The following is a 115,633-nucleotide window of genomic DNA, read 5'->3' on the forward strand; positions in this document are numbered from 1 at the left end:
TGCATTTTAATTGCCCTGGCAAGGATAACAGGTGTTCTGTCCAGCCACCCAAACTCAAAGCCGCATCGTCCTTGCCCTATAGAAGGCTTTCCCTTAAGTGAGAATTCATATTCTTAAAGCAAAACAACTCAGAAGCGCCGGCCTGGTGATGCACGCCTGTAATTCTAGCAGTTTGGGAGGCTGAGGCGGGCGGATGGCTTGAGCTCAGGGTCAAGACCAGCCTGAGCGATATGGTGATAACCCCGTCTCCACGAAAAAATACAAAAATTAGCCAGGCGTAGTGACGCGCCCCTGTGGCCCAGCTACTGGGGAGGCTGAGATGGGAGGATCGCTTGAGCTCGGGAGGTCGAGGCGGCAGTGAGCCAAGATACACCACTGTAATCCAGCCTGGGCGACAGATCAAGACGCTATCTCAAAAAAGCAAAGCACCATAAAAAGGAAGGGTAGTTCATGCTTTTTTTCGTTTCATAGCTACAGATTTACAAATACCTATTAACTTGTCGACAGGGCAAGAAATAATTTATGCTGAAGAGACAAAAGACCAGAAATCAGATTTCTGTGTTTTACTCTCCATGTGGCCATCATGGACGAGGACGAAGAAGGTCTTGGTTTCTCCTGTAACGAGAATGTTTCAGTTCTGAATTTTTAACCAATTTTTATGCTTGTTAACAAAATCTGCTTTTTTTCTATCTTTCGGAAATGACTTGATCCTTAGTCCTCCTCCATGTAAAAAAGCTGCCTAGGCTTGGACTCTGCAGCAGCGTATGTGTTTACCAAGATTAGCTGAACACCGCAAGTTCACCAGGCAGACATAAGTCACTGTGAGGTATATAGCACAGGACCTCCCGGAGGGCAGCGGCCGGAAACTACATATCCCGGCGTGCCCCACTCGCGAGCACAGTGGAGCCTGTCGTCATTAGGTTCACGGCGCTGCGCGTTCCCTGAGCGCCGCCGGATGCCGGCCTGGGTGCAGCACAGGGCGGAGGGCTCTCCTGGACCGGGAAAACTGCAGTTCCCGGCATGCTCTGCCACGGGTGCGCCTGCGTATGGGAGCTACTGCCCCTAGGAGCGGGTTGGTTTAAAACGCTCTCTTAGTTCCATGGAAACCCGGTAGCCTGCCTCAGTACGGAACCTCAGGCGCACGGATGGACTGTGGGGTGAGGCTGCCAGGCCCTGGGCGGGTGAGCAGCGGTCGGAGACCCGTGGGGGAGAGGCGTCGGCTTAGATAGTGACAGGCACGGCTACCTGCCCCCTTCTTCCTGTCCTGACCGAGTCCACTTTCGCTCCTTGGACCTCAGGGCCCTGACCTAAGGAGCTTCGGCGTTGAATGCAGGTGAAAGCCATTTAGGAGGGAAGTTTGCATTGACCTGGCCCCAGCTGAGGGATGGGAGATAGCCACCGAGGCCTCCAGATAAGCCCAATACCACCTTTATTTATATGTTAAATAGGAGGTTAATAGGTTCCTGAGAAGGCTATTTCGGCGTTAATGTTTGATTTTTTTTGCCACTAGTTATCCTCCCTGGCTTGTTTACCAGAATATAGGTGTCAGGAATTTGCACTTGTTGTTTACGCAGTACCTGGCGCTTTTGCTAGAACGGAATAAACATTCGTTAAATTCCTGTTGAAGTATCTCCTGTTTATTTACTACCCATAATTTCCCAGGCACTGTGCTAGGCTCTAAAGGTAGAAAAATGTGTATCTTGACCCCACTTTGGAGAAGTTTGTATTAATCCGTCGTAAACGCCCCACACACGTGCTTCTAATTAGTTAATCTTGGCGTGCTCGGGAGTACGCCTTTAATCCTTTCTGTTCTGTTATCCTGCCTTAAGGTTTTATTAGCTTTTAAGAATTTATTTCTCCAGTCCACACCTCGTCCCCGAACTTAAGATCCACAAATTCAGTCGTGTATTGGGTATCTTTCATGTTTTAAATTTGACAGTTTATAAACTACCCTCTATCTTTTCCACAGAACGGGTTCTTCCTTAGTAAGTTTCCATTGTCTCAATGATAGCACCATCCAGGCCAAAAAACTTATTTTAATCTTGGCTTGTTATTTTAATCTCATATCTCATATCTAATCCATCAGCAAAAGCTATCTTTCAAGTACATCTAGCCACTAACCACTTCTTAAAATAGGAATACCACTGCTGTCACCCTGGTTCTGGCCAGCAGCATCTCTGCTTCTCTTGTTCTTCCACCATGTGGAGTGGAAGGGAGTCAAAGTGATCCAGTTAAAAGGAAAGTTAGACAGCACTCTTCAGCTATAGACCTCCGGTGGCTCTGAGAATCACTGAAAGTAAAAGCCAGACTTTTACAATGGCCTTCAAGGCCCTATGTATTCTCTTTTTATTATTACCTTCTGACGTCATCTCTCTCCATATTCTGTGTTACTCCTTCCTCTCCAGCCAAATTCACCTCTATTTTGTGTGGACTCATCAGACCTTCTAACTTCAGGCCTTTGCACTTGCTGTTTGAGTCTTCTGGAACTTTCTGTCCTCTGATATCTATATAGCAGGTCTTTGCTCAAATGTCATGAGGCTTTCTTAGACCACCCTATTTAAAATGAAAACCTACCCGGCAGCCTCCATCCCATGTTCTTTCCTATTTCATTTTTCTCTAGTACTTATCACAAACAAACAATGTATCTTATTTACTGTCTGTCTTCTTCAACTGGAATATAAGCTCCATGAAGGCTGCGAGTTTTGTTGGTACTGCTCTACCCCGCCCCCATCCCTCCCCATTGCCTATAATAGTATCTGGTCCATGGTAAATGTTCAGGAAATATTTGTTAGATGTCTGAGTGAATGAAGACATTGTTACCAAATTATTTTGGTGGTTGTGATAAACAACCTTGATTCCCTGGACTGTTATTTTGGAACCAACAGCATATACTTGGATATGCTCTTGCCAGTGTGCACCTATTGCCAGGTGTAGGAATGGAGTCTGTGTCCACAGAAGCAAGTGTTTTCAAAGTCTTCTGGCTTGTACTAGTATATCACTTGTGACATTGGTCTCTTTTTTTGGCCATGCTTTCCGTAAGATTACCTGCCTAGAAGCTCTTTGGAAATATTCTCCCTAAACATTAAGACAAAATTCTATTAGTTTGATTTTGATATTGCATAGAAATTAGTTATGAATGAACTTTTTAAAAAAATAAAAGATTTTATCTTAGTTTTTTTTTTTTTAATTACTGTTACTATTAAGCATTCATTAGGACTTAGGTTCAAGGTAGCAGTCAATATTTGCTTCTTTTCAAACCCAACAAAGCACAGATTTGTTAAAGCTGTTGTCTCTGCTAGAATGTCAGCCATTCTTTTCGTGTAAGACTGTGCTTCTTAGACTATGAGCTATAGAACTGTGACTTATGAGGATCTGCCAAGTGGCCAACAGAGAGAGAGTGTGTGAGTGTGAGTGTGTGTGTGTGTGTGTGTGTGCATGCGCACGTGTGTATATGTATGTATGTATGTATGTATGGGGATGGGTGGCATTTCTGCTATCCCTGTTTTGGGCCTACCAGATGGGGAGGACAGGCAAGGGTATGAGTAATTGCAGTGAAAATGAGAATCTCTCCCGAACTTTAAGCCCCAACTTGGTAGATTCATTTACTGGATTGAAGTTCTTATCTCTACTTTAACAGCCTCCCAGATACTTGGGGACTCTGCCTAGTGGCTTTAAGGCTGTCCTCTTGCTACTCAGCCATCATTGCTCCCTTGCTTCCAAGGACTCTCCTGACCTTGGCACTGTTTGGTTTTTGTTTTTGTTTTCCTGTGGTAGAGGGTGGAGATGGTGGTTGGAAGGAAGGATTTTCAGCTAACCCTGAGACTTGTTTTTTATTTTTGTTTTGTTTTTTTTTGAGACCGAGTCTCGCACTGTTGCTGGGGCTGGAGTGCAATGGTGTGATCTTGGCTCACTGCAACCTCTGCCTCCTGGGTTCAAGTGATTCTCCTGTTTCAGTCTCCTGAGTAGCTGGGATTACAAGTTCCTACCACTATGCCTGGCTAATTTTTTGTACTTTTAATAAAGACAGGGTTTCACTATGTTGGCCGGGCTGGTCTCAAGCTCCTGACCTCGTGATCTGCCTGCCTCGGCCTCACAAAGTGTTGGGATTATAGGCGTGAGACACCGAACCCAGCCAGACTTGTTTTATTTCTATTTTTTTAGAGACAAGGTCTTGCTTTGTTACCCAGGCAGTGGCACACTCAGCTCACTGTAGCGAGAAGCTCAGTCTTTCCATAGCCCCCACCATGCTTCTTGTTCCCTTCACTCCTGCCACCAGTCCTCCACTTTATGAATTCCTGCCCTGGGTCCTGGGACCACCTTCAGCAACTTGAACATTTGGTTGACCCCCCTTTCACTTCCAGGAAGGTCAGAGTAAGGGAGATACCTGATTATATAGCAAGTGGGTAGAAAGGTATACTCCTGATATCCCTGATTGGCCCCTTGTGAACACGTTCCCACAGGAACACTAATGTTAGAGATGGCTAAGGTTTATAGCATGATTGGTATAGAAATGTCTGTACAGGATGGAGTTACAAGAAAATGTTTTTCAAATTTTCACCAATTACCTTGTCATTGAACATGGTTCATTTACACGTAGGGACTACATAAAAGCTAATTCTGCTTCTGTCACTAATGTCTTGAAAGAGTATTTTTACTATTCTCATTTATTTTCATTGGGTTTTGGGGGAAGGTCTGTGGAAATTTGATGTCAATAGCTGTAGAAAGGTCTTTGCTCATGCTTTAAGTTAAAGATACATATTTTTTTAAATTGCTGCTTCAATTTAGTATATATAGTATATATAGTTGGCAAATAATTTATTTTATGACAGCTGTACAGAGGTCCAAGTATATGTTTTTCAAGAAGGTTGGATGGTAATAATGTTATGATGAAAATGGCTAGTAATAAAAGCCATTCCCTCAGCAAGTCCTAGGTCCTCGTGTGTGACTAATAGTGACAAATAGGATAGGCTAAATTATGATGAAATAAACTATTCAAAAATCTCAATGGCTTACAACAACATAGGTATATTATATGTCAGGACATCTACACTGTATATCACGCATGGGTTGTGGGTCTGTTTGATGTCATCGTCACCTTGGGACCCTAGCTCATAGAGAAAGTCTTACCTGGGATATTTCTCTTCTCATAGAGGAGGGAAAAGAGAGAGATGGTGAAGAACAAGCTGGCTCTTCTAACTTCCACCTACATTTAATTGGCCAAAGCAGGACACATGACCATTCCTGAGTTCAATAGGACAGTGATGCATAACCCTAACACAGGAATGGCAGTGATTAATTTTGAACAATAACAGGACCTACGACACTAATATTGTGACTATATTCTTAGGTATGTATGGAAACTACAGTGTCCAGATCAGTCCTTTCTCCAACCCACATCAGTGCTACAGCTTCTGAAACATTCACCATACTTCAGCAGAGGATGAGAATAGTTGAGGAACAAACCAGTTCACTGAGGGATGACCTAATAATATTGGACTTTTGTGAAGAAAGGTAACAAATAAAAATGAACTAGATCTCTGTAGGTTGAAGAATTTTGCTTTATTGCCTATTAAGTCACAGTAGTTTGGCAGATGAGATGGATATTTGCAAAATAACTGAGAAATAATTTTCACTGGAGCATTACTTAGAAAACATTTGCAAAATGAAGAGTTGTCATTCTGTGATTGAGCTAGAGCTACTATCACTTTTCCCCTAAACAGATATTTAAAGTGTACAAACTTAAATATCAGTGTACAAACTTTGGTATTCTGTTCACTTGATTAAAAACAAAACATGTAAGGCCGGGCATGGTGGCTCAAGCCTGTAATCCCAGCACTTTGGGAGGCTGAGGTGGGTGGATCACGAGGTCAAGAGATTGAAACCATCCTGGTCAACATGGTGAAACTCTGTCTCTACTAAAAATACAAAAAAGTAGCTGGGCATGGTGGCGCATGCCTGTAATCCCAGCTACTCAGGAGGCTGAGGCAGGAGAATTGCCTGAACCCAGGAAGTGGAGGTTGTGGTGAGCCAAGATTGCGCCATTGCACTCCAGCCTGGGCAACAAGAGCGAAATTCTGTCTCAAAAAAAAAAAAACAAACGTAATTTTTTATGTAATAAATGATTCATTCTTGTTTTAAAATAAAAAGACATATTAAGGTCAAAAGCTAAAATGTTGCTTCATGACATTAATTTGGTCATTTTCTTCTCCCATATTGTAAATTAAGAGAGGTTTTTGAAGTCTTTAAAAATTTTATGATTTAGAATGAGATAAAAAAAATTGTGTTTCCCCTAGTGCTTCTAAACAAGTTATTAAAAGTTGGATTATCAATGGCCTGCAGAATCTCTGGGCTTAAGCAGCCAATTTAGAATTTACTGGTGTGATTTTTTTTTAAAAATTACATATATATTTCCTGAGTGTCTCTCATTCAGGAAAGATATAAAATTAGTATAGTTGGTATTCTAGCACCCATGGAATAAATAACTCCTTAGTAGTTAAAGATTAAATTTGGTACAAATGTTGAGTATGTTAGTTACACAATAGGAATATTTATTATGACTTTAAACATTTTCTAAAAGCATGAATATATTGCCTCCATGTTAACTTTAATAGTTCACTCTAATAGAATTAATATTTAACATTTAATGCATATAATATGTGCCCATAAAATATACATATATGTGTACATATTTTATATGCATGTATTATGCACCTAATGTACTTTAAATAATATATTTTATGTATCACTTGTTTATACATTAAAAAAGTTTTATGAAAAATTCATATAAAAATAAACAACAATTAAAAAGTCAGTGGCCCTCATTTATTCCACATTGGTCTGGTGTTTACCTAATAGCAATCTCTATATTTAAATTTGGAGTGGTTAATAAATGCTTGTTAATGAAAGAATCTATTCTTTTTTCTTTTTGTATGTTTTTAATTGGTAAATAATTGTACATATTTATGGGGTAAAATGTGATTTTATGATACATGGATGCATTGTAGAATGATTGAATCAGGCTAATTAACATATCCATCACCTCACATACTTATTTCTTTGTGGTAAAGAGATTTAAAATTACTCTTAACAATTTTGAAATATGCAATACATTATTATTAATTATAGTCAATGTACTTTGCGGTGGATTGCTAGAACTTATATCCTCTTAAGCTGGAGCTTTGTATTCTGATGAACAATCTCTTCTTTCCCTGTCCACCTCCTCACTTCCACCCAGCCTCTGGTAACTACTGTTCTACAGCCTTTACCATTCTACTTCTATGGGTTTGACTTTTTAAGATTTATGTATAAGCAAAATCATGCATATTTGTTTTTTCATGCCTGGTTTATTTCACTTAGCATAATGTCTTCCGAATTCATCCATGTTGTCACAAATGACAAAATTTTCTCATTTTGTAAGGCAGAGTAGTTTTTCATGTTTATAGATGCAGGGTACCACATTTTCTTCATCTATTGATGGGGATTTATGTTGTGTCTATATCTTGGCTGTTGTGAATAGCGCTACAGTGAACACAGGAGTGCAGATATCCCTTTAACATACTGGTTTCAGTTCCTTAGGATATGTACCCAGAAGTGGGATTACTGGATCATATGGCAGTTCTACTTTTAGTTTTTTGAGGAACCTCCATACTGTTTTCCAAAATGATGATACTAATTTACATTCCCATCAACTATATACAACTATGTACAGTTCTCTCTTCTCAATACCCTTGCGAACTTTGTTATCTTTTATCTTTTTGTTAATAGCCATTCTAACAGATGTGAGGTTTTCTCACCATGTTTTTAATTTGTATTTCCCTGATGATTTGTGATGTTGAGTATTTTTTTTCCGTATATCTATTGGCCATTTGTATGTCTTCATTTGAGAAATGTCTATTCTGGTTTTTTTCCCATTTAAAAAAATAAGCTTATTTTCTTGTTATTGAGTAGGTTGAGTTTCTTGTATATTTTGAATATTAGCCCTTTATCAGATGTATGATTTGCAAATATCTTCTCCCAAACTGTGAGTTGTCTGTTCACTCTGTAATTGTTTCCATTGCTGTGCAGAAGCCTTTTAGTTGGATCCATTCCTATTTGTCTATTTTTGCTTTTGTTGCCTGTGCTTTGGGAGTCATATCCAAGAAATTGTTGCTGAGACCAATGTCAAAGAGGTTTTCCCTTATGTTTTCTTCTAGTAGTTTTAGCTTCAGGTTTTATGTTTTATATCTGTCTTTAATCCATTCTCAGTTGATTCTGGTATATGGGGTAAAATAAGGGTCCAATTTCATTCTTCTATATGTGCATAGTTTTCCTAATACATTATTGAAGAGACTGTCCTTTCCCCATTGTGTATTCTTGGCATCTTTGTTGACAATCAAGTGATCATAAATGCCTGGGTTTATTTCTGAGCTATTCTATTTCATTGGACAGTGAGCCTTTTTATGCTGCTACTATGCTCTTTTTATACTATATCTTTGTAATCTATTTGGAATTAGCTAATGTGATGCCTCCACCTTTGTTCTTTTGCTCAAGATTGCTTTGGCTATTTCAGGGGTCTTTTGTGGTTCCATATGAATTTTCAGGTTTTTCTATTTCTATGAAGGATGACATTGGGATTTTAATAGTGATTGCACTGAATCTGTAGATGGCTTTGGGTAGTATGGACATTTTAACAGTACTCATTCTTCTAATCCATGAACCTCGGATGTCATTCCATTTACAGTCATGTGGCACATAAGGACATTTCAGTCAGTGACAGACTGTATGGTGGTCCCATAAGGTTGTAATGGAGCTAATAAATTCCTATCGTCTGGTGATGTCATAGCCATGGAAGTGTTGCAGTGCAAGGCATCACCTTTTCTGTGTTTAGATATACAAATACTTACCATTGTGTTACAGTTGCCTACAGTATTCAGTGCAGTAACACGCTATACTGGTTTATAGCCTAGGAGATATACCCTAGGTATGGAGTGGGCTATACCATCTATGTTTATGTAAAAATACTCTATGATGTTTGTACAACGACGAAATCGCCTTACAACACATATCCCAGAATGTATCCCTGTCATTACATAACTCATTACTGTATTTATGTCATCCTCAATTTGTTTAGTCAGTCTTTTAAGAGTTTTTATTGTATGGATCTTTTTTTTTTTTTTTTTTTTTTTGAGACGGAGTTTCGCTCTTGTTACCCAGCCTGGAGTGCAATGGCGCGATCTCGGCTCACCGCAATCTCTGCCTCCTGGGTTCAGGCAATTCTCCTGCCTCAGCCTCTCGAGCAGCTGGGATTACAGGCACGCACCACCGTACCCAGCTAATTTTTTGTAATTTTAGTAGAGACGGGGTTTCACCATGTTGACCAAGATGGTCTCCATCTGTTGACCTCGTGATCTACCCGACTCAGCCTCCCAAAGTGCTGGGATTACAGGCTTGAGCCACCGCGCCCGGCCTATTGTATGGATCTTTCACCTCCTTGGTGAAACTTATTCCTGAGTATTTTTTTGATGTGATTGTAAATGGGATTATTTTCTTAATTTCTTTTTCAGATAGTTCATTGTTAGTGAATAGAAATGCTACTGGTTATTGTTTGCTGATTTTGTATTCTGCAACTTTACTGAATTAATTTATTCTAGTAGTTTTTTGGTGGAGTCTTCAGGGTTTTCTGTACATAAGATTTTGTTTGTCTTCAGCAAAAAGAGACAGTTTCACTTCTTCCTTTCCTGTTTGGATGTCTTTTATTTCTTTTTCCTTTCTGATTGCTTTGGCTATGACTTACCACAGTAAACTGAATAGAAGTGGTGAGAGCGGGCATCCTTATCTCAGTCCTGATCAGAATCTTTCAACTTCTCACCATTGAGCATGATGTTACCTGTAGGCTTATCACATCTGATCTTTATTAGGTTGAGGTACATTCCTTCAATACCTAATTTCGTGAAAGGTTTTATTATGAAACATTGTTGAATTTTGTTAAATGCTTTCTCTTCATCTATTGAGATGATTATATAATTTTTATCCTTCATTCTTTTAATACAGTGGATCACATTTATTGATTTGTGCATGTTGAACTGTTGTTGCATCTCAGGGATGAAACTCATTTGATCATGGTGAATTATTCTTTTACTGTACTGTTGAAAATAGTTCACTAGTGGGGTTTTTTTTTTTTTTTTTTTTTTTTGACAGAGTCTCACTCTGTCACCCAGGCTGGAGTGTAGTTATGCTATCTTGGCTCACTTCAACCTCTGTCTCCCAGGTTCAAGTGAGTCTCCTGCCTCAGCCTCCTGAGTAGCTGGGATTACAAGCGCATGTCACCATGTGTGGCTAATTTTTGTATTCTTAGTAGAGATGGGGTTTTACCATGTGGGTCAGGGTGGTCTTGAACTCCTCACCTTGTGATCTGCCCTTCTCAGCCTCCCATAGTGCTGGGATTACAGACATGAGCCACTGTGCCCAGCTGCTAGTGTTTTACTGATGATTTTTGCATCTACATTGAGGGATATTGACCTGTAATTTTCTTTTCTTTTTTTTTTTTTTTTTTTTTTAATTTTTTATTGGATTTTAGGTTTTGGGGTACATGAGCAGAGCATGGAAGACAGTTGCGTAGGAACACACATGGCAGTGTGCTTTTCTTTCCTTCTCCCCTTCACCCACATTTGGCATCTCTCCCCAGGCTATCCCTCCCCACCTCCCCCTCCCACTGGCCCTCCCCTTTTCCCCCCAATAGACCCCAGTGTTTAGTACTCCCCTTTCTGTGTCCATGTGTTCTCATTTTTCATCACCCACCTATGAGTGAGAATATGCAGTGTTTCATTTTCTGTTCTTGTGTCAGTTTGCTGAGGATGACGTTCTCCAGATTCATCCATGTCCCCACAAACGACACAAACTCATCATTTCTGATTGTTGCATAATATTCCGTGGTGTATATGTGCCACATTTTTCCAATCCAGTCTATTATCAGTGGGCATTTTGGTTGATTCCAGGTCTTTGCTATTGTAAACAGTGCTGCAATGAACATTCGTGTACATGTGTCCTTATAGTAGAACGATTTATAGTCCTTTGGATATATACCCAATAATGGGATTGCTGGGTCAAATGGAATTTCTATTTCTAAGGCCTTGAGGAATCGCCACACTGTCTTCCACAATGGTTGAACTAATTTACACTCCCACCAACAGTGTAAAAGTGTTCCTTTTTCTCCACATCCTCTCCAACATCTGTTGTCTCCAGATTTTTTAATGATCGCCATTCTAACTGGCGTGAGATGGTATCTCAATGTGGTTTTGATTTGCATCTCTCTGATGACCAGTGACAATGAGCATTTTTTCATATGATTGTTGGCCTCATATATGTCTTCTTTCGTAAAGTGTCTGTTCATATCCTTTGCCCAATTTTGAATGGGCTTGTTTGTTTTTTTCCTGTAAATCCATTTGAGTTCTTTGTAAATTCTGGATATCAGCCCTTTGTCAGATGGGTAAACTGCAAACATTTTTTCCCATTCTGTTGGTTGCCGATCCACTCTAGTGACTGTTTCTTTTGCCGTGCAGAAGCTGTGGAGTTTCATTAGGTCCCATTTGTCTATTTTGGCTTTTGTTGCCAATGCTTTTGGTGTTTTGTTCATGAAGTCCTTGCCTACTCCTATGTCCTGGATAGTTTTGCCTAGATTTCCTTCTAGGGTTTTTATGGTGCCAGGTCTTATGTTTAAGTCTTTAATCCATCTGGAGTTAACTTTAGTGTAAGGTGTCAGGAAGGGGTCCAGTTTCTGCTTTCTGCACATGGCTAGCCAGTTTTCCCAACACCATTTGTTGAACAGGGAATCCTTTCCCCCTTGCTTGTTTTTGTCAGGTTTATCAAAGATTGTATAGTTGTATGTATGTTGTGTTGCCTCCGGTGCCTCTGTTTTGTTCCATTGGTCTATATCTCTGTTTTGGTACCAGTACCATGCTGTTTTGATTACTGTAGCCTTGTAGTATAGTTTGAAATCCGGTAGTGTGATGCCCCCTGCAGTGTTCTTTTTGCTTAGAATTGACTTGGCTATGCGGGCTCTCTTTTGGTTCCATATGAAGTTCATGGTGGTTTTTTCCAGTTCTGTGAAGAAAGTCAATGGTAGCTTGATGGGGATAGCGTTGATTCTGTAAATTACTTTGGGCAGTATAGCCATTTTCACGATATTAATTCTTCCTAACCATGAACATGGAATGTTTCTCCATCTGTTTGTGTCCTCTCTGATTTCGTTGAGCAGTGGTTTGTAGTTCTCCTTGAAGAGGTCCCTTACATTCCTTGTGAGTTGTATTCCAAGGTATTTTATTCTTTTTGTAGCAATTGTGAATGGCAGTTCATTCTTGATTTGGCTTTCTTTAAGTCTGTTATTGGTGTAGATGAATGCTTGTGATTTTTGCACATTGATTTTATATCCTGAGACTTTGCTGAAGTTGCTTATCAGTTTCAGGAGTTTTTGGGCTGAGGTGATGGGGTCTTCTAGGTATACTATTATGTCGTCTGCAAATAGAGACAATTTGGCTTCCACCTTTCCTATTTGAATACCCTTTATTTCTTTTTCTTGCCTGATTGCTCTGGCTAGAACTTCCAGAACTATATTGAATAGGAGTGGTGAAAGAGGGCATCCTTGTCTAGTGCCAGATTTCAAAGGGAATGCTTCCAGTTTTTGCCCATTCAGTATGATATTGGCTGTTGGTTTGTCATAAATAGCTTTTATTACTTTGAGATACGTTCCATCGATACCGAGTTTATTGAGGGTTTTTAGCATAAAGGGCTGTTGAATTTTGTCAAATGCCTTCTCTGCGTCAATTGAGATAATCATGTGGTTTTTGTTTTTGGTTCTGTTTATGTGGTGAATTACGTTGATAGACTTGCGTATGTTGAACCAGCCTTGCATCCCCGGGATGAATCCTACTTGATCATGGTGAATAAGTTTTTTGATTTGCTGTTGCATTCGGCTTGCCAATATTTTATTGAAGATTTTTGCATCTATGTTCATCATGGATATTGGCCTGAAGTTTTCTTTTCTTGTTGGGTCTCTGCCGGGTTTTGGTATCAGGATGATGTTGGTCTTGTAAAATGATTTGGGAAGTATTCCCTCTTTTTGGATTGTTTGAAATCGTTTTAGAAGGAATGGTACCAGCTCCTCTTTGTGTGTCTGGTAGAATTTGGCTGTGAACCCGTCTGGACCTGGGCTTTTTTTGTGTGGTAGGCTCTTAATTGCTGCTTCGACTTCTGACCTTGTTATTGGTCTATTCATAGCTTTGGCTTCCTCCTGGTTTAGGCTTGGGAGGACACAGGTGTCCAGGAATTTATCCATTTCTTCCAGGTTTACTAGCTTATGTGCATAGAGTTGTTTATAATATTCTCTGATGATGGTTTGAATTTCTGTGGAATCTGTGGTGATTACCCCATTATCATTTTTTTATTGTATCTATTTGGTTGTTCTCTCTTTTCTTTTTTATCAGTCTGGCTAGTGGTCTGTCTATTTTGTTGATCTTTTCAAAAAATCAGCTCTTGGATTTATTGATTTTTTGAAGGGTTTTTCGTGTCTCGATCTTCTTCAGTTCTGCTCTGATCTTAGTTATTTCTTGTCTTCTGCTAGGTTTTGAGTTTTTTTGATCTTGCTCCTCTAGCTCTTTCAATTTTGATGATAGGGTGTCAATTTTGGATCTCTCCACTCTTCTCATATGGGCACTTATTGCTATATATTTTCCTCTGGAGACTGCTTTAAATGTGTCCCAGAGATTCTGGTATGTTGCGTCTTCGTTCTCATTGGTTTCGAAGAACTTTATTTCTGCCTTCATTTCATTGTTTACCCAGTCAACATTCAAGAGCCAGTTGTTCAGTTTCCATGAAGCTGTGAGGTTCTGAGTTAGTTTCTGAATTCTGAGTTCTAGCTTGATTGCACTATGGTCTGAGAGACTGTTTGTTATAATGTCAGTTGTTTTGCATTTGCTGAGGAGTGCTTTACTTCCAATTATGTGGTCAATTTTAGAGTAGGTGTGATGTGGTGCTGAGAAGAATGTATATTCTGTGGATTTGGGGTGGAGAGTTTTGTAAATGTCTATCAGGTTTGCTTGTTCCAGGTCTGAGTTCAAGCCCTGGATATCCTTGTTAATTTTCTGTCTGGTTGATCTGTCTGATATTGACAGTGGAGTGTTAAAGTCTCCCACTATTATTGTGTGGGAGTCTAAGTCTCTTTGTAAGTCATTAAGAACTTGCCTTATGTTTCTGGATCCTCCTGTATTGGGTGCGTATATATTAATGATCGTTAGCTCTTCTTGTATCAATCCTTTTACCATTATGTAATGTCCTTCTTTGTCTCTTTTGATCTTTGTTGCTTTAAAGTCTATTTTATCAGAGACGAGAATTGCAACTCCTGCTATTTTTTGCTCTCCATTTGCTTGGTAAATCTTCCTCCATCCCTTTATTTTGAGCCTTTGTGTATCCTTGCATGTGAGATGGGTTTCCTGGATACAGCACACGGATGGGTTTTGGCTTTTTATCCAATTTGCCAGTCTGTGTCTTTTGATTGTGCATTTAGCCCATTTACATTTAGGGTTAATATTGTTATATGTGAATTTGATACTGCCATTTTGATGCTGTCTGGCTGTTTTGCCCATTAGTTGATGCAGATTCTTCATTTTGTTGATGCTTTTTGCCATTTGGTATGTTTTTGGAGTGGCTGGTACTGGTTGTCCTTTTCTATGTGTAGTGCCTCTTTCAGGAGCTCTTGTAAAGCAGGCCTGGTGGTGACAAAAATCTCTGAGTACTTGCTTGTTCGCAAACGATTTTATTTTTCCTTCACTTATGAAGCTCAGTTTGGCCGGATATGAAATTCTGGGTTGAGAGTTCTTTTCTTCAAGGATGTTGAATATTGGCCCCCACTCTCTTCTGGCTTGTAGGGTTTCTGCCGAGAGATCTGCTATGAGTCTGATGGGCTTCCCTTTCTGGGTGACCCGACCTTTCTCTCTGGCTGCCCTTGGCATTTTTTTTTTCATTTCAACCCTGGTGAATCTGATGATTATGTACGTTGGGGTTGCTCTTCTTGAGGAATATCTTTGTGGTGTTCTCTGTATTTTCTGGACTTTAATATTGTCCTGCCTTGCTAGGTTGGGGAAGTTTTCCTGGATAATATCCTGAAGAGTATTTTCCAGCTTGGAGTCATTCTTTTTGTCACATTCAGGTACACCTATCAAACGGAGATTAGGTCTCTTCACATAGTCCCACATTTCTTGGAGACTTTGTTCATTCATTTTTGCACTTTTTTCTAATCTTGGCTTCTCGTTTTATTTCATTTAGTTGATCTTTGACCTCTGATATCCTTTCTTCTGCTTGGTCAATTCGGCTGCTGAAACTTGTGCATGCTTTGCAAAGTTCTCATGTTGTGTTTTTCAGCTCCATCAATTCACTCACGTTCCTCTCTAAATTGTCCATTCTTCTTATCATTTCCTCAAATCTTTTCAAGGTTCTTAGTTTCTTTGCATTAAGTTAGAACATGTTCTTTTAGCTCAGGGAAGTTTCTCATTACCCACCTTCTGAAGTCTGATTCTGTCATTTCATCACACTCATTCTCTGTCCAGCTTTGTTCCCTTGCTGGTTAGCAGTTGTGATCCTTAGTAGGAGGAGAGGTGTTCTGGTTTCGGGTGTTTTCCTCCTTTTTGCGCTGGTTTCTTCCCATCTTTGTGGATTTATCCACCTGTCGTCTGTGTAGTTGCTAATTTTCAGATTGGGTCTCTGAGTGGACATCCAGATTGTTGATGATGAAGTTATTTCCATTTCTTAGTTTTCCTTCTAGCAGTCTGGCCCCTCTGCTGTAAGACTGTTGAGGTCCACTCCAGGCCCTGCTTGCCTGGGGATCACTTGCAGCAGCTGCAGAACAGTAAGGGTTGCTACCAGTTTCTTCTTCTGCTATCTTTGTCCTAGAATGATGCCTGCCAAATGTCAGCCTGATCAGTCCTTTGTGAGGTGAATCTTTGGATATACGGGGGTCAGGGAGCTGCTTGAGGAGACAGTCTGTTCTTTATAGGAGCTCAAGTGCTGAGCTGTGGGCTCCGTTGTTCATTCAGAGCTGCTAGGCAGGTATGTTTATGTCTGCTATAGCAGAACTCATAAACCCCCTTTTTTTCCCTGGGTGCTCTGTCCCGGGGCTTTATTTATGAGTATCCATTGTGCTGCTGCTTTTTTTTTTCAGGGCTGCCCTGCCCAGCAAGGAGGCAGCCTAGTCACTGTCTGCCTGCAGAGGCTTTGCTGAGCTGCTGTGGGCTCTGCCTTGCTGCCTTATGAACTTCCCCGTGGTCCTGTTTATATGGGTGTGTGGTTAGAACTGCCTTGGCAATGGTGCCCCGCCTCTGTAATGGCAGACTCTCTGTTATGGCAGGTTGCCTCGGCAACGGCAGGGTGCATCAGCAATGGCGGACTACCTCTGTAGGGGTGGAGTGCCTCAGTTATGGTGGAACGCCCCTCCCCCACAGAGCTGGACCATCTTAGGTTCAGCTGTGCTTGCTATGAAACTCTCAACCTTGAGTGTTTCCAATTGCCGTTTTTTTTGTTTGTTTTTGTCGGGGTGGGACCTGCCGAGCCTGATCACCTGGCTCCCTGCCTCAGAACCTTTTTTTTTTTTTTTTCAGTTGAACTGTTGACTCTCTCCCAAGTGTTCCAGTTGCCTGCTGAACGGGCGCCAGGATCTGTGTAATTTCCTGTGCCGCGACCCACTGTGCCAGCTGAATCAATGACTCTGCGTGGGAATCTCCTGGCCTGGCTCTCTGTTTCAGTCTCATTTAATCAGATTAATGGGCTTATCTGCCTTCCCGGAGCTCCGACTGCCAGCTTAAAAGGGCAACCAGACCAGTGTATTTTGTACAGAGAGCCATCGCACCAGGGCACTGGTGAAACAGCCGCACTAGCGACCCGTGGGGCTTCTCCGCCTGGGAATCTCCTGGTCTGTGGGCAATAAAGATCCATCTGGAAATGTGGCGTCCATTCTTCCTCTGAGTTTTCACTGGGAGCTGCAATTCTGAGCTGCTTCTAAGGGGCCATCTTGGATCTTCTCCAATGCTTAATTCTTTTTTTTTTTATTTTTTTTTTAAATTTTTTATTGCATTTTAGGTTTTGGGGTACATGTGCAGAACATGCAAGACAGTTGCATAGGTACACATATGGCAGTGTGTTTTGCTTCCTTTCTCCCCTTCACCCACATTTGGCATCTCTCCCCAGGCTATCCCTCCCCACCTGCCCTTCCCACTGGCCCTCCCCTTTTCCCCCCAATAGACCCCAGTGTTTAGTACTCCCCTCCCTGTGTCCATGTGTTCTCATTTTTCATCACCCGCCTATGAGTGAGAATATGCAGTGTTTCATTTTCTGTTCTTGTGTCAGTTTGCTGAGAATGATGTTCTCCAGATTCATCCATGTCCCTACAAACGACACAAACTCATCATTTCTGATTGCTGCATAATATTCCATGGTGTATATGTGCCACATTTTCCCAATCCAGTCTATCATCAATGGGCATTTGTGTTGGTTCCAGGTCTTTGCTATTGTAAACAGTGCTGCAATGAACATTCGTGTGCATGTGTCCTTATAGTAGAACAATTTATAGTCCTTTGGATATATACCCAGTAATGGGATTGCTGGGTCAAATGGAATTTCTATTTCTAAGGCCTCAAATTCGATGCTCAATTCTTAACAGCAGCAGTTGACAGAGTACACTGGCAATCCTCTTCCAAGCAGAAACTGGGAGCTTTGAGTTTTAGTCCCTTCTCTACCCTGATGCTGGGGGATGAAGCCTCTGTAAATGCTTACAAACCCATATATAATCACTTCTTTGTTCTAAGGTCTAGGGAGACTCATGTATGCCTAATCCCTTCTGTCCCTAGAGCTAGGTGAATCAAGAGCCACACTGTGGGGAATCTTAGAGTTAGGGCTCTACATATGTGATCCAAACCCTTCTCTCGTCAGGGAGAGGGTGGGTGTTGGGAATACCTTCCTACAGTGCCTGGGGTGGGGTTTGGGCCTGAGTGTGCCTCAGCTTTTCCTACAATGTGAGTATTTTCTCAGTTGCCAGATACAGAAGAGTCTCTCAACTTGTTTCTGAGTTTGTCTCAGAGGGAATAGATCTGTGTATAGATGTTTATTTAGTGTGTCCATACATGAGGGAGAGTGAGAGGTCTGCCATGTTGGTGATGTCACTCTCCAGTTACTCTTACTGGAAATGTTACATTGACTCAATTGTTGGGATTACTGTAGTAGAAACTGCATTGCATAATATTGTTATATTGGGATCTTTGTCCAGAGGCCAGTTGGAAATTCCAAGCTGTTTAGAAGACCTGGAGAGCCAGAAAGTCATTAGTCCTATCCAAAATGAAGTAATTTGTGCAGGAAAAACTGACATTTTATGGAATAACTGTGAGTTTCTGGTAAATCGAATGTGCCGTCTTGAAAGCCTCGTTCAGGCCTTGAAGATGAATATCTTTTGCCTGCAAACTGAAAAGGATTTGAATCCTCAGAAAACAGATATAGAGATAAGAATCATCAGAAATTTGGTCCTGTGTAGGTGCTTGATTTCCTTCACTGACTTTCTACTGCTTGATGCCCCTCCTGTGCTGCCTGGTAGCTTTTCTGAAAGATCGATTGAATACAATACAGGATGAGCATTCTAAGGATCTGAAGCTGTTGCGTCTCGAAGTTATGAATTTGCCCCAGCAACTGAGAGCTGTAAAAGAGGAAGAAGACAAGGCACAAGAGGAGGTGCAGAGGTTGACTACTACTCTGGAGATTGCCTTGCAAACAAAGGTTTGAGTCTAGAGTTCTGAAGTACATACTGTTATGTGTTAGCTGTAGGAGGCAACAGACCTATGACACTGTCTTTTAAAAATAGGCGATGATATGAAGATTCTCGGTATTTGACATTTGGCATGTTGAATTGAGGACTCTTGGCCTATGACATTTGCATCGATAACCTAAACCACTGTGTGCTGTCCGTTATTGATTATTTATACAACGCTTACTGCATACAAGTGATGGTAAGGGTCCAGAGGTATGAGTTCCTGTGCTCTTCAGGAACTCTTATGCCCATTGGGAGAACAAGCCACAGCATGAAAAATTCAATAAGGGAAAAATAGGAGTATAGGAAATGTTACAGTATAGTATAGGACAAAAAGTGAATATTGCCGAGTAAGGGCTTTATGTTCAGACATGTTTGAGAGGATGAGGATGCCCTATCTAGAATAGATTAGGTAGGCTTCAGGAAAGGGTTAGGACCTTTAGAAGCAAAGTATAGGGGTGAGGAAATTTCAAGGAGCATACGCAGAGGCAGCAAAGAATAAGGACTCCTTGAAAAAGAAACTGACAATGTTCTCCCTTCATGGGCTATGCAACATAATAAATGGTCAACGTGTCATTTTGTTTAATCTTTGCAAAACCTTGGGAAGTAGGATATTCTGTCCCTGTTTTTTAACAATGATAGTACTGGGTCCCTGGGAGAAATCACTTGTCTAAGATCACACATGCCTATCATCTTCTTGTTACTCAGGTTTGAACCCAGATGTTTCTACTGGGCACAGCTAGGGGAAATGTATAAACTAGCCTTTCAAGAGTGAGGATTTGTTTGTGGGAAATAAGTTGGATATTAGCTAGCAATGACATTATAGAGCAGCTCAAAATCAATAATAATTAGTAGTTGGAGGTTGATCCTTTCAAGACAGCACTCCCCATAGGATCAACCCCAACTACTTGAAAGATTAAGATTTTTGATATGGAAGTGACATAATGAAAACAGGAAAACAAATTTAGCAGTATTACAGGATATTGAAAACAGGGAGATAAATTGGAGGCAGGGAAACCAATTAGTAATCCATGGCATTATTTGAGGCATGAGCCAAATTAGGTCTGATCTAGGGTTGTGGCATTTTGAAAAGAAAGAAGAATATTCTTTTAAAAAAAGATCTGTTAGAATATGGTACTGGGAAGAACTGATGGCAGTAATGAAGGCAAAGATGGCTCAGAGGTTTTACATCTGAGATTGTGGTGCCATTCATCTTAATAAAAAAGGAGTGAGTAGGGAAAGCTGTCTTTTTCATCCTCAGCTCGTAAGCATGAATAATATTTGAAGGTGGAAAAAATAGAGTTCTTAAAAAAATTAAGAATTTACCCTGTAAGTAAAATGTCTTTCGATTGATTACCAGATTATCTGCTAAATACTGAATTTTATATAGGAGGTGGGTGCAATTAATCACTATTTATGATATAAAAGAGGAAATTATAGAAATCATGTATATATAATATGCATATATAATAAAATAACCTTCCTGCTAAATAACTCATGGTAATAATTACTTCAGGCTTGTAACAAAGAATTATAACCATATTAAAAATGGCATGTATGTATAGGTTGCCAGAAGAAAACCTGATTGGATCTGATAATACCTATAGACAATTTTTTCCTGTCATTTCAGATTATTTAGAACCTTTTCTCCTTCTACTTTTAGAAGAATGCAGCTGTTGTTGAAGAGGAACTGAAGACCACAAAACGTAAAATGAACCTAAAAATTCAGGAGATAAGACAAAAAGGTGGAGGGTGGAGGAGGTGTTGGAATTGCACAAGGGAAATCAAGAAAGCTGAAAGAGAATGAAAAGAAACGTTTCAAGAAGGAAATATGTGACTATGTAGTAGGTAGGACTTTAAAAATATGCCACATTGAATTTAAGTGAAAGTTTCTGCCCTTACATGACATTAAGACTTCCTTTTACCTCAATACTATCATAAAACTAGAAATAAAAAATAAATGCTCTGTGAGCCAGGAAAGAAATAGTTATCACTTGTGGCTGCCCCTATACTGTAGTTAAGTGGATGCTTTCATGCAAAGGCCTTTTAATCTAAAGTTGTATTTAAAATAAAAAGTTATTAATAAGTCTGCTCATCTAATTTTACCTTAAACTTTCATTTCAGCTTGTTTTAGTAGATAGCAGATTGGGAAATATGAAGTAGGTGGCTGCTAAAAGCTGTTGGACTAAAAATTTGCAGCTGAAAACAGTGGAAGAATCAGTAGAATTACTAACTCAGTATACTCTGGCAGTGGCCTGAAACCTCAATATTCTGTGACATAATAGTATTAATAATTGAAGTTAGTTCAAATCAAGAGGGTGAAATTATATTTAAAATATTTTGTTATACAAAATAGAGAAGAGACATATTTTTAAGGAAAATTCTTATGCAAAACTATTTTTAAGGTTCTAAATTGTAGTGCTTAGGTGGTAAGCATCGGTATTTGGAAAATTGTCTTATTGAGTATTTTATTTGCCAGTAATTTCTCATAAAAGCTTGATTTTTCATAGTTAGAATGTATTATTTTTAAGATATTTTAATAGACTATTTTTAGGGCAGTTTTAGGTTCACAGAAAAATGAGAAAAATGATGCAGAAAACAGAGTTCCTGTATACCGTTCTCTCCACTCCTGTAGTTTCCCTATTATTAATATCTTGCATTAGTATGGTACTTTTGTAACATTTGACGAGCTAGTATTGATCCATCATTTAGTGAAGTATGTTAAGATTCACTATGCATCATGCTGTAAAGTTCTGTGGGTTTTACAAATGCATAATGCCATGTATTCATCATTATGGGATCACACAGAATAGATGCACTGCCCTAAAAATGCCCTGTGCTCCACCTACCCATCCCTCCTCATGTATTCCCTTGAGCCCCTGACAACCATTGATCTTTTTTTTGTCTCTATACTTGTGTTATTTTTGGAATCATACAGTATGTATGAAAGAAGCCTTTTTGTACTGGCTTCTTTTTGAGCATATGTGTTTCAAGTTCCTTCATGGTTTTTCATGGCTCAGTAACTCATTTCTTTATATAGCTGAACAGTATTCTATTGTAAGTGCCACAGTTTGTTTATCCATTCACCTATTCAAAGACATATTGTTTGCTTCCAGTTTTTGGCAATTATGAGTAAAGCTGCCATAAACATTGTGTGCAGGTTCTTACGTAGACATAAGTTTGCAGCTCTTTTGGGTAAATATAATACCTAGGAGTATAATTGCTGGATCATCTGGTAAGCCTATGTTTAGCTTTGTATGAAGCTGCCAACCTGTCTTACAAAATGGCTGTATCATTTTTCATGCCCATCAGCAAGAAATAGGAGTTATGGTTACTGCACATAGTCACCAGCATTTGGTCTTGTCAGTGATTTGGATTTTTTGCCATTCCAATAGATGTGTAGTGGTATCTTGTTTTATTTTCAATCCCTAATGATATAATGACATTGAGCATCTTCTCATGTGTTTATTTGCCATCTGTATATCTCCTTCGGTGAGTTATCTGTTAGACTTTTACCCCATTTTGTAACTGGGTTATTTCTTATTGTTATGTTTTAAGAGTTCTTTGTATATTTTGGATACCAGTCCTTTATCAAAGATGTGTTATGCAATTATTTTCCCCTACTGTATAGCTTATCTTTTTATGCTTTTAGTTGTCTTTCACAGAATAGGAACTTTTAATTTTAATGAAGTCCAGTATATCAATTTTTTCTTTCATGGATTGTAATTTTAGAATTGTATCTAAAAAGTCAACAAACCCAAGTCACCTAGATTTTCTTTTGTATAATCTTCTAAGAGATTTTTAAGGTTTTCATTTTACATTTAGGTCTTTGATCTATTTTGAGCTAATTTTTATGAGGGGTATGAGATCTGTATCTAGATGAATTTCTTCTTGGCCTATTCTGGCACCATTTGTTGAAAAGACAATCCTTTCTCTTTTGGATTGCCACTTAACATTATTTTTTACTAGGAAAGTCTTATTCTTTTTTTTTTTTTTTTTTTTTTTTTTTGAGATGGAGTTTCGCTCCTGTTACCCAGGCTGGAGTGCAATGGCACAATCTCGGCTCACCACAACCTCCGCCTCCTGGGTTCAGGCAGTTCTCCTGCCTCAGCCTCCCGAGTAGCTGGGATTACAGGTGCGGGCCACCATGCCCAGCTAATTTTTGTATTTTTAGTAGAGACGGGGTTTCACCTTGTTGACCAGGATGGTCTCGATCTCTTGACCTTGTGATCCACTCGCCTCGGCCTCCCAAAGTGGTAAAGTCTTATTCTTAATTCTTGGTTCTATGGTAAAATCTTGAATTTTTATTAAACTCTGTCAAAGACTTGCAGACGTACTATGCTAGTCAAACATGGGCATTCTGAGGGCATGTGAAATAAAAAGCGTGTATTAGTTTGCTGGGCTGCCATACCAAAGTCCTAAAGACTTGGTGGTGTAAACAGAAATTTATTTATTTATATGTTCTGGAGGCTTGAAGTCCAAAGTCAAGGTGTTAGACGATTTGGTTTCTCCTGAGGCCTTTCTCCTTGGCTTGAAGGTGTCCGCCTTCTAACTGGGTCCTCACATGCTCTTTTCTTTGTGTATACCCATCTCTGGTGTCTCTGTGTGTCTAAATCTCTTCTAAGAAGGATATAGTCAGATTGGTTTAGGGTCCACCCCAGTGGCTTCATTTTAATTTAATCACCTGTTGAAAGGCCCTATCTCCAAATAAAGTCTCCTTGTGTGGTAGCAGATGTTGGGCGTCAATGTATTAGAGGACACAATTGGCCTATGAAAGAGGATTATATACAGATAGAAGAAGTATGGTATTTATATTCCTAAGAGATAATAAATATAGATACAAAATCTGGATATGATAAACATTCAATGGATTAATTGATTGCCCTTAATAGTACTTCAGAAACAAATACTTCAGTTTTAAAGCATTCTCTTTGTAATATGCTTTTGTACAGCACATTATAGGCATGTCATGTATAAGAGAGGAAAATGTCTGTTTTTAAAAGTGGCCATTCTTTAAAAAGGTGGCTAGCTGAATGCTTTGAAGCATACATAATAGGGGTGATTAACACAGAATTTAAAAGAGTGAAATATTTAATTCCGAATGAACTAGAGATTGAATCCCATTTGACAGTGATGCAACTTAAATTTAAATGAGATGATTTCCTGGCTATTTTGAAACTTTCAAGGAATAAATTTTATCTTGAACAAATTATATTATATAATCTGACACAAAGTTTAGAAAAGTATACTAACCTACTCTATATGGTAATTATAATCTGATACTAAAATCTGAAAAAATATAACCACAAATAAAATGGCTCATTCTTACATAAGATTTTTTTATTTTTTATTTTTTATTGGATTATAGGTTATGGGGTACATGAGCAGAGCATGCAAGACAGTTGCGTAGGTACACACATGGCAGTGTGCTTTGCTTTTCTTCTCCCTTCATCCACATTTGGCATTTCTCCCCAGGCTATCCCTCTCCACCTCCCCCTACCACTGGCCCTCCCCTTTTCCCCCCAATAGACCCCAGTGTTTAGTACTCCCCTTTCTGTGTCCATGTGTTCTCATTTTTCATCACCCACCTATGAGTGAGAATATGCGGTGTTTCATTTTCTGTTCTTGTGTCAGTTTGCTGAGGATGATGTTTTCCAGGTTCATCCATGTCCCTACAAACGACACAAACTCATCATTTCTGATTGCTGCATAATATTCCATGGTGTATATGTGCCACATTTTTCCAATCCAGTCTATTATCAATGGGCATTTGGGTTGATTCCAGGTCTTTGCTATTGTAAACAGTGCTGCAATGAACATTCGTGTACATGTGTCCTTATAGTAGAACGATTTATAGTCTTTTGGACATATACCCAGTAATGGGATTGCTGGGTCAAATGGAATTTCTATTTCTAAGGCCTTGAGGAATCACCACACTGTCTTCCACAATGGTTGAACTAATTTACACTCCCACCAACAGTGTAAAAGTGTTCCTTTCTCTCCACATCCTCTCCAGCATCTGTTGTCTCCAGATTTTTTAATGATCGCCATTCTAACTGGCGTGAGATGGTATCTCAATGTGATTTTGATTTGCATCTCTCTGATGACCAGTGACGATGAGCATTTTTTCATATGATTGTTGGCCTCATATATGTCTTCTTTCGTAAAGTGTCTGTTCATATCCTTTGCCCACTTTTGAATGGGCTTGTTTGTTTTTTTCCTGTAAATCTGTTTGAGTTCTTTGTAAATTCTGGATATCAGCCCTTTGTCAGATGTGTAGACTGCGAAAATTTTTTCCCATTCTGTTGGTTGCCAATCCACTCTAGTGACTGTTTCTTTTGCCGTGCAGAAGCTGTGGAGTTTCATTAGGTCCCATTTGTCTATTTTGGCTTTTGTTGCCAATGCTTTTGGTGTTTTGTTCATGAAGTCCTTGCCTACTCCTAAGTCCTGGATGGTTTTGCCTGGATTTCCTTCTAGGGTTTTTATGGTGCCAGGTCTTATGTTTAAGTCTTTAATCCATCTGGAGTTAATTTTAGTGTAAGGTGTCAGGAAGGGGTCCAGTTTCTGCTTTCTGCACATGGCTAGCCAGTTTTCCCAACACCATTTGTTAAACATGGAATCCTTTCCCCATTGCTTGTTTTTGTCAGGTTTATCAAAGATTGTATAGTTGTATGTATGTTGTGTTGCCTCCAGTCCCTCTGTTTTGTTCCATTGGTCTATATCTCTGTTTTGGTACCAGTACCATGCTGTTTTGATTACTGTAGCCTTGTAGTATAGTTTGAAATCCGGTAGTGTGATGCCCCCCGCTGTGTTCTTTTTGCTTAGAATTGACTTGGCTATGCGGGCTCTCTTTTGGTTCCATATGAAGTTCATGGTGGTTTTTTCCAGTTCTGTGAAGAAAGTCAATGGTAGCTTGATGGGGATAGCGTTGATTCTGTAAATTACTTTGGGCAGTATAGCCATTTTCACAATATTAATTCTTCCTAACCATGAACATGGAATGTTTCTCCATCTGTTTGTGTCCTCTCTGATTTCGTTGAGCAGTGGTTTGTAGTTCTCCTTGAAGAGGTCCCTTACATTCCTTGTGAGTTGTATTCCAAGGTATTTTATTCTTTTTGTAGCAATTGCGAATGGCAGTTCGCTCTTGATTTGGCTTTCTTTAAGTCTGTTATTAGTGTAGACGAATGCTTGTGATTTTTGCACATTGATTTTATATCCTGAGACTTTGCTGAAGTTGCTTATCAGTTTCAGGAGTTTTTGGGCTGAGGCGATGGGGTCTTCTAGGTATACTATCATGTCGTCTGCAAATAGAGACAATTTGGCTTCCACCTTTCCTATTTGAATACCCTTTATTTCTTTTTCTTGCCTGATTGCTCTGGCTAGAACTTCCAGTACTATATTGAATAGGAGTGGTGAGAGAGGGCATCCTTGTCTAGTGCCAGATTTCAAAGGGAATGCTTCCAGTTTTTGCCCATTCAGTATGATATTGGCTGTTGGTTTGTCATAAATAGCTTTTATTACTTTGAGATACGTTCCATCGATACCGAGTTTATTGAGGGTTTTTAGCATAAAGGGCTGTTGAATTTTGTCAAATGCCTTCTCTGTGTCAATTGAGATAATCATGTGGTTTTTGTTTTTGGTTCTGTTTATGTGGTGAATTACATTGATAGACTTGCGTATGTTGAACCAGCCTTGCATCCCTGGGATGAATCCTACTTGATCATGATGAATAAGTTTTTTGATTTGCTGTTGCAATCGACTTGCCAATATTTTATTGAAGATTTTTGCATCTATGTTCATCATGGATATTGGCCTGAAGTTTTCTTTTCTCGTTGAGTCTCTGCCGGGTTTTGGTATCAGGATGATGTTGGTCTCATAAAATGATTTGGGAATGATTCCCTCTTTTTGGATTGTTTGAAATCGTTTTAGAAGGAATGGTACCAGCTCCTCCTTGTGTGTCTGGTAGAATTCGGCTGTAAACCTGTCTGGACCTGGGCTTTTTTTGTGTGGTAGGCTCTTAATTGCTGCCTCAACTTCAGACCTCGTTATTGGTCTATTCATAGTTTCAGCTTCCTCCTGGTTTAGGCTTGGGAGGACACAGGAGTCCAGGAATTTATCCATTTCTTCCAGGTTTACTAGATTATGCGCATAGAGTTGTTTGTAATATTTGATGATGGTTTGAATTTCTGTGGAATCTGTGGTGATTTCCCCTTTATCATTTTTTATTGCATCTATTTGGTTGTTCTCTCTTTTATTTTTAATCAATCTGGCTAGTAGTCTGTCTATTTTGTTGATCTTTTCAAAAAACCAGCTCTTGGATTTATTGATTTTTTGAAGGGTTTTTCGTGTCTCAATCTCCTTCAGCTCAGCTCTGATCTTAGTTATTTCTTGTCTTCTGCTGGGTTTTGAGTTTTTTTGATCTTGCTCCTCTAGCTCTTTCAATTTTGACGATAGGGTGTCAATTTTGGATCTCTCCATTCTCCTCATATGGGCAGTTATTGCTATATACTTTCCTCTAGAGACTGTTTTAAATGTGTCACAGAGGTTCTGGCACGTTGTGTCTTCGTTCTCATTGGTTTCGAAGAACTTCTTTATTTCTGCCTTCATTTCGTTGTTTACCCAGTCAACATTCAAGAGCCAGTTGTTCAGTTTCCATGAAGCTGTGCGGTTCTGGGTCGGTTTCTGAATTCTGAGTTCTAACTTGATTGCACTATGGTCTGAGAGGCTGTTTGTTATGATTTCAGTTGTTTTGCATTTGTTGAGCAGTGCTTTACTTCCAATTATGTGGTCAATTTTAGAGTAGGTGTGATGTGGTGCTGAGAAGAATGTGTATTCTGTGGATTTGGGGTGGAGAGTTCTGTAAATGTCTATCAGGTTTGCTTGCTCCAGGTCTGAGTTCAAGCCCTGGATATCCTTGTTGATTTTCTGTCTGGTTGATCTGTCTAGTATTGACAGTGGAGTGTTAAAGTCTCCCACTATTATTGTGTGGGAGTCTAAGTCCTTTTGTAAGTCATTAAGAACTTGCCTTATGTATCTGGGTGCTCCTGCATTGGGTCCATATATGTTTAGGATCGTTAGCTCTTCTTGTTGTATTGATCCTTTGACCATTATGTAATGGCCTTCTTTGTCTCTTTTGATCTTTGTTGCTTTAAAGTCTATTTTATCAGAGATGAGAATTGCAACTCCTGCTTCTTTTTGCTTTCCATTGGCTTGGTAAATCTTCCTCCATCCCTTTATTTTGAGCCTTTGTGTATCCTTGCATGTGAGATGGGTTTCCTGGGTACAGCACACTGATGGGTTTTGGATTTTTATCCAATTTGCCAGTCTGTGTCTTTTGATTGGTGCATTTAGTCCATTTACATTTAGGGTTAATATTGTTATGTGTGAATTTGATACTGCCATTTTGATGCTAAGTGGCTGTTTTGCCTGTTAGTTGTTGTAGATTCTTCATTATGTTGATGCTCTTTAGCATTCAGTGTGATTTTGGAATGGCTGGTACTGGTTGATCCTTTCTATGTGTAGTGCCTCTTTTAGGAGCTCTTGTAAAGCAGGCCTGGTGGTGACAAAATCTCTGAGTACTTGCTTGTTCGCAAAGGATTTTATTTTTCCTTCACTTCTGAAGCTCAGTTTGGCTGGATATGAAATTCTGGGTTGAAAGTTCTTTTCTTTAAGCATGTTGAATATTGGCCCCCACTCTCTTCTGGCTTGTAGTGTTTCTGCCGAGAGATCTGCTGTGAGTCTGATGGGCTTCCCTTTGTGGGTGACCCGACCTTTCTCTCCGGCTGCCCTTAGTATTCTCTCCTTTATTTCAACCCTGTTGAATCTGACGATTATGTGCCTTGGGGTTGCTCTTCTTGCGGAATATCTTTGTGGTGTTCTCTGTATTTCCTGCAATTGAGTGTTGGCCTGTCTTGCTAGGTGGGGGAAATTTTCCTGGATGATGTCCTGAAGAGTATTTTCCAGCTGGGATTCATTCTCTTCGTCCCCTTCTGGTACACCTATCAAACGTAGGTTAGGTCTTTTCACATAGTCCCACATTTCTTGGAGACTTTGTTCATTCCTTTTTGCGCTTTTTTCTCTGATCTTGGTTTCTCGTTTTATTTCATTGAGTTGGTCTTCGACTTCAGATATACTTTCTTCTGCTTGGTCAATTCGGCTATTGAAACTTGTGTTTGCTTCGCGAAGTTCTCGTATTGTGTTTTTCAGCTCCTTTAATTCATTCATATTCCTCTCTAAGTTATCCATTCTTGTTATCATTTCCTCGAATCTTTTTTCAAATCTTTTTTCAAGGTTCTTAGTTTCTTTGCATTGATTTAATACATGATCTTTTAGCTCACAAAAGTTTCTCATTATCCATCTTCTGAAGTCTAATTCTGTCATTTCGTCACAGTCATTCTCCGTCCAGCTTTGTTCCCTTGCTGGTGAGGAGTCTTGGTCCTTTCTAGGAGGCGAGGTGTTCTGGTTTCGGGTGTTTTCCTCCTTTTTGCGCTGGTTTCTTCCCATCTTTGTGGATTTTTCCGCTGGTCGTCTGCGTAGTTGCTGACTTTTCGATTGGGTCTCTGAGTGGACACCCAGAATGTTGATGATGAAGTATTTCTGTTGCTTGGTTTTCCTTCTACCAGTCTAGCCCCTTCGCTGTACGACTGCTGAGGTCCGCTCCAGACCCTGCTTGTCTGGGGTGCACCTCTAGCAGCTGTGGCACAGCGAGGGATGCTACCAGTTTCTTTTTCTGCTATCTTTGTCCCAGGATGATGCCTGCCTAATGTCAGTCTTTTGGATATAGAGGGGTCAGGGAGCTGCTTGAGGAGACAGTTTGTACTTTATAGGGGCTTAATTGCTGAGCTGTGCACTCTGTTGTTCCTTCAGGGCTGTTAGGCTGCTATGTTTTATTCTGCTGCAACAGAGCTCATTAAAAAACCCTTTTTTTTTTTTTTTTTCTCAAATGCTCTGTGTTGAGGGGTTTGGGCTTTATTTTTGGATGTTCGATGAGGTGTCCTGCCCAACTAGAAGGCAGACTAGCCACCGTTTGGCTGCCGAGGCTCTGCCCTGCTGTTGTGTGATTCGCCCTGTTCCTGCAGGCTCTGCTGTGGTGGAAATGCAGCTCTGACTCACCGTTTGCGGATTCAACGCGAGCTGCAATCCTGGGTTGTTCTCACAGCGCCATCTTGAGTCCTCCCTTACATAAGATTTTAATGTTTAACATATCATTGAGTAAATACGCAATTTCTAAGCTTAAAAAGAATGAAATTATAAAAAGTTTAGTAGATTTGGCCACATAAGAATACTTTTACATATAAAAAGCAAAACGAATAAAGCAGCAGTCCCTAACCTTTTTGGCACTAGGGACCAGTTTTGTGGAAGACAGTTTTTCCATGGTGCTGGGGAGTTGAGGGGAATGGTTTTGGGATGAAACTGTTGCACCTCAAATCATCAGGCATTGGTTAGATTCTCATAAGAAGCACGCAACCTAGATCCCTTGCTTGCACTGTTCACATTAGAGTTCACGGTCCTATGATAATCTAATGCTGCCACTGATCTGACTGAAGGCAGAGCTCAGGCGGTAGGGCTGGTTCACCCACTGCTCACCTCCTGCTCTGTGGCCTGGTTCCTAACAAGCCACAGAGCAGTACCAGTCTGTGGCCCCAGGAGTTGGGGACCCCTGTAATAAGGCATTATAACACAACTAGGCAAAAAATTAATAGATTTCCCTTTTAAAGAACTTAACAGCCTGAGCAACATGGCAAAACTCCATTTCTACCAAAAAAAAATAAAAAATTAGCCAGGCATAGTGGTGTACACCTGTGGTCCCAGCTACTTAGGAGGCTGAGGTGGAAGGATCAGTTGAGCCTGTGAGGTTGAGGCTGCAGAGAGCGTGCCACTGCACTACAGCCTAGGCCACAGAGATCATGTCTCCAAAACCCCCCCCAAAACTCAAAACTGCCAGGCACAGTGGCTCATACCTGTAATCTCAGCATTTTGGGAAATTAAGGCAGGAGGATCACTTGAGCCCAAAAGTTTGAGACCAACCTCGGCAACAAAGGGAGACCCTGGATCAATAGCAAAATTTTAAAATCAGCTGGGCATGGTGGCACACTCCTTTAGTACCAGGTACTCATTAGGCTGAGGTGGGAGGCTCACTTGAGCCTGGGAGGGCAAGACTGCAGTGAGTCATGATTGTACCACTTCACTCAGCCTGGCTGACACAGTGACCCTGTTTCAAAAAAAAAAAAAAAAACCCAAAACCAAAAAAACATAAAATTGTCTAAAAACACCCCAAAAAAATGGACAAAGGATAAGTATTGACAGTTTATTAAATAAATATAGAAAGAGCTGAAAACTATATTAGTAGATATTTAATCTCATAGTAACCAAAGAAATACAGAAATATTAAGATGTTTTCATTTATTAGATCAGAAGAGATATAAGCAAATTTTAATACATAGTACTGATGAGATTTATTCAAATAGTACAGATAGGAAGGTTATAATTGGAAAATTACAGCATGTATCAAAAATTAAAAAAAAATGTATACCTTTAACCTAGCAATTCTTCTTATAGGAATTTGTCCTAAGGAAATAATCAGAAAAGTAAGGAAAGACCTACTCACAAGTATGTTCAGGAGAGCAGTATTTAGAATAGTGAAAAATTGGAAAATTCCGTATGTCAAATATCAAGGATATGATCAAGAAAGTTATAGAGCATTTCCAAAATGATCAATGTTGTAATAGTTTTATCCAAACACGTTTTTAACCTTTTTTAACTTTTAAGAAACATTTTAAAAAATATAAAATATATTATCCATAGAGGAAAAAATACGTGTACAATTTAGAAAACAGGTAGAGTGTACCCTTAATGTCATCTACAGTGGGGTTTTAAAATAGAAGTTCTTTCAGTTTCACATCACTTCTTAAAAGGAATAGCATTCTCTGTAATTCCCATTTCAATTGGAAGGGATCTCTTTACCTAATAATAAAAGAGACTCATAACTTTCTTTTTGTGTGATTCCTTTTATAGTCACTTATTGTCAGAAATAAGGTCAGTGTGCCTCCAAAATAGGGAAAAAAAACAAAGAGTGTTTTCTACTCTTACATACCTCACAGCACAACAGTTCTGACACCCAATGACACACCAAGAAATTCTGATCTTCATGGACGCCAGTTGAGTGTCCTGTAATTCAATTGAGTCCTGACACTATCTACCTGGAGATAGGTGAGGATTCAGTCTCACAAGATTGCCCCCCACTTTAGACGCCAATTGCAAGCCCCAAGTTGTCCTTCTAATTGACTTGCAAAAAAATCGGTGTTCCTATGATGCCTCTCCACAAGTTTCAGTAATTTGCTAGAACAGCTCAGAGAATTCAGACACTTCATTTACACCCATTTGTTATAGAGGACATTACAAAGGATACAGTGCAGCAACCAGATGAAAGAGATGCATAGGGCAAGGCATGTAGGAAAGGGCGCAGGCCCTTTCTGGGGCTCATCACACTTCAAGCACCTCCATGTGTTCAGCTATCCAGAAGCAATCAACCCAATCCTTCTGAATTTTATGGAAGCTTCATTACACAGGCATGATTGATTAAATCATTGGCCACTGATGATCAACTTCCCTTACAGCCCTTTTCCCATCATTAGAGGCTGAAAGGAGGGCTAGAAGTCCCAATCCTCTAATCACTCCTTGGTCTTTCTGGGGACCAGCCCCCACCACAGCTACCTATCTTCCCCCACCCCCCAGCCAATCATTCATTAGCACAGAAAAGACATTCTTTTGAGGTGATTCCAAGGTTTTTATGAGCTATGTGCCAGGAACCAGGGTCAGAGACTAAATATATATTTCTTATTATATCACAATATTACAGCACCTAAATTCTTTGAGTATCAGTTTTGTCTGCTACTTAATGGTTATTTCATTATTTGTTTAGAACTCTAAATTCCAAAACAGAATGAAAACAGTTTTCAGAGAGATATTTATAATACTGAAGGATAAAAAGTATATAGATAAAATACAGGAAAATTAGAATTGAAAAATAAAGCCAGAAAATATAGAAATACAGAAAATACACAAAGAATTACTAGTGTTTTTCAAACTTTTTTTGACAATCCATTGTTGGACATATATTTTACACTGCAACACACATACATATATGCACAGACATTTCACAAAGCAGCACTTACCCTTACTACTTCCTATGCACTCTGATATTCTTTTGCTACTCTTTTTCCCCCCTTTTTCTAAGCGCTGCTTTCAATTTACGAATGGGTTTTAACCTCCAATTTGGAAAACAGACCTAAACTATAGGAGGATGAGAGCAATAAATTTTGATCTACATTCCTTAGGAGGTATTCCTAGGTAATCCAGGGAGAAACAAAAGTATGTTTCTGAGTAGTCATAAGTGAATTAAGACTGTTGGGGGCTGAGATGGCATGTCTGATAAACTTCTCAGGTAACTTTGATGTTTGTTTAACTAGTATGATGTTCAGCTGGTCTTACCTAACTGCAGTGTTGCTTTGTAGCTAAGGAGACAACTGGCTCAGGAGAAGTACCTTAGGGAGTCTTTAGAGAAATCAGGATCAGCCATGCTCCTCAAAATACAAGAAATGGGATCAACAGTGGAGGTAGAACGAAAACAGGTAGAAAGAATTCCTTTCCTTATGTATGTTTGGGACGTGAAACCAAACAAAAATTGATATTTTACCTGTAAACTTAACATTTTACTAATTTCCTTTAGATTTGTTAAAATATTTACTTTTTGTTAGTAATATGTTAACAATCTTACTACTGTTTTTTTTAAAGTTAGTGCAAAAATAAGAAAGACCCTAATGTCGTTATTAAATGCTCTTGATTTGTAAATCAGAGAGCTAAGCCCAGAGAGGTTAATTTACCTCAGGCTTTATAGAGGTGAACTCTTGGCTCCTAAGGAAAGATATCTTTGCCTTGTACTATATACTTTCTGCTACAGAGATTGATTTTGGAAGGCATTGCCCTGGTCTCATGCTGTGTATGTCTGACATGGATAGAAAATAAAGGCTAAACTGATCTAACACTGGAAGCAAAGGATATCAATAAGTAAAACAATCAGGACTGTGTTTACACTGCTGTTTTCAATTATCATTTATTTTAACATTATATTTTTACCTTCATATTTATTATTTGAAGTATCTACATATAATTTAGCATACTTTAAATTCTAACTATATGAGTCAATTCATATTTTCATATTTTAAAATAATTTTTTTGGATGATATAATCTTTATTTTAACAAATGGTTTTCCTTAATAACTGAATTATAACTAAGATTCTACTTTAGGAATTTACAAATGACCCTTCATTGCTCTAATTTGCAGTGCTAATATGGTAGCCATTAGCCACATATGGCTATTTAAATCAGTTAAATAAAATATTTGTTTCTTCACATACTAGCCACATTCAAGTGTTCAGTAGCCGCTTGTGGCTAGTTTGCATTGGAGAGTGCACAGAAGGTTCTATTGGGTGGCACTGCTCCAAGACCGCATTTTATTGAGATTTTAACTGTAACATAGACTAATTTCTTGTTGCTTCTCAGTGACATTAAGATTGGAATGTTGCCTTACACATGTGGTATAAGGTAGTTTATTAGAAATCTTTATCTTACAGAAAAGGAGTTTTTCTGATACAATTTCAGGTGCACATTTTGCAGCAAAACTGCATTGCTCTACGCGATTCTATACAGAGCACTCAAGAACTACTGTCCCAGGAACAGAAAAAAAAAGGAGTTGGAGACTGCTACTTCACAGCTCAAATCTGATCTAAGTATGAAACTAGATGCTAGAAATCGGCTTCTTGTTAGTTTTTTTGAGATTTCATCGAAAAACTCTTAAGATCCCACATTCTTAAAGTGGCAAGTGTTACTGGTATTTCCCACAGTGCTGTATGTAAAAAATTGCAGATTTCTCTTCTATCTATAGTACTGACATAGAAAGGAATGTTGTTAATAATAGATTTGACCCTCTTAATTGTAAACAAGTTCTTATTTAGTTTTTTTCCAGCTTGTTTGTGGACTTGGGAATATTTGGTTTCTAGACATCTGGATTGAATATTTGGCAAAAAAAGTAAAACAATAGATTGAATATTGGATAATAAAATAATAAGTAAGGCCATGAATCCTTGATAACTTACTGATTCTGTCAATTCATCATGTCAGATTCTCCATTCTTCGTGTTATCAATCTATTTTGGTTAACCTATATTTGTAGACATGGAAATTGTAAGGTACCTTAAAGATAGCTTAGATTAATCTCCTCTTTTTATAGATAAGTTCTCAAAGGTGACAGAGCTAAGAAATGAAACCGCCTAGACTTGATCCCAATGTGTTCAGTCATGTTTCTTGTAACCCATCAGCCCTTTATCATACCACTGTTGGTAGTACTTTATTGTAAAGGAGTTTCCAGATAGTCTCGATGACAGAGGTCGCAGAATTATAGTGCAGTGCTTCATGTGACTAATACGTCATGGTTTACATTGAGCTTTCACATAAATCATTTCATTCAGTACTCAAAGCTATCCATATTTCCCAGAGTTACAAAAGGAAAAAAAATGACAAAGTAAGACCTAGACCTGGATCTCCTAACTCCAAGCCTAGTGTTCTCTCCAGTTCACCTTTTCTGCTCTGTGGCTGTAATGGGGGCTGATAATACCAAAAAGGAAATGGAAATGATAAAAAAATAATAGAGCAAGAGTAACCTATTCAATGTTTTGACTTACTGCCTTTAGCAGAAAATATTCCCTTTTCTTATGCCAATTTACAGTAGTAAATTACTGTGTGAAGTTCTCACTGACAATACCCCTGAATAATTTTCTGTCTTTCTGTAATTGTGTGCCTAAAAAAATACATGGACATTTCATGGTGCTGCCACATTATCTCATTTGAGCACTGCAGCAACCTTGTCAGAAAGATAAGAAGATACACACGTTGCGTAGAGATAGAAAAGGATCCACACTGACTGCACCCAAAGACCCACAGCAAGTGGAATAGCTGGGCCTAGAACAGTTATCTTTCTATTATATTAGTTGGCCCTCTGAATTTTTATGTTACTTTCTTGTTGGATTAATGCTTTATTTTTGAATTTTATAAATAGTTTGTGTAAGACCATTAAAAATGAAGATTAAGATTAAAACAATTTCAAACTGACACAAGGAAAAGGAAGCCTGCCTGAATGCCAACTAGATGCATAATATTGAATTATAGACTTGACATATATTGAATTATACATGACATATATTTTATTACTTAAAGGTACAAGTAGTTGTTCGAACTACATTAATAAAAGGAATGCCTTTGAATATTTGCTTCAATTGATTAAAAATGTAATCAAGTTTATTAACAATAAACATTTATATACATATTTATAGTACTTAAAATGAATAAATTGTTCTTCCAAGTCAAACACTTCTCTTTTATTCTTATTTTGGTTAGTAGAATTTTCCAAAAAAAGTCATATAGTTCGTCTTTTTTATACTTCATATATTTTAAATTAGAGTTTATTCTGATGAGTCGTGGATTCATATGTTCAAAAAGTATAGTTTTTCAAAGGTATATCCTATATAAAATGTGAGTTTTGTAATTTCTGGCTTTAGAATATTTAAGTGAAACAAAACTGATCTCTATGAATTTTTCTGTGAAGGGAGTTACTCTCAGATAAGTTTACACTTTTTGGCTACTGATATATAATGCCAAACTGTTCCACAATTTTCTGTCTTTGGTTTTCTTTTCACTATATATGTTCTGAGTGGTTTCCAATCTTTTTTTCCATGCAAAGTCATCCTCCTGAGTTCTAGACCAGTATGTTACTCTCAGCTCAGTACCTACATTTGGATACCTTGCAGATGTCAAAACACGTGAAAAACTTAAGTGTTTCACTCTTTCTATACCTGCTCCATGCTCTGTATTCCCTGTGTAGCTGAACTGTTCACCCTGCTGCCCAAGTCTGAATGCCAGTTGTTCTCCTTGTCTCATCTGTCGCTTTTACCCCACCAGTAAGCCACCAAGCCTCCTAAAGTGCTCTCTCTTTACTGTTCCACATATCTGTTTTTCCTCTGCATCTCTGTTGTCATGACCAGTGAGAGGCAGTCCTCATTGTCATTACTTCATTGAATTGTCATTTACTCATATGTCAGTTACTTTAACAGCTACTAAATTCATCTCCTTGCCTTTATTGTACCTTTGTTAGAGTGATATCCTTAATACATATCTTTTGATCATACCCCTTCTCAGCATAACATCCTTCAGAGACCTCATTTACCATTGCAATTGACTGTGGACTAGTTTCTTGATAATTCCGTAACAGTTTCTAATCTATAAAAATATGATAGAAATAGTTGGGTTCTCCTTGGCTCTATAAAAAAGAGACATAAAAAATTTAAAGCTTCTCACTATGTGATTTCAATGTAGCAAGTTACTATTATCGTAGTTACGTGGAATTTTTGTTTTTAGTTTCTAGAGATGATCTCATATCCAAATTGGTTGAAGAAAATAAGGTAAGTTTTGAAGTTGTGGAGTACAGAGGTGGTCTTTTCTGTCTTTGCTAAGTCCTATTTCCTCATCCATGTTGGCTCACAATCCTTCTGATTCCCTTAAAAGTTTTATTTAAAAAAGTTTCATGTAAACGAGTAGTATATTTAGGATAATAGTATTAAGAAGGTTACTAGAGTTTGAAAAATGTCAGTTGGCAAATTAATAAGACATTATTTTTATTAGACTTATTTTAATAGACTTAAGCCTATTGCAAACTAATTGTTATAAAATAAACTTAATGAAATGTAAGAAATAAAACTACTTTTTGGTGTTGGTGGTTGCACAACTGTGAATGTATTTAATTACACTAAACTATACACTTAGAATGGTTTGAACGATAAATTTTGACTTATGTATATTTTGCCATAATTTTTAAAGTGAAAATGACTGGCCAGGCACGGTGGCTTACACCTGTAATCCCAGCACTTTGGGAGGCTGAGGTGGGTGTATTATGAGGTCAGGAGATCGAGACCATCCTGGCTAACATGGTGAAACCTTGTCTCTACTAAAAATACAAAAATTAGCTGGATGTGGTGGTGAGCACCTGTAGTCCCAGCTACTTGGGAGTCTAGGGCAGGAGAATCACTTGAAACAACGAAGCAGAGGTTGCAGTGAGCCAAGATCACATCACTGCACTCCATCCTGGTGACAGAGCGAAACTCTGTCTCAAAAATAAAAATAAACATTATTTTATGTCTTATTACATTTCTAAATCTGTTGATGTGTTGATTCTATTTCTTTTGGATGCTATCTCATCCTGTATTATATGATGTTTATTTTTCTTGAGATGCTTCTCCTGGGAAAATAGAAGGGTGGTTCTTCCTCTGTAGGAAGAAGATTTATACTTTGTCCTTCCCCTTTCTACTAAATACCTTTTAGGGAAAGCCTCATCTACAATGCACATCTGTTATCACTTCTCTTATCTCAAAAGAAACTAGCTTTTTTTTTTTCTGTAACCACGAAACAAAGGTGCTTTCTTCTGCTCCACCCTCGGGTCCTCGTTTTCGAAAATAACTTTACTTTTAACTTTAAAAGATCTTTGAATATGTTCCTTTGAAGTCATTAGATCTTACTACTAATAGGAAAACATGTGTTTGTATAATAACATAACAGATATTTAATCTTAGGGAGTAGAACTTTGATATAAAGATACTAGGTATATTTAGGTTATTCTTTTAGGCAAATTCTTTCTAACTGAAATCTCAACATAAAAGTAGATGTAATTGTTTTTTAAAGTAGGCTTTATTTTTAAGAGCAGTCTTAAGTTCACAACAAAATTGAACAGAAGGTAAGGAGATTTTCTGTATACTTTGTGGCCCATTCATGCATAGTCTTCCTCATTAGCCATTTGATGGATATCCATTTGAAAAATGGATGTGCCATTTTACATCCCCCACCAGAGTGGTACATTATTACAATTGATGAACCTATATTGACACATTATTATCACCCAGTGTCTATAGTTTTCATTAGGGTTCACTCTTGGTGTTGTGCATTCTATAGATTTAAAAAAATGCATAATGACATATATCTACTATTATAGTAGATATGTTTTTATTTATTTTTTATTGCATTTTAGGTTTTGGGGTACATGTGCAGGACATGCAAGATAGTTGCATAGGTACACACGTGGCAGTGTGATTTGCTGTCTTCCTCCCCTTCACCCACATCTGGCATTTCTCCCCATGCTATCCCTCCCCAGCTCCCCCCACGCTGTCCCTCCCCTATTCCCCCCAATAGACCCCAGTGTGTAGTGCTCCCCTTCCTGTGTCCATGTGTTCTCATTGTTCATCACCCACCTATGTTTTTTACTGTCTCCATAATTTGCCTTTTCCAGAATGTCATATATTTGGAATCACACAGTCTGTAGCTGTTCAGAGTGGCTTCTTTCACTTAGTAATAAGTATTTATGTTTTCTCCATGTCTTTTCATGGCTTGATAGCACATTTTTCTTTTTTTTTTTTTATTGAGACACAGTCTCACTCTCACCCAGGCTGGAGTACAGTGGCACTATCTCAGCTTACTACAACCTACGCCTCCTGGGTTCAAGCAATTTTCCTGTCTCTGTCTCCTGAGTAGTTGGGATTACAGGTGCTCTCCACCGCTCCTGGCTAATTTTTGTATTTTTAGTAGAGATAGCATTTCACTGTGTTGACCAGCTGGTCTGGAACTCCTGACCTCGGGTGATCTGCCTGCCTCAGCCTCTCAAAGTGCTGAGATTACAGGCATGAGCCATTGTGCCTGGCTAAAAGCTCATTTCCTTCCTTTTAGTGCTGAATAATATTCCTTTGTCTGGATATACCACAATTTATCCATTAACTTACTCATGGATATCTTGATTGCTCCAAGTTTTGGCAATTATGATTAAAGCTGCTAAGTATCTGTGTGCAGGTTTTCGTGTGGGCATAGGTATTCAGCTCCTTTGGGTAAATCCCAAGGAGCATGATTACTGGATCATATGGTAAGAATATGTTTACTTTTGTAAGAAACCACCAAACTGTCTTCTAAAGTGGCTGTACCATTTTACATTTCCACCAGCAATGGACGAGAGTCCCTATTGCTCCACATCCTTGACAACAGTTGGTGTTGTCAGTGTTCTAGATTTTGGCCATTGTAATAGGTGTATAGTGGTATCTCATTATCATTTTAAAGAAACAATTTTATTAAATAATTTAGAAATAAAGAGAAGTTCAGGAGTTGAAGATGTCAAGATTTTTATAAATTCTTTATAAGACACTTATAAAGTTCCAGTGTATGTCGTTGGAACTTGAACTGGTACTGACTGAAATACAAAACCGTTATTTTTACAGGGATGCATGTAATATTTCTTATATGTGAAAAAGAGAGTTGTTATTTTTTCCTTACAGAACATGTAGATATCTTTCAACAAGGAACACAAAGAAAATGAATATTTGAGGTCTGAAATAATCTCTCTTCATGAAGCATCAGAAAAAGCACAAGTAAATTTTCATGCTTTCACTAGTTTTTAGATGTTATTTAATTTTGTTCAATTAACCAAGAAGCAAAATTAATCTTGATTATATAAGTTCATACCATCTCCATCACACAACTTTTCATGTCTATTAGACTTATTTCATCTTTGAAACATTATCAAATTAACTACGTTTCTCATTTCATTCTCCAAATTCCTATTATATAAGTATACAAGCTATACTACTAAAATTATGCACTAGTTTATACTTTGCCTTTCTTTGCTTTCTGATTTTCTCATTAAATACATGTCTTTCTCCCTTCAAAGTGAACTTCTGAGTAGTTCCATGGCAAGGGCTATGTCTTACTTTCTTTGTAACTTCTATAGTAAACAGCATAGTAGGAACCTAACAAATGTCTACTGAATTTTAAAGTTTATATGTAATTATTTCTGGGATGGTGATTCCCAAATTGGGTTGATGTTTTATATATATGTGCACCTGCAGCAAGAAGGGTCACCAGATATGCAGGCAAACTGGAGTTACTTATCACAGAGCCCAAACCATTGTTTATCACTTAAAGTAGCTTTTCTCTTGGTAGAATTTGATTGTCTCAATATTAGGATCATCGTGTTGCTGGGCTGTCTTTATAATAAAGAAAAATAATTTTAAAAATACAAAATGTAGGCCGGGCACGGTGGCTCAAGCCTGTAATCCCAGCACTTTGGGAGGCCGAGGTGGGTGGATCACGAGGTCAAGAGATCGAGACCATCCTGGTCAACATGGTGAAACCCCGTCTCTACTAAAAAATACAAAAAAATTAGCTGGGCATGGTGGCGCGTGCCTGTAATCCCAGCTGCTCAGGAGGCTGAGGCAGGAGAATTGCCTGAACCCAGGAGGCGGAGGTTGCGGTGAGCCGAGATCGCGCCATTGCACTCCAGCCTGGGTAACGAGCGAAACTCCGTCTCAAAAAAAAAAAAAAAAACGTGTTTTTAAATATAATAACATCAACTACTGTTACTCTTCCTATGCTAATAGTAATTAACATTTTTACTGAGCCCATTCCACATTGTAGGCACAATTCCAGGCACCTTGTATTACTACCAAGTTGTAATCCTCACAATTGCCCTATGAAATGGAAACTGTTATTCACATTTTAAAGATAAGGAAGCAGATATACAAAGAAGTTCAGGAACATAGATAGTAGGTGACAGAGTTGAAATTTGAACTGAGGTAATCTGGCTCCAAAGAAAATTAGCTATTTCTTTTCAAAGAGCAAGAGTTCTCCTCTGTTTCACTCCCAGGTATTCCTTGATGAAAAACTTGTATCTCTGGTGCGACTTTATGCCCCTGAGTGTGTTTCTAACTACTGTACTGTCCATGCCATTTGTGATGTTTGCCACATAATCTTTTATTTATATTTTCTGTTTAAACATAAGTTCTTTGCTAAATCTACCTTGCAAAAATATCTGATAATTGAGATAAATCTTCTTGGCAATAATACAAATTTCAAATTATGAAAAGAAAAGAGAATGATTAACTACGTACATATATGATGGATCTGTGTAGCTCAAAAGATTTTTGTTTTATTTTGAAAGATTAATCCTGTGATGGTAAAATCATTATATTTTGCTTTTATGAATATTGTCAGTTGGTGGCAAAGGAGCTTAGGTATTTTGTGTTACCAGCTAAATAATTCTGAATGCTCATGGATTTCTATAATATTGGCTAGGTACTGACATTATAAATTCCATTTGCAGATGTCTTGCTCTAATGAACTAGTGTTCAAAGTGGTGAAGAATAGATCAGTAAAATGCTGTATGCATCAGTTGCTCTACCAAATCAACAAATCTCTTCTTTTAATTTATAATTATTTAGAGTATAGACTTTTAATATTTGAAGGTATTTTTAGACTAATGCAATGTGAATTGAGGATAGGTTAAATAAATTAGGTTCACATATATAGTGAGATACTATGCATTCATTAAAAATAATGATACCTAAGTAAAAATAATTCTTTGTTGGAGAAACCAGTGAATTGCTGTGTGTGTTTTTTTAGGTTTTAAGTGACCGATTGACTAAAAAGTGTTCAGAGCTGAGCTGCATGCTTCAGACTGTTAGTATGGAGAAAGCCAGAATCATTGCTGAGCATCAGGCCATTCTGCAGGTATTCATTTAACACTAGTGAATGTGTTAATTTTAATAGAGTTCACCAGGTGGCAGAAAGCCACCCTGGTTGATAGATCAGGAAATGTCCATGGCCAACTGGAAAAATAAAATATTTTAACAATAAATTTCAAAAAATTGACTGAATTATCTTATTTCTATTAATGCTTTTCACTTATCATCATAGGGGTGATTTGGCCTTACACTCAGGGCTTTTCATGGTTTCTTCTCAAATATTATCACTTGAGGAAAAAAATATTTGTCCCATTATTTATAGAATCATGGAGAACATGTATGACTAACCCTAAAGTAGTTAACCTTTTCCTCAAACACCTTGCAGTTTCCCATTTTTCTTATGCCATTTTCTATGCTGAGAATGCTTTTTACTTTGTCTTTAATATCTGAAATTCTGTTTATTCGTTAAGAGTTACTTTCATCAGGGAGCTTTCTCATCCCAATAAGAAGGGATAAGTTTTCCCTTTCAACTTCTATTCCTGGGACACCAAACAGACTACCATAGTAATAATCACTTTCTCTTTTTATAAGCATTGCTTACTATATACACCAAACATTGTGCTTAGGATTTTACATATACTACCTCCTTTAATTGTAGCAGCCATTATGTAAAAGGATATTTATTATCCTCATTTTACAGATAAGAAAATGAGGGTTAGAGAAGTTCACTTGTCCAAATTCACCTAACTAGTAAGAAGTAGAGTTGCGTTTTAATCTAGACTGAATTCAGAGTCAGTATGTTTAATTGTTATGCTACTTCCCTATTCTGCATTCTCTAGTAGTAATTTATGTGCTGGTTCTTTTCTTGGGTTACACTGTGAGCTCCCTAAGGCAAGGACATTATTTCTCATGGTGCTAAGCACACTTTGCACATAACATATACTGAATAAATAATTAGTTTAACTCTGTGCAAGTATAATGCTGTATCTAGATAGGATTATAGTGGTGAACGAGACAGAATTCCTACTTTCAATAGTGGTGAACAAGACAGAATTCCTACTTTCATGGACTTATAATTCAGTGGACTGAATATATAATACTATTTATTACAAATATTTTAAAATTTTGTAATATTACACAATTGGGATCCCATTTTACCAAGTGTGGAGGCTTGCTTTGCAATCAAATATTGTTAAAATAGAAGTGTCTTAAGTATTAATAAAACTGATTGTTAATATGTACTGTATTTGCAAAAACTTTATGGATTATGTGAAGGGTTATGTGGTACACAGAAATGTTATGTTTTGATAATTGCAAAATGGTGAGCCAAAGCAAATACGTAAAACAGTTATAGTGCTTCTGCTGTAACAGCATCTGAGTGCAATTTAAGATAGTCTCAAAAGAATTCACAGCAAACTGTTCGACATGGTAATCCTTAGAATGCGGGATTATTTAGAGGGGAAGTGTGAATAGGAAGGCATCTTTTCATTTTACATACATTTATATTGTTTTACTTTTAAAAATAAAATACCATATTGAAATTTAAAATGCCAAAAGTACTCCTAATATTTAAAAACAGATCTTTAAAAATCTGTTGGTATTAGGAGTTTTATAATTTTTCAGCAGGCTGGGTAAACAATGCATCTTGACTATTGGTTAGTAGAGCTATAAAATGATAGAACTATGGTCAACTCAGAAGAGTACAAAGAGAAACTGGGCATTAAAATAAATTATTTTAAAAAGAGGTTTTATTTATATAAATAAAACTTGTTTTTTTTTTTAAGTTAGTTCAGTGTCTTTGATCAGTTACTCCAAATGATACCCTGTAATCCCAGCTATCAAGAGACTTTCTAGAACCTCAACTTCTAATACTGCTTTTAACACTCAGGTAGAGCAGAAAATGATGACTCAGACATTTCAAGAATAAAACTTACTGCTGGATGCAGCCCATGCCAGTATCACAAATGAACTATAGACCGTTCAGAATGAGAAAACCCAACTCCAAGAACATCTGTAAGTAAATTATGGGCAACTTCTTACACATTTTTCGTTCTTGCATTTGTGTTTTATATGTGTGTGTGTGTGTGTGTGTGTGTGTGTGTGTCTGTCTGTCTGTCTGCCTGTCTTATTTTCAATGAAAACATTTGATCCTGCATTTTTTGGGCCAGTTACAAAGATAAAATTAAGACTCTGCCCTTAAGAAACTAGTTTCGTTAGACCATTTTGGTAACTACTCTTAGTAAGGAAATAGGTTCTGTAAGAACATTTAATTGCCCTTTCTGTTAAATTAGAACTCTCATTTAGCTTTTGTATGTTCTTGTTCTCTTCCTGGAGGGATCATTTAATCCTTGAGCATAACCAGTGTATCCAGAAAGCACAGGAGGCTGAAAAGAGAACATCTGTGTAAAAAGAGCTGCTAGAATCAACTATTGCAAGATTGCGAGGTGAATTGGAAGCATCAGTGCAAGAGAAGAAGTTTCTGCTAGAGGAGAAAGAAAGATTTCAGAGGGAGGTAGGTAGAAGCAGATTTACATTATCCTGTCTTTGTGGTGTGGTGATGTTTTAAAATTATATTTTAAATGCAAAAGACAAAGAAAGAAACCCAGATGCAGTTTGTCTGAGTTGCCCAATGAAGAATCTTTAGGTGGCTAACCTATGCCTTTTAGTATGTGAAGTAGTCTGTGCCAAATAGGACAGTATATCCTTATCCAGCATTAGTAAATGTTAACTGGTAATTCACACATCCTCATGTTAGTTAAGGGGTCAGATTTTAAAAATTGATTTCCCCTGAAGGAGTGGGACAGTGGAGGTTAAGGGGTAACAGCCCTGTCTTCCTACTTAGTAAGGAACCAGCAGAGTCTGACATGTAGACATGTCTTTCTAATTTCAGGGCTATTTGTGAAGTCTGCTCTGCTTCAGAGACTCCCTGATTGGCCCCTTTTCTGAGAGGATGTGCTGTCTCTGCAGTGTAGGTATTGACACACAGGATATGTCTGCTATAGTGGAGCCTGTCAGCTGCTGTAAAATTGACCCATTTCTTTTTTTTCCCATCCCCCTTGGGCAGGTTAATAAAACAGAAAAAGAAAAAGCACAAGAAAGAAGCAATTTGGAAAAAGAATTAGCTAAAAACAAGGTACTCTACATTTTACTTATTGATATTTCACTATATTTCCATCTGTACTGCTGCCTACTCTATCAGCTTATCTTAATGAAGAGATGGGTGATAAATACCAAGCTGTGGTAGAAAGGAGAGCTACAAAGCTGGATGCCACTCACAGTATATCAGTCACTGCAGCAGAAGGCTGTTTCTGGGGAACATTTTCTTGTTGAGCATCTGATGTTTACCAGTGAGTCATCACTGCCTTTGGCCCTAGTGTTAACTAAGGATTTTAGCCAAGAAGTCACCTGAGAGTTAGCTAATTGGTCTGTGAGAGGCAAAGAGATGATTGCTAACTAGGCTGTTTTTAAATAAAAATAAACAACTAACAGCCAGGTGCAGAGGCTCATGCCTGTAATCCCAGCACTTTGGGAGGCTGAGGCGGGCATCATTTGTGGTCAAGAGTTCGAGATCAGCTTCACCTACATAGTGAACCCCCATCTCTACTAAAATACAAAAATTAGCTGGGTGTGGTGGCAGGTTCCTCTAATCCCAGCTACCTGGGAGGCTGAGGCAGGAGAATCGCTTGAACCCAGGAGGAGGTTTCAGTGAACCAAGATTGCACCACTGTACTCCAGCCTAGGTGACAGAGCAAGACTCTCTCTCACAAAAAACACACAAACAAACAAGAACTAAGACTGCCTAAGTACCTGTCAGCACTTGCCACTTTATCTTCCAGGTACCATATTATGGGTTCTAAAAAGATAGAATGTCCAGAGAAACAAATGAAATCCTACCAATCTTTAAAACATTGCTGTTTGTGTTTCAAATTTTGAAGAGAGTAAAGATTATGTATCACTGTCATCTAGAGAATATATCTGGAGCAGTAAGGGATATTGGTTTACTTAGACAAGAAATACAGCAATAGGTATTGGGTAGAGCCATCAAGCCTTGACTGCTTCTTTGCTTCTGGTTTGCCCAAGTAGCATTTATATTACCATATATACATGTAAATTTAAAAAAATTTTTATTATACTTTAAGTTCTGGGTACATGTGCAGGTTGTACAGGATTGTTACATAGGTATACACATGCCATGGTGGTTTGCTGCATCCATTCCCCCATTACCTACATTAGGTATTTCTCTTAATGTTATCCCTCACCAGTCCCCCAACCCCCTGCTATCCCTCCCCTAAGCCCCCCCACCCCACAACAGGCCCCAGTCTGTGATGTTCCCCTCCTGGTCTGTGTCCATGTGTTCTTATTCTTCAACACCCACTTATGAGTGAGAACATGCGGTGTTTGGTTTTCTGTTCTTGTGTCAGTTTGCTGAGAATGATGGTGTCCAGCTTCATCCATGTCCCTGCAGAGGATGTGAACTCATCCTTTTTTATGGCTGCATAGTATTCCATGGTGTATATGTGCCACATTTTCTTTATCCAGTCTATCATTGATGGGCATTTGGGTTGGTTCCAAATCTTTGCTATTGTAAACAGTGCTGTGGTAAACATACATGTGCATATGTCTTCATGAGACAATTTATAATCCTTTGGGTATATACCCAGTAATGGGATTGCTGGGTCAAATGGTATTTCTATTTCAAGATCCTCTTAAAGAATTGCGACACTGTCTTCTACCGTGGTTGAACTAATTTACACTTCCAGCAACAGTGTAAAAGTGTTCCTATTTCTCCACATCCTCTCCAGCATCTGTTGTCTCCAGATTTTTTAATAATCACCATTCTAACTGACGTGAGATGGTATCTCAGTGTGGTTTTGATTTTTATTTCTCTAATGACTAGTGATGATGAGCATTTTTTCATATGTTTATTGGCTGCATAAATGTCTTCTGAGAAGTGTCTGTTCATATCCTTTTGCCCGCTTTTTGATGGGGTTGTTTTTTTCTTGTACATTTGCTTAAGTTCTTTGTAGATTCTGGATTATTAGTCCTTTTGTCAGACAGGTAGATTGCAAAAATATTTTCTCATTCTGTTATTCTGTTGGTTGCCAGTTCACTCTGATTGTTGTAGGAAGTTTTGACATCTAAATGTGAATCTCCCAACTTTTTTTTTTTTTGAAGATTGTTTTAGCTATTCTGGGTCCTTGCATTTCTATATGAATTTTAGGACCAGATTTTCCATTTCTGTAAAAAAGAATACCTGGAATTTTGATAAGGCTTACATCGAGTCTGTAGATCAATTTGAGGAGTATTGCAATCTCAGTAATACAATTTGTTGTATATTTTCTGTATACAGTAAGTCCTGACTTAACATCATCAATAGGTTCTTAGGTTTAAACTTCAAGTGAAACGATATACAGCAGGTCCTTGAATAACATCATTTCATTCAATGTTGTTGTGTTATGATGTTGCTAAGAATAAATTGATTTTGTTATACATTATCATTTCACTTAAAGTTGCAGTCTCCAAAAACCTATCCATGACAGTGAAGACTAGTGTATAAAATATTATGATCTACAAATAGAGATAGTTTTACTTCTTCCTTTCCAATTTTTCTGCCTTTTATTTCATTTTCATATATAATTTCTGGTAGAATCTCCAGTGCAATATTGAATAGAATTGGTGACTGCAGACATTCCTGTCTTGTTTCCGATCTAAGGGGGAAAGCTTTTAGTTTGTCACCATTAAATGTGATGTCAACTGTGGGTTTTTTCAATGCTCTTCATCAGAATTAGAAAATTCCCTTCTATTTCCAGTTTGTTGGGAATTTTTGTCATGAAATCATGTTGAATTTTGCCAACTGCTTTTGCTGTGTCGATTGAGATGATCTTGTGGGTTTTGTCCTTTGTTCCATTACTATGGTGTATTACAGTGATTGACTTCAAATGCACAACTAAGCTTTCATTGTTTGGATAAATTTTACTTGGTCATGTTGTTTTTATATGTTGTCGCATTAGGCTTGCTAGTATTTTGTTAAGATTTTTTTGCATCTCTGTTCATAAGGGATACTGTTCTGTAGTTTTATTTTCTTGTAATGTTTTTGATTTGCTATCTAGGTAATATTGGCTTCTTAAAATGATTTGGTAAGTATTCACTCTATTTCTATTGTTGGGAAGAGTTTGAGGGATTGGGGTTAATTCTTCTTTAAACATTTTGTGGCATTTACTAGTGAAGCCATCTGGTTCTGGGCTTTCTTGTGTGTAGAAAGTTTTGCTTCTTTGTTTTGTTTATTATTTTTATTCTTATAGGTCTATGCAGATTTTCTATCTTTATTCGAGTCAGTTTCAGTAGTTGGTTCTTTCTAGGAATATGTCCATTTCATCTAGGCTAGTTTGTTAGCTTACAATTTTCAGAGTAACCCCTTATCTTTCTTTCTGTAAGGTCAGTAGTAGAGTCTTCTCTTTCATTTCTAATTTTAATAATTTGTGTCTCCTGTATTTTGTTCTTGGTTAGTCTAGCTAAAGATTTGTCAGTTTTGTTGATCTTTCCAGAGAACCAAATTGTAGAAGATTTTATATATTTTTCTCTATCTTATTTCTGTTTTAATCCTCACTATTATCTTCTTTATGTTTGCTTGGGGTTTAACTTGCTTTTCTTTTTCTAGTTTCTAAAGATAAGCTTAAGTTATTGACTTGAGAAATATTTCTTTTTTTAAATGTAAGTGCCTACCAAAGTCTTTGAACCTATTCTGGTTCAGGGGATTGCTTGTAAAAAAATAAAACATAAGTGTTTGCAGCTATGAATTTTCCTCTCTGCACTGCTTTAGCTGCATATGAGATGTTTTGTTACATTTTCATTTTGTTCATCTCAAACTGTTCTTTAATTTCCCTTGAAATTTCTTTTTTGACCCATTGGCTGTTTAGAAGTGTCATGTTTATTCACATATGTGTATTCCCCAAATTTTCTTTTATTGATTTCTAATTTTGTTCCATTGTGGTTGGAGAACACTTTGAGTGTTATCAGTCCTTTCAGATTTATTGAGAGTTGTTTTATGGTGTAATAAAGATATACCTTGAAGAATGTTCCATGTGCACTTGAGAAAAATGTATATTTTGCTATTGTTGGGAGGATTGTTCCATAGGTGTCTGTTAGGTCTACTTGGTTTATAGTGTGCTCATGTCTTCTTTTTCCTCATTATTCTTCTGTCTAGTTGTTCTATTGGTTATTGAAAATGAGATATGGAGTCTCCAACTATTACTGTTAAATTATGTATTTGTTCCTTCAATGCTGTCGTTTTTTGCTTCATATATTTTTGTCCTCTGTTGTTAGGTGCATATATATATATAAATGATACATATTCTTGATGGATAAACACTTTTTTCAATATATAATGTCCTTTATTACACCAGTTTTTTTTACTATTTTGTCTATTAGTACAGTCACTCTAGCTCTTTTTGAATTACTGTTTAATTTATATGGTATATATTCCTGTCCTTTTGCTTTCAACCCCATTTATGCCTTTGGAACTGAAGTGTATATTTTATAAAGAGCATATAGTTGGTTTTTAAAAAACTCATTTTGCCTGTCTCTGCTTTGTAATTGGAGTGATTTAATCCATTTATTTTTAATATAATTACTGTTCAGGTAGGATTTATACCTGCCATTTTGCTATTTTGTGTTTTGTTTTTTGCTTTTTGTTCCTCTGTTCCTCAATTAGTGCCTTTTTTGTGTTAAATATATATTTCAAATGCACCATTTTAACTCCCTTATTTATTTTCTATATTTTGGTTTATATAACAAAAAGAATTACAAAATATATGCTAACTTTTATATATACCTGTGTTGCTACCTTTACTGTTACCTTTTATTTCTTATGTGGATTCCATATATTGTCTAGTGCCCTTTTATTTTAGCTTAAAGAACTTCCTTTAGTATTTCTTACAGGGTATGCTTTCTGGCTTCACAATCCAAACCCCACCAAAGATGGGGACCTGGAGAAATGACTCCACATTTTAGGTGAAGAGTCTGAAGAACCACATTCTCAAGAGTATGTTTAAACCAGAAGAAAAGCTCTTGTATGAATTCTATTAATTTTTATTTATCTGGGAATGTCTTAATTTTGTTTCTGAAGAATACATTTGCTGAATTGAGAATTCACGGTTGAGTGTTTTTCTTCCAGCATTTTGAATGTCATCCCACTGATTTTTAGCCTTAAGTTTCTGATGAGAAATCAGCTGTTAATCTTGAGATTTTCTTGTACATAAGCCACTTCTCTTTTGCTACTTTTAAGATTTTGTGTCTCTTGCTCTCAACAATTTACTTATGCATGTTTTGGGGAATGTCTTTTACATTCATCCATACAGTTGGCAACTCTCTTTTAGCTTTCATTTCTAATTTCACATCAACAAACTGCTGCTAGAATTCTCACACCTATTACTGCAAATTCAAAACCCAGGAAAGACTTCTCCTGGGAATTTACTTTACATTAGGCTTGAGCTGCCTGGTACGTGGCTGCACTCACAACTGGGCAAGTTCAACAACATGGGAGACTTTCCACAGACTGTGATTATTGTAGCCTTATAATAAATCTTGAAGTTAGGTAGTTTACTCCAACAGCGTTCTTTTCCCAAAGTGATTTAGCTATTTCATTTGCTTTTTTGTGAACATTTTAGAATGACCTTAATGATTTCTACAAAAATGTCTTGTGGGGATTTCAACTGAAATTAGGGTTAACATCTCAGCAATATTGAATCTTCTAATACAGTCTTGTCACTTAATGATAGAGATACATTTTCAGAAATGCATCTCTGAGGAATTTTGTTGTTGTGCAAAAGAGGGTACTTACACAAACCTTGATGGTGTTGCCTACTACACACCTGGATTATTTTTTTTTAACTTTTAAATTCAGGGGTACATGTGCAGGTTTGTTACATAGGTAAATGTGTATCATGGGGGTTTGTCATGCAGATTATTTCATCACCCAAATATTATTATTTTTCCTGATCCTCTCCCTCCACCCTCCCTTCACCATTTGATATGCCCCAGTGTGTGTTGTTCTCCCCTGTGTGTTCATATAGTCTCATCATTTAGCTCCCACTTATAAGTGAGAACACGTGATACTTGGCTTTCTGTTCCTGTGTTAGTTTGCTAAGGATAATGACCTCTAGCTTCATCCATGATCACAAGGACATGATCTCATTCTTTTTATGGCTGTATAGTATTCCATGGTGTGTATGTACCATATTTTATTTATCTAGTCTATCATTGATGAGCATTTAGCTTGATTCCATGTATTTGCTGTTGTGAATAGTGCTGCAATGAATATACACATACATGTGTCTTTATAATGGAATGATTTATATTCCTTTGGGTATATACCCCATAATGGAACTGCTGGGTCAAATGGTATTTCTGTCTTTAGGACTTTGAGGAATTGCCACACTGTCTTCCACAGTAGTTGAACTAACTTATACTCCCACCAGCAGTATACAGGTGTTCCTTTTTCTCCATAACCTCACCAGCATTTGTTATTTTTTGACTTTTTAATAATAATCATTCTGACTAGTGTGAGATGGTATCTTATTGTGGTATTGATTCACATTTCTCTAATGAGCAGTGATGTTGAGCTTTCTTCATATGATTGTTGGCCACACATATGTCTTCTTTTAAGAAGTGTCTGTTCATGTCTTTTGCCCTTTGTTTAATTAGGTTGTTTGTCTTTTTCTTGTAAATTTGTTTAAGTTCCTTATTGATGCTGGATATTAGAACTTTGTCAGATGTGTAGTCTTCAATTCTGTAGGCTGTTTGTTCTGTTGATAGTTTGTTTTGCTATGCAAAAGTTCTTTAGTTTAATTAGATCCCATTTGTCAACTTTTGCTTTTGTTGTGATTGCTTTTGACATCTTTGTTACAAAATCTTTGCTTGTGCCTATGTTCTGAATAGTATTACCTAGGTTATCTCCCAGAGTTTTTATAATTTTTGGTTCTATATTTAAGTCCTTAATCTATTTTGAGTTAAGTTTTGTATATGGTGTAGGGAAGGGGTCCAGTTTCCATTTTAGGCATATGGCTAGCCAATTATCCCAGTCCCATTTATTGAACAGAGAATCCTTTCCCCACTGCTTGTTTTTGTCAGGTTTGTTGAAGATCAGATAACTGTAGGTATGTGGTCTTATTTCTAGGTTCTCTATTCTGTTGCATTGGTCTTATGTGTCTGTTCTTGTACCAGTACCATGCTGTTTTGGTTACTATAGCCCTGTAGTATAGTGTGAAGTTGAGTAGCATGATACCTCCAGCTTTGTTCTTTTTGCTTAGGATTCAGGCTCTTAGCTATTCAGGCTCTTTTTTGGTTCCATATAAATTTTAAAATAGTTTTTTCTAGTTATGTGAAGAATGTCAGTGGTAGTTTATTGAGAATATCATTGAATCGTGAATTGCTTTAGGCTGTATGGCCATTTTAATGGCATGATTCTTCCTATCCATGAACATGGAATGTTTTTTTGTTTGTTAGTGTCATCTCTTATTTGAGCAGTGTTTTGTAGTTCTCCTTGTAGAGACCTTTCACCTCCCTGGTTAGCTGTATTCCTAGGTATTTTATTCTTTTTGTGACAACTGTGAATGAGAGTTCATTTATGATTTGGCTCTCAGATTTACTGTTGTTGGTGGGTAGGATGCTAATGATTTTTTTCACATTGGTTTTATATCCTGAGACTGAAGTTGTTTATCAGCTGAAGAAGCTTTTGGGCTGAGGTGATAGGGTTTTGGAATATAGGATCATGTCATTGCAATCAGGGATAGTTTGATTTCCTCCCTTTCTATTTAAATGCGCTTCATTTCTTTCTCTTTCTTGGTTGCCTTGGCCAGAACTTCCAATATTATATTGAATAGGAGTGATGAGAGAAGGCATCTTGTCTTGTGCCGGCTTTCAAGGGGAATGCTTCCACCTTTTGCCAATTCAGTATGATGTTGGTTGTGGGTTTGTCATAGATGGCTCTTATTATTTTTAGGTATGTTCCTTCAATACCTACTTTATTGAGAGTTTTTAACATGAAGAGATGTTGAATTTTATTGAAGGCCTTTTCTGCATCTATTGAGATAATCACGTTTTTCTCTTTAGTTCTGTTTATGTGATCAATCACATTTATTGATTTGTATATGTTGAACTAACCTTGCATCCCAGTGATGTAGTAGCCTGCTCAATCATGGCAGATAAGCTTTTTGATGTTCTGCTGGATTAAGTTTGCCAGTATTTCATTGAGAATTTTTGCATCAGTGTTCACCAAGGATATTGTCCTGCAGTTTTCTTTTTTTGTGGTTGTATCTCTACCAGGTTTTGGTATCAGGATGATGCTGGCCTCATAGAACAAGTTAGAGAGAAATCCCTCCTTTTCAATTTTTTGGAATTATTTCAGTAGAAATGATACCAGCTGTTCTTTGTACATATAGTAGAATTCAGATGTGAATCTGTCTGAGCCTAGGTGTTTTTTGGTTGGTAGGCTATTTATTACTGCCTCAATTTCTGAACTCATTATTGTTTGTTCAGGGATTCAATTTCTTCTTCCTGGTTCAGTCTTGAGAGGGTGTATATCTAAGAATTTATCTGTTTCTTCTAGATTTTCTAGTTTATGTGCATGGAAATGTTTATAATATTCTCTGATCGTTGTTTGTATTTTTGTGGGGTCAATGGTAATATTCCCCATATTATTTCTGATTGTTTATTTGAAACTTCTCTCTTTTCTTATTTATTAGTCTAGGTAGCAGTCTATTTTATTAATTTTTTCTTAAAAAACAGCTCTGGATTCGTTAATCTTTTGAATGGTTTTTGCGTCTATTTCCTTCAGTTCACCTCAGATTTTGGTTATTTCTTGTCTTCTGCTACCTTTGAGATTGGTTTGCTATTTGTTCTCTAGTTCTTTTAGTTCTGAAGTTAGGTTGTTAACTTGAGGTTTAATTTTTTGATGTGGTCATTTAGTGCAACACAGTTTCCTCTTTACAGTGCCTTAGCTGTGTCCTAGAGATTCGGGTACATTATCTCTTTTTTCTCATTAGTTTCAAGAAACTTATTGAATTTTGCCTTAATTTCATTATTCACCCAGGAGTAATTCAGGATCAGGTTGTTCAATTTCCATTAGTTATGTGGCTTTCAATGAATTTCTTAGTCTTGAATTATAATATAATTGTGCTGTGGTCTGAGAGACTGTTAATTTTGCATTTGCTGAGGAGTGCTTTGCTTCCAATTATGTGATCAATTTTAGAGTAAATGCCATGTAGCGATGAGAAGAATGTATATTGTTATTTTGGGGTGGAGAGATCTGTACATTTCTGTCAGTTCCATTTGATCTAGTGCTGAGTTCAGATCCTGAATATCTTTGTTAATTTTCTGTCTCTATGATCTGTCTAATGTTGTCAGTGGAGTGCTAAAGTTTCCCACTATTATTGTATGGGAGTCTTAGTCTCTTTGAAGGTCTCTAAGAACTTGCTTTGTGAATCTAGGTGCTCTTGTGTTGGGTACATATATATTTAGGATAGTTGGTTCTTCTTGTTGAATTGAACCCTCTACCATTATGTAATGCCCTTCTTTGTGTGTGTGTGTTTTTTTTAATCTTTATTAATTGAAAGTCTGCTTTGTCAGAAACTGGGATTGCAACCCCTGCTTTTCTCTGTTTTCCACTTGCTTGGTAGATTCTTCTCCATCCCTTTATCTTGATTCTATGACACACCTAGGTTATATGGTTTAGCCTGTTGCTCCAGCCATTGTTGCATATGTGGTCCATCATTGATTGTTATACAACACATGTCAGTACATGAACATGATATATCTATTTTATTTGTTTTTTATTTCTCTCATCACTATTTTGTAATTTTCAGCACATCCCATCTTAGACATATTTTGTTATATTTGTACTTAAAGAATTTCATAGTATAGTACTGTTTTAAATGGCATTTTAATAAAATATGAATTTCTTTTTTTTTTTAACCTCTGAACTTTTTATTGACCTCCTGCTCCCCCAAGGGTCCCCTGCTTCTGCTGGCCTAATGTCTCAGAACTTTGGTGTTGTTGATCTCAGACACCACTTTGCCATCCACTATCCGGCGGGTGGTTGTCTTTTGGATGGTTCACGTGGAGTTGCTGCTGTTCAAGGCATCACTGAGACTGAAGTCCTCCCTATCTTCCAGCAGGCGGTGGTAGGTGGCGATCTCAGCCTCCAGCTTGACCTTGATGTTCAACAGAGCCTCGTACTCCTGGGCCTGGCGCTGTCCCTCTGCCCGGGTCTGTGCCAGCTCTGACTCCAGGTGCAGCAGGATCCCGTTGAGCTGCTCCATCTGCAGGGCATAGCGGGCCTCCACCTCCCTCAGGCTGTTCTCCAAGCTGATCTTTGTATTTCTCATGGAGTCCAGGTCAGTCTCTAAGGACTGGACTGTACGTCTCAGCTCTGTGAGTGTCATCCCAGCAGTTTCAACCTCAGTGGACTGTGTGGTGACTATTGTGGTACTCTCCTCAATCAGCTGAGTCCAATACTTGTCCAGCTCCTCTTGGTTCTTCAGAGCCAGCTCGTCATACTGAGCCCGGATTTCTGCCATGATCTTAGCAAGGTCCTGAGATTTGGGGGTATCTACCTCCACGGTCAATCCAGAGCTGTCAATCTGGGCTTGTAGGCCATTTACTTCTTCTTCATGGTTCTTCTTCATGAAGAGCAGCTCCTCCTTGAGAGCCTCGATCTCTGTCTCCAGCTGCAGCCGAGTGACATTGGTGTCATCGATGACCTTGCGGAGACCATGGATGTCGCTCTCCACAGACTGGCGCATGGCCAGCTCTGTCTCATACTTGACGCTAAAGTCATCAGCAGCAGGACGAGCATTGTCAATCTGCAGAACGATGCGGGCATTGTCCACAGTATTTGAGAAGATCTGAGCCCTCAGGTCCTTGATGGTCTTGAAGTAATGGCCCCAGTCTCTGACCTGGGATCCCTTCTTCTCCAGGTGCTCCCGGATTTTGCTCTCCAGCTTCCGGTTCTCGGTCTCCAGGCTCCTGACTCTGTCCAGGTAGGAGGCCAGGTGGTCGTTCAGGATTTGCATGGTCTCCTTCTCGTTCTGGATGCCTCCCATTCCTGCCATACCCCTAGCCATCCCCGCGGCCAGGCCCCCGACCCCCATGCTGCTCCGGACGCTGGTGGAGTGCATCATGGAGACGTGGGAACCAGAGCCCCCAGCGCCTGCATAGACGCTGGCCGCGCTGCTGACCGGCCGAGTGCCATAGCTGGGCACCCGGACGGAGCCCATGGACCGGTAGTTGGTGGAAAAGGAGGAGCGAGTGGTGAAGCTCATGCTGCCCGGGGAGGAGAGCGAGAGGACAGGACTCAGGCTTCGCAGATGACATAAAATATGAATTTCTAATTGTGCATTGTTAATGTATAAAAATACAATAGATTTGCCCTTGTATCCTTCAGCCTTGATATACTCACTTATTCTAGTACCTTTTTTGGAGATTCTTTGGGATTTCCTTTTTAAATGATCATATGCCTTGAGTGGAGACAGTTTCATTTCTCCTTTTCCAATCTTTATGCCTTTTATTATGTTTTCTTGCTTTATTGCATCAGCTATAGCCTCCTGTATGATGTGGAATAGGAGTGGTGAAAGTGGATACCTTTGCCTTTTCCCCAATCTTAGGGGGAACGTTTTTTACCATTAATTTTGATATTAGTTCTAGGATTTTTATCGATACATTTTATCAACTAGAGGTGGTTCCCTTTCATTTCTGGTTTGCTGAGTTTTTATAATGAATTGATGTCGAATTTTGTGAAATTATTTTACTGTGAGTATTAAGATGGTTATTTGGTGTTTCTCCTATAGTCTGTTGATGTGGTGTATTATACTGATTGATTTTGAATGTTCAACAAGCTTTGCATTACTGGCATAAGCTTCACTTAGTCGTAATTTGTTATCTTTTTATATATTGCTGGGTTTGTTTTGCTAATAACAAACATTTATTTTGTGGAAGATTTTTGCATCTGTATTTGTGAGCTTGAATTGATTTTAAGTAAATACCAGAAGGATTTTAACTTACAGTAAAGGAGAACTATATAATTTACAATAACCCTTTTGTTGAGGGCAACTAGAAAAACTCAAAAAATGGAAAAAGGTTACTTAAAAAAAAAAAAAATTTAGACCCACAAACCATACAGAAAAAAGCGTTCTTAGGAACATCATAGAGCTATCAGACTGGTCAAATCTCCACATTTAGAGGCAAGGGAACATATGAAAGATACTGTCCATTTTACAGTTATAATTGTTATTTTAAAAATAAGATAATATTTTTTGCATCTGGCATAAATAATTTATTTTTTACTTTTGTTTTTCTAAAGGTAGACATAAACACATTAACTCAGAACCTGCAGACTCTCGAAGAAGAGAATAAGCAGCTGGTAGATCAAATGGCTTCCCTAGAACTTCAGCAAGTCACTTCTGATTACCATGGGGTGGGTATAAAAAGGTCAGTCCAAATAGCAGTTAGTGACTAATGAGTTCAGAAACAGCAACAACCAGAAGTCAGAAGATGGGTTTTCTTTGTGTTTTTATATTTACTATAAATCTTGAATAATTCAGAACAAATATAGCAGAGATTCTTACAGTAGTCAAACAATAGTTAATTTGAGAAACCATGAATTTAAGGCATTTATTAAACATTTGCCTTCACAAACCATCTATGTTACTGAAAAGTACAAATATATATGACAATTTAAAATAGTTCCTCTTCCATAAATTATGGGGAAAAAACGTATACTTTTTCTCATCAGACAATTCTTTCCATTAGGCAATCAGTAATAAGTCTGATTTCTGAAAGCTATTTGACAAGGTCAGTGCATTACAAATAAATGTTACAGTTCTTAAAACGTCTTCTCCAAGTAAAGGGGATTTAAAGATATGGTCATTCTGTTAAGTAGCTAATAATTTTCTTGTGTGCTTTTGAATACATGAAAAAGTATTACTTACTGCTTTAAGCACGCAAATAATCTTTGAAAATTCCTAGAAGACCCTGATATGAGTCTGTTTTAACCTGAGCTAAAGTCTTTCAGACCGTCATAAGCTGCTCATTACTTCAGCTATGAAAAATTATACAGACTAAGTCTAAATCTTCTTATATTTTCATGGGTTTCAAGCCAGATTTCCTACTTTTCAGTTTTGGCCATGACCTTGGGTATGATCCTTAACCTCTCTGAGCCTCAGTTTCTTAATCTGTCAAAATGAAGATATAATGCTATTACTATGAGGATGTTTGAGGTTAAGTAAATTAATACACACAGGACATGTAGCAGATAGCTAATGTTTATTGAATTCTTAGTATCTCAGAGAAAAATAAGTGACTATTGGAATGGCAGGCTTCATTAGCTCTAATCCCTGGTACTATTTTAGAACAATCCTCTCTCTCTACAGAATTAAAGATTCAGCCATGTCTTTTGCTTGCTGGCCAGCCTAAGCTGCGTTCCTTGGGAAAACCACATTCCAGTCTATTTCCTGCATCCATTGCCAATGAGCAGGCCTAGCCTTACTTTATTAGTGACTCTGACAGATCTTGCCAGTGATTTAGTCAATGTTGATTTTTGCCTGCCTACCTGTCTTGATAACAGGTTCCCAGTGATAACTCATAGACAACACAATTCTAGCTTGCAGTTCTGTCTCCACCCAGAAGCGTCTCTGACCACGCCTGCCTGGAAATGCTTCAGTTGGCTCTTTATGAGTTTGAGGAATAAACTAGAGATTTCAGGATTTGTTTTTGAATCTTAGCAATATCATTAAACCTGTTGTCATTCAATGCTGGCAGTTTATTTTTGTTCTTTGACAGTTAAAACTTGAAATTCTTTATAAAGGGTACCTTCTGGTATAACCCCTCATTGATTTTTGGAGATACACATGTGTGTGTTTTGTGCGTAATGTCACAAACCTGAATTCAGATAGACCTTGTTTCAACCTCCATTTACTGTGTGACCTGGGAAGGCTCTTAACCTCTCATGGCCTGCAATGCCAAGAGGATCTCTCCTAGTGCAGGTATCCCACAGTATACTCTGCATACCCATATATCAGAATAATTACTACATTGATTAGAAATGGACCTGTTTATGCATCTGTGTTCACTCTCTTCTAATACAAAAACAATAGTTACTCATTTTTATCTTCCCTTGCCTAGCAGAATTCCTAATACATAATAGGTGCTTTAGAAACATTGACTGACTAGAATACAGAGGGTCATGTCTGTTTTGCCAGGCAGTAAGGATTAATGTCATATTGCAATAATATTCTCTCTGCTTTTTCTTTTACATTTCCTAATTTTAGGTTTATTTTTTGCCATTTTAGCCTGTAGTGATAGTACAATTAATTCCATTGCTACCGACAGTCAGGCAGAGAACCACAGTGAGAAAAGATCCCCATGTAGGAAGGTTTCCATGCCTGAGTTAAATTTGAATGATTATCCTCCCCACTTCTCTTTTGGGGTTTAAACATATATTTTAAAATTGTAGCACCAGACAGAAATATAATTTCCTGTATAACTGGGACTTTATTGACTTGAAATTAAATAATGAACTGAAATGTATTATTTCTTAAAACCAGGATGACATTGTCAGTGTACACTCATGCAGGTGTCAAAGTTGATTTCATTTGCTGGAGCTCATGTCATACTGGTTGTTAAATATTTTGAATAAAAAATTCAAAATAATTAAAAACTTTTAAAAATGTTTATAGTTTGCCTATAAAATAGGGTTACCAAGATGCCAGTATCCCACTAGTTTTGTGTATTCTTATAACAGCTTCTGCTAACTTGTACAGCTCACCTGGGTTTACAAAATGATTTTAGAAATAATTTTGTGGCTTACTTTTAATCTTTGGCAACCTATCTTTCATATCTTAAGATAATTCTCCCTATTTTTACTTCCTGTTTTTCCAAAGAGTGTTATCTGTGTGTTTCTGAGTTAAAATGGATATTCTAATGCTTGGCATTTTTCTCTGTATGATGTTTCTTAAGTGATTCCCCAGTTTCTGTTTTGCTGTGTATATTAATAATGTTTATAGTATGTTACCAAAAGTATTTAAGCAAAAGTTAATATTAGTTGAGTCTTTCATAACTCAGAACCTGAGATATTCGCTCATTTAAATGGTTTCTAATTTCTGGTCTCCTGTTGATTAAAGTACAGGGCCTATTTAAATCTGTAAACAGTAATTTAAGTAACTGCCTTAACATCCACTTTCCCTTAGCAACTGGGAACAATTTTTTTGTGTATGTCATAATATTTAAATAGGTAACCCTTTGTCAAATATTTCATTCTGATTTTGCTCAGACAATTTTTGTTTAGTATATTAGCATTCTCTTTGATGGAAAAATGGGAAAATTGTTACTTTAAAAGTATATTTAAAAGATTAGAATTTCTTTATGCCTTTGTCTAGAAGAGGGAATTCTATTGATGGGAAAAAGTACCATTATTTTTAAAATTTTTGGTCAACTTTTATAGAAGATAATTTAAGTTATTCCTTAATAAAACTTTTCCACATTTCAAGAAGATAGTTATTTTTTAGTGTTTACTGTTCATTAGAACTCGCATATTTTAAGTTAACTCTGGTTCTTGTTTTTCATATGTTCTACCTATGCTTTACAGCACACTGGAACATCTTAATTTTTAGAAGTTTGAATCAAATTCTAAATAATTAAGGTTTTATTATTGGTGTAGCTTTGCTTTTGAGGTATTATTGACCATCCTTGCAATTTGTTTCGCTGCTGAAGACTTGGCCAACATAATCCTACTCTACTTGTCTAAATGCTTTTTAAAATATATTTTCCTTTGCCTTAGGAGGAGCAGTACAGTTATTATTATTATTTTTTTTTGAAACAGACCCTTGCTTTGTTGCCAGGGAGTGTAGTGGTGCAATCAGCTCGCTGCAACCTTTGTCTCTTGGGTTCAGGCTTTTCTCCTGCCTCAGTCTCCCAAGTAGCTGGGACTACAGGCACACACCACCACGCCTAGCTAATTTTTGTATTTTTAGTAGAGATGGAGTTTCCCCATATTGGCCAGGATGGTCCTGATCTGTTTGCCAGTATGGTCTCGATCTCTTGACCTTGTGATCCACCTGCCTCAGCCTCCCAAAGTGCTGGGATTACAGGCATGAGCTACTGTGCCTGGCCCACAGTGATTTTTTAAAACTTTTAAAAACTGAATTATGAATATTTATAATAATGTATGAACTATTAATTCTGACAGGACAAATACTTGGTCATAATAGTTAATAATCCACCAAAGCCTAATATTGGATATAAGTTTTATATCAAAGGTGTATCATTTTAGGGTAGGTGGCATATAAGGGCTAATAATTCTTTTTGGCTTTTCCATAGATTTTTATCAAGTGTTGAATGTCAAAAATGCAAATTCTTCTAGCCAAGGCAACTGCTAAGGAGAAAACAATGCGCCAGCCTACTGTGCCTTCTTTTTTTTCTTTTTTCTTCTTTAGAGATGGGGGTCTTGCTTGGTCTTCCAGGCTGAAGTGTAATGGCACCATCACATCATGGAGTGTAATGGCTCACTCTAGCCTCGACTTGCTGGGTTCAAGCAATTCTCCCACCTCAGCCTCTCAAGTAACTAGAACTAAAAGTGTGCACCACTATGCCCAGCTAATTTTTTAAATTTTTGTAGAGACAGGGTCTTGCTATGTTGACCATACTGGTCTTCAATTCCTGCCCTCAAGTGATCCTCCGACCTCAGCCACCTAAAGTGCTGGGATTAGAGGTGTGAGCCACCATGCCCAGCTTAGTGTACCTTCTCATAGAAAATATTTTGAACAGAGGAAAATCTGAATTACATATTATAGTAATCTACTTTGGAATTTTTTTTTCTTTTATTTAGAAGCAGGTGTGTTGGGTTCATATACTTGAAATAAAGGATATTTCAAAGTGGTGACTAAAGAATAGCTGTAATGTTGGAAATGAGGAATATCTCCTATGTAAATTAATACATGGGTTTTATCTTTATCAGCTTACATAAAGTTGAACATAAAACAGAAGTCTAAAATTCTTTGGCTTAAAATGCCTAAAAGACATTCTGTTCTGTTATTCACCAAATAAGCAAATATAAACCAGAAATAGTGAATAATGTCAATAGGAGATACTTGCCAACATTAATAAGACTTTGAACTTAATATTTACTGCAATTGATCCATAGTGTAGCTAGTTAGCTTATGAATGATTAAGAGTTTGTTTCCATAGTCACATTTTCTTGTGTGTCCTTTATCTCCACATTTGGTTTATGATAATTTTGACATATGGCTATTTTTCCTGTTATTAAGATATAATACTGGCATTGATTGTGGAGAGTGAAAAATCTCCATATTCAGTCAGTTAATGATGCCCCTCATATAAAGAAAGTACCAATATGGCCCAAAGTTTAATCAAAAGAAAACTATATTTTGTACTTATTTTTTTCGATATAGTCTGAGAACAACAGCACATGAGAAAATAATTGTTGTTATTAAGGGCTATTTGAATAATGAAAATATGTAATTTTGTGAAATATAGAACCTTTGGGAATGTTTGCCCCAGATAATGCTGTGTTGAGTATTTGATCAAACAATGAGTTCGAGTCTCCAATAAACATTTATTTTGTTTTTGAGATTTTTCTGAACAGCTTTTTACCATGGTAAGTGAGGTGCCTTCTGCTGTCAGTGGTTGTGGTCATTTGCAGCTGCTTTTTCATCAAGAACTATGTAATGCTCCACAGACTACCTGCAGTCACTCATACAACCATACCACATCTGGGTTGGATCACAATTACAAAGGAATAACTGACATAACAAAAAAAGAGTTAATATACAAAGCAACAAACTCTGGTACTCTTAAGGCTTCATGCTTTTATTAGCAGTCTGTACATATTGCATATTAGCCATGTGATCAACTATGTTGGGAAAGACTAAAAGGCAGCACTAGCAAATAAATAGGAATCTTGATCTTATGATGATAGAAATAGTAAGGATATAAATACTTGTCTAAAAATGAAAATGGTTATTCCTTTCTCTGCTTAGAGATTCTATTGCCTGTGTTTGCCTTATCAGCTTGTCCAACAGAAGGTGGAAAATGTCTTGGGAAAAATTACTGATAGTAAAAATAAACTGGCCTATGAAAAGGGAAAGCTCCAGGTATGGGATTTATTTTCTGATTTTTCTTGTCTGAATTTTAAGAATACCAATTGTCAAAAACAAGCAATGAGGAAAGGATTCCCTATTTAATAAATGGTGTTGGGAAAACTGGCAAGCCATATACAGAAAACTGAAACTGGACCCCTTTCATATACCTTATACAAAAATTAACTCAAGATGGATTAAAGACTTAAATGTAAGACCTGAAACCATAACAACCCTAGAAGAAAACCTAGGCAGTATCATTCAGGACATAGGCATGGGCAACGGCTTTATGACTAAAATACCTAAAGCAATGGCAACAAAAGCCAAAATTGACAAATGGGATCTAGTTAAACTAAGGAGCTTCTGTACAGCAAAATAAAATATCATCAGAGTGAACAGGCAACCTACAGAATAGGAGAAAATTTCTTCAGTCTATCCATCTGACAAAGGGCTAATATCCAGAATCTACATGAAACTTAAACACATTTACAAGAAAAAAACAACCCCATCAAAAAGTTGGTGAAGGGTATGAACAGACGTTTCTCAAGATGACATTTATACGGCCAACAAACATATGAAATAAAATGCATCATCACTGGTCATTAGAGAAATGCAAATCAAAACCACAATGAGATACCATCTCATGTCAGTTAGAATGGTGATCATTAAAAAGTCAGGAAACGGTTCATGGCATGGGTTCAGTCTTCCTTGGCTGACTTGCTGCCCTCACTGCTGCACCATGGATACCCTGAGACAGGTGGTCAACTTCAGACTTGGTCCCACCAAACTGCCGTACTTGGTGTTGTTAGAGATACAAAAGGAATTATTAGACTACTTGTTAGAGATACACAAAAGGAATTATTAGACTACAAAGGAGTTGACATTAGTATTCTTGAAATGAGTCACAGATCGTCAGATTTTGCCAGGATTATTAACAGTACAGAGAATCTTTTGCAGGAATTTTTAGCCATTCCAGACAACTATAAGGTGATTTTTGTGCAAGGAGGTTGGTCCAGCCAGTTCAGTGCTGTCCCCTTAAACCTGATTGGCTTGAAAGCAGGAAAGTATGCAGTCTGTGTGGTGACAGGAGCTTGGTCAGCTAAGGCCACAGAAGAAGCCAAGAAGTTTGGGACTATAAATATCGTCACCCTAAACAAAAATTACAGATCCAGGCACCTAGAACCTCACCCTGGATGCCTTCTACTTGTAATATTGTGCAAATGAGACAGTGCGTGGTGTGGAGTTTGACTTTATACCTGATGTCAAGGGAGCAGTACTGGTTTGTGACATGTCCTCAAACTTACTGTCTAAGCCAGTGGATGTTTCCAAGTTTGGTGTGATTTTTTTGTGGTACACAGAAGAATGTTGGCTCTGCTGGGGTCACCGTGGTGATTGTCCATGATGACCTGCTGGGGTTTGCCCTCCGAGAGTGCCCCTTGGTCCTGGAATACAAAGTGCAGGCTAAAAACAGCTCCTTGTACAACACACCTCCATATTTCAGCATTTTACATCATGGGCTTGGTCCTGGAGTGGATGAAAAACAATCGAGGTGAGCACCAGAAGCTCACCAACTGAGCTAACCGGCCGCCCCTGGGCGCGGTGGCTCAAGCCTGTAATCCCAGCACTTTGGGAGGCTGAGGCGGATGGATCACAAGGTCAAGAGATTGAGACCATCCTGGTCAACATGGTGAAACCCCGTCTCTACTAAAAATACAAAAAAATTAGCTGGGCATGGTGGCGCGCACCTGTAATCCCAGCTACTCAGGAGACTGAGACTGGAGAATTGCCTGAACCCAGGAGGCGGAGGTTACAGTGAGCCAAGATCGTGCCATTGCACTCCAGCCTGGGTAACAAGAGCAAAACTCTGTCTCAAAAAAAAAACAAAAACACAATGGAGGTGCCATGGCCATGGAGAAGCGTCATCAAATCCTAAGTGATATCTGAGATTATTGATAATTCTCACGGATTCTACGTATGTCCAAAATAGAAGCAAGATGAATATTCCATTCTACATTGGCAATGCCAAAGGAGATGATGCTTAAGAAAAAGGATTTCTCGATAAAGCTCTTGAACTCAATATGTTGTCCTTGAAAGGACATAGGTCTGTGGGAGATACCTGGGCCTCTCTGTGTAATGCTGTCATGATTGAATATGTTCAGAAGCTGGCCGCCTTCATGAAAAATTTTTCAGAGATGCATCAGCTATGAACACATCCTAACCAGAGTATACTCTATTCTTGAACAACATACAAAGTTTAAAGTAACTTGTGGATGGCTACAAAAAGTTGACAAACACAGTATTTTTTTCAAATGAACATGGTTATTATAGATTCTTCTTTTTTGAAAGAACAACAGCAAAACATCTACAGCTCTGCAAAGCTGGTGGAACCTAATGTTTGCCTTAATTCTGACTTGAACTGGAAGCATTTTAAGAAATCTTCTCATTGCTTTTCCCACAAATTCCAGCTTATTTTGCCTTTGCAGCTACTTTTTCTAGTTAGATTTCAAACTTGCCTGTGGACTTAGTAATGCAAGTTGCAATTATTTCTGGAGTCATAGGAGAACACACAGCATAGAGGGTAGGTGGGGTCCTCTAGGTGCTGAATCTAGACATCTGTGGGGTCTCCTGGGTTCAGCGGCTGTTGATTCAAGGTCAGTATTGACCATTGGGGGAGTGGTTTAAGAGTACCAGGCAAAGGGCAAACTGTAGATCTGTCTTTATACTGTTATTACAAGAGAAGTGACATATTTTATATGTGTTTATATTAGCAAGGTCTGTTTTTAATACTATATATTTCTATGCATTTATATTTCTTTTCTTTTCTTTTTTTTTTTTTTTTTTTGAGATGGAGTTTCGCTGTTGTTACCCAGACTGGAATGCAATGGCATGATCTCGGCTCACTGCAACCTCCGCCTTCTGGGTTCAAGCAATTCTCCTGCCTCAGACTCCCAAAGTGCTGGGATTATAGGTGTGAGTCACCGCACCCAGCCGCATTTATATTTCTAATAATACAGTTATCACTGATACTTGTAGAGACTTGTAGAATTTATAAATCCTTGACCTTGTGCATTATAGCATTCCATTAGCAACAGTTGCACCAGCTCCCCAGTCTTCCCCTTCTTCTTTTTAAACTGTTTTATGAAAAAAAGCTAGAAGTTCTTGATTCACTTTTACTGTTTTTTCCATAGGTAGAAGCGAAAGTTGATTGGTTGGTTGTTTTTTTAATTTTGCCATTAAACTAAACATTTCTGTTAAATTACCTTTAAAAAAAAGCCAGGAAACAACAGATGCTGGGGAGGATGTGAAGAAATAGGAACCCTTTTACACCATTGGTTGGAGGGTAAATTAGTTCAACCATTGTGGAAGACAGTGTGGCGATTCCTCAAGGATCTAGAACCAGAAATACCATTTGACCCAGCAATCCCATTACTGGGTATATTCCCAAAGGAGTATAAATCATTCTGCTATAAAGGCACATACACCCATATGTTTATTGCAGCACTATTCACAATAGCAAAGACTTGGAACCAACCCAAATGCCCATCAGTGATAGACTGGATGAAGAAAATGTGGCACATAAACACCATGGAATACTATGCAGCCATAAAAAGGATGAGTTTATGTCCTTTACAGGAACATGGATGAAGCTGGAAACCATCATTCTCAGCAAAGTAACGCAGGAACAGAAAACCGAACACCACATGTTCTCACTCATAGTGGGAGTTGAACAATGAGAACACATGTACACAGGGAGGGGAACAGCACACACCAGTGCCTGCTGGGGGTGGGGGGCTGCGGGGGGATGGCATTAGGAGAAATACCTAATGTAGATGATGGGTTGATGGGTGCACCAAACCACCATAGCATTTGCATACCTATGCCATAGTAAGTAACAGACCTGCACAATCTGCATATATACCCCAAAACTTAAAGTATAATTTAAAAAAATACCAATTTTCAAATATTGCTAGATTTCGAGAATACTTAGCTCTGTCATTTACTAAGTCTATAGTGTCTGAACATCCCTAAGTTCTTGGCCTCATTAATCTCCAGGAGACTTCTATTTACAAGCTGTAGTTGCTGAAACCTAAAATTATGAAGCCAAAACATATTCCGTAATTGTTTGAAGCTTTATTATACTCATTTTGTGCATGGTCATTCACTGAGAATGTAGAAAGCCTATAGCTCTTTTTGCTGAATTTTTATAGCACATTTCTAAAAAGAAATAACCCTGGAAACAGGCAGTTGAATAGACTGGTTTATCCATGGAGACAGGGTTTCTGCTTGAGTTTACAAAAATATTATTCATCCATAAAATAGTTGTCAAAAATAAAAATAGTGGACAAATAGCTTCATCTATTAATATTAATATTTTCCAGAGGTATCCATGCATTTATTATCTATACTTGTGTGACCATGGAAAGGTCTTAATTTTCTTGAGTTTCATCTTAATCATCTGTAAAATGAGGATAAGCACACCTCTTTTACCTATTTCTTATTGGGAAAAATAGGCTACATTACTGGCTGGGTGTATACATTTTTACAGGCATAAAATAACTTTCTCCTTTGTAAAATGAATGATCTCATAAGAGGCGGTGACCCATGACTTTAACCTTTTTTAGCTTTCCCAAGAAAAATGAAGTGTATTATTAAATATATAAGACAAATCCCAGGCCCTCACGACAGACTTAAAGCCAAATTTTGACTGGGAATGGAATATATTTTATAATTTATGAATGGGTCTGATGTTATCTGTCTGACCTTTTAAACCTCAACTATGCAATCTTAGAAATTATCTAGATTGTATGTAATCATAAGGAAAAATATGTGCCTTTTTGCTGTTCATATTCCTATAATAAGAGTTTAAGATTTTTGATAGTCTTTGAAGAAATACTTTTTGAACTATTGTGAACTATTGATTCATTGGTGCTTTTATGTCAGGTCTTGGGCTGCCACATTCCAAAAGCACTGACTTCATCAGCTCTAGGAAAAGTGCTCTTGGAGCACATAACTCTTACGAGACAGTTTAAAGGAAGAGCTATATACTAAACATTGTCAGAACAGTAGTCTGCTGTGTGACCTCTCTCAACTGGATTAGAATGGATTAAAAATATACATAGGAATCATATTTGGTAAAAGACTGCATTTTCAGAATCAACTTGTTAATGAATGATGTAAATACTGGATTTCGTGTGTTAACTTAGACTGTATTGGAAACTGCTGCCTCATGTTCAAACATGGTTTGAATTTCCTTTTCAGTGCTGCACAGTATTCGATTATGTAAATATGCCACAATGTATTTATTCTTCTGTTGATGGATAATCAGCTAGTTTCTGATTGCAAACAATGACAATAATGATATGATAAATTTTGTACCTGTCTCCTTATACTCACATACAAAAGATGCTCTCAGTTAAATATAATTCTGAGGAGTAGAATTACTGGGTTTTAGGATGTGCATATCCTGAACTTCACTAAATTTTGTCCTATTTCCCCTAAAAGTAGTTGCACTAGTTTTAAAATCAGTATATTTAAGAGGGTATATTAAATAGATACATTAGAGTTACATGTGTTAACATGGATGAATCTCATAAAACAATACTATATACTGTTTAAGGATATAAAGTTACTTTAAAGTGTAGGGATGATAAATTCAGCGTAATAGTTAACTCTAGGATAGAAAGAGGAGATTTGGTTGGGGTAGGCTACACAGACGCTTTCAATTGTACTGGTAATGTTTTATTAAGTTCAGTGGTGGATAGATGGGATAGATGGTATATATGTCTGAAAGATTTCCAACACTTTTTAAGTTGTTTTTAAACATGTCAATTTGAGTTACTTGGCCTCACTCTAATCTACCTATTGGCACCAATAGGATTTCAACATTGTGTTAGCTGCCTGGTCCCAGTAAGCAATTGCATTTGTGACCTTAATTTAGAAGTTAGGTAAGTGCTTGGTATACTTTGTTTTTTCAGTTAATTTCTTGTTGAACTATAACATATATCTGAAAAGTACACAGGGCACAGCCTCATGAATTTTTTATAAAGTGTTGCTATGTGATCAGCACTGAGATCAAAAAGCAGAACATCCCCAACACCCAGCACCAACTTCCAGTAACTGTTACCCACAGGGCTCATTAACCATCCTTACTTCTAACACCCATTCAAATTTTAACAGTTGCCGAAGATGTCCAGTAGCTACAGTGAAATAGATGTTTTGCCTCTACAGATAGAAAACAAGATATTGAGAGATGGAATTAAATTTTAAAAATTTGAATGAAAATTTTCCTGATTTAGGGGTAGGTTCAGTAATGTTAATTGTTGTATGTGAGGGGACTGGGATAAAAGGAAGCAAATACGGAAAAACACATAAGTTGGACATTTATGAGTATATATTAAATGATTTTGTCCTTCAAAACGATAATTTTCTTTAAAGAGAAACATGTAAGTAGTCATCTTTGTGAATTAGTTTTAAAATATAATTCAACATATAAGAATTCCATTTATTCAACTTTTGTAATTCTGTGTCATTGAAATACAAGACTCTATGCCTGTTCCCCCTGCCCCCTACTCCATCTTCCAGTCTGATATGTCTGCTTCTTGCATTGACAGTTCTAATTACACATACTCAAAAGGATTTTGAATGGCAGGTACCACGATTCAAATATATTAGCCACAAATTTTTGAATTATGTTAGCCACAAAATCTCAGTTATATTCATGTGTCATGTCCATTTGGAGGTCTGTAAGTACTAGAAATCAAATGAATTATCTCAGTACAATTAAATGGCGACAGTGTCTAAATCATTTTTTGCATGATTAAACTTAGGATTGTTTTTTGCAAGTTTAAGGATTCTGTGTGTGTGTGTGTGTTTTTTTTTTAACAACTCATGACCTTCTTTCCCCCTCCTGGAGTATATAAATATGTGTAAATATATACTTTTTAATGTCTTTATTTTTAAATTATTTTTCTCTATTTTTTTCCTCTAGATAAAAGTTAAACAGCTAGAAGAACAAGTACAGTCTTTTACTGACACCAGCTTACAGAATGACCAACTACGAAAGTTGAATAAGGCGCTAGAGGCCAAACATGTTCAGGTGTGATTAATATTTACAAAAGTGGATTGCTGCTATATTTAGGGCTTTTTTGTCTATTTTTTTGTTTCTGTTTTTGCTTTTTTTTTCTTATTTTTTATTTTTTTATTACATTTTAGGTTTTGGGGTACATGAGCAGAACATACAAGACAGTTGCATAGGTACACACATGGCAGTGTGTTTTGCTTCCTTTCTCCCCTTCACCCACATTTGGCATTTCTCCCCAGGCTATCCCTCCCCACCTCCCCCTACCACTGGCCCTCCCCTTTTCCCCCCAATAGACCCCAGTGTTTAGTACTCCCCTCCCTGTGTCCATGACTTCTCATTTTTCATCACCCGCCTATGAGTGAGAATACGCGGTGTTACATTTTCTGTTCTTGTGTCAGTTTGCTGAGGATGATGTTCTCCAGATTCATCCATGTCCCTACAAACGACACAAACTCATCATTTCTGATTGCTGCATAATATTCCATGGTGTATATGTGCCACATTTTTCCAATCCAGTCTATTATCAATGAGCATTTGGGTTGATTCCAGGTCTTTGCTATTGTAAACAGTGCTGCAATGAACATTCGTGTACATGTGTCCTTACAGTAGAACGATTTATAGTCCTTTGGATATATACCCAGTAATGGGATTGCTGGGTCAAATGGAATTTCTATTTCTAAGGCCTTGAGGAATCGCCACACTGTCTTCCACAATGGTTGAACTAATTTACACTCCCACCAACAGTGTAAAAGTGTTCCTTTCTCTCCACATCCTCTCCAGCATCTGTTGTCTCCAGATTTTTTAATGATCGCCATTCTAACTGGCGTGAGATGGTATCTCAATGTGGTTTTGATTTGCATCTCTCTGATGACCAGTGACAATGAGCATTTTTTCATATGATTGTTGGCCTCATATATGTCTTCTTTCGTAAAGTGTCTGTTCATATCCTTTGCCCACTTTTGAATGGGCTTGTTTGTTTTTTTCCTGTAAATCCCTTTGAGTTCTTTGTAAATTCTGGATATCAGCCCTTTGTCAGATGGGTAAACTGCAAAAATTTTTTCCCATTCTGTTGGTTGCCGATTCACTCTAATGACTGTTTCTTTTGCCATGCAGACGCTGTGGAGTTTCATTAGGTCCCATTTCTCTATTTTGGCTTTTGTTGACAATGCTTTTGGTGTTTTGTTCATGAAGTCCTTGCCTACTCCTATGTCCTGGATAGTTTTGCCTAGATTTCCTTCTAGGGTTTTTATGGTGCCAGGTCTTATGTTTAAGTCTTTAATCCATCTGGAGTTAATTTTAGTGTAAGGTGTCAGGAAGGGGTCCAGTTTCTGCTTTCTGCACATGGCTAGCCAGTTTTCCCAACACCATTTGTTAAACAGGGAATCCTTTCCCCATTGCTTGTTTTTGTCAGGTTTATCAAAGATTGTATAGTTGTAGATATGTTGTGTTGCCTCCGGTGCCTCTGTTCTGTTCCATTGGTCTATATCTCTGTTTTGGTACCAGTACCATGCTGTTTTGATTACTGTAGCCTTGTAGTATAGTTTGAAATCCGGTAGTGTGATGCCCCCCGCTGTGTTCTTTTTGCTTAGAATTGACTTGGCTATGCGGGCTCTCTTTTGGTTCCATATGAAGTTCATGGTGGTTTTTTCCAGTTCTGTGAAGAAAGTCAATGGTAGCTTGATGGGGATAGCATTGATTCTGTAAATTACTTTGGGCAGTATAGCCATTTTCACGATATTAATTCTTCCTAACCATGAACATGGAATGTTTCTCCATCTGTTTGTGTCCTCTCTGATTTCATTGAGCAGTGGTTTGTAGTTCTCCTTGAAGAGGTCCCTTACGTTCCTTGTGAGTTGTATTCCAAGGTATTTTATTCTTTTTGTAGCAATTGTGAATGGCAGTTCGTTCTTGATTTGGCTTTCTTTAAGTCTGTTATTGGTGTAGATCAATGCTTGTGATTTTTGCACATTGAGTTTATATCCTGAGACTTTGCTGAAGTTGCTTATCAGTTTCAGGAGTTTTGGGGCTGAGGCGATGGGGTCTTCTAGGTATACTATCATGTCATCTGCAAATAGAGACAATTTGTCTTCCACCTTTCCTATTTGAATACCCTTTATTTCTTTTTCTTGCCTGATTGCTCTGGCTAGAACTTCCAGCCCTATATTGAATAGGAGTGGTGAAAGAGGGCATCCTTGTCTAGTGCCGGATTTCAAAGGGAATGCTTCCAGTTTTTGCCCATTCAGTATGATATTGGCTGTTGGTTTGTCATAAATAGCTTTTATTACTTTGCGATACGTTCCATCGATACCGAGTTTATTGAGGGTTTTTAGCATAAAGGGCTGTTGAATTTTGTCAAATGCCTTCTCTGCGTCAATTGAGATAATCATGTGGTTTTTGTTTTTGGTTCTGTTTATGTGGTGAATTACGTTGATAGACTTGCGTATGTTGAACCAGCCTTGCATCCCCGGGATGAATCCTACTTGATCATGATGAATAAGTTTTTGGATTTGCTGTTGCAATTGGCTTGCCAATATTTTATTGAAGATTTTTGCATCTATGTTCATCATGGATATTGGCCTGAAGTTTTCTTTTCTCGTTGGGTCTCTGCCGGGTTTTGGTATCAGGATGATGTTGGTCTCATAAAATGATTTGGGAAGGATTCCCTCTTTTTGGATTATTTGGAATAGTTTTAGAAGGAATGGTACCAGCTCCTCTTTGTGTGTCTGGTAGAATTCGGCTGTGAACCCGTCTGGACCTGGGCTTTTTTTGTGTGGTAGGCTCTTAATTGTTGCCTCGACCTCTGACCTTCTTATTGGTCTATTCATAGTTTCAGCTTCCTCCTGGTTTAGGCTTGGGAGGACACAGGAGTCCAGGAATTTATCCATTTCTTCCAGGTTTACTAGTTTATGTGCATAGAGTTGTTTGTAATATTCTCTGATGATGGTTTGAATTTCTGTGGAATCTGTGGTGATTTCCCCTTTATTATTTTTTATTGCATCTATTTGGTTGTTCTCTCTTTTCTTTTTAATCAGTCTGGCTAGTGGTCTGTCTATTTTGCGGATCTTTTCCAAAAACCGGCTCTTGGATTTATTGATTTTTTGAAGGGTTTTTCGTGTCTCAATCTCCTTCAGTTCTGCTCTGATCTTAGTTATTTCTTGTCTTCTGCTGGGTTTTGAGTTTTTTTGATCTTGCTCCTCTAGCTCTTTCAATTTTGATGATAGGGTGTCAATTTTGGATCTCTCCATTCTCCTCATATGGGCACTGATTGCTATATACTTTCCTCTAGAGACTGCTTTAAATGTGTCCCAGAGATTCTGGCATGTTGTGTCTTCATTCTCATTGGTTTCGAAGAACTTCTTTATTTCTGCCTTCATTTCATTGTTTACCCAGTCAACATTCAAGAGCCAGTTGTTCAGTTTCCATGAAGCTGTGCAGTTCTGGGTTGGTTTCTGAATTCTGAGTTCTAACTTGATTGCACTATGGTCTGAGAGGCTGTTTGTTATGATTTCAGTCATCTTGCATTTGCTGAGCAGTGCTTTACTTCCAATTATGTGGTCAGTTTTAGAGTAGGTGTGATGTGGTACTGAGAAGAATGTATATTCTGTGGATTTGGGGTGGAGAGTTCTGTAAATGTCTATCAGGTTTGCTTGCTCCAGGTCTGAGTTCAAGCCCTGGATATCCTTGTTGATTTTCTGTCTGGTTGATCAGTCTAATATTGACAGTGGGGTGTTAAAGTCTCTCACTATTATTGTGTGGGAGTCTAAGTCTCTTTGTAGGTCATTGAGAACTTGCCTTATGTATCTGGGTGTTCCAGCATTGGGTCCATATATGTTTAGGATCGTTAGCTCTTCTTGTTGTATTGATCCTTTTACCATTATGTAATGGCCTTCTTTGTCTCTTTTGATCTTTGTTGCTTTAAAGTCTATTTTATCAGAGATGAGAATTGCAACTCCTGCTTCTTTTTGCTCTCCATTTGCTTGGTAAATCTTCCTCCATCCCTTTATTTTGAGCCTTTGTGTATCCTTGCATGTGAGATGGGTTTCCTGGATACAGCACACTGATGGGTTTTGGATTTTTATCCAATTTGCCAGTCTGTGTCTTTTGATTGGTGCATTTAGTCCATTTACATTTAGGGTTAATATTGTTATGTGTGAATTTGATACTGCCATTTTGATGCTAAGTGGCCGTTTTGCCCGTTAGTTGTAGACTCTTCATTATGTTGATGCTCTTTAGCATTTAGTGGGATTTTGGAATGGCTGGTACTGGTTGTTCCTTCCTATGTGTAGTGCCTCTTTCAGGAGCTCTTGTAGAGCAGGCCTGGTGGTGACAAAATCTCTGAGTACTTGCTTGTTCGCAAAGGATTTTATTTTTCCTTCACTTCTGAAGCTCAGTTTGGCTGGATATGAAATTCTGGGTTGAAAGTTCTTTTCTTTAAGAATGTTGAATATTGGCCCCCACTCTCTTCTGGCTTGTAGTGTTTCTGCCGAGAGATCTGCTGTGAGTCTGATGGGCTTCCCTTTGTGGGTGACCCGAGCTTTCTCTCTGGCTGCCCTTAGTATTTTCTCCTTTATTTCAACCTTGTTGAATCTGACGATTATGTGCCTTGGGGTTGCTCTTCTTGCGGAATATCTTTGTGGTGTTCTCTGTATTTCCTGCATTTGAGTGTTGGCCTGTCTTGCTAGGTGGGGGAAATTTTCCTGGATGATGTCCTGAAGAGTATTTTCCAGCTTGGATTCATTCTCTTCATCCCCTTCTGGTACACCTATCAAACGTAGGTTAGGTCTTTTCACATAGTCCCACATTTCTTGGAGACTTTGTTCATTCCTGTTTGCGCTTTTTTCTCTGATCTTGGTTTCTTGTTTTTTTGTTTTTTTTTTTTTTTGAGACGGAGTTTCGCTCTTGTTACCCAGGCTGGAGTGCAATGGCGCGATCTCGGCTCACCGCAACATCCGCCCCCTGGTTCAGGCAATTCTCCTGCCTCAGCCTCCTGAGTAGCTGGGATTACAGGCATGCACCACCGTGCCCAGCTAATTTTTTGTAGTTTTAGTAGAGACGGGGTTTCACCATGTTGACCAGGATGGTCTCGATCTGTTGACCTCATGATGCACCCGTCTAGGCCTCCCAAAGTGCTGGGATTACAGGCGTGAGCCACCGCGCCTAGCCGGTTTCTTGTTTTATTTCATTGAGTTGATCTTCGGCTTCAGATATTCTTTCTTCTGCTTGGTCAATTCGGCTATTGAAACTTGTGCATGCTTCACGAAGTTCTCGTATTGTGTTTTTCAGCTCCTTTCATTCATTCATATTCCTCTCTAAGTTATCCATTCTTGTTATCATTTCCTCAAATCTTTTTTCAAATCCTTTTTCAAGGTTCTTAGTTTCTTTGCATTGATTTAATACATGTTCTTTTAGCTCACAGAAGTTTCTCATTATCCACCTACTGAAGTCTAATTCCGTCATTTCATCACAGTCATTCTCCATCCAGCTTTGTTGCCTTGCTGGTGAGGAGTTTTGGTCCTTCCTAGGAGGCGAGGTGTTCTGGTTTCGGCTGTTTTCCTCCTTTTTGCACTGGTTTCTTCCCATCTTTGTGGATTTATCCACCTGTCATCTGCCTAGTTGCTGACTTTTCGATTGGGTCTCTGAATGGACACCCAGATTGTTGGTGATGAAGTATTTCTGTTACTTGGTTTTCCTTCTACCAGTCTAGCCCCTTCGCTGTACAACTGCTGAGGTCCATTCCAGGCCCTGCTTGTCTAGGGTGCACCTATAGCAGCTGTGGAACAGTGAAGGATGCTACCAGTTTCTTTTTCTGCTATCTTTGTCCCAGGATGATGCCTGCCAAATGTCAGTCTTTTGGATATAGAGGGGTCAGGGAGCTGCTTGAGGAGACAGTCTGTACTTTATAGGAGCTCAATTGCTGAGCTGTGAGCTCTGTTGTTCATTCAGGGTTGTTAGACTGCTATGTTTGATCCTGCTGCAACAGAGCTCATTTAAAAAAACCTTTTTTTCTCAAATGCTCTGTCTTGGGGTGTTGGGACTTTAATTTTGGATATCCGTTGAGGTGTCCTGCCCAGCTTGGAGGCAGTCTGGTCACTATTTGCCTGCCGAGGCTCCGCCCTGTTGTTGTGAGGTTCACCCTGTTGCTGCAGACTCTGCTCTTCTGCTGAGGTCTCCGCCACGGACTACGCCCTGCGGCGGAGTGTCTCTGTTGTAGCGGGTTGCCTCGGCAACGGCAGGCTGCGTCAGCAGTGGGCGTGTATCTCAGTAGGGGCGGGTTGCCTCGGTAATGGTGGACGCCCCTCCCCCATGGAGCATCTCAGGGACCTTCTCCATGGGGAGCGTTTGGAATCGCCGTTTTGTCCGTCCCACTGAGCTATCCCAAACGCTGTGTCCCTGCAATCCCCTGGGCTGGCCCACTGTCCAAGTCTCGTTCAGTCTCAAGTTCAGCCCTCTCAAGTCTCAGGTTGCCGGTTCAACAGGGCACCCGGACAAGCGCGCCCTGTGGGGAGCGCTGTGTAGGGCTGGCCACCGCCACCCCGGCTGCTGGCTTCACCATGCAAAACCTCTGCCTGGCGTCCCGCGTCTCCTTTATACTTGGGAATTTCCCCGTTCTGTGGGCAACAAAGATCAGTCTGAAAATGCACCTCCGACTCACCTCTCCGCGGATTCACCGAGAGCTTCAATCCTGGGTTGTTCTCACAGCGCCATCTTGAGTCGACTCCTGTTTTTGCTTTTGTTCTCTGGCTGAAGTGATCAAGAAACACTATCATTTTTCCAAGTATCTTTCCTTTGTGCAAAGAAAAGTGCTCTTTATTTATTTTTACTTCTATTTTAAAATTTTATTAAGTGTTGGCAAATATATATATGTATGTAGTTCACTGAATTTTTTTTAATTTATTGTAATTCCAGTTCTGGGGTATATGTGCAGAATGTGCAGGTTTGTTACATAGGTATAGACCTGCCATGGTGGTTCGCTGCATCCATCACCCTGCCATCTATGTTAGATATTTCTCTTAATGCTATCCCTCCCCAATCCTCCCACTCCTTGCTATCCCTTCCCTAGCTCTCCACACCCCAACAGGCCCTGGTGTGTGACATTCCCCTCCCTGTGTCCATGTGTTCTCATTGTTCAATACCTACGTATGAGTGAGAACATGCGGTGTTTGGTTTTCTGTTCTATTACACATGCACATGGATGTTTATTGCAGCACTCTTCACAATAGCAAAGACTTGGAACCAACCCAAATGCCCATCAGTCACAGACTGGATAAAGAAAATGTGGCACATATACACCATGGACTACTATGCAGCCATAAAAAGGATGAGTTCATGTCCTTTGCAGGGACATGGATGAAGCTGGAAACCATCATTCTCATCTATGTTTAGTTTTTAATAAATTTACATCTTTCTCCCCACTTTATCATGCAATCCTAGAAAGATAAATACCCTGTCACTTGACTCAATTTAACAAACTTTTTTAAAAGCACCTAGTACATGTAAGGTTTTGCTAAGCCTCAGAAATTTGTAAAGATACCTGACACAGCATCGAGACATTCAACTTGCTTATTATAGTTAGGAAATGTACTCCATAGACTTTATTAGAGAATAGTAAATTATGCTTTTCAGAAAAATAGATGGTATTACTGAACATTGATTGGGAGCATTAATATGAGTAGAAGTAGTGAGAAATGCTTTCATAAATGCTTTTTGAACTTGAGCCTTACAAATTTTGGCAGTTGTGAGGAATAAGTGTCTTTGTTTTTTTGAATTAAAGGCAAACTCAGAACTCAGTGCCAAGAAGGTACACCTGCAACAGGCAGATGCTCGCCTGAAAGAGGTATTGGTAGTGAAGGTGCGTGCTTGTCAGCATGGTGGCTCTTGAGGCTAAAAACCTTTCACTGGTCACATAATATTTTAACAGATGAATAGAAAAAGTTAAGCAAGATATTGAAAACATTTAGTGAAGAACATACCCCAGGAAGGTGTTACCAGAAGAAAATGATTAATTTCAATTATTTACACATTTAGTATGCATATCATTAGGTTATTTTTAAAATCGTTAACTCTTAATAAAAGCATATGTAACTTCTGTGTCTATGATATTTGTGTATCTTCCCTGGTAACCAAGGAACTAAAATATGTTTTCAAATGGAATACTCATAGGATTCTAGCTCCTTGACTCTGCTGATGAGCATTGAGGTCACAGAGTTGTTAGAGGGGGGCCTCGTTAGATACACGCTCTGACAGGCTCTTTGACAGGGAAGTTGGTGTAAGGTCTGTTTCTTCGCTGGGTAATAAAGTGTGATCTCTTCATTCTGAAAGCAAAGAAACACATTTTCAAATATATTTTTTATTATGGCTCCTTCTAGAACACTATTCGTGGTGTTCTCCTAGTAAAGTGGCTATTCCTTGAAAGGTAACTCTAGGTTTTAGCTGATTTTATTGTTTTTATTAATAATTGATGATGCCTCTAAGAAAAAGGAAATCTCCAGAGAGGCCTGCATCTTCAAAATCCCATGAAATCTCTAGGTCCCATGTAAACAGTATAAAGGATAGAACGTCATCAGTTGGTTTGCCTAGTATTGTTCCAAACTCTACACGCCATGTGAGCTTTGCACCTAACCTGCCTTCTATGAAAACATCTCAGGATATTGGAGACTCTAAGATCTCTCTAAAGACTCTTTTGAATGCTATTAAAACCATGGAGGGAAGACTGGAAGGCAAAATAGAGATTCTTGCCTCAAGACCTTTAGTAAATGATGAATCACCACATTTTTTCAAACGGGACTCGGTAAGTGAAGACCACAAATTAAATCTTAAGAAAAATTTAAATTTGTACAAGAATGAAGTATTAACAGTCCAGAAAGATAATGCTTGAAGAAATGAGTAACGAGGAAATAAGGTTTTTAACAAACAGAAAAAAACTAATATAGATTGAATCCACTGTCCTAGCCATCATATAATTAGTTTTAGATATAGAAAATTTGGCGTAACAGTAACTACGGAGTTCTTTTTATATAATTTTGATTTTTTTTTCTTTAAATGGAAACTTTCTACCTAATCTTAACATTTGACCTAAAATGCTTGGATAAAGTCTCATTTTCAAGTAGAAATAGCTTAATTCAGGAGACCCTAAGAAATTTAACTTTGGAAAATATTTTCTTGATAAAACTTGTTAGAGCATTCATCTTTACCTGATATTTAGAAATAGAAAATACTGTAGCTTATCTTCTAGAGTGGGCTACTGTTCCTGGAAGGAGAGCTGTGAGTGTGAGTTGTCCAGTCCTTGGTGTTTTGAACAAAGAATTGAACAAAACGCACAAAGTAACAAAGAATGAAACAGGAGGGAAGCAGCCAAAGCAGAGATTTATTAATAAAAGGGAGAAAGCACTCGGCAGGGTGGGAGTGGGCCTGCACAAGTGGCTCAAGGGTCTGTTTACAAAGTTTACTGGGCTTTAAGTACTCCTTTTGAGGTCCCTGTTGGCTACCTCTTATCTGGATGAAGGATAGTTTGTAATATTGCTTCAAGATATGTATGTTATTAGGTTTAAACAATAAAAGTTCAGAAGAGTATATGTAATATTTTACTATTTGGATGTAAAAGGGATGGGGAGATAAAGAATATATATATATATATATATATATATATATATATATATATATATATATACATACACACATGTATTCACATGTATAAGCATAGACTGTCTCTAAAATGACCCATAATAAACTGGCAACATTATTTTTGAGGAAGGAAACTAGGCAGCTGGAATGTTTTTCACTTAATCTTTTTGTACTTTAAGAATAATGTGAATGTACTACCTATCCAAAATAATTTCACGAACGTTTTCTTTTCAACAAAACTGAGAGCAGAGAAGGGATAGTGTTTTCAACAAATGGTGCTGGGTAATTGGATATTCATATGCAAAAACAAAGTATTGTTGGTCCATACCTCACAAAATATATAAAAATTAAAATGGATCATAGATCTGAATGTAAACCCCCAAAACTATAAAACTTATAGAAGTAAACATAGGAAGAAATCTTTGTGATCTTGGATTACATAAAGATTTCTTAGATTTGATATCAAAAGCATGATCCATAAAGGGACAAAAGTGATAAATTAGACTTCACCTTATGCTCTTCAGAAACATTAAGGGAATGGAGAGACAAGCTACAGATTGGAAGGAATTATTTACAAATCACATATCTGATTAAGGCCTTGTTTCCAGAAAGTATTGAAAATATATTTTTAAAATTTAAATACTAAGAAGAAAACCTAAGAAAAAGAATAGGCAAGAATTCAAACATATTTTCTTCGGCAAAGATATGTGGCTGGTAAGTAAGTGCTTGAAAAGAGGTTAAGCATCAGTCATTGGGGAAATGCAAATAAAATCACAGTGGGATACTACCACACACCTATTATTAGTATAACCATTTTAGAACTTATTTTGGGAATTTCTTTAAAAGTGAAACATACTACCACCATATGACCCAGTCAGTGCATTACTAAGTATCTACCAAAGACAAATAAAAGTATGTCTCCACAAAGACTTGTACACAAGTGTTCACAAGTGAATGGATAACAAAATTGTGATGTCCCTACAATAGAATACTAAAGAACAGAAATAACTCTTGGTATATAGACAGGTTAAATGACTCTCAAAATAATTACACTGAGTGAAAGAAGTTATTCAAACAAGAGTGCATACAATTCCATATAAAATTCTAGAAAATGCAAGCTAATCTATTGTGACAAAAAACAGATCAGTGATTACTTGTGAGAATCAGTAGGAGTGTGGGAAGAGAAACAGAAGGGGGAGATTATAAAGGAGCATAAGAAAACTTTTGGAGATAATGGAAATGTTCATTTTCTTAATTATGGTTTCGAAGTCTTATACATATGTCAAAACTTAGCAAAATTTATACTTTAAGTATATTTAGCTTATTATATGTCACTTATACCTCAGTAAAGCTGTCAAAAATTCCATATGTTACCTATTCAAAAATGTATTAAATGTTTAAAGTAACATTCTTCTGTTTTTAAGACATAGTCTCACTCTGTCGCCAGGCTGGAGTACAGTGGTGCGATCTTGGCTCACTGCCACCTCTGCCTCCTGGGTTCAAGCGATTCTTGTGCCTCAGCCTCCCTAGTAGCTGGGATTACAGGTGCCCACCACCACACTTGGCTAATTTTTTTTTTTTTTGTATTTTTAGTAGAGATGGCGTTTTACCATGTTGGCCAGGTTAGTCTCCTGACCTCATGTTCTACCCACCTCTGCCTCCCAAAGTGCTGGGATTTACAGGCATGAGCCACGGTGCCTGGCCTAAAGTAACATTCCTGAAAGGACAGAACTATGGAAATAGAGAACTGTACATCAGTGTAGTGTGGGAAAGAAAAGAGCACAAATTAGTGGTTGCCAGAAGACAGGACGGGTTTTTGGAGGGAAGTGCGAATACAGAGATAGCACAAGGGAATTCTCTGGTGATGGAACAGTTCTGTGTCTTGCTGTGGTGGTGGTGGTGGTGGTGGTCACATGAATATATAAATAGGATCAAATTGCATAGAACTGTGTGCATGCACATGCACACACGTATACACATGAATAAAGGTTGAAAAAGCGGCAAAAGTGGAATAAATTATGTAATCTGGTTAATCAAGGTAACAATTTATGAATGTCAATTTCCTGGATTTGATGTTGAACTACAGCAATATGAGATTAGCAGTAGGATAAAGGGGCCAGGTGCGGTGGCTCACGCCTATAATCCCAGCACTTTGGTATGCCAAGCTGGGCGGATCATCTGAGGTCAGGAATTCAAGATCAGCCTGATCAACATGGTGAAACCCATCTCTACTAAAACTACAAAAATTAGCTGGATGTGATGGTGCACGCCTGTAATTCCAGCTACTTGGGAGGCTGAGGCAGGAGGTGGAGGTTGCAGTGAGCCTATATCATGCCATTAGGCTCCAGCCTGGGTGACAGAGAAAAACTCCATCTTAAAAAAAAAAAAAAAAAAGTGAAGAAGCAAGATGAAGGGTACATCAGACTCTGCACTATTTTTGCAACATCCTGTGAACCTAAAATTGTTTTAAAATAAAAAGTTTAAAAAGTAATATTTAAAATAGTATGATTATCTGAACTGATGGTATGGATCTACTAAAACTGTTTCAAGGATTTAAGATTCTACTGTACATCCAAAATTTGGATTCTAAATTGCTATGTCTTATTCTAATCACTGATGTGTCATGTTTTGTACTGTTATTTATTGTTTCTTTTTTTTCTGCTTAGGTGATATCTATTCTTGAAAGAAGTAAAGAGGAGCTGTCTCGAACAGTGAATTGTCACAACGCAGCCCTGAAAGCGGACCTGGAGGCTATGGAGGGCAGGGAAAACAAGAAGGCAAGGAATCAGTCCCTTCTGACTGTCTGTCACTGAGAAGTGCTTTTGAAATCTTTCATGAGCCATATGTTTTCTTTCTTGCTTTCATTAGTAAGAAAGAGTGAGGATTGATCAGGGGAGGATTTCTTTTTTTAGAGAAAAGATAATTTTAGAATAGTTTAAAATTTTTCCCTTAAAATTACATCATATATATAACTCCCAATTTTTTTTTAACTTTCTGTCTTAAATACCAAAAGAGAAAGTTCTAATTTTTTCTGTTGAAACATGACTGATCTTGGTAATAGTAACCTTTATAGTTTTGTTGTATTAATGTGATATGAGATTTCTGTGATGCTTTCTCTCTAACAGTGTGTGTGCTTAGTGGGAATAGTTCTCATCCCAAACTTCTCTTTGCCAGCAAGTGCTAGATTTTGCCTCTCTGAGGAGGGCTCTGAGTTACCTCATTGTTCAGCAGCTTCCACTTTCTCTTATAGACTTTTTTCTCAGATAATTCTCATGCATTTCAGATGTATTATTTCCATCTGACCCCATCAGAAGACTTCTAAGAGGCCAGCCTGGCATCACCTCTGGACGCAGGTTGTGCTGAGTCAGGCCTCTCTAGTTAATGTGTTTGCTGTAACATGACCATAGTTGGGAAGCTGCAGAGTTCACCATAGGATCTGGGGTCAGCTTTTCTTATTCTCAACAGTAACTTAAGAAACCACCTAAAAATAAAATATGCTTTAATTTTTCCCCTTAACATCCTACTGCATCTGCTTGTCTGCTTTCTATAGTCTTTCCAAGGAGTAATGGGATCCACAAGCCTCAGAGTAACCAGAAAAGATCAAATGTCTTTGTGTTGTTTCATTTTCTGTTAGGTGGGAAACTTTCAGCGACAATTGGCAGAGGCTAAAGAAGATAACTGCAAAGTCACAATCATGTTGGAGAATGTCCTGGCTTCTCACAGTAAGATGCAAGGTGCTCTGGAGAAAGTACAAATAGAGCTTGGGCAGAGGGATTCAGAGATTGCAGGCCTCAAGAAAGAAAGGTACCTGTGGTTTTTTTTCCCCCTATCATTGGTATTGCTGTGTTGTACTAAGGAGCAGTGTCAAGTTAATAAATGAAATCACTTTATGTAGCTTCCTTTGCAAAAATCTAGTAAAATGGTATGTTTAGAGAACTATCAAATTAGAGAAAATCTAGAATTAGAAATATTATTTCCAAAAATTCAGAATGCCCCTAAAATGTAGTAATGTGAAGAAATTTCTAGACTATATAGCCTAGAAATTCATTAGCTGTACTGTTGTTTTACCCTCGCTTTCTGCACCATGTAAACCTAATTCTGTCCTTGCTTCTACAGAGTAGTAATTGTCAAGATAATTGAAACTAAGTACATACTTTAGTTTGAGTTAATTATCCATTTATTACTATCCTGTTTCAAGATTAATAGTTATTTTAGGTGAATCATTCCGTGAACCACTTCTAGCCATGTTTTATAAGTAAATTTCTTCATAGAATGTTTCCAAAATTAAATTTCTTTTTAGGTTAAAGAATAAATAGTCTGAGATTAATAGAGCATATTGCCTCTATGTTATGAGAGAACAAGTGAGTTTTATTTTTTTCATTGTGTTTATCTTTTTTACATAGTATGAAAGTATATTACCTTTGAATTTTTAAAAAGTCAAGGGAATGGTATTAAAAATATTTACTATTCACAATAAACTTATAAGTGGCTGTTATATAGAGATGCAGAAATCTCAACAGCAAGCCAATCTTTGTAAAGGTGGTATATTTATTGCTAGTGATAAGTATCACTAGTGAAATAGTAAATTATGTACTATAGTGACATATATCACTAGGAAAATAAATATATAGCATAAAATTACCAGCTCATAAGTTAGTCAGAAACACATATTGATAGCCTGATATATGAAGACAAATTGAATTATAAATGAGACAAGTTATTTAATTCCTAGAAGCCTTAGTTTCTTTCTTTCTTTTTTTTTTTTTTAAGGCTAGTCAATTGAAGCAGTAGGAGCAGAGAAGGAACAAAGAAATCTGTAACCAGTTGTGATCAATTAGTTGTAAACACCATTGCACTCAGACCAGCCGAGCCTAAGTTTCTTAACCTGAAGCTGAGGGTACTAATTCTCAGATATTTTGAGCATCTATTTCATCTTCTTAGAAGAACTCCCAAGTGGTATCATTCCTAGATTCTTTTCTATAGTCACTCTTTCTGTGTTTTCTGTTTTTAGGGATCTCAATCATCAGAGGGTGCAGAAGCTGGAAGCTGAAGTGGACCAGTGGCAGGCCAGGATGCTTGTCATGGAGGACCAGCATAACAGTGAGGTCAGCACCAGGCTTTAAAAAATGATAACATTGATACTTTTGGTTTTATTGAGATATTACTGTTTTTGAGAAAATGGTTTTTTTTTCAGTTAAGTCTAAATTTTGGACAGTGACATACCTACAGATGGGAAATTGACCTGTCTTACAATGAGTCACTTATTGGCAAACTAATACCACAATAATGACTAATCTCTTTGTCTTATGTGGTCTGCATTTTTATTCATTTATTAATGCACAGATTACTTCAGAAGTTCATAGGCTTAGAAAATATAATCTGTCAGAAGCAGCTAGAGTGATCCCACTATTAATAAGGAGTCACCTACACACATGTGCTCATGGGCATGTGTATATACCTGTATATGTATCTATATGCACATATAAAATACACATTGATATTTAATAAATAAGGCTTTTTTCCTATAAGGAACAGTTGACAGGTCTTTTTTTTTCCTCTAGGGAGTGAGAGCAGAAGGTCATAGGATCAGGAAGGGGAATTTAGTTTAAAAATTTAAAAATTAGGATAAATTAAGGTGGGTTTGTTTACCAAAGCTCTCTGTTGACTAATGGAGCATACCTTTCCTGTTGGTTTCTAAGGGTTTCCTAAGCAATATCTGTAATAAGTTCTCACATATATATTCCAGGCACCTGTGATCTTTGCTTCTGGTTCCAACTAATTGTTTCAGTAGTATTTGATGTTAGAATGTGAGGAGTGATTACACAGTGTTATGAACGTCTTGCATCTATTTGTTACAGTGCAATTGAAAACATTCTTCTCTCTTTCAGATTGAATCTCTACAAAAAGCTCTAGATATAGCTAGAGAAGATAACAGGAAACTGGCTATGAGTCTGGAACAAGCTGTCCAGACATATAATCATCTGCAAACAAAGCTAGATCATATGCAAGAGCAATTAGAAAGCAAAGAACTTGAGCGACAGAATTTGGAAATCTTCAAGTAAGGGCAGTATAGTCACAGTAAAATTGGGGAAGTGCCTCTGGAGGAGTAAGTCACATTCACATAAATGGCTCATTCACATAAATCAGTTAAACCCTTTTCTCCTACTTTGAACAAGTACTCCCAGCAGAGCCATGTTAAGGACCAGGCATAGCTGAGCACCAGCAGATAATAGCTGGTTAGAGCATCCTCATTTGACTTCCTTCTCAGCTTTTCCTTCATCCTCTATCAAGCTGCTGTTTTACATGAAGGTTAAACCAAAACTTAAAGAATATTGATTAGAAGAGACATTCACATGTTTCTATGAAGGCTTTTCTATTAACAGCTTATATGTTCTTTAAAGGTATGATTTAGACAAGAAAAAAACATCAGCCTGGGTGGAATGACTCAATCTAAGCAGATGTTAAGCCATTAAATGTTTTCAGTTTTGATCTGAGATTAGTTAGATGAGATCTATCCAGTTCAGATTAAATGACTAAAGTTTTACCTTAAATTATACATAGGTAGATATTATTTACATATTAATAGCATTCCGTGAAAATTTATACTTAATGGAAATACAGTGTGCACATAGATCTTTATTCCTTTATGTATTTTTATTTATTATAACTTAAGACTGGGTCTCACTCTGTTGCTCGGGCTGGAGTGCAGTGGTGTGATCATGGCTCACTGCAGCTTCTATCTCTTGGGCTCAAGTAGTTCTCCCACCTGAGCCTCCTGAGTAGCTGGAACTATAGGCATGTACCACCACACCTGACTAATTTTTTTGTATTCTTTTTTTAGAGATAGGATTTCTCCATGTTGCCCAGGCTGTCTCAAACTCTTGGGCTCAAAATCCACCTGCCTTGGCCTTTCAAACTGCTGGGATTACAGGCATGAACTGCCGTTCCTGGCCTAGATATTTATTCTTTTCATTTAGTGAGCATGTTGATAGAAGAAAGAGGTATAAGCTGAAACAAAGACAGTATTTTCCAGATATATGATCTCTGCAAATTTTATATTCAGCTGAAATGTTACTGCCTTAAGATTGTTCCTTATTGTGTTTATGTAACGATTGGCAGCATCATTTAAAACTCTTCAGTGTCAGTTTAGGTAATTATGGTTTAGATGGTTAATAATGGTTTCAAAAGCCTGAAAATTATTTAGGTAACTATAAAATGTAGTTCCTGCTAATACTGCTTATGACAAACAAAACCAAAAAGGAAAAAACAAAACAAAACAAAAAAACATGGTTAGGTCATTCACAGTAAAAGCATGAGGTTAGAGTTAGAGGTCTCTTTGCAGCATTTGCTTCAGAATTTACCTTTATGTCACTGCTTATGATAATAGTTTGGATTTTCATCATAGGTAAATTATGCTTCTTGAGATCTGTGAACCTCCTAAAATCATATGCAGAACTGTGCTTATCAGTGTGCAAGCTTAGGAAGACAGAGCAGGTTTTGGAGAACTTGTTGAGTTTCAGGTGGTTATTTAATAGATTTGGAAATGTAGGCTTAGTTCTAATAGGCTGCGAGTTGGAATTCATCTCTATGAAGATAAAAGCTAAAGGCCAGGCGTAATGGGTCACGGCTCTAATCTCAGGCACTTTGGGAGGCTGAGGTGGGCGGATTACAAGGCCAGGAGATCGAGACCATCCCGGCCAACACGGTGAAACCCCCAGCCTGGCACCAGAGCAAGACTCCATCTCAAAAAAAAAAGATAAAAGATAAAGCCTTGGAATGGGTTAGACTGCCACGGGCAAAGTATAGAGAGAGAACCAAGGTCAGAACTTGGAGATGTGCTGCATTTCAGGTAGAAGGGGAACAGAGGCCACAGAAGGATCCAGAAAAGGAGCATTTAGTGGAGGTAAGAAAAAAAAAAATCAGGAGAATGTAATATCACCAAAGGCAAACTAAAAGTGAGTCAGATGCTGCAGAGTCGAAGACCAGAGAGGAAGCCACTGGATTTTGCAACAGATATCTACGGCTCATCCTCCAGATGATCAGTTTCTGTAGATATAGGAGATAACAAAGAGTAATAACGAGGAAAGGCAGGCAAGGAGGACAATGGTGAAGGTAAAGAAGATTGTATAGCAGCCCAAGAGTATAACATAAAGAAAAGGTATTCTGCTGCCGTCCTGTTTTTAGAATGAGAGAAACTGGACCATGATTAAAGAGTATGGGAAAGAACTCGGTTGAACTGGAGAACAAGAGAGAGGATAAGCAGAAGGGTTATCTTTAGAGATGAGGTTGGCTATTTCTTCCTTTGGGTTTAGAGGGAAGCAAAAGCTGGGTGAGTCTTCAGAAGACTGTTGAGGAAGCTGATTGGTAGAGGGTCTGCAATTTTCCTTAGAAGAAAAAAGAGCAAGATGAATACATTCTAGAGACCTGCTGTGTAACACAGGGCTAGGCTATAGTGAACAACACTATATTGTTTGCTTAAAATTTGTGAAGAGGGTAGATCTCAGGTTAAATGTTCTTACCACAGTAAAAAGAAGAAGAAAAGTAAGAGTTGAAGTTGAAGTGCTATGTAGGGGCTTAGGGCAGAGGTAGAGACTTCAGAGAAATTTTTAAATTAAAAATTAAAGTTAATAAAAAATTTAACTTAAAAATCTAAAATTTAGAATTTGAATTTTTAGAGCTAGATGATGATGACAATAGCTAATATTTGTTACATGATCATGATATGTTGGGTAATATGCTCAGGACTTCACATGCATTATTTCCTTTAGTACAAACTATTACCCTGTGATGGTGGTTAGTGTTATTATTCCCATTTTGAAGATAAGGAAACAAGCAGGGGAAGTAGGTGTACCATACTCAAGGCCAGACATCATCTTACTAGAGCTGGGACTAGGATGCAGGCAGCAGCAGGCTGACTCCAAAACTTTAGAGTCTAAAAGCAATTTAGAAATTTATAAGAAAATCAAAATACAGTACTGTACAAATGAGGGTTTTGTTCTCTTTCTATAGCTCCATGAATTTTTTGCTCATTTTCCAGATTGATGTGGGCATAGGGAGGAGTGTGGGAATGTAAGAAAGAACCATCATTACCCCTAGTGACTTCAGGATCTTCCAGCCCTTTATGCTGTGCCTTGAGGACAGGCTTCAGCAACTTTTTAGATGTGATGTACCAAAGTTTGTTGATACATTCCTGCCTGGGGGACTGGAGGGACAGTTGCAGTTACTACCTGCAAGTCTGCAAGACCAAGCCCACTGAACAGACTGAATCCATTAGTAGATGTGCTTTTAGACACACATGAAGAACATTGATATATTATCCAAATTGATATATCCAAATTGGAACATTGATATATCCAAATAAGAGCAAAAGATGATCAGGAGAGAGAGGGAAAATGAAGATGATTTCATGTCAGGGCAGGCTCCTCTTACCCTTTGGAAAATAACCAGTAACTCAAGAGTAATCATAGAGTAAGTCATTATCAGCTAGATCAGAGAATGTTAAAGCTGGAAGAAGCCTAGTAATTGTTTAAGTCCATTTAGTCCTTTTTGAAGTCATTTATCCTTTTAAAAGTCAGAAGCTATAGACTCAGCTATACCCCCTCACACACACATACACATTTTGCATATTATTTCAGGGAATTCCCACATTCTCAGAAGATTAACCATGGGTCTTGAACGAAGAGTTCAAGTTAGGAATGCTGATCTAATTTAAAGTTCTCAGTTTAAAGATAAGGAATAATTTTTTTTTTTTTTTTTTTTTTTTTTTTGAGACGGAGTTTCGCTCTTGTTACCCAGGCTGGAGTGCAATGGCGCGATCTCGGCTCACCGCAACTTCCACCTCCTGGGTTCAGGCAATTCTCCTGCCTCAGCCTCCCAAGTAGCTGGGATTACAGGCCACCATGCCCAGCTAATTTTTTGTATTTTTAGTAGAGACGGGGTTTCACCATGTTGACCAGGATGGTCTCGATCTCTCGACCTCGTGATCCACCTGCCTCGGCCTCCCAAAGTGCTGGGATTACAGGCTTGAGCCACCGAGCCTGGCCAAGGAATAATATTATTAGAAGTTAATATTTAAATGGTAAATAGCTGCCAGCAAAAAGACATCATCTTACTAGAGCTGAGATTACAATACAGGTGGCGGCAGCAGGCTGACTCCAAAACCCATAGTCTTAATCACTTTACTATAATAAACAGAATAAATTTAAAGGCAATTTAGAAAGTTATTAAGAAAATCAAAATACAGTGCTGTGCAAATAATGGTTTTGTTTGAAGAGACAAAGGCAAGAGAAAAGACAAAAACTAATATCTCTTAAAGTATTTCTGCTTCCTCTAATATTTTTCTTTAATGTGAGTTTTTTACTCATTTGGTTGGATCTCTTTACGTAGAATTAATGTTTTTTAATATTACAGGTAAATTCACTTCTTTTTTCTTTTGTTAATGAACTCCAAATTAGTGAGGTTCACCAGGCTACTGATGGGCTGCTTGTTTATAAATCACACACCTTTTAGAGTGGGACACTCCCCTCCAAAACTTTCTTACCTCTTAAAGTGATTTCTAAAGGTGACTTCTCACCTCTTTTCTTCAAAACAGAGAACGGATGACTGAAGAGTCCAAAGTGGAAGCAGAATTGCATGCTGAACACATAGAAGCTCTAAGAAAGCAGTTTCAAACTGAGAGAGAAACTGCAAAGAAAGTGGCACAACGGGAAGTGGCTGAGGTATAGAGTCATGAGAAAAGTTTCTCTTGGTGAATGCCTCTTAGGAGGATAAGCAGCTCCAAGATTTCAGAGAATAGCCACAGTTGTCCTTTGACTCTTCTCATCCTCTTTTGACCAGCAAGCCAGATGCAATTGAGACCTCTCTGTAAAGCAACGCATAAGAAAAAAGTTTTCTGACATATAATTCTCTGCCTAACAAAGGAGTACCTTGATGGGAGATTTTCCATCAGGGTGACAACCAAGAGGGATAGAGGAATAAGGAGACTGCCATGTGATAGACAGAAATGAAATCATCTCTCTTCTCAGTTCACTTAACTCGCATCTATTCTGCATCTACCATTTCCTGAGAGAGATAGGGAAAACAGTAGAAGATATGGTCCATGCCCTTGCGTGTGCCAAATGACCCTTGTTTGTGATCTCCACTCTGGACATGAGACAAATAGGGAAAACATCAGAGAACTTTCTTGGGTAGCTAGAGGCTGTGTGCAATTTTGAAGGAATTCAAAGTAAGAGAAAGTTTATTTTAGACCATTTGGTTGATAGAAGAAGGAAAGCTTAATGAGAGTACAGGATTGAGACTAGCAGAGATAACAGGGCTGGACACCTTACAAAACAGCACAGGCCAAGCTTACTTTCAAAAATGAACAGGATATGTTAACAGATGAAAAGTAGCCTGTTTTGATTAGAGCAGAGACTTTGGAAAATGTTAGAGAAAGAGTATTAACTTACATGGAACCACCTGATGGATGGCCTTAGTTATGGAAATGTTGGATGTGAACTCTTAAGTAGAAATGGAGTACCACTTAAGAGTGAGCAGGGGATGGCAAGATAGAGGCATGAGTTTAGGAAGGTTAATGTAACAGCAGAAGATAATAGAGAAGAATAAAGAGAAACTGGAAGCATGGAGGCTCAAGAAAACTACAACAGTTAATTTGAGTATTAGATGATTAGGGCCAAGCAAAGTAGTTCAGTTGAAAAATAGAGGAAAGCCAATAGAAAAATCATCGAACAGGCCAGGCATGGTGACTCACCCCTGTAATCCCAGCACTTTGGGAGGTCAAGGCAGGTAGATCACCTGAGGTCAGAAGTTTGAGACAAGCCTGGCCAACATGGTGAAATTCCATCTCTACTAAAAATATAAAATATTAGTCAGGCACGGTGGTAGGTGGCTGTAATCCCAGCTATTCAGAGGAGGCTGAGGCATGAGAGTCACTTGAACCTGGGAGAAGGAGGTTGCCGTGAGCTGAGGTCGCACCACTGCACTCCAGCTCAGGCGACAAGAGTGAGACTCTATCTCAAGAAAAGAAAAATCATCAAACAGACATTAAATGTTGTATAGTGGAGAGGGAGGAATTAAAATAATTCCTTGGTTGGCATGGATGGTCTGTGTTTCACCAAATTTGTTACATTTAGTAGTTGCAATTGATGGAAACTATTCACAAAATCAAACTCAAATAATGGCATATAAAACAATTTTGTGAATTGCAAAGCACTATATAAATATAAATGTTATAAAAAGCAAATTCTGCTTTTTATAGAAGAATTAGGGAACCTAAAGATGTGCTAACTGTAGAAATGTACCTTTAGTTGAGAATAATTACAAAACTGAAATCCTTTGAAGGATCAGTGACAGTGAAGAACAGTGAAAGTGTGACAGCAGTGGGAAGTTGGCAGCACCAATAGGCTCACGGAGCACTGCCTGAGTCCCAGCTCTGCATCTTACTGTGTATTAATTTATTGTCTGAATAAGTGACTTAATTTCTGAGTTTCAGTTTCCTCAATCATAACATGTAAACCATCACAACTACTTAACAAGTTTGTTTTGAGAATTAAATTGGAAAGCATTTATGAAGTAATTATCACAGTGCCTGAACTTAATCAGTACAAAGTAATTGATAGTTGTTAGGACTTAACCAGTTTTAGAAAGGCTGTGATTGAGGTAACAGTGGACTAACAGAAAGTTAGTTAAGTAGTAATAAAAGACTGTAGTGTAAAGTTAGGATCTAAAAGAAGGAACTAGTATAGAGAGAAAAGGTACAGACACCCTTGACTTTACTCTTTGCTGTTCTAAATGCTGCCAGCCATAGAGAATACCACCTTCCTGTTTTCTCCCTTTGCAACTACCTCTTGCTCCTAAAGTTTTCAAATAGCACTGCTTTAATGGCATATTAGAAGGATGGAACTCTGTACAATTATTTAAGTAACTATGCAGTTTTTTTCACGAGAGAAATTAAAATCCTTAAGAACAAAAAACAAAATGATAAAAATATGTGCCATGACAGTCAACAGCTGACAGATATTTATAGAAACTGCCATATAATTCATTTTCATTTCTTCAGACTGAGGTTATAAGTGACAGAAAGAGAAGAGCTTATAGCATGATAATCACAGAGTAATTATTGTGTGCCAGACTCTACTTCTTTCTCTATATGATCTTATTTGTTATTTGTATCCTATGAGTTAGACTATATACACACTGTTCATATGATGAACCTGAGGCTTAAGATAGTTAATTGCCCCAAAACACTGAGCCTAGTAAGTGTTGAAGCTGATATTTGGACTGAAATCTGACTCCAAAGCTAGGCTCTTAAAATGCAAATACTGAATATACATTTACATTCTTTATCTATTCCAAAAAAGATTTTGTTCTTTAGTGATAAAAATTGTGAAAACCACTTGGTCTGTTGCTCCATAAATCTGCTTAATCAGACATTATTGCCTTACTAATGCTCCTTTTAAAAAGAAAGATCCAAAGACAACAAAATATGAGGACAAAACTAACTAAGCTTCTCTTAATGGAAAGTAAAAATGTTTCAATTTTTTCCTTTGTGTTTTAAGCTGAAGAAAGCCCTTGATGAAGCTAACGTCAGATCAGTGGAAGTGTCCCGGACCAACCGAGAGCTGCGACAGAAACTTGCAGAGCTAGAAAAAATGCTAGAAAGTAACAAGGAGAAAATAAAGAATCAGAAGGCCCAAATAAAGCTCCACTTGTCAACTAGGGCGAATAATGCTCAAAATATGGAAAGGATGAAGGTTATACGAGAAACCTCTTCTCACTTCCTGGGTACCCTGTGAGGATGTGGGCAGTCAGTGGTGTCTGGGGAAGACAGGTTTTAGAACCCGACCCATCCTATGTATTCTCTGGAAGTTACAGCCAGTTGCCTTTGGGGAGACTCTTTTTCAGTGGACACACTGCTGTGTAAATGTTTGATTTTTCATTTGCTACCAGTGTCACATTCTGGCTCCCCATCTGTCCCTTCCATGTTGATTGTATTGGACTTTACTCTTTTAGGATCATTGGGCCAGATGGGAAAGAAAACTCAGCAGGAACTGGTAACTTTGGGTCTCATAGTGGATTCTGTCTGTCATCCCATAGTCAAAAAAAAGCAAGCCAGTTTTTCCACTGATCATCTTTTTATGTTATTTTCCATTTACTTTTAGCAAATAGAAACAGAATTGAAGGAAATGGAGCTAATTAAGGATCAATATCAGAAAAAAAACTTTGAACAGGTAGATGATTTCCATATACTCTATGTTTACCTCTCATGCAAAATCTCAAACTTGGAGGGTGTTCTCCAAATGTCTTCATCTTTGTATTCTTCCAGTCTTTGAGTATCCAGAGATTCGTGTGTGAAATGACTAACCTGCAGAAAGAGATGCAGATGTTGGCCAAGAGCCAATATGATGCCTCAGTACGGAATAAACAACAAGAGCAGCGCCTAGAAGCAGAGTGGAAAATAAGGCAGGAGCTAGAGAATCAGTGCCAGGTAAAAGGTTTCCTAAGATTTATCTTAAAGATGATCAGCAAATGGCATGTGCCAAAGCCCAGTAGTATTGGACCTAGACTTTCTAGAGTCTACAGAAGACGACACACATTTACAAATTGTTTGTCTTAGCTAAATCCTTAGAATAATAGTATGGAGGATGAAGGCTGTAGTTTGAATGTGGCAAATGTTCTCCATTTTCAATTTAATAAAAGTAATGTAAATTTTTAAAGAACATCTAGAGCTTACATATGCAAAGTATCAGTTACCTAAGTAAGACCTCTGAACTGAATTTCATAGCCTTTCAGGAGCTGTAGACACCTCATTTCTTCTCCTAGCACAGATACACCTGTTGCTGTTACAAGATTCTTAGGTATTCATAGATGAATAAAAAGCATAACATCATATCACTGAAAAGGGACTTCAAGAGATCTCTGAGCTCTTGTCTTTCAATAGGGTTTGTCATGAGAAGTATCTTTCCAGTTCTGAAAAGAGATTAATCACTTTCCTCAACAGAATCCATAACTGAAAAATCAAAATGTGTAATTATATCCACATATGTAGACTATAGGCTAAACTGAAAATCACAGTTTTCACCTCATATGTTGGCAGCACCTGAAGTTAGAAGGCACTCCATCCTACTTTCATCTTTGGTTGCCCATTTATTATAATAGTGAAGCATTTGGTTCCTGATGGCACACTGGAAGTTTATAAAAATCTTTGTATCACATTTTCAGAAATTAAAAGAAACTGTCAGGCACCTGAAGAAATGTAAAGAGGCAACAGAGAATAAACTGAAAGAAGCTAGTGTGGAATCAGAACAGGTGAGCCAGACCCAGACAAGCCAGACTTAGACAAGTTTCCTTCAACACAACAACCCTGAAACAACCCAAGTCAATATGAAATCCTTCATTAATATAGTTGTCAGAAATGCAATAGGCAAGAACCAGTAACTTCCTAAGTGTAGTCTCTATTGTAAAGAGTGATTTTTAGATTAAGAGTCTGTGTCTTGATGATAGATGGTAGATAACAATGCTAAAATATTAAACCTGAAGTCCAAGTCTCCCTACTAAATATAAGGGAAGTCCAGCATGTATGTGGATTTTAATGCATTATTATTTGACATGACCCTACTGAAAGTAGATGCTCTTTGTTCAATCAATCAATAACTAAAAAAATAAAGTAGTCCCTATTTAACTAATTTGTGTATTTGTTTTCTGTATTCTAAACTTAAATTGGCCTTTTGTGGAGTATTTCAAAATCATGTATATTTTTTGAGACAGGGTCTCTCTCTATCACCAGGCTGGAGTGCATGGTGTACCACCATGCCCAGCTAATTTTTTGTATTTTTTGTAGAGATGAAGTTTCACCATGTGGCCAGGCTGGTCTTGAACTCCTGGACTCAGGTGATCCACCAGCCTTGGCCTCCCAAAGTGCTACGATTCCAGATATGAACCACCACACCTGGCCCATGAACTACTACATTCTTAAGAGTCTTCCATATATTTCTTTTTTCAAAGACATCTTGTACTTTCATTCTTAATTTTCTCCTGGGTCCTCTCTTATATTACTTCACATCCAGGAAACATTAATAAACACATGAAAAGCAGCAAATCTGCAATGCATTCTTTTTATTTTTTTATTTTACTTTAGGTGTATACTATATCCAGCATTTCTACCCATGTTATCCCTTCCAACCCTCCTCAGTCCCTCCCCTACCCCGTCAACTGCCCCCAGTGTGTGATGCTCCTCTCCCTGAGTCCATGTGTTCTCATTGTTCAACACCCATCTATGAGTGAGAACATGCGGTGTTTAGTTTTCTGTTCTTGTGTCAGTTTGCTGAGAATGATGGCTTCCAGATTAATCCAAGTCCCTACAAAGGACACGAACTCATAATTTGTTATGGCTGCATAGTATTCCACGGTGTATATGTATCACATTTTCTTTGTCCAGTCTATCATTGATGGGCATTTGGGTTGGTTCCAGGTCTTTGCTATTGTGCACAAGGCTGCAAAGAACATGTGTGTGCATGTATCTTTACAGTAAAATGATTTATAGTTCTTTGGGTATATACCCAGTAATGGCATTGCTGGGTCAAATGGAATTTCTATTTCTAGATCGTTGAAAAATCACCACACTGTCTTCCACAATGGTTGAACTAATTTACACTCCACCAACTGTGTAGGAGTGTTCCTTTTTCTCCACGTCCTCTCCAGCATCTGTTGTCTCCAGATTTTTTTAATGATTGCCATTCTAACTGGTGTGAGATGGTATCTCAATGTGGTTTTGATTTGCATTTCTCCAATGACCAGTGATGATGAGCATTTTCTCATATGTTTGTTGGCCTCATATATGTCTTCTTTTGAAAAGTGTCTGTTCATATCCTTTGCCCACTTTTGAATGGGGTTGTTTGTGTTTTTCTTGTATGTCTGTTTTTAGTTATTTGTAGATTCTGGATATTAGCCCTTTGTCAGATGGGTAGATTCCATTGCAAAAATATTTTCCTATTCTGTTGGTTACCAGTTTGCTCTAATGATGGCTTCTTTTGCTGCACAGAAGCTCTGAATTTTAATTAGATTCCATTTGTCTATCTTGGCTTTTGTTGCTGATGCTTTTGGTGTTTTAGTCATGAAGTCCTTGCCTATGCCTATGTCCTGGATGGTTTTGCCGATGTTTTCTTTTAGTGTTTTTATGGTGTTATGTTTTATGTTTAAATCTTTAATCCATCTGGAGTTAATTTTAGTGTAAGGTGACAGGAAGGGGTCCAGTTTCTGCTTTCTGCACATAGCTATCCAGTTTTCCCAACACCATCAATGCATTCTTTAACCACTCACTCAGAAATTACTCTCACGTATAGGTTGTTAAGTATGTTGTGCAAATAGTTTGCAAAGAACATGCAGTCAGAATTTGGGTCTTTTAATTTCTAAGTAAAAAGTCTGCAACTAATATACAAAAAAAACTTGTAACTTTCTTTGTGTCTATTAATGGTGACATTTATATGTTCAGATAACCGCTAATCTGGAGCAAGCTCATCGCTGGTTTAAGCACAGGTTTGATGGTCTACAACTTGAGCTGACAAAAAACCGGTTGCAGAGGCCTTCTGGGGAAGACAGGTGTCAGGAAGAGGTAAGATTAAGACATGGATGTCTTAAACAATTTTCTACTTGTTGCTTCTGGGATTTCTAATTACCGAAGTTCTGTCATCATCGCGCTATTCTCTCCATTCATCTCTCGTTTCCTTACACTAATGCTAGGAAACCAGTTTTTTTCCTTACAAAGTTCCACCTGTCACAGACTTTTTAGATTAAAATCACCTGTTTTCATGAATAAATGACATGTATACAGGCAAAACAGGTACAGATGGCTGCAGTTAGCTTTGAACAGTCAATGTTAGGTGTATTTTCTTTCCAACAGGACCAAGATGTAAGACATGATGTCATGTCCAGCCAACGTGTTCTGCATCGATGGGAGAAAAAACAGAATCTTAGGCCCATGCCTAAGAAGTATCATTCTGAGGTACAGAGGAAGTAATGTCCTTGACAAGGGTACTTCTTTATGTATAGCTCCACTCCATGATTCCACGAGCCTGGCAGCCAGGGCTGTCTGTTTCTACAGTCATAAGAGCTTAAAGTCTTTGATGTGGGCTGAAGATTTCAGACCTGAGTTTATAATTTTATGAACTCTTATATCAGTACAGAACTACTCCGGTTTTTTTTTTTTTTTGGTCCCTTTTCACATTTTCCACCCAATAAATTTATATTAGTTTGTTGAATGATAGGAGATCGTGTTGCATGATTTTTGTCTGTTTTTCTAATAAGTATGTTTTATGAAAAAGTTTTTAGCAAGGTTCTAAATGATATTGCTACTAAATGATATGATACTTTGTTTCAATGATGTGTCCTTCTCCAACATGTAGTAGAAAATTCCTGGAAATAGAATTGTGTGAAAAATGGTAGAGTCCTTGCTGTCTTGTAAACTTATTTCTGAGTTGGGTAATTACCAGCATATCATTTTTCTTTCTTTTCTTTTGAGATGGAGTCTTGCTCTGTTGCCAAGCTGGTGTGCAGTGGCACAATCTTGGCTCACTGCAGCCTCCACCTCCCAGGTTCAAGCAATTTTCCTGCCTCAGCCTCCTGAGTAGCTGGAACTATAGGCATGCAGCACTACACTCAGCTAATTTTTGTACTTTTAGTGAAGATCGGTTTTCACCATGTCGGCCAGGATGGTCTTGATCTCTTGACCTCGTGATCTGCCCGCCTCGACCTCCCAAAGTGTTGGGATTAAAGGCATGAGCCACTGTGCCTGGCCCAGCATTTCTTTTAAAAGGCTAATATCTCCTTTCTCAAATAAGGCATTTCAGAGATTATGTTTACAGCTTGCTTTGTCATTTAAAAAGTTATAGAATGCAGCAGTCTGTTCTGCTCAGGGAGACTATGCCTGACCAACATAGCTCTTCCTTACTGTAATTAAACAATAAGTTCAGCTTTGTCTTTTTATTTCAGATGTTGAGTGGTAGATTAGGTAATCCAGATTTGACATATGTAAGTGGATGGCATACCACCTGGCTTAATTAATACTCAAGTAATCATGGCTGCTGCTGCTATTATCAGGACTTAAATCAAGTAAGCAATCATGAAACTGGAAATAATATCAAATATAAGACTGTCAAAGGTTGATGAGCCTACCACTCAATATCTGATATAAAAGAGAAAGCTGATTTTATTGCTTATTATATAGTAAGGGAGAACCTGTTGTTCAGGCATAGTCCTTGAGCAGAGCAGACTGTTAATCTCATATAGATTTTTTGGAAATAATGGAATTCATATCAAAATCTGTAGAGTGTGGTTACTAGAGTGAGACTATTTATTGATCATATTCAGAAACATGTAAATGGGAGTGGGTCCATTTCTGTTTAACCTTAGGAATAAAGGACTCTCACTGGTTTTCAGGTTTGTAAAATCATGTGCAAAAAGGCAGATTGGTCGGGTGTAGTGGCTCACACCTGTAAACCCAGCACTTTGGGAGGCCAAGGCAGGCAAATCACTTGAGGCCAGGAGTTCAAGACCAGCCTAGCCAACATGGTGAAAGCCTGTCTCTACTAAAAATACAATAATTAGCCAGGTGTGGTGGTGCACACCTGTTGTACCAGCTACTTGAGAGGCTGAGGCACAAGAATCACTTGAACCCAGGAGCTGGAGGTTATAGTGAGCCAAGATCATGCCAGTGCACTCCAGCCTGGGCAACAGAGCTAAGTTCTGTCTCAAAAAGGGAAAAAAGGCAAGTTGGCATTGATCTAGTGGACAAGTTAAAAACTGGTAGTTAAAACTAGCTGCTTGTTCTCATGGCTTCTAAACAGTCTGTTTTTGCGAGGATGTAAATGTTTTATTCTTTGTGCCCCTTTTGGTGCTTATAACATCATATGTTAGTTCAGTGGCTCTGTAGAAGCATTTGAGACTGAACAACAGACATCAAACAACTATTTTGTTAACCAAGGTACATATGAAGTATTAGCACTGGTGCATACACCTCTCTGGTTGGAAAAAGAAAATAATTCATGGCTATTTTATTACCTATAACTGCTTTGGTTCTACGGTTTGAATGTGTCCCCTCCAAAATTCATGTTGAAACTTAATTCTTACTGTGGTGGTATTAAGTGGGGGGCCTTCAGGGTCTCTGGGGAAGTGTTATTAATTGGGAGGCACTTGGGGCTCTGCCCTCAGGAATGCAGTAGTGCTTCATTAAAGGGCTGGAGGGAACTAGCTTAGGCCATTTTGCCCTTCTACCTTCTACCATGTGAGGACACAGCATTCAGCCCTTTTGGAGGACACAACAACAAGGTGCCACCTTAGAAACGGGACGAAGACCTCCCTAAGACATCAAATCTGCAAATATCTTGATCTTGGACTTCCCAGCATCCCAAATTGCAAGAAATAAATGTATGTTTTTTATAAATTACTCAGTCTCAGCTATTTTGTTATAGCAGCAGAACAGACTAAGAAGATGCCTGGTTAAGAAAAATTTAAATTATTTGCTGTATCTCCAAGGGTTGGGCTGTGTTATTTGCTGGGTCAGCTGAAGTGAAAGAACACATTTTTTGTGGTGTCCTCAAGTTGTCAAACTCCTATAGGATAGGTCACTATCCTCAGGTGTTGATATGGTTTGGCTCTGTGTCCCCACCCAAATCTCATGTTGAATTGTAATTCCCAGTGATGGAGGAGGAGGGGCCTGGTGGAAGGTGATTGGATTATGGGGGCAGTTTTCCCCCTTGCTGTTCTTTTGATAATGAGTGACTTCTCACAAGATCTGGTTGTTCAAAAGTGTGTAACTCCCCATTCACTTGTTCTGTCCTGCTGCCATGTGAAGACGTGCTTCCCCTTCGCCCTTCTGCCATGATTATAAGTTTCCTGAGGCCTCCCAAAAGCCATGCTACTGTACAGCCTGTGGAACTGTGAGTCAGTTAAGCCTCTTTTCTTTATAAATTACCCAGTCTCAGGTAGTTCTTTATAGCAATGTGAGAATGGACTAATTCAGGAGTCTCCCTAAAAAGGGATCTGTCCCTTTGGACTCTTTATAAAGATATATAGTCAATTGAGAGTATTGGAGAATTATAACCTTAAAACAGCCTAACCAGGAGCCCCCCAGAATAATTAACCTTGGACCATGGTTGGCATTGAAAACCTTAGTGCTGAATTCCATAAAGGAAAAAGATCCCACTTACTACACCAGGGAGATGATTAACTTTAATGGATTGTAAATGTATTATCCCTTATGTTGTCATGACAGTCACAGTAATATGACAAGAATATTTATATCCTCCTTTTCCAGAACAAGGACATTTTATTCACTTATGTATTGTCCTTAAAAGGTACCATTATTGATATATTAATGTAATATGCCTTTATATTATTTTTTAGATTGGCTATACTAGATTGGGAGAAAGATACAGTTAGATTGATAATCATTTTTAGTAAAGCTTGTATTTGTTATAAGAGGTATTATGATAGCTAAATCACAACTACCTAAGCTTAAACCAGTAAATAGAGGAGTATGATCAACAGAATAACAGACAAAGGTATGTTAAAGAGAATGTGACAGAAGAATCTTGTTCGGATGGTCTTAGGCAGAAGCCAACTATTTTGTGGGTTATCTGCTTGTTCTGAGGCTTTTGGGTTAGCAGTCAACTCCTGCAGATCATCTTCTGAAAGCCCTTCAGAGAACTTTGGGATCTCTAATAACTTTCTGATTTGATTAAGACATTTTCTATTTCTCCAGAGGATTGAAGTGATATGAGCAATAAGGATTTGTATAAAAGGCAAAGCTTTTATAATTCAAATCATGAAAAACCATTCCAACTTAATGTGTCTCTGTATTATTAGATAGATGTAATGTCCTCGGTGGGAAACACAAACTCTAATCCTTTTTTAGCCATTGTAAGTGCTGGCTTTTTGACAAGGGAGTGCTTCCACTCATCCAGAAAATAAATATACCATTATTAATATATATAACACACATAGAATGAGGTAGTTATATAAAATCCATTTGAATGTACTCCAAGAATCTTTTAGGGTGTGGTTCTAGTTCACATCCCACCTTTATAATTTTTCCAAATTAATTATATTAATTAATTAATAATATTATTTGCCATACTCAAAAAGTTTCTATCAGTGATTAGTATTGTGGAAACTTTTTCTCTACTGTGATAGGTTGTTTTATAGAGGATTTTAGCAAGTGTCTATTTGAAGATTTTTTTTTCTTCAACTTATTTTAAGTTCAGGGGTATATGTGCAGGGTGTACAGGTTTGTTACCTAGATAAATGTGTGCCATGATGGTTTGCTGCACAAATCATTCCATCACCTAAGTATTAAGTCCAGTATCCATTAGCTATTCTCCCTGATGATCTCTCTTCCCTCACTCTACCTTACAGGTTCTAGTGTGTGTTGTTGCTGCCCATGTGCCTATTTGTTCTCATCACTTAGCTCCCACTTAAAAGTGAGAACACATGATGTTTGGTTTTCTGTTTCTGTTTTTTGGTTTTCTGTTTTTCTGGTTAGGATTTCTATTCAGGCTCTTTTTTGGTGCCATATGAATTTTAAAATAGTTTTTTTCTAATTTTTTAGTTTGCAGAGGATAATTGCTTCCAAGTTCGTTTATGTCACTGCGAAAGACTTGATCTTATTTTTTTTTTCATGGCTGCCTAGTATTTCATGGTGTATATGTACCACATTTTCTTTATCCAGTCTGCTATTAATGGGTTAATTCCATGTATTTGCTATTGTGAATAGTGTTGCAGTGAACATACACGTGCATAAATCTTTATAACAGAATGATTTATGTTCCTTTAGGTATATTTCTAGTAATGCGATTGCTGGGTTGAATGGTATTTCTGCCTCTGTCTTTGAGGAATTTCCACACTCTCTTTCACAATGGTTGAACTAATTTACATTCCCACCAACAGTGTAGATACTTTCCTTTTTCTCTGCCACCTCGCCAGCATCTGTTGTTTTTTGACTTTTTTATAATAGCCATTCTGACTGGCATGAGATGGTATCTCTTTGTGGTTTGGATTTTCATTTCTTCAATGATGAGTGATGTTCAGCTTTTTTTTCAAACATTTGTTGGCCACATGTGTGTCTTATTTTGCGAAGTGTCTGTTCCTGTTCTTTGCCTACTTTTTAATGGTTGGTTGTTTTTTTTTTTTCCTTGTAAATTTAAGTTCCTTGGAGACTCTGGATATTAGACCTTTGTCAGAGGGATGAGAGTGCAAAAATTTTCTGCCATTCTGCAGATTGTCTGTTCACTCCGAAGATAGTTTCTTTTGCTGTGCAGAAGCTCTTTGGTTTAATTAGATCCCATTTGTCAGTTTTTGCTTTTGTTGCAATTGCTTTTGGTATTTTTGTCATGAAATCTTTGCCTGTGCCTATGTTCTAAATGATATTGCCCAGATCTTCCATTCACATTTTTATAGTTTTGGGCTTTACATTTAAGTCTTTAGTTCATTGTTAGTTAATTTTTGTATATGGTTTAAGGAAGGGGACCAATTTCAATTTTTTGCATATGGCTAGCCAGTTATCCCAGCACCATTTGTTGAATAGGGAATCCTTTCCCCATTGCTTGTTTTTGTCAGGTTTTTCAAAGATCAAATTGTTATAGGTGTGTGGGCTTATTTCTGAGTTCTCTATTCCGTTCTATTCTATTGGTCTGTGTGTCTGTTCTTGTCATGTTGTTTTGGTTACTGTAACCTTGTAGTATACTTGGAAGTGGGGTAGTGTGATGGTCCAGCATTGTTCTTGTTGCTTAGGATTGCCTTGGCCATTCAGGGTCTTTTTTTGGTCCCATATGAATTTTAAAATAGATTTTTCTAATTTTGTGAATACCGTCAGTGGTAGTTCAATGGGTATAGCACTGAATCTATAAATTACTCTGGACAGTATGGCCATTTTCATGATACTGATTCTTCCTATCCATAAGCATGGATTGTTTTTCCATTTGTTTATATTTTCTGATTTCTTTGAGCAGTGGTTTGTAATTCTCCTTAGAGAGGTTCTTCACTTCCCTTATCAGCAGTATTCCTAGGTATTTTATTCTTTTTATAGAAATTGTGAATGGCAGTTTATTCATGATTTGGCTCTCTGCCTGCCTGTTGGTGGTGTATAGGAATGCTAGTGATTTTTGCACATTGATTTTGTATCCTGAGACTGCTGATGTTGCTTAACAGCTTAAGAAACTTTTGGGCTGAGACAATGAGGTTTTCTAGATACAGAATAATGTCCTCTGCAAATGAAGATGATTTGACTTCCTCTCTTCCTATTTCTTTCTCTTGCCTGATTGTCCTGGCCACAACTTCCAACACTGGTGGAATAAGAGTTGTGAGAGAGGGCATTCCTGTCTTGTGCCAATTTTCAAGGGGAATGCTTCCAGCTTCTGCCCATTGAGTATGATGTTGGTTGTTGGTTTGTCATAGAGGACTCTTATTATTTTGAGATCCGTTGCTTCAAAACCTAGTTTATTGAGAGTTTTTAACATGAAGTGATGTTGAATTTCATTGAAGGCCTTTTCTGAGTCTATTGTGATAATGTGGTTTTTGTCTTTATTTTTGTTTATGTGATGAATCACTTTTACTGATTTGCATGTGTTGAACCAACCTTGCATTCTGGGGATGAAGCTCACTTGGTTGTGGTGGATAAGCTTTTCTATGTGCTGCTGGATTTGGTCTGCCAGTATTTTGTTCAGGATTTTTGCATCAGTGTTCATCAAGGATATTGGCTTGGAGTTTTCTCTTTTTGTTGTACCTCTCTGCCAGTTTTTGGTATCAGAATGATGCTGGCCTCATTTAATGAGTTAGGGAGGAGTTCCTCCTTTTCAGTTTTTTGGAATCATTTCAGTAGAAATGGTAGCAGCTCTTTATGTCTGGTAGAATTTAGCTGTGACTCTTTCTGGTCCTGGGCTTTTATTGGTTTGTAGGCTCTGCCTACAATTTCCAGACTTGTTCTTGGTCTGTTCAGGAATTCATTTTCTACCTGGTTTAGTCTTGGGAAGGGTGTATCTGTACAGAAATTTATCTGCTGCTTCTAGCTTTTCTAGTTCATGTTCACAGAAATGTTTATAGTATTCTCTGATGGTTGTTTATATTTCTGTGGGGTCAGTGATAATATCCCTTTTATCATTTCTGATTGCGTTTGATTCTTCTCTCTACTTCTTTAGCCAGCAGTCTATTTTTTTCAAAAACCAGCTCCTTGATTCATTGATTTTTGTTTTGAAGGGTTTTTCATGTCTCTTATCTTCTTCGGTTCAGGTCTGATCTTGGTTGTTTCTTGTCTTCTGCTAGCTTTTGAGTTTGCTCTTGGTTCTCTAGTCCTTTTAGTTGTGATATGAGACTGTTAACGATATCTTTTAAATTTTTTGATGTGGGCATTTTAGTGCTATAAATTTTCCTCTTAACACTGCTTTAGCTGCATCCCAGAGATTCTAGTACGTTGTATCTATGTTCTCATTAGTTACAAAGAACTTCTTGATTTTTGCCTTAATTTAATTATTTACCCAAGAGTCATTCAGAAGCAGGTTGTTCAGCTTCCATATTGTTGTGTAGTTTTGGGGGAATTTCTTAACGTTGAGTTCTAATTTTATCGCACTGGGGTCAGAGAGACTGTTTGTTATGATTTCAGTTCTTTTGCATTTGCTGAGGAGTGCTTTACTTCCAATTATGTGTTCAGTTTTAGAGTAAGTGCCGTGTGACGATAAATACAATGTATATTCTGTTGGTTTTGGGTGGAGAGTTCTGTAGATATCTATCAGGTCCATTTGATCCAGAGCTGAGTTCAGGTCCTGAATATCTTTGTTAATTTTGTGTCTCAGTGATCTGTCTAATATTGTCAGTGGGGTGTTAAAATCTTTCACTATTATTGTGTGGGAGTCTAGGTCTCTTTATAGGTCTCTAGCAACTTGCTTTATGAATCTGGGTGCTCCTGGATTGGGTGCATAGGATAGTTAGCTCTTTTTATTGAATTGAACTCTTTACTATTATAGAATGTCCCTCTTTGCCTTTTTTGATCTGTTGGTTTAAAGTCTGTTTTGTCAGAAACTAGAATTATGACCCTCACTGTTTTCCATTTGCTTGGTAAATTTTTCTCCATCGCCTTATTTTAAACCTATGTGTGTCTTTTGTTTGTTTTTTTTTTTGTCTCTTTGAGATGGAGTCTTGCTCTGTTGTCTAGGCTGGAGTGCAGGGGCGTGATCTCAGCTCACTGCAGCCTCCGCCACTTGGATTCAAGTAATTCTTCTGGCTCAGCCTCCCGAATAACTGATTACAGGCACCCACCACCATGCCCTGCTAATTTTTTTGTATTTTTAGTAGAGATGGGGTTTCACCATGTTGGCCAGGCTGGTTTGAAACTCCGGACCTCAACCTATATGTGTCTTTGCACATGAGATGGGTCTGTTGAAGACAGCATACTAATGGGTCTTGGCTCATTATCTGGCTTGCCATTCTGTCTTTAATTGGGACATTTAGTCCATTTACATTTAAGATTACTATTGTATTTTGTGTGAATTTGATCCTGTCATCATGATGCTAGTTGTTTATATGGTTGCTTTATAGTGTCATTGCTTTGTGTACTTCAGTGTGCTTTTTTTACTGGCTGGTAACAAATTTTTCCTTTCCATATTTAATGCTTTCTTATGGAACTTTTGAAAGGCAGGCCTGTTGGTGATTAATTCCCTTAGCATTTGCTTGTCTGAAAAGGATCTTATTTCTTCTTCACTTATAAAGCTTAGTTTGGCTGGATATGAGATTCTGAGTTGGAAATCTAAACCCATTTATGTTGGAGGTTGCAGAATTTTTTTGTGTGAAAAATCAGACCTTGGCAATGACCTTGAGCAGTAATATATAAATAACTCCCACAAGCTTAGTGTTCCAATAATGGAACACTAGACATAAATGGCTTAAGAATTTTGATTATTTGTTTCCAATCTCTTCTGGCTTGTAGTGCTTATGCTAAGAGTCCTGCTGTTAGTCTGATGAGCTTCCCTTTGTAGGTGACCAGGCCTTTTTCTCTGGCTATCCTTAACATTTTTTCCTTCATTTTAACCTTGAAGAATCAGATGATTATATGTCTTGGGGTTAATCTCATGAAGTAACTTACTGGAGTTCTTTGCAGTTTCTGAATTTGAATGTTGGCCTGTTTTGTTCATTCCCTTTCATTTTTTTTCTCTATTCTTGTCTGCCTTTCTCATTTCAGAAAGATAGTCTTCAAGCTCTGAGATTCTTTCCTCACTTGGTCTGTTCTGCTGTTGATACTTGTGATTGCATTGTGAATTTCTTGTGTTGTGTTTTTCAGCTCCATCAAGTCAGTTATGCTCCTCTCTCAACTATTCTGGCTCTCAGCTGCTGTGTTGTTTTATCATGATTCTTAGCTTCTTTACATTATATTAGAACAAGCTCCTTTAGCTCAGCAAAGTTCATTATTACCCACTTTCTGATGCCTGCTTCTATCAATTCAACCATTTTATCCTCAGCCCAGTTCTGTGCCCTTGCTGGAGAGGTGTTGCAGCCATCTGGGGGAGACAAGGCACTCTGACTTCTTGAGTTTTCAGTGTTTTTGTGTTGATTCTTTCTCATCTTTGTGGGCTTATCTGCCTTCGATCTTTGGGGTAGCTGAACTTTGAATGGGGTTTTTGTGAGGTCTTCTGTCGTTGCTGTTGTTGTTTTCTCTTCGTTTTTCTTTTAACAGTTAGTCTGCTCTTCCATAGGGTTGTTGTGATTTGCTGGGGATCCACTCCAGACCCTAGATCCCTCCGTTTTTCGCTTACCTTGAGGTATCACCAGTGAAGTCTATAAAATAGCAAAGATGGCAGCCTGTTCCTTCCTCTGGAAGCTTTGTTTTAGGAGGGTACTGACAGCCTGAACTGTACCTGTAGGAGGTGTCTGGAGACCCCTTTTGTGAAGTCACCATCAGGAGGAACAGGATCACAGACTTGCATAAAGAAGCAGTCTGGCTGTTTTTTGGTAGTGCAGCTGTGCTGTGTTGTGTGGGACCCTTCCTTGTCCAGATCATCTGGACTGTCCAGAGTCAGCAGCCTGGGGCTGCTGAGTCGACTGAACTGCAGACATAGCAGCTGCCCCTGCCCACAGGAATTCGGCCCTTCTCAAACTGACTTCAGCCTGTCACTGCTGGCTGGCTGGAATTCCAAGCCAGTGCCATGGGAGTGGGGCCCACAGAACAATGCTGCTGGCTCCCTGGATTCAGATCCCTTCCTGGGGCTATGTACTGACGGATCATCCCCTTGCTGTGATCCTGGGGCCAGAGTATGCAGAACTCCTGGGTCTCTGTGTGTGCCCCAGTGGCTGCTCTGCCAGGACTCCACATAGCTCTGTATTGGTCACAAGGCCCTGTTGGCATGGGCTTATGAGGGGATCTCCTGATCTGCTGGTTGTGGAGGTCAGTGGGAGAAGTGTGGTTTCCCAGGTGGGATCGCACAATCAGTTACTGCTTCCCTTGGCTGGGGGTGGGGGTTCCTTTGGCTCCGTGTTGCTTCCAGGTGAGCCATCACCCTACCCTGCTTTTCTTCATTCTCCATGGGTCAAGCTGGTTGCCTAGTCAGTCCCAGTTCAAGAACCTGGATATTTCAGTTGAAGAGGCTGAATTTACTCTCTGCTTTCATTCCTCTCCATGATTGCACAGACTGCAATTGTTTCTAATCGGCCACCTTGCCCTGCTCCATCCTCTGCCATTTGAAGTTTTATCTTGTGCTACTGAGTGGCCATTCTAGTTTTGCTAGATCTTATCATCAAGGATCTTACAACCCAGTCATTCTTAGTGTTTCTTTACAGAATTTGGCAGTGGGGAAAATTTAGTGTATTTAAGATGGATTCCTTGAACTTTTCCATGGACTTGTTATTTGGGGTTTATTTTATTTTGTATAAGTTGTCTTTATGTAAGGACTCTAGTTAGAACAGCCTGTTTAGTGTGTTGATTTGCTAAAGTATTTCTATGATAGTTGAAGTGTTTCTGTTGTATCTTTAGTGTCTATAATATGACATAGTAACTTTCATTGTGGGCCTCTACTTTCATGACAGCAGTAGGATCAAAATATTATCAAAGCATCAACTAATTCATGTTTTTTGTTCATTTTTAAAGGATACTTGAGACTAAGAAATGTCTTTGTTTCTCTAGCATTTCAAAGGCGTGAATTCTAAAAGTATTGCAGCTACTAGAACATACATTCATTCTGTATTTTCACAATTTTTCATGCCTTACAAAGACCACAGTTTAGTCATTTAAACAATTTGGGTTCTGGTAAGGAATTAAATTCCTTAATAGACATTTGTTGACATTCTATAACCAGCCTGATCTGTCCCTTTTTGTTTTTAATATAAGATTCATCCACAAACAATATTAAGTCAGAATTTGATACCGAAGTGTGCACATGCTCTGTTAAGGACATGGATACACACTTGAATTACTGAAACACTATAATGAAATTCTCTTCCACTGAGTAAGAAAGATAAAATTGCTGGGCTAAGGCTATTAAGCCAGGGCGTCTGCTTCCGACCAAGATAGGGTAACAGGGACCAGATTATCCTCCCACCCAAAGCAACCAAAAAAACAGAGAAATATAGAAACACTGGTTTTTAAGAACACTGGAAGTCATGCAGTAAGGAACAGTGATCCTTGGGAGAAAAGGAGCAAATGAGGTAAGCCCTACAATTGCCCCAGTAAATTGAGAAGAAATCAAAGTGGAGCCCAACAGGTCTCCTGAGTTAAGAGGTGGAGCTGAGATTTCAGAGAGACAGAAGCATCTAGAGTATCAGGACATTGACCAGAAAGGAGAGCTGGACAGAGGGGACATTTTCAGGCATCTGCAGAAGTTTCTCTTAGAGTATTCAGAGGAGTTGTGGTCAGCACACGCAGGGGAGGAAACCACCTAAGGCTGGAGAAAGAATTATCCACAAGGGTTAGCGGTAATGATACCTGGTACAAAAATATAGTGCCAGTTCCCACCTGTCAGAATTGGAAACCTTATTGGGTAGAGTATACAAAAGGATCTTATCTCAATAGTAGAGAACAGTTAACCCTCGGTGAACACTGCTGTGGTCTCACCTAATGAATCTTGAAAGACCCCAAATTGTCTATTTCCAAGTAACTGTGTCCAGGATAGTGCTTAGGAATATTTAGAGGAATACTAAAATATATAGCACTCATCAAGGTAAAATCACATCTAATCCATAACTACCAGGCATGCAAAGAAGCAAGAAAATATGGCTCATAAAGAGAAATCAATCCAAATTGACCCAAAACTAACATAGATGTTAGAATTAGTAAACAAAGATATTAAAAAGATATTATCATTATAACCGTATTCTATATGTTCAAAATACCACACCAGTGGATAGTATTATGAGAAAGATATAGTCATCTGTTGCTTAATGACAGGGATATGTTCTGAGAATGTGTCCTTAGGATATCTTGTCATTGGGCACACTCCTTGCCTCAGAACAATGAGCACACTTGAAAAATTAGTCAAAGCATCTACAGATCTTGTATTAGGATCAAGATCCTAATTAAGATTTTTTAAAGAAAGTTGTTGTTACCATGTGGTAAATAAATCTCTATTGCTAAATAAAGCCACTGATCATTTTTCTACTAGTTAATTACATAATTATGAATTGATATCACTACAATCATGTGCTACATGATGACATTTCATTCAATGACAGACTGCATATATGACCGTGGTCCCATTAGATGATAATACTGTATTTCTACTGTGCCTTTTATATGTTTAGATACACAAATACCATTGAAGAACAACTGCCTATAGTACCAGCACAGTAACAGGTTTATAGCCAAACAGCAATGGGATATACTATATAGCCAGGTGTGTAGTAGGCTACACCAGGTAGGTTTGTGTGAGTACATGCTATGGAGTGTGCCCAAAAAGGAGGCTAAGCCATGGCCACTGAATTAAGGGATAGGCAGTACCTCTTCTAAGTATGTGGTATTGTTGAATTAACACCCCTAGAGCATGGCCTAACCTTTTCATGTTTGTACAAAAAGATTTTATGAAAACCTAGGAAGAATCAATCTGTACTGTAATTGACTTTGCTGCACTTTAATCTGTGGAGTCTTTTGTTCTTGTACCATAGCTTTTTCTCTGGTAGTTGCTTAAGGTATTTAGTGAGATTAGTGGTGTATTCTAATGTCATATCAGCTATAATCTGATCATATGTAAGAGCTGCAGTAGATACTATGTGGAACTACATCCTACCTGTGAAATCTATAGGTGCCACAAGAAATAAAAGGATATTGTCCTGACAGTGATCCCAAAGTAGCAGCTACAGATTGGGACTTAGTATTGTAATTTCTCATTTTTTTGGTTGTTTCTAGTAAACCAAAGCAAATAAAGTCAAGCTTCTATAATCATTATGCATTCTAAAATTCACCTTTTATCTTTCGTATTATTTATTACTTGTCATAAACAGTTGATTTTAAGGCAAAATCTCTTATAAGTCAATTTGCCTTTTTGCATTTTAGACAACTTTAAAATTTCTCTTTGAAGAATCTGATGTTCCACAGTGGTGGGACTAACTTGTCAATGACACTAGATTAACAAGAATGCTATATTGTTCTACTTGGGAGTATAGAGAAAGGAGAGGGGATTGTTGTGAACTAACTTATCCTTGGAGTGGCATCATTAGACAGGTTTTGGATAGGTTCCCTTCAATTTCTTAGCCGGTATTAGACCATTGTTCTTTTAGTGATCCTTTTGCTCACACTTATCTTCTGGTTTCTTCAGTAGTCTTTCAATTCTTAACAGGAGACTTTCTGGTCTACGTTTTATGTCAGAGGTCATTTTTATAAGAAGAACCATAAATTTTATTGATTTCTAGCTTGTATACTTTTTAAGGCTCCCTAAAAACATTGGTCACAGATGTTTTCTAAAACAGTTTCACATTTCAATTTACTTTTTTCTTGTGACACTGTCAAATTTATATTTAAGCCCATTAACAAAAAAGAGAGGATAAGCCTTTCTTTACTTCATCTATTGGGTCTACCCCATAATACTATGTGAAAGAAGGGCAAAACTGCTAAGACATTTGTCAGCTATTTAACATTTGGCATTGCTCTCCTCAAGAGCATTTATTCTGGCCCTTATCTGATGATCAGTCATGTCACTGAGCAAAATGGCTTAAGTTGGCACTATACCATGGATCCTGTGTTCTCTGCCTTGGACTTCTTTAGTCAATAGATACTCTATAAATCACTTTCTAATCGTAAGCCCTTTTATAAGTGGTCAGAACAATGTACAGTGTATAGCATACTAAAATAGACTATGGAATATTTTCTGTTTACCAACCTCAACAGAAAGACAGCTTTGCTTTTTTTTTTCCTAATAATATTGAGTCTCATTGGTCACATGCCTACACTCAACCAACCACTGTGACTCAAAAGATAGGTTATACATTGGTGGTGGGTCTGGGTGCCATGTTCCATCTCTGAAACTGAGGGTGGTTTTCCAAAGGTAATCAAAGTGGTGGTCTCATACGGAAGGGGAAATGGTGGGAGGTCAGACCAAAACCACAGATGTCCAACAGTCAAAAGATTTTAAGTAGAGAAAATACACCAAGGTGGTCGCTCTTGAATTTTATTAATGCTGCAGCCAGAGGAGCTCTGAGCTTGTGCTGGGTTCTTCTCTTATACTGGCACCCCTGTTTCTCTAGAGCACTTATATAAGATAGCCATAAGCTGTCTAGTTCTTCCTGAAGCTTTTAAAAACTGATTTTTTAATAACCTATATATAGGAACCTCCAGGTACCTACAGACAATGGCAGCTGCATAGCTACCCACCTCTCAGTATTTCCTCCACCCGCAGTATGCAACAAAACAGGAAAAGTCAGTTCTGCATGAAAATCACCCCCTCAGCATAATTTGAAGATGGACAATGCTGAATCTTTGAAATATCTAAGTAAAAAGAGAAAAATCAACAAATCCCTCTACACACACTCTCCTGTGAGTACTTCTGCCCAACCCTCACCTCATCACAAGGCAGGAAACAAAGGCAGAGCAAGAAAAACTCTAGGGACTACAGAAAAAGGAAGCTAGTGCAGGGGTCAAAGACTGATCCGAAACTACCACCACAAAGACTAAATATACCCTAAGTGGTGGGGTGGGGAATAAAAGTGTCCAGGCAGATTAGAGCATTAACTACAGGGAAGGAACTTAGGATACACAGGATTTAAAGATGGAGGCAAAAGCCAAAGGCTAAGCTTCTGGAGAAGAAAAAAGGCAAAAAGAAAGGGAGAAAGTCCCTTTTGGCAATTGGATTGTTAAATGGAAAGGGGAAAAGGAAAGGAAAAGAAGAGGGATTAGCAAGAAAAAAGAGAAGCATAAAATCAAAGGACTCATAACCCTTCCCACACTCACCAGAATTCAGTCTCCCTCTCTCTCTCTCTCTCTCTCTCTCTCTCTCTCTCTCTCTCTCTCTCTCTCTCTCTCTCTCTCTCTCTCTCTCTCTCTCTCTCTCTCTCTCTCTCTCTCTCTCTCTCTCTCTCTCTCTCTCTCTCTCTCTCTCTCTCTATCCTGGAAAAACACCTGGACTTTGCTACATTCACAAAAGAGGACATGCCAAACTAGAAATATTAATAAACTGAAAGCAAACATTTCAAACAAATATATTCAGACAAACTTTGAGGATATGAAAAAACACTGTGAAACAAATTCAGAAATAGAAGTGGACAAAAATCAGAGAATAAAAGAGTAGATTCAGATAAAAGTGTCATTGAAAAAGCCAGGAAAATAACCAAGAAAATGAAAATGACAAAGAAGTAAAAAAGATCACAGAAAAAGTAATGGAATGGAAGACTGCAGTATTTGTGTTATTGAAGAAGAAAATTAAATTAGAACAGAGGTAATGTTTAAAACTGTAGTCCAAGAGCACTTTCAAAAATAAAAGAAAAAAATCAGTCTATAAATCGGAAGTGTTTAACAAGTGTTAGATTGGGGTGCAAAAGTGGTTGCAGTTTTGTAATTAAAAGTAATGGCAAAAACTGCAATTACTTCACCAAAAATTTCCCAAAATACCTGGGAAAAATTGATCGACTTTGAGACATACTCTAGTAAAAGTATTAAATTTCGAAGACAAAATAGCCTCAAGATCAACAGGGCCAAAAGATCGAAAGAATTTACAAAGGCAAAAATGACTGTCCGACATTGAGAAGCCAATACAGTAAGCAAGGTGACAAGGAAGTGGTGAGGTTGGCAGGATCCCTCGCCCACTGGTGAACTTGCCTGCATCATCCCTAGACTGTGAAAGTGATGGATTTTACTCCCATAACTAGATTATATGTCAGGGTTAATTTTACCAAAGGGAGATTATCCTGGTGGTCCTGACCTAATCACATAAGCCCTTTAAAAGCAATTTTCCCCAGCTGCTTGCAGAAGAGATTTAAAGCACAAGAAGGATTTCATGTGCTCTTGCTGGCTTGAAGGGGAGGAAGCCACATATGCAGGTGGGCTCTAGAAGCTGAGAGCAGCCCCTGACTGAAAGTCAGCAAGAAAACAGAGACTTCAGTCTCAAAACTGCACCCACCTGAAGGAGCTTGGCAGCACATTCTTTCCCTGAATTTGCTTTAGGACTTGGAGCTGAGGGGACATGGAGCTCAATGTTGAGTAGATTTGACTTTGCTAAGTCAGTGCCACCAGTCCATTTCCTGACAGCCCCTCAGCACTCTGTACCTTTTTCAGCACCTAAAGAGGGTACCTTGGGGCAGGTAGAATCTACTGCCAATAATGATGATTCCTGTCCAAGGAAACCCAAATAGAATTTATCTCCCAACCTAGGTGAGGCTTGCAAGTTTCTGATTTCTACTGCCTTTAATGTAGGTGCCAGCACCTCTTTCCACACCTTTAAAATCACTGTTGCTTCTACTGCTCCAAGGTATTGGAGTAGTCTAATAGAGCTATCCTATATTGTTTTTCCTCTGATTCTCTTGAGTCTCAGCTTTGCCTCCTTCCATCACATTCAAGAATCATCGTGGGTTTTTTGTTTGTTTGTTTGTTTGTTTGTTTGCCTCTTGAGCTACCTGAAATGGTCTGCAGATGGCAGCACTCTTGATTCTTTCCACCTCCACTGCTTTTATAAACATTAAGTTCTTGACGAGCCCTAGCAAACACAAAGCGAGACGACTTCCGGTTTCCTGATGAGACTGGGTTCATTTTGGTTTAAGGGAAAGCCAAAAGCTTGCCATAAAGCTTAGTCAAGCTGAGAGTCTGTGTACTCTTTCTGTACTTCTAATCTTAATAACATCTCGGAGGACCCTGTAAATCCTTCAAAATCCACCTCTGCCTGTTAGCCTCTGAAGCACCCCCCAGCTCCACTTTCTGCTTCCTGTT

At 38.1% G+C, this 115,633-nt stretch overlaps 1 protein-coding gene, 1 non-coding gene and 2 pseudogenes across 3 annotated transcripts; 2 read left to right on the top strand and 2 right to left on the bottom strand.

Annotated features, from left to right (window-relative positions):
- Positions 1-1,038: 1,038 nt before the first annotated feature.
- On the top strand, positions 1,039-98,519 carry CCDC150 (coiled-coil domain containing 150). Its single transcript, XM_035305198.3, is given in 29 exon segments — positions 1,039-1,181; positions 5,348-5,511; positions 18,284-18,502; positions 18,603-18,783; positions 20,478-20,566; positions 33,333-33,444; positions 34,476-34,561; positions 34,563-34,603; positions 37,283-37,326; positions 40,231-40,323; positions 42,353-42,460; positions 44,303-44,427; positions 44,749-44,926; positions 45,479-45,547; positions 57,770-57,883; positions 63,492-63,575; positions 70,549-70,656; positions 78,413-78,475; positions 82,929-83,039; positions 83,897-84,066; positions 85,274-85,367; positions 86,151-86,320; positions 90,854-90,980; positions 93,819-94,013; positions 94,422-94,490; positions 94,586-94,747; positions 95,482-95,568; positions 97,751-97,870; positions 98,159-98,519. Coding segments are annotated over 29 exon segments (3,336 nt in total). The 5' UTR covers positions 1,039-1,145; the 3' UTR covers positions 98,276-98,519.
- On the bottom strand, positions 50,791-50,972 carry LOC118155132 (small Cajal body-specific RNA 16). The gene has a single exon (XR_004745355.1).
- On the bottom strand, positions 55,509-56,948 carry LOC108592253 (keratin, type I cytoskeletal 18 pseudogene; annotated as a pseudogene).
- LOC100412258 (phosphoserine aminotransferase-like) lies at positions 57,883-66,350 on the top strand (annotated as a pseudogene). The gene is made up of 3 exons (XR_013519018.1): positions 57,883-64,373; positions 64,409-65,109; positions 65,458-66,350. The product of XR_013519018.1 is annotated as a phosphoserine aminotransferase-like (transcript).
- Positions 98,520-115,633: the final 17,114 nt, after the last annotated feature.

The sequence above is a fragment of the Callithrix jacchus genome, chromosome 6 (assembly GCF_049354715.1).
Source record: "Callithrix jacchus isolate 240 chromosome 6, calJac240_pri, whole genome shotgun sequence".
NCBI classification, from domain to species: Eukaryota; Metazoa; Chordata; class Mammalia; order Primates; family Cebidae; genus Callithrix; species Callithrix jacchus.